Source organism: Miniopterus natalensis, chromosome 2, assembly GCF_054644295.1.
Source record: "Miniopterus natalensis isolate mMinNat1 chromosome 2, mMinNat1.hap1, whole genome shotgun sequence".
Taxonomy (NCBI): Eukaryota; Metazoa; Chordata; class Mammalia; order Chiroptera; family Miniopteridae; genus Miniopterus; species Miniopterus natalensis.
The window spans coordinates 26,308,976-26,453,154 of NC_142082.1; the positions used below are offsets into that span (position 1 = coordinate 26,308,976).

Below are 144,179 nucleotides of genomic sequence, written 5' to 3' on the forward strand. Positions count from 1 at the left end.
GGACTATAAAGCGCTCCTGGGCACCAACCACTTTCACGGCAAGTCAGCGGCCGCCAGGACGTGGGGGGCTTTCCCCGGGTCTGAGAACCGGGAGCAGCACGTGCAGGCAGCTGGGGCGCGGTTGGTGCCGGAACTTTGCCGCCTGGCGCCGGTGGTCGGGGAACCGCGCGGGGAACCCTTAAGCCAGCGCACCGACGGCTCCGCGCGCCCGGAAGAAGTGGGGCATTGTGGGAAGCACCCGCCGTTTCGGCGGGTTCCGTTAAAATGGCGCCCTTGTCGCCGGCGGTTCCCGCGGGGCCTTAGGCTTTTGGGGACGCCGGGAGCCCGTGGGGCGCGTGGCGGGCACAGGCAGCGGGGCGCGGCGGGGCCTCCTGAGCGCGCCGGGCTCGGGGCGGGCGGGCTCGGGCCGGCGGCTCCGCGGGGCCCCCGTGGGCAGTCTCGGGCGAGGATGGCGACCCCCGACCAGAAGTCGCCGAACGTCCTGCTGCAGAACCTGTGCTGCCGGATTCTGGGCAAAAGCGAAGGTAGCGGACTGGGGCGGGCAGCTCGGGGTCCGGGGCGCGTCCTGGAGGCCGCTCCCCGCGAGTGCAGCTCAGAGGCGTGCAGGGGACTGGCGGGGCCAGGGCAGGGCGGCCCCCAGGCTCCGCGAGCTGGCGGCAGCGGAGCCGCGAGGGGCTCGGCCGGCCAGCGGGGCTGCAGCCTCCCGGCCGGGGTCCCGCGGGGCGCGGGAAGGAGGGCAGGGCCTGGGTGGGCTGAGTCACCGCTCCCCGCGCTCTGATTCCGAGAGCGAAGCCTGGGCAGATGTCAGCTCGCGAACCGTGTCCACCTTCTCCCAAGTCCCTGGGCCGGGCCGGGCCGGGCCGGGCCGGGCCGGGCGCCTCCGAGTTTATTTGGGTGGGGAGAGCGGTGGACCGGTCCCCGGTCACGCGCCTGTGCAGCGCCGAGTGACGCCGCGGAGGGGTGTCAGGTGGTAGCGAGCCACGCCGGTTTCCCTTTCCCTTGGGAAAGTATAGCAGGTTTGAGTATGATGCAGAGCGGGTGCTTACGACCTTCACCTGCCATATTTTCCTGCTATAAAGGGCTGAGGGTTGCGTTTAATATAAAGCTGTTTCTAGAGAGTTCACATAGCGAATACTGCTACCCAAAGCCAGTTCCGTACCGTGCGTAAAGCCGGTCTGTGCTCGTGGTACTGTGAAAGATGGCACCAAGTGTCATTTCTTGGTACTTGTTTTGGCCGGAGGGAGTGGGGAGTGGGGATGCACCATGAAGGACTTTTCTGGGTAATCGGAGCAACTGGGTTACTTATTCTTTAAGCACCATAACGTGGAAAAGAAGTTGTGCAGTTATTGCGAGAAGACGTTAAGCAGGATTACATTTAAAACATTGGGATTGTATTTTGACCTTTCATGACTGGTGACAGTGTACATAGTTTATTTGATGTTCTGCGATAATCTCAGGGGCAAAAGATGAATTTTTTTTGTCAGTCTGTTAAATGACACTGACTTTACACAGATCTTGCTGCATTATATGAAGTTTCACTCTGTCAAGAGGCATCTCCACCCCCAGGCACTCTGCTAGGTGGTGGTGAGACACAGCCCTACAGACAAGTCTTTCCTCTTACATTCTAGTGGTGACCTGATAAAGGAGGTGAATGTATAATGTTAATGATGAAAGCTGTGGTAAAAATAAAGTAGGCCAAAGGGATGTTGAGAGAAGAGGTGAAGAAAGCCTCAGGGAAGATATTTAAACATGGGCCTGAATGGAGTGAGGGAGAACCCTGTGAACATCTGGGGAGGGTTGTGGGTAGAGGGTACAATGGCCTTGTGATGGGGGGGACTCTGTGGTGTGGTCTTCTGTGTTTGTCTCTGGCTCTTTATGTGACTCTCTAGTTCTCTGAGTTACCTATCTGACTTGATGATCCTAATCCTGGAAGAAACCAGAGAGCTAAGATTGTTGGTTATGACTGACTTTAACATCAGTGTTTTCATTATACCAGTGGTTCTAAAATTGTCCTCCAAGGGTAAACCACACATTCCCATGGTCATAACTGGACTTTGAAGGCCACTGATGAGGTAGCATGATGTTTCTCAATTTAAGACAAACTAAATTTGGGACTTCTTTTGGTTGACTTAGTTTCATCCCTTTAAGGAGGTGGAAACACTTATCTTTAGCAAAGTGCTGCATCTTTCCACTTAGAATTGTGTCTTAGTTAAGAATAAATATACTTTCTATGAGATTCTGAGGGGAGTCTCTCTTAAAATATAAAATCCATTAGAGATGGTGCTCTCTTTGCTGCCAAACAATTGATGTTGCTAAACAATCATTATATTCATAATTCCAAATAATGCTATTAATGAAGAATTTATAAGTATTTAATAGCTTGCTTTGTTCTATTTTAATTTGTCCTACCTTAGCCAAAAGAGCAGTATTAATTCTGCCTCTATAGTTTTAACATTTAAATTTTTTTCTTTTCATTAGTGTGTACTTTACCTGATAACTAAGTAGAACATTTGATTAATTACTTTATTTTCTAATGACATGTTACAGTTGGCCTTATGCTTTTGTAATACATTGCTTTTTTAATACTATGAAATTGAGGCATACTAGACACTTGTTACTTTTAATGTGAATTTTATGTGAGTCAATTTTTCATAGGGCATTAGAAATTTTTTTGTTGCAGTTGGTTTCAAGGGACCTTCAGAAACTAAGCACCAATGTATCATGGTGCTTGACATTTTTATAAAGTTGTATAACCATCATTTCCTACCTTTTCCAGCTTATAACAGCTGTGAATTTGCTTGAAATACGCACTGCCAACCAGAAAATTCTCCATATCCCCTCTCATAGAGCAAATTTTACTTATATCTTTGGATAGTTATTATTTGTGTTTTTGGAAACAATGTGCTTGATGTTACACTGTTTCAACTCTTTCAGAAGCAGCACTCCTTTTTATAGTTTGTAATTCTCTTTCTAGCTCTGAGAAAAAGAAGAAATAAAGGAGTTTTTATTAGATAAGCATTTTAACAATATGACTACATATTGAAGTAAGATGATTGCCCTTATCTAATACTCTAATTTTTAGTCTTGGCTTAAGCCAGGTCATCAAAGAGCTACAGTGTGGACCTCCTCATCTGGCACTCTTCTTGAAATGACTTTGGCTTTTCTGGTTTGGATTTTAGATTTCAATAGTATTGGCCCTGTGGATCTTAATACTGTGTCCTTTTCACCTGTTTCTTTGGTTTTTCACGAGGCGGACCCCTACCTGTCTTAAAGTTCACTTCCTTAGAGAGGCTTTCCCTAGCCAACCTATTTCATGAAGCCTTTCCTGTAATTTGCCACCATGGTGTCCTGTTTATTTTCTTAGTAGCTCTTAACCACAGTCTAATTACCTTGTGTATTTATTTGCCCCATTTTTTTTTTTTTTTTTTTTTGGTATTCTCACTAAGGCTGCCTTGTTGACCACTATTTCTCTTCTATTCTTGGGGCCTGTGGTGTTTAGCATATAGTAGGTATTTAGAAATTATTCATTGAATTACTGATTGAGTATAGTTATACTTAAAAACTGAGCAATATTTTGGTAGTGTTAAACTAGACATTTGTAGTTGACATTGTCGGATATTTCATATTTTAATCTTTGAGGGTAGGTTCATTAAAAAAAGAAAAATTGCCCCTGCTAATTTCCTTAATAGTCCAGATTTTGTGTGTGTACCTTTGAAACATACGATAGGTAGATATGGTTTAAGAAGTAGCAGGTGGATTTTTCATATATTTTATAATTAGCAAGAAAGATAGACTGGAAATTTGGTTGGCAGGCAAGTAGAGAAATTGAAGTGTGGCTGAAGAGGTAGAAATGAAATAATATACATACCAAAGGTGTAGAGAAAATGTAGAGACAGAGAAAGGAGAAAGAATATTACTGGTATTGAGGAGTTTTGAATTTTTGGCAAAAGAAAATTTATATGTTTATGAAACTTTCGGAGTGGGGATTTTTGTTTGATGTACTTGAGTATGTTAATGAACTATATTTTGTAGAACTCAGGATCATGGTAATTGAAAAATATTTTTAACTAGAATAGTTATACAAGCAGCCCTTTTAAATTAGTAATTTTCAATGACACTTTTAATATTTATAAAATTAATATATACTCAGTGTAGAAAACTTTAAGTGTGGAAAAGTATAAGGAAGAAAAGAAAAACTACCTCTAATTCTGTGACTCCACAAAAAACATTTAAATTACTTCTTTTTGCTTTCCCTGCTATGTATGCATTTACCAAGTACTGAACACATTCTGTTGATACAGTGGTGTTTAAGAAACTGTGTGTATGTGTGCACGCTTGTGTGCGATTGTGTCTGCTGGAGCTAGGAAAGCTTTTTGAGGAGGTGACATTTAAATAGAAAACCAAGTGAAGTAATGGAATAAGTCCTGGGAAGATGTGGGAGAAGAGTGTGTCAGGGTTCTGAGCTGGAAGTGAGCATGGTGTGCTCCAAGAATGGCAAGACCACAGAGTGTGGCATGGCTGGGAGAGGCAGATGCCATTGGTGAAGTAGCATGGGACCAGATCATGTAGGCTGTCCTCAGGAGTTTGGATTTTAGTATGAGTGTGATGGGTGGATTTGAGTAGAAATTTATTTATGATTCATGTCTTTTTTTTTTTTTTTGATTCATGTCTTAAAAAGATTACTCTGACTGCTGTATGGATAATTTACTCTAAGGTGGTAAACTCAGAGTAAGATGATCAGCTACTTAGAGTTATTACTATTGGATAGTAGCTATGGAATGATCATATTTGGGATATGCTTTTAGAAGTGGTCAACAGGATTTACTGATATGCATAATTGCTTAAGAGTCTGAAAATGTCTTCATTTCCCTTCTCCTGTCCCCATGCTCTTGAATTATCAATCAGATACAGAAATTTTGGTTTGAAGATGTTTTCCTCTGTCCACTCTGAAGGTATTTCTTCATTACTGATGAGAAATCTGATGTTAGCCTGATTCTTACTGCTTTGCAGTTATACCTGGCAGCTTTTAGGATTTTCTTTTTATCTTTTATGGTATGAAATTTTGCTATATATAAATTTTGCTATCATGTTATGAAATTCTTAAAAGTTTATCTGGATTAACACTTGGTGATCCATCAATTTGAGGACTGTCTAATTATAGAAAAATTTTACCATGAATTCTTCCTCATGAATTGTAACTGTTGTCTTTTGTTGTGTTTGATTTCCCAGCTTGCATTTAATTTCTCTTTAGTAGCTCCATTCTGGTATCATCCTATTTTAAAAATTTATATTTGTTTCTTAAAAAACTTTTCAATTATTTCCTTTGTACTGGCCACTTTGTCTCTGGCACCCATTTTCTGTTCTGTCCCTATATTTCGCCTTTTCTAGAATCGTGTAAATGCAGTCATACAGTATGCAATCTTTTGAGACTGGCTTTTTTCATTTAGCCTATTTGAGATTCATTTATGGTGTTGTGTGTATCAGTAGTGTATTCCCTTTCATTGCAGAGTGGTGTTTCATTGTGTGAATGTACCAAAGTTTATTTATTCCTTCACCCATTGAAGGACATTTGGGTTGTTTCCAGTTTTTGGCAATTGTGGATCACACTGCTATAAACACACACACACACACACACACACACACACACACACACACACACACACACACACACACACACACACACACACACACACACACACACACTATCTTTCCATGTGTTTCTTTGCATTTATCTTGGTGAATGATCTGTTCAAAACTTTTGCTTATGTCCTACTGATTTTTAGGAAAAAACCCTCCTGATTGAGTTTTGAGAGTTCTTTATGTATATCTAGATTCAATTTCTTTGTTGGATATGTACTTCATAAATATTTTATCACTATTTTCGTCTATTAACAATGTCCTTTGCAGAGCATAAGTTTTAAATTTCAGAGGAAGTCTAATTTATCAATTCTTTTTCTTACTGGATCATGATTTTGGTATCTTATGTAAGAACTCTTTGTCTAATCCAAAGTCAAAAAGTTTTCTTCCATTCCCCCCCCAAAGAGTGTTGTAGCTTTATGTTTTACTCTTATTATTGTCTGTTTGAGTTAGTTTCATATATGGTGTGTGGTATAGGGTGAGATTCTTTTTTGAGTTTACCAAAGAAGGCTTTTTTTTATTTTTATTTTTTATTTAAGTAGCTTTTACCTTTAAGACTAAGGGTTTTAAATCAGAGCTTTAAAAAAAATATTTATACCTTGGCCCCACTCCAGACCAATGAAATAGTGATTTGTGAAAGATGAGTTTTAGAATCAGTATATTTTTAAAAATGAACTTTTAATTTTAGAATTACAGAAAAATTATGACAATAATAAAGAGTTCCTATATACCCCACAACCATTCCCCCATTATAAGCATCTTACATTAGTATGGTATAACTGTTACAATAATGATACACTAATATTAATTAAACTTCATACTTTATTCAGATTTCCTCAGTTATTGCCTAATGTTCCTTAACTATCCTAGGGTTCCATCCAGGGTATTATATTACCTTTAGCTTTCATGCCTTGTTTGGCTCCTGTGGCTCTGACAGTTCCTCAGACTTAAAAACATTTTTTTTGATGACCTTGACAGTTTTGAGGATTAAAAGTCAGGTATTTTGTATAATGTCTCAATTGGGATTTATCTGATGTTTTTTGCATTAGACTGGGGTTGTGTGTGATTGGGAGGAAGATCCCAGAGGTAAAGTGCTCTTCTCATCACATTGTATCCAGAGTACACACTATCAAGGTGGCTCATCACCATGGATCTTGACCTTGATCACCTGGCTTGAGGTGGTGTTTGTCACATTACTGCACTGCACAGCACTCTTCTCCCCCTTTCTATACTCTACTCTTGGGAAGGAAGACACTGCAGCCAACAGTTAAGGAGCAGATGTTATGTTTTATCTACCTCTATGAGGGAGTAGTATCTACAAAAATTTTTTAGCCTTTTTAAGTTTCTGTGGGATCAGTGGTAATGTCCCTGTTTCATTTGTTTCTTATTTTTCTTGGTCACAAATTTATGTTTATCAATTCGATTAATTTTTTTTAATAACCAACTGTTGGTTTCACTGATTTTTTTCATATTTTTGTTTTAAATTTCATTGATTTTTTCTCTTATTTTTATTATTTCCTGATGCTTAACTTTGAATTTAGTTTGCTTTTCTTTTTTAGGATTTTATTGTATAAGCTGATATTATTGATTTGAGACCCATCTTCTTTTGTAATAAAAGCACTGTATACTATAAAGTTTCCTCTAAACACTGCTTTAGCTGTATCTTGCACATTTTAATGTGTTGTATTTTCGCTCAGTTCAAGATATTTTCCAGTTTCCTTTGCGACTCTTTTGCCAGTGTATTAAGTAGTACTGTGTTAATTGACTTCCAAATATTTGAATATTTTTTAGATGGCATTCTGTTACTGATTTTTAATCCTATTATTGATAGAGAACGTCCTTTGAATAATTTTAGTTACTTTATATTTAATAAGGCTTATTTTGTCACTCCTAACTGTAGTCTGCCTTGAGGAATGTTCCATGTGCATCTGAAAAGAATATGTATTCTTTTGTTGATGGATGAAATGTTCTGTAACTCAGGTTTAGTTGGGTGGTGGTGGTGAAGTCTATATGCTGGCTCACTTTCTCGTCACTTATTTTTCTGACTACCAAGAAAGGCACTTCTCACAGTGGAGCCTAGGGACTGGGGTTTTAGTTTTGTTACTGGTTTTTGTTTGGTGTGGGATTCAGCAGCACACTGCAGGGCAGTTGAGCTTTAGTGGGAAGGTGGAGGGGTACTGCGTTTGGCTAGAAAATTCCCGGGTTTAGGAATTTTCACTCCCAGTGTTTGGGAGGGAGGGCCGGGTCCTTAACTCAGTCCTCTGCTTTTACTTCATATTCTTTGCTGTCCTGGTGTTCCATCCAGACCCTCTTTAATTTGCTTGGGTAGGGCAGTCAGCCATTGTCTGGTTGTGTGGGAAGGAGTAGAGGACCCAGGAGTTCATTTTCCATCCAGACTCTCAGCCAGCCCTTGTCCCTCAGCCATACTTCATCCACACCTTCTGAGGTACTGAGTTTCCTTTCTGGAGCCTCCCTGGGGTTGTGTTCTTCTTGGCTTTTGTCTCCCCCAACCCCCTTACCCAGCAGGCTTGGAGGTTCAGGTTTCACTGTTCTCCTGAATCAGTTTCCACCAATCCTTTTGCTTTCCAGCTTCTCACATTTCCTTGACTTCTCTTTGTGTTGTTTCTGCCTTTTTTTCTTTGCCTTTGTTGATTTATGAGTTAAAAACAAACAAAAAAACTTTGGCCTTGACTAGTGTGGTTCAGTTGGTTGGAGTGTCATCCCATGTACTCGAGAGCTTTCGGGTTTGATTCCCAGTCTGGGCAACCTAAGTTTTGGCTTTTTCTAGTACAATGATGTTTCTCTCTCCCTCCTCCCCTTCCCCTCTCTCTAAAATCAGTAAAATATATCCTTGAGTGAGAATAAGAAAAACAACAACTTTGTTCTCAACTCAGTGGGTTTTATGAAGGGAGTGGATGCAAACATCTAGTTTAAGCCACCATCTTTACCTAGAAGTGTAAACACAGTTTATAAATTAATCACGCATTTTGATTGCTCCACGGCCCACTCTGGTTTTTTGTTTTTTGTTGACTTGAATCTTGCAGCTTCTCAGAGTCTCTCTTTGAGCAGGCTTGCTTCTCTCATGCTTCATACTTTGCGCTGTGACTTTTCCTGTTCCCTTTTTTTTTTTTATGGTTATCAGTCCAATTTGTTTTCTGTCTCTTAGAATTTTTCAGATTATCTTGCCTTTTGCTGTCTCCCTTTCTTATTTTATAGAACTGTTATTTGTTCATTCATTTTGTTGTTTTGATTTCTTAGTAGCTTTTCTATACTCTCAGTTAAAACCTTGGGAAGGCGGAAAGTAGATACCTGTGCCCAGTCCACTTGAACTGGAAGTTTCAGGTGATCAAAAGTGATTGGCAATAATTTGCATTCTTTTATTTACCTTTCAGCTGATGTAGCTCAACAGTTCCAGTATGCTGTACGAGTTATTGGCAGTAACTTTGCCCCAACTGTTGAAAGAGATGAATTTCTAGTAGCCGAAAAAATCAAGAAAGAACGTACGTATTTTTCCAGAATGTTAGTTATCATGTGTTGGATTCTTAAACTTCTCAAAGCTTAAGAATATATATACACATATATATGCACATATATACATATACACACAGGGTGGGGCAAAAGTAGGTTTACAGTTGTGAGTGCAAAATACAGAGTTTGTTCTTGTATTATTATTTATTAATGTATTATTTTACATATGAACATCTCTAAACCTATTTTTGTCCCACCCTGTATGTGGTTCCCAAGGTACTATTATGTATAATTATATTTATATAATTATGTTAAAAATAGGACAATTCAATTCTGTCTTTTGTTAGAACATAGTGCAAGACAATTGTTTAAATACTATTATAAAAACATAATTTGGTTTAAGAGTATGAGAAAGATAAAAGGATTTAATATAACTTCCTGCTTATCTTGTGATTTGCAGGATTTAATGTTATGCACCTTTTGACCAGACAACATAGAACACTCACTATCTTGGCAGTAAACAACTATCAGTGGATCAAATATTGCTTCTATTAATTGTCAACATCCAAACTCACAGTACTTTAGAACTTATTATGTGAACATTTGAATTCTGAGATGATACTGAAAGCTTCCTTAAACGTTGTTACCTTAAAGTAGAAAGCTTCCCATTTATTAGCACCTGGTTACTAATGCATTCTGTGGAAGGTGGGGCTCTGCTGTCCCTCAGTACTGCAGAGTATCTAAGAGAGGGAGGCTTTGAGCATAGGAACCCATGTATGAGAATTGCTCTTGTCTGGGCTGTAGAGTTGTTTTTCTCTGGTGGCCGTTTCCTTCCCTCCTCAGTTTTCTGGGCTCTTTGAGTCCAGCTCCAGCTGCCTGAAAAGTAGCTGCCTTGAAAGTCAGTGGTCTTCCTACCGGGGCCTCGCTCGCTATTAAATTGCCCAAATGAAGTGGGCTTTGGCCTTATTTCTAAGTGTGCTGGCAAACTGATAATAACATCTAGGAGATCTGTTTTTCATGGCACAGTTTCTCACACCAGCTGTTGCATTATTAACTATTCGGCCAGTGATCTGTGTGGATGCCCCTTTTCAGAGCTGTGTAACTGAGCTGGATGGCGAGGTAGCTAGTGGTAGAGTTGAGGCTGTGGCATGTGAGTAACTGGATCTGACCATGGCTACATTTACAAGTTTAGAGCTTGATGAGCAATGCAAGTCTGAAATGATGATTCTGCTGATATGAGTCAGATCTTGGTGTTACTTAGTGTTATGTGTTTTATTTAAGGTAGTTGGACAAAAATTCAATATTTATCCTGCTATTAACTTATGAGAACTTATTTTCCTTTCTTGTCTATAAAACTGAATGTAAGTACACTGTATTCTTGAACCCTGATGATTATTACATTTTAGATTATTTTAACATTTTACGTTATTTTATATTTTATATTATTAGTGAGAACCTCGCCTATTGGGTAATATTTTAACAAACCATTCCCTTTACAAATTTACATTTCCAGGCCTCCTGGTGAGCATATTACACATATGTGTAGTAGCTAAAAAAATTTTGAAATTCAGAGTTAACTGGCAGCTACATTGTTGCAGTGAATATGGCAAAGGAAGTCCTGGAATTTCTTTTTTAAGAAGAAAACTGTAATCATGTAGTCTTTTCCCTGTGTATCTTCTGTGTTTTTGAAATAAGACTTGATATATATTGATGCAGTTTGCTTCTCTGCCCATTACCCCCCAGAGTCCCCAGCAGTGATGTGGCCCAGCTGTAGTTCATAGAGTGTTATTGATGGTCCTTTCATGTAATGGTCAACATTGACCTATCACTTTTCAATAATTCTTAGACATAGTTTTTATAGTTTAACATTTTTGAAATATGATTTGTTTTTGATAGATTAGTTGAGTTATGGTAGTTCTGTTCTCTGGAATAATACAAAAACGTTAAACTTTCCATTTTATGTGGCTGACTTTAAGTATAAAATGCTAATATGGTTTATATTAAAACATTGCAAAACTCATCATCTGTGATAAAATTTAACACCTATTGGTTTCCTAATTTTTCCATTGGTGGGTGGGGGTACATTGTAACCCAAGATTTGTTTTGCTATGCTTAGCAATCTATTAGATGAAACTTTTTTGGGGGGGTAAATATTCTGTGTTCATTTTGTTTTGTATTTACTATTGTTTTACTGTCCTGTGACTAATTTTGTATTTGTGAATTAGTGTCAGTGTCATTCTATAGAAAGAACATTACTTATTTAATGTCATGGTAGTATTTATTTGGAGTGTTTTTATGTAAGCTTTAATAGGTAGTAAAGAATATTAAATTTTAATTTCATTAGTTTTGTTGAATGCATTTTATGAAAATAGATTTTAAAGATAGCTTTACCTTTTGGCATAGGAAGACTTGAAAGTACAGATGTGATTAGGATGATGTAACCTCTGGTATGTGGTTCATATAATCAGTACATGGTACCAGCACCATTTCCTGGCTGATGAATATAAAAAAGTGTTGGATGTAAAGTCAGTCGTTGTCTCTCTAAAATGAATTTGAACATTCAAAGCTAAGTGAGTTTGGCTGATGAAATTTTAAGAAAGCGCTCCTACTAAATTGGGATAAATAAGCACAAAGGTTACTTGGAGAAGCTCTAAGATAGCTTTTAAAAGTGGTGCCTTTTCTCATGAGTATAACAGGGTTTCTTTGAGAGGTACCTGTGCACAGGTGGTGTGTACAAATATTATTATAGATGCCGGTGAGTGGAGTTTCCTCCTACACAAATCCTGTGTATAGTCTTTTTCATCGAAACAGTAAAGCATGGATTTCTCATTTGTAATTGGGCTTTCAGAAAATTTTAAGTGAAGCGTCAAGGATCTGAAGATGTTTACTAATAGAATGAATTAGTGGATGAAAATTAGCTAATAAGCTGTTTTGATTTTTATCATAAGCAGTAATTGACTATTAATTTTGCTGTATGTGTTAACAAAAATGCTTAGAATGTGTAGTTTTAAGTCAAACTATTATGAATGGTATACTTTTTGTTACTGCCCTTTGAATTTAGGATTCCAAAGTTATTTTCACTTCACATCCTCTCTTCCAGATAGCCATTATTAACTACTTAAATGGATGGTAGTTTTCCTCCCTGGGCTGTTTATTAATATTTGTAGGTAGAATCTAAAAGGTCTCATCATTTCTATTACTTTAGCTTTTTACAGAAACTATTTGATTTCAGCCTAAAATTGTCCATATTTTACAAACATCAGAGAGATTACATGAATTGACCAAATTCGTAGAGCTGAAATATCACTTGTCTAGTTATTTTGATTCTTAAGCTCAGGATTCTTTTCAGATTTCAGAGTTGTTACTATAGGTGAAATAGTATCATAAAAATGAATTTTGGTGTATGTGATTTGGTGTATGCTTATTTTCTTTTCTAACTTGACAGTTATTCGACAAAGAAGAGAAGCAGATGCTGCATTGTTTTCAGAACTCCACAGAAAACTTCATTCACAGGTATCATACAAGTATTCTGAAAGCCATTCCAGTAATGGTGAGAGTGATCTGGGAACGTTTGAACATTTTTCTGTGGTATCATTAAACTTTTCTTTCTTGAGTTATGGCTTTTAATTGTAGATATAAATTGAGTTACATAATTTTAATTGTAGAAAATCTTTTTTTAAAGATTTTCAATGTTAGAAGTAAGTTCTGGCTGGATTTAGTGCTAAGTTGCTTATAAAGATGAATGAAACTACACTGGGAAAATAATCAGACTTACTTACACAATAAGTATGTATTACAGAAGCCTTAAATCTGTTTCTGGTATAACAGCAAAAGCTTATCTTGATGATACACTTCATTGTTTATCAGGTCCTAATTTGTACTGTTATAGTAAATAACTTAAAAATTGATTTTGAACATTTTGTGATTGGATGTTGATACTTGCACACAGTGGTTTTTCTAACCTGCTATTTTTATATAAGACTCTGCCAGCCTCTACACCAATAAATTAATTGAATCATAGGGTGAGATTTTTGTGATTCTGACTATAAAGGATCTTAGTTCATCTGGCTGTCTCCTGCCTCTTATAGGGAAGAAAGTGAAATCCAGAGAAGCTTAATACTTTGCTCAACAAATATTAGGTTAGTGTTACAACAATAAAAATCACTGACTTGTGCCTAAGGTTGCTAGTAATCTACTTACTATTTTTCAGGTCTTCCTATTTATTTGTAAAATTAAACTTAAATTTATTTCCTGACCCCTTTGATTCCTTAATTCAACTTGATTTACTTGGAGTCACTGTTTTAAGTATGCTTTTCCATCTTTGGTAACATTTGCTTTGCTGGTGGTAGTCCCTGCCTGCTTCACCACCTTGTTTCCCTGTCCCTGTGCAGTTGCACACACCTCAGTGTGCAGTCCCTCTATCAAATGTTCCTCAGCAGACTGATCCTATTTAATACTTGTTTGTCTATGTTTAAAAAAAAAAGCTGACACCAGCTTTAAATATGCTGATTGCTAATTTTTGTGCACAGTTTTGTTTATTTTTGAAACTTTCTCCACTCTCCATCCTGTATACATCTTTGTTTTTCTGAAACAGCTGAGGATCTAACCCAGGACTGTTGTTGCACAGGTAGAATGTCTGCCGTCTTCCCGATGCCTGCTGGGCATTTTTACACAGGCATTCCTTAGGAAACATTCACAGGGGCTTGCAACTCGGCATCCTGGGAACTGAAAGGAGCATACTTTTAAAATTTCTATCTTCTAGGAGTCCATTCACATCCACCCACATTAAACCTGCTTTTCCTTCCATGTTCTCCCTTTTGGTGAATGATAACACCATTCACCTTTTACCAAAGACTAGAAACCTGGATGTCATCTTGACTCTCTCTCCCAAGTTCTGTCCCCAGGTCTTACTGATTGTTTCTCGTAGGTGTGCTTCTCGTTTGTCCTTATGGAGTCAGACAGACCTTGGTTTGAATCCTGGCCTATACCTTTGTGATTAAGTTATTTAACTTTCATCTCTGCTTCACTCATTTATGGATTGAACAGAATACAGTTTGTGTCTCAGTGTGGTTGTGATGATTATGGGATATGATGTCTGTAAGGACTTGTCCCAGCAGGCCTCCTTTAAATGACATTTGCTGATGACTAACTGCCTTCTAGGGCTTAAAGGAAACAGGATTGGTAGAGAGCAGATCTTTGGAGATAAGTAGATGAGTTTTAGCTTTTTGGTCCTGTGCCCCAACAGAGTCATTTAGCCCAGAGGCTTGGCTTATGGGGTTTGTCCAGGTTACCTTAGCAGATACTCAGTCACAGAATCCCAGCTCAGCCTCTGGTCATTTCCCTTCCAGATGACTGCAGTTTCCTAAGGAGGGCCTGTGCGTCTTGCTTTATCTCCCCTGTAGTCCATTCTCCATGGGACTGTCAGTGAGTAGATCCATTCCCCTGCATGGAATCCTTCAAAGGCTTCCTGTTGTCTTCAGCTTAAAATCCAAATTTGGTACAGCATACAAGGCACCCTTTGATCTGATCTTCCTTCAGTTTTCAGTTTCTATTCTCATGTCTAGCTTCAGCCAAATTTATCTGTTTCAGTTCCCTGAAGAGGCCATTCCCATTCCCCTTCTCTGCCTTTATATCACCCATCTTTCTAAGAGACTCACATCTCTGGGGCTCCTTCCTGAGCATGGAACACTCGAGTGATCCTCCTGTGTCTGAAGTGTAACTTATCGTACTGAAATAATTTGTCCATTTGTCCACTTACCACTGGACTGAGGACTCTGTCAGTACTGGGCCTCTTTCTTGCCTGTGCTGCCCCAGCTGGGGACTTTGTTTTTTCTGCAAAGTTCTGTGTAAATCAATTTTTTAAGTTAGACAATAATTTAAATACCTGGGATGAGCTTATTCTTTAGAGAAACGTTCAAGGAACATTTTATATAATGAAGAGCTTGTATAATGTAAGTAACCATCCCATAATTTGTTTTGTAAATAAAGATATTGATATGTTCTAACCTGTGCATTCAAAAGGTAAGGCTGTATGGATAGAGTAGAATGCTCTGTAAATTTGGATGAAATGTATTGAGGTTGGGCTGCTGTTAATGGTTGTGAATCAGGGCAGAGGGGTAGGTAACTGAAAATTAATGAAATCTGTAGACTGACCTTACATAGAAACCTAGGGGTTCGTTATCCTGACAACTAAGATCTTGAGTTTGGGTATGCATGATGCCGAGACTTACATCATACACTTTGGAAATGTTAAAAAATTTTTTTAAACTTACTATTATTTTTAACCCTTACCCAAAGAAAAAGAGAAAGAGAGAGAGAGACAAGTATCTGACATTTGCCTCCCATATGCACCCCGACTGGGGATTGAACCCACAACCTAGGTATGTGCCCTGACTGGGAATCGAACCGGCATCCTTTCCATGTACAGGACAATGCTTCAACCAACTGAGCCACACTAACCAGGGCTAAATTTTTTTTTATTTTTATAATACTCTATTTTGTGACCTAAATGGGACATTGATAAGGATGAGGGAATCACATATTTTATGATGGCATTTTGCTTATAATCACTATGTTTGGGAAGTTGGTTATTATAAGAATTATTTCAAAGGGAAAATATTATTATTCAGGAATAGGGTAATTTTAAAAACGTGCTCTTGTTAGGGACTTTGGAGTTAGTTTTCAGGAGAGTAAAGGTTCCAAAGGTTATTACCTCATGAGACATTAGCCTTCTGATGGGTAGTGCTATTTGCAGTGCTTGGAAAATGAACAAATTTAGATTTGATGTTACTGTGTGAACTTTAAAGTGCAGTTCTCTTTTGGAATAAGGGTAATTTAGGAGAGAGGAGGGTAAAACTGGGAAGTAGTACAACCTTGTCTCTTTAATGTTTTCTTTCTGAACAGGGAGTTTTGAAAAATAAATGGTCAGTTCTCTACCTCTTGCTAAGCCTTAGTGAAGATCCACGCAAGCAGCCAAACAAGGTGAGAGGCTCTATTTTAGCAGCTCAATACCTTTTTAAAGGGCACTTTGCATCTTTTGTTGGACAGTTATGCCAAATTTTGATAGGAATTGGCTTTTATACTTAAGAAAATAGTATGAGTAAAACAGAAAAACTGGGCTAGTTTTCTGGACAGTCATGAAAGGCTGGCCAAGAGATTTCTTTTTCTTTTTCTTTTTTTTTAAGAGCCATTTTAGTCACTGTTCTGTGTTTTCTTAAGATGTTTTTTAAAGTTATGTTACTCAAATATAACAATGTTCAATTAAATAGAGCATGAACTAGCAGTTTTCAAATTTTTTACTGCGTAAAGTTATTAATATTAGCATAGCAGCACAATTCTTTGAGTTAGAAGACCTTTTAGAATTTTTTTGTGTTTTTAGATGTCATTTTAAACATTAATTAGTTATACCAGTGCAAACTTAGTTGTCACACGGGTTCAATTTTAGACCTGTGCAGCATTTAAAAAAACAATTTGGCTGCTCCATGTCCCAGAGAGTCTGTTATAATAAAATACTCTACTACAGAAATTTGAATGCTTAAAAGTTGGAGAGTGTGGGTGAAAGGATCATATTTATATCTAAAGCTTTATTCTGAATAATGAGCATTCTTTCATTATATAAGAATGCCAAACTTAAAAATATTTGAGTAATTATTTGAGTTTTAATTTGCATGGATTCCGAATAGTTATCACACCACATGGGAGTTTTAGAGTTTAGAGAACTTTCTAAACTGTATTAGTTCTGGTGTATTTCAAAAGTATAACAACTAATTTATTGTCTAATAAGTGCAAAATTCAATTGTAGGAATAGAACTAAAATCTAAACATTAATTATCTTTGTCGATTTGGGAAAAGTGTTCTGTAATTTTATATCTCCAGATACTTAATGCATTTTAATTTATTTTCAGATTTCCAGCTATGCCACGTTATTTGCCCAAGCATTACCAAGAGATGCTCATTCAACTCCCTACTACTATGCCAGGCCTCAGACTCTCCCGTTGAACTACCAGGATCGTGGCACTCAGTCAGCGCAGAGCTCTGGCAGTGTGGGAAGCAGTGGCATCAGCAGTATAAGCATGTATGCCCTAAATGGCCCGACCCCCACACCACAGTCTGTTCCAGGGTAAATCAAGCTTACATGCCTTGATTCCTGCAATAGTAGAAACAGGAAAATCCTCAGGCTTTTTATCAGGCATTTTGTGTTCACTGAAACCCCTTTTAGAGGCTTGTGTGTGTCTGGAATATTCTAGGTGCTGTGTCTGGTATGATTTGTCTTTGGCTTTTACTCTCCCTCAATACTCAGTTGCATATAGGAATTCTTTCCACTTCAAATCTCAGTTGACTGTAAATTTTTGACCAGCTCTCAAGCTATTAGTGCAAATGTGTATTAGTAAAGGACCTAGTTCACAAGCATGATGTGCAGAGCCTTTCACTTTGAGGTAAAATGATTGGCATTTCTCTTGCTAAACTCTCAGATTTATCTCTCAGTGAATATTGTCCCCTTCATTGATGTATGCTGTTCTCTTCATTGAATTATTTTTAATAAGTGAAAATTAAAATAAAGCTGTCTCATTCTCAAATGCTGAGATCTTCAAACTAAGAATTATGGCATCTTATAGTGCAAGTGAATTAAAATGAGAAACTACAGGAACACACAACTAAGATGTTATATACTTTGCAGCAACCTGCTGTCACATCTAATTACATTTTGAATAAATATAGAATTTGCAGTTGAGAATACAGCAGATGCCAGTGCATTAATGGACTTATAACTTTGTTTTTCGTTTGTTTGTTTGTTTGTTTTTTCCATAGACAATTCTATGCACAGTTCATTCCTGGAAATCACATTAAAGCAGACTATTATAAAGCAGGGTATTTTTCCAGAAGAATAGTGACCAGGGATTTACCATCAAGTGATGTTTTCCACATGAGCATAATATAATTATAAATCATTGTGTGACTTAATAAAATTATGTTCAAGTTATTAGAAAATAGAATGTGTGTACCACACATATGGATTATAGATGGGAGTCTAGAGTTCTAGAAAGACAGCATAATGCATTCTACAAATTTAATCTCAAACTCATAATGGCTTCAAGAGTAAACAGACTTCTCATTTTCACTTTAAAATTTGAAATAATTATTGTCATGATATGAAGAAAGCTTTATAGAAAACTTTGAACTGAAGTGGTTTTTTAGAATTTTTCTCTTAAATTTAGAACTGTACTCAAAGACATAATTTTAGTAGTTGTTGATGACCTTTTCCCCCATTGAAAACAGAAAAAAGTAAGAGCTTTTCAGGTTTTTGCTTTCCTCTCTTACTTCATCAGTGGATTATAGATGGACCCACCAGTATTTTACCAGTAATAAATCAGAGCTCTGCTACTTGGAAGCAACGTTGTTGAGATTTTTGTTTTTGCATTTTGTAGTCCTAGGAGGTGATAATTTTGTTACAGTTTTCAAAACATGTCATTGGAAATCAGCTATCATGTTCTTAGATCTTCAAAGAGCATCTTTGATGTAGTTTCCCAGTGATTAAAAGCTAACTTTTAGACCTTGGATGTGTGCTTTTTCCTTAAATTTTGTTTGTACATTTTAAAAATTAATTACAAATTAGGTTTTCCTTTTCCTATCAAGCACCATGAAGGCTGGGAGACAAGTGAAGTCAGGGAAGAGGGACAGTATTCCAGGGTTTTTTTCACTCTTGTGCTCAACAAAGTGTTGTGTGAATGAATTATGTTAATACTGAAGGTAAAATTAGTAGTGAATTTCAAAGTGGTTTTAAATGAGTAGTGTATGTTATGTGTATGTAAAGAAAAGTCAAATATATTTTGGCTTTATGGTGGGAAATACATGTGGAGGTGACAGTAAGAGCCTGAATGACAGCTAAGGATCCCAAGAAGGCTTTGGACTGATGATTATTGTTGTTATGTTTGGATATGGTTAAGTCATTCACCTGTCTCAGATTTATAAGATTATATAATTCAGTGAAGTAATATAAGAACAATTTCTGGAAGTGTTTTTGTCTCTTCAGTGAATAGCTGGGATATTTGAAGATAAAAAATGTTCTTTTCTTTTTTTAGACAGTCTCATCAAGCTCCGGGAGTAGGAGACTGTCTTCGACAACAGTTGGGGTCACGTCTTGCATGGACGTTAACTGGAAACCAGCCTTCTTTACAAACCACTACCTCAAAAGGTATACCCAACACTGTTTCGCGCAATGTGACAAGGCCAAGGAGAGACTGGGATGCAGGTGGTGAGTAAGGATATATTTTAATGTAGCTTTTCTTTGAACATTCAGAATTTATGCTTCCCTTATTTTAAAATACTGATCAGGAATCCCTGTTTATAACTTTTGAGTGATTTCTTGTTCTCACGATGAAGTTCAAAATCCTAAATATTGTCTGTAATGCCTTGGGAAGTCTGATTTTATCACCCCATGTTACTCTACCTTGTATTTACCAGCGCCACCCCCTTTTCAGGTCATTGTCTGAATGCTTTCCTCTGTCTGGATCTCTTTTCCCTTCCTTGTCACAGTCCCCTTCTCCTTTTATTCTGCCTTTCTTCCTGAGAAAGCATCTCCAGGCTGGGTCAAGCCCTAGTGCAAGTGACTGTCTACTGCCAGAGTCCAAGTTCCATGAAGGAGGGGCATTTCTGTCTTGTTCTCTGTGGTAGTAACTAGCATAGTGCCTAGAAGGTTGAAGAAACTCATTGAAGATTTATTTGGTGGTTAATTGAATGCCTCGTTGAATTTTAAAACTTTGTTAGGTTCCAAAGAAAGTTTGAGTTTCTTACATGAGAACACTACAAATAGCCATGTTGGGAACATTATTCTGAAAAATAGAAGAGTGGGCTTTATCATTGACTCATAATCTACTGAATCTGAAATTCCTCTAGCTGTTTTCTGTCCTTGTGTAGGATGGGAGGACGAGCTGTGTCTTTTAGACTTCTGAGAACACTCATACACAGCTTGGCCTGTCCCTGTGTAGCTGCACTTACCAGCCTCTAGCTGCCCTGCAACATTTGACAGCTGTGTGCCCTTGGGAACAGAAGCTAGTGTTTAGAGCCAAAGTGCCATTCTCTTCTTCCTTTTTGTTTGCTGTGACTCCTGATCCCTAACCAGTGCCTTCAAACCTGTATTCTATACAAAGCTAAGAGATAACAGGACTTAAAAATATACTCGATTTATCCAAAAGAGCAGGAGAAGTACAAAGGAAGAAAACGGTGGGATAAATAAAACACATACCTAAATAAGGTAAATTTAAATCCAAGCATATTGGTAATTACATTAAATTCATGGGGATAGATAATTTGTTTAAAAGATTAAAAAAAATGCTGTTTAGATAATTATGCACTACTCATAAGAGACATTTGAAATATAGGGACACAAATAGGTTAAAAGTAAAGAGATGGGAAAAATACCTTTTATAAACACTAACCATGAGAAAGATAGATGGCTATATTGAAGTTGATGGTGGCAGGAGTGTTAGGACAGAAGGACATTTCGTAACAATAAAAGGATCAGAACTTTGGGAAGAAATAGTACTCCTAAATGTATATATTCACCTGCCATAGCTTCAGATGCACAAAGAAAAACTGAAAGAACTGCAAAGAAAAGACAAGTCCATAATTACAGTTGGAAAATTCAACTTGTCTCTTAGTAGTTGATGGGAAAAGTAGATAAAAATGGCCAATAATGATAGGTAAGGGTTGAACAAACTGCTAGCAAATTGATGTAATTGATGTTTATAGAATATTAGCCCCACCACTGAAATACAAACCTGTCCTTGCCTTCTGACTGTGCTGGCCTGGTTCTGAGAGTGCTGATCTCTGACTATATTCTGACTGCTGGCCTGGTTATGAGAGTGCTGATCTCTGACTGTGTATTCTGACTGCTGGCCTGGTTCTGAGAGTGCTTATCTCTGACTGTATACTCTAATTATGTTTCTCCTCTCACTGATATATTGGATATCTGGACATTGCCTGTCATTATTTTGAATAACACCTAAATTCTGACTTAGCTTTTGTTCCAAGGTTTCTGGAAATTATAAATAACTTTTCTGCTGAATTAACTCCCTTTTATATGGAGTTGGGAATGGACGAAGGTTGTACGCTTGCTCTGTAGTAAACCAATTTTTCCAAACATCATCTATTAAATAATTATCCATCCCTCTGTGATTGATTTGTGCTGCTCTTTGATTATATATTAAGTTTCCACATATTGTAGTGTCTTTTTAAAAGACTTTTTGTATAAGGACTTGCATGATCTCCATTTTCTTTTCAGAAAATTCTTGTTTCTAATAACTCTGTACTCTCTTCTCCATCTTAAGCTCGTTTACTTAGTTTTAAATTTTTGTCCTGAATGCAAATATATAATCTGGAACTAATTGTGTTATAAAATTCTTTTCATCTTAAAAATGTGTTCTTTAGTAATTGCTCTCTTATAAAAACCATTTTACAGGTACTGCGGAAGTTACTGAGGCAGCCCTTGTCAGAGACATTTTGTACGTATTCCAGGGCATAGATGGCAAAATCATCAAGATGAGCAACACTGAGAATTGTTACAAAGCAGAGGGAAAGGTACAGTAACTAAATGTGATTAAGACCAGATAGGAGCTATTAATTTGTGAGGTGTTATTGGGGTAATGAAGACTGGATTTATAAAATTGTGTGTACCAATCAAGTTGCACTATTAAATTCTGGTTTATATTTCCCTGTGCAGTTTGGGACTTGTATAGTCTTGTTTTGAGGCCCTTTGTCAGCCTTTTCTATCCTTTTGCATCCTTTCTCTGTGTTTCTTCCTTTTCTTGTTTTCACTAATGCAGTTGCCCCACTTAACTGGTCTCTGTATCCTGTAATGGTGATGTCAGAGGTACCTGAGGGACCAGATATATCTTGGCATCTCTGCTGTTGAGATTGGCTTCCAGATAAAGTTCCTCAGCTTGCTTTTGCTTTCACCTTCTAGAATCTGCCTCTCCCCTCTTGTTGATGCCATGTTCTTCTTGACTCTCAGCTGTTTCACAAGGTGACTGACATCACAGACTGTCCCTGAGACGCTGGGGGGTCCCTGGCCAGTCACTCCTTGGGGTGATACTACTCAAGCTTAACATTTACTCGGAGGCGTTTTTACTTCCCCTGCCTGTTACCTGATGCTTTTTGTTTTTCAGAATCTCACTGTTTTTACTTTAATGATGGTATGTTAGTTATTTTTAAATTAAATGTGTTGAAGCCTAAGCATTATAATATTAAAAGTACAGATGGTTGAGAAAAATAATTAAAATTCTAGTATTAATTTTTATCTCTTGATATATTTACTTTTTAGGCAAACCTAAATAAATCTTTGAGGGATACGACAGCCAGACTTGCTGAGTTGGGTTGGTTACACAATAAAATAAGAAAATACACGGACCAGAGGAGTCTAGACCGTTCATTTGGACTTGTAGGTCAGGTATGTTCATTATTACTAGAACATTTGGGATGCCATTCACTTTGGGAAATGCTTAATCCACTTAAAATCTTAGGAAAAGAATTCTTAGAGGGTTCTTTTTAAATAAAAATGCTTTGGTAATGACTATTGTATCAGTCATGATCCAGTTTACTTCTGTGCAGTTTACTTCTGCTCTTTCTCTCCCCCTCAGTAATTTTTTAAAGGCTTCATTAGAAATAATTACTGACCAAGAATCAATTTGAGGCACTTTATCAAGAAGCAACTATGCTGCTTAACCATTAAAGTAGTAGGGACTCCGCAAATTTGTTGGCTGCCTTCTGTCAGGATCCAGAGCTAATGAGAGAGGAAGGACCAGGTAGACACTGCCCCAGCTGTGACCATTCAGGGCAGCAGCAGCAGTTGGTTTCTGTTTCTAGCTTCTGTAGCATTCCCAAATCCAGGCTCAATGTGCTGTCCGGGGGCACACACAGCAGCTGGGAGTGTCCCTGCTCACAGGCCTGTGCCCCAACAGGCCCTCTTCAGAGGGCTGTGTCTGCTGGGAGCCCCCCTTCCGAGCTACTGGATTCAAATAATCCCAACACCTTCTCTTTGCCCCCAGTTTTACCTGTTTTAATTAGTTTATGTTCTTTTGCTTTTGTAGTCCTCCAAAAGCTATGTAAACAATTTGCTATACTTGATTATCTTTGTCAATACCTGCTGTGGTTTCTATGTCCTTGAATGGATCACTGCACAGCATTGTACAGCATTGCACAGCACAGCACAGCACAGCAGCGTGGCTTTGAAGTGAGACCGCCCAGGGGTCTAACGTTGGCTTCGCCTTTTAATAGTTATGTTATCTGGCACAAGTTACCTCCTTTTGGCCTTAATTTCTGTGTATGTAGAATGGAGGTGATGATGATATGTAAGATGATAATCTCCAAGGTGGTTAGCATTAGGAGACAGTGCCTAGAAAGGTGCTGTCCCCAGCCTAGCACTGCTGTTAATGCCATTCACTAGTATAGAGAATTGGATAGATGGGTCAGGGACCCTTCCCTCTTGCTGTAATGCAGATAGGACTCCACCTGAAGGTTTTAATGATACATGGAGTTTGCAAGCCAGGTGAGCCCATTCGCCATCCCTTCCAGCATCATGCCCTGATTTCTGTGAGCTGTTGCGCCCTTCTCAAAAGGAACCATTTTCTCATGTCTGTATCGTTCCCTCATGAACTAAAATTCCACTGATATATCCTAGTCAATTTATTAGATATGAAGTAAGACAAACACCAAATAAACAGAGGAAAATTAAATAAACTGTTATATAGATAGTCCATTAAGTTGATGGATAATCACTATAGTAGTGTCATGTAGTATTTTATAGTACTGGATTTAGAAGCCTTTTATATTTGATTCTAATAACAGCCCTCTAAAATTAGCAGGGCAAATGTAATTGTCCTCATTTGTAGATAATAAAAGTTGAACCTCAGAAAGTTTAAATGGTTTACCCATATTGTCCTGATGCATACAGGCAGATATAGGACCAGAATATGACATGTAATTTCTACTCTAGTTCTTTGCATTCCACTCTCATTTTCTGCTTTTTAAAATCATTGCTCTGTACTATCTAGTTACTGAAGAAGTAGTGGTTTAGCTTATTAGAAAAAATCATTGAGTGCTCTTGGTGGGTGATCAAAGGTTACGTTAGCATGGGTACTACTGATTTGTGCCTGTTGTTACAGTGTAATTATTATTAGTTCCCCTTTACTCTCAGAAGTGTCCCAGCTCTAGACATATTAAACAGAACAAATTTTATTTATAAAGGGAGATATTGTTTTTTAAGTATGAATCTTATATTTGCTTTTTAATAAACCAAGGTGAGAACAGCTTCAGTTAAGTGAAAACTTTTCATGTTGAATACACACAGGTTGCTGAAATACTCAGACTGTAATTCTGTTAATTTGGTGGGAGACTGCTTATAGGCTGACTTGTATACTCCGTATACTTATGCTCTACATGATAAATTATGATTTATTTATACTGCTCAGCAGTTTGGTTTTAACTTTTATGTGTTTGTGCGCATGTCTGTCATGGACACCAGGATGCGTTTTGGTAAAACGTGATGTTATGCCTGAGAAGATGCCACATTGTTTTCTCTGTGAATATTACTTAACTATTGAAGTATTCCTTTGAGTCTGCAAAATTAGTATGTTTTGTGTTCCTTTTTATAGCTTATAAGGAGGGAAGTGTTTATATTAGATCAAATCCACGAGACAAAAATACGTAAAAATAAAACAATAGATGACTTGATTATATGTTGCCTTAAAATAAGCAGAAAAGTATAGAGCCTGACACTTAAAGAAAACAGGTTTTATCATTTACAAGTTCCGTTATAGGCTCTCAGAAACCAAGCTTCCCATTGAGTATCCCTGGGTTTACATCCCAGAGTTTATTACAGAAATTTCTTGTCATATGGTTATGTGAAGGTCCTCCTTATAGGTTCTGTTTTGATACCTTTTTAGCATTTAAGATGGAGAGATACAAAGAAGTTTTTAATAATATGGATGGGGAAAATCAGCAGTAAAAATCACTCCCCCCAAAAAACAACCTGGGGGAGAATTGGCATAAAGTTGCCAATTAAAAAAATCTTCCAGCCCAGCTGGGCGTGGTTCAGTGGTTGAGCATCGACCTAGGATCCAGGAGACTGAGGTTCATTTCCTGGTCAGGGCACATTCCTGGGTTTCGGGCTCAATCCCCAATGACTCTCTCATCATTGATGTTTTTGTCTGTCTCTCTCCCTCTCCTTTCCTCTCTCTGAAATCAATAAAGATATATTTAAAAAAAAAAATCTTCCAATTAAGAACATTAAAGAAAATTACATTTTAACACTATAAATTTAAAAGGGACATAATTTTAAAATAAAGAATCATTGTCTAAAGTGAATATACTTTTAGCTTTATGAAAACCATACTTTGTTTTTTTCATTTCTTCATTTCTCTTCTTCAAAATTCATGCTAACATTACTAAATATACTGTGTATTGTGGTTAAACCTGCTAGAAGACCACTGACAGAACGAGAATTAAGTCACGCAGAACACCTGAACTTTGTCTTAAAGCATTGTGCCTGTGCAGTTCAAATGAGTTGATGTGTGATGACTGTGTCATGTGTAATGACTATGTCATGCTTTGCTTATATTTACTCCTTTCTGCACAGAGCTTTTGTGCTGCGTTGCATCAAGAACTCAAAGAATACTACCGATTGCTCTCTGTTTTACACTCGCAGGTAAATATCTTGTTTTTATTTTAATTTCTTCATGATTTGAAGTGTTACAAAATGACAGCTACATAGAACTTTAAAGTGTTTTCATATATTACTCTTATAAGATAAAAATCTGTTTAATAATAATACTGTTTGTAAGGCCTGGATATTTATAAAGTTTCGCTGTATCCTAGAGGTAGTTAATTGCTAATTTTAGGGTCTTGTCTGTGGTTTAAACAGGTCACTTGTAGTTTGAAGGAACTGTTGTTCATTCAGAGGGGACCTTTGGCTTCATTTTTATGAGAATAATCCCCTCTCCATATTTACTTTACCTGGATTAAGAAATGATTATATCTTTATTGTTTTTCAGCTACAGCTAGAGGATGATCAGGGTGTGAATTTGGGCCTTGAAAGTAGCTTGACACTCAGGCGCCTCCTGGTTTGGACATACGATCCCAAGATAAGACTGAAGACTCTTGCAGCCCTGGTGGACCACTGCCAAGGTTATTTTGCATCTAATGGACCTGCTTTATTTCAAAGGAGATTTTAGAGAGTGTCATCTGGGTTTATTTTTGTGCCTGTTCTTTTGTATCCTTAATAGCCATAAATATGCTGATTAAATACAAATTAATAGGTATGAACTTGTAGGAGAAAGTAAGTTACCAATGTGGCCAATATTTATAGTGGTGGAAGCTCAGGATTTCATTGAAATGAAGGAAGAAAGGAGGTTTTTAAAGATTTTTTCTCTTTCTTTTTGGTAGTCCTTGGTATTATAACTGTTTATCTTTATTCCTCTTTTACTTGTCTCTTAACCAGCAGGCTTTTCTAGAGTTTCATTCCTCCTGAGATTATGGTCTATGTTTAGCTATATGCTACAAGTTCCCATGTTTGCATGTCTGGTGTAGTTCTGTATTTCTAGTTGCCTTCTGAACCTTTTTTCTCATTAGCCAAAAGCTTTTCTTTTTTCTCTCATCTGTAACATTGGGGTACTAGTAGTCTGTACCTCTTAGGATTGTTAGGACTAAATGAGATGTGAGATGCTAGTTGTCTGCCCCATGGTTCACGGCTCAGTGTTTGCTGCTGTCCTCCTGTTATACGATTCATAAAGACCAGAACTTCAGCCTGACTAAATCCAAGTTCATCATGCCATCTGTGCCCTGCCTCCCCCACCTCCTGACACTTCCTCTCAAAAAAAGAAAGAAGTCAACCTTCGCCATTGTGCCTCAGTTAGTTAGAGTGTCATCTCCTACACCGAAAGGTTGCAGGTTTGACCCCCAGTCAGAGTGTGTGCAGGAGGCAACTGATTGATGCTGTCCTCTCACATTGATGTCTCTCCCCCCTTCCTCCCTCTCACCGCCTTCTCTTTCTTTCAAATCAATTTTAAAAAGCATGAAAAAAATGAAATATCCCATTAGCCACTGAAGTCCTGATACCTCGAACTCCTTCACATGTCTCAAATCACAGCCTCTCCCAAATCAGTGCCCTCAAACAGGATTCTGTTTGAATCCTGCTCTGCATCTTTTCTCTATGCTATTGTAATAACCTGCTCACTGACTGTCCTCCTTCTCACCCACCTCCATTTTTGTGCATGTATGCCAGAAAGACCTTAATTAAAATCAGTCACCTTAGTCATCTTCTTAAAATCTTTCAGCAGTCTAATAAAATTCTGAATTCTTAACATAAATTCTTCATGTGCTTATATTTTCTTACTTGATTTTTGCCACTCCCAATACATTATACTGAGCTATGTTCCCAGGATACAGGGGACTGTAATCTCAATGTAGTGTCATGTTTTTCAAACTGTAATTTGCAGCCAGTTGTTAATGTTATGAAGTCAGTTTAGGGAGTTGAGATTAGTGTATTATATCAAAAGAAAAAAGGGAGAAAATAGAAAATACTAAACTTTTGTAAACTTTTATATATATTTGTATATTAGATTGCAATATAAGATTCAAGCGTGAATCTTAATGTGTTTCTCAGTCAAAAAACTTGAAAAGTCATGTTCTGAATCTCATAGCAAGTCAAGTTTTTACTGCTAAAGTACTCTGTAGGGGTTACGAAGAGATGAGTGATTTGCTCTGACCCATGTAAAGCCAGGGGGAGACTCTTGCTCTCTTGGCTCCTGATTCATGACATGTTTATTGCTGCTTCTGTGTCCAAACTGGTATCAAGAAAACAAACACACTTTATCTTCATTACTTGACCATTTTGGTTAGTGTTAAGTTATTGGTTTCTACTGTGAGTCTAAATTTGGCTGTTTTTCATGTATTCCTTCCCAGGAAGGAAAGGAGGTGAGCTGGCCTCAGCCGTCCACGCCTACACGAAAACGGGAGACCCGTACATGAGGTCCCTGGTGCAGCACATTCTCAGCTTAGTGTCGCATCCTGTCCTGAGCTTCCTTTACCGTTGGATATACGACGGGGAGCTTGAGGACACTTACCATGAAGTAAGGAATGCTGCTCGATTGTCAGACTTGGATTTAAGAAGCATGGGCACTCAATTACTTGTCCCCCCCATGATTACTGTTTTCTCTTAACAGTAATGCCACCACACTTCATTTGAATGCCATGCATATTTTGTACAGTGCTTTTGAAAACCAATTATTTATTGGCAGAGCTGTATTTGGTTAGTGAAAAATTGTTACCCCATTTTTAATAGTGGGAAACTCAGCAAGGTCAGATCACTTGTCCAGATTTACTAGCAATAGCAAGTTTATGGCAAAGCTAGGACTAGGTCTCCTATATCTTAGTCTAGTTTTCTGCGCAGAACAGTATTACATGTTCTGTTGTTTTGCATGATTACATGAAACCAAACTAACCATGGTGCTAACAGTTTTAATAAAACAAGTTACTTGTATATGTACCCATTGTACAGTTAGTTTTGCTAGAGTGCAACATATGTGTTCCTAAAAAATCACTGTGCTAAAATCACAGAGCAAAAGCAGGACTTCTGACAAAAAGGGGAAATGAAGGGGGCATCACACTCGATAACCTTGTCAGTGATGTTAAATTAAAAAAGTATAGGAACTTAATAGAAGTTATAGCACAGTTTTAAACACATACTGAATTGTTAAGAAATATGTACATTCTAGAATAAATATGGCATTTACCTTGAAAAAGCCCTCTTGTTGGCTTGTGGACATGGGCTAAAGGAAGCTTGTCTGAAGTGGAACAGAAAGTAGTGGCTGCTGACACACACGATGATGGATTAAGGTAGCTAGTGGGTTTGAGATGTGTCTGTGTTTGATTTGTGGACTGCCGTGTGGCTGGGTTGCTCTTTTCACCTAGTTTCTTGTGGACGAAATTGCACTTAAGCGATCATGAAATTTGTGTTAATGCTCAAATAGTTTCCTAATTATCAGTTGTGCCGTAACAAGTTGTTTTAAAAACAAGCATGCTAGTGGAACCAACCATATGTGGTATTGTTTTGTGGGTGCTTTTGAAACATAAAGGTCATGCTTTATGTGCATATGTATTGTGCAAGTCACTCATTATGTCTTGTGGCTCCTTCCATGACAGTATTAATAGCTGTACTTTATTACTGCATATTATTTCACTGTATGGACATTTATTTAGCAGCTCTCCTATTGATGGAGATCATATTCTTTGTAGTTTTAAACCTTATGAACATTATTAAAATTGACCTCCTTATATGTGCCTCTCTGTGCATATTTATGAGTTTCTCTAAGGTAAGTACTGGGAGGTGGGATTGCTAGGTGTGGGGAATGTATACTTTAAATTTTGATTCTACCATTTGAGCTCTGGAGTGGCTCTACCAGTTTTCCCGAAATCATCAGCTTTCTGTTATGGTTTTTTTTCTTCCAACCTTTTCAGCGTTTCATGTTACCCAGCGTTAATGAAAGTGTTTTTAACCTAATATATAAGATGTGGCATCTCCAGTGGTATTTATTTGTATTTCACTGGTTACTAGTGACATTGACCAGCTTTTCATGTTTATTAGTTATTTTTATTTCCTCTACTAATTGCTGTTTATATTCTTTGCCCAGTTTTCCTGTAGATTTGTCTGTCTTTTTAGAATTGAGTCATGGGATAGTTTTATGCATTTGTATAACTTTTGTCTGTAATGGCACTTTTTTCCTTTAATAATTATTATTTTTAACTTTATTTTCATGTTCTGACTTAGAGAAGAGTTGTCAGAAGAGCACAAAGAATCATAGTCTTGACTGAAACTCCCTGAATGTTAGTGTTGCCTCATTTTATCATATAGTAAACAACCATATATACCTGAGTCTGCTTGTGGATTTTTTTTTTCTTCAATTTTTATATTTTGTTGGCCATTTGTCAGTATTATTTAAATAACCATAGCTTTATGGTTTCATAGCTCATCGGAGCAGTTTCTTCTTTTCACAGTTTTCCTTGCTTTTTCCACACATTTCTACTTAGATGTGAATTTAGAATTAGCTTGTCAGTTCTGCTAAAAATTCTTTTTTTGTATTTATAGGAATCACACATTGATTTATAGATTTAAGAAGAAATGTTTTTATGTTTTCTGTGTTTCTTTTGCTAAATGAGCTATTTTATCTGCTCCTGCCATTAAGATAAGGAATTTTGTACCTCCCCCAGGTTCTTTTCTGCCATGCATTTAATCTCTATAGCTTTTGCTACATTATTGTATTATTTTCAGTATTTTATATTCAGTTTGTAAAAATTGCCTGCTCTTTTAAAATTTTAACTTGCTTTTAAGATTTGTATCATTTATTTAGGCATATCTTTTGTTTTACTGGTATTATTCCCTATCACCAAGCTCAGTTATAATTTCTGTTATTGAGATATACATATGCAAAAGTACACAAATCATAAGAGTAATGCATGATACCTTACTACAAAATGAACTACCATCCAGGTCAGGATAGCACCTTATCAGCACCCTCATTGTATGTCCCCCGTTTCCACCCCCACCCAGTCACTGCCCCCTTCCTTATTCCTAAAGGTAAACACTTTCCTCACTTCTAACAGCATGGTTTTGCCTTATGTTAACGTTTATGTAAGCGGAGTCAGAGTTCCTCCATGCTGAAATACATTTTATACGCCATCTGTAGGAAAGCATCCTTTGTATTCGTTGTAGTTAAGTATGAATCTTTTAGATTTATGGAAAGTGCCATACAGTTGTTTATTTAATTCAGACTTAGAACTTTAAATCAGACTTAAATGTTTAAGATTAAATGAAGACTTTAATTTTGGTGCAATTCAGTTTTTATTTATCACTTTTGTGATAAGGAAACTTTTAGGTGATGCTTTCACTTTCATATAGTGAAACATCATATTTTATTAATTTGAGGTCTGTTATTCTGTAATTACAGGATGAGGTGAATTTTGGGAGCTATTTAAAAACCTGTGTAATTGATTATTTACAATGCTTATTAAATCTGACCATTATCATAATAAGTAAAGTGATCTTAGTTTTAGGAATTTGTCATTTATGAGCTTAAGAGAGTCTAAATGATCTTACTATGGTTAAGAAAATTAAAAAAATAAATGTTCTTTTTGTATTATAATTTGTGTCTGATGAGCCATGCTTACTATGTAAATTTATGAAAAATGGCTTGACCAGCTTGCAAACCAGAAATAAAAAGCTCTCTATATTATTATTTTCAGTTTTGAGGCTTACCTGTTTATCACCCATTAAAATTATACCTGTAGAATTAAAAAAGATAATCTTTTAAGGCAGCCTTTAAAAATAAAGATTATTAAAAGATGAAAAATTGTATCTTTAATAAAAAATCTGCATTCTAACTCCTCCCTCATTCAATAATTAATATGTTAATTATAATATGAATTTGGGTGATATGAACTTTTTAAATAGCTGCTAATCAGTTGATTCAATGAATCTGGTTTTCCTCAGAGGTTGGGTTGGGAATTGCCTGAGATATAGTGCTACCAATTAAAACCAAAATTAAAGCCACAAATTGACTAATTATCTTTTCTAAGTTCAGTGCCTAATTTCTACTTTTGTCTTTTTTCTTGAGAATAATTTAATTTGTATTTTCTAGCAACCAGATTTTTTAAGTAGTCCTTAATTATATCACTAATTCATATAGACTTCTTGTTTTTTAAAAGAGTTTTAGAAGTACCACCAATTTTTTATTGATTGTCTTGCCTTGTGTGTTATTCAGGCTTATTTACTTATTTATTTTGTTGTTAGTAATTGTGGAACTCAAGTTGATGGAAAATGTAGAGAGAATTGGGAACAAACTTCCAAAACTGATTTTCTTCTGGACTTTTTCTTTACTATTTTTGGACACTGATTCACTGAGGTGAAACAAAAACAAGGTCTTTTTAAGACTAGTGTAGCTTAAATTTGGTGTACTTTTTTTTTTTTTTTTTTAAAACAACTTTTGTTTCATAGAATACGTATAAGACAAACTTCTGGGTTTTATTTATTTAAAGATAAAATACTAAATAAATATCCATGACTGTTGAATACAATATTAGCATTAGTAGCTGAAATGATCACTTAACAAAGTTATCTCAGATCTTGCCTCATTGGTAAAGTTATTTATTTTTAAATGTTTTTATTTAACTGTAGACTTCTGGAAATGTTGAAAGAATTATACGAAACATTCCCAGGTACCCTATCCTCAGATTACCAGAATGCTAACATTTTTCTACAATGAATTTATCTTTTTTTCAAAGGTTCTATATTATTGGTATTCACACTTAAGGTCTGAGTTTAGATGGAGCTTTAGGAAATTCAAGATTTGTAAATTTTTTATTTGCTAGTGTTATACCTTAGATGTTCCTGTTTGCTTCACTAGTTTTGCTTGTGGGATTTTAAAAAAATGCATTGTGATCGTTAGAGCTAAAATTAATCCTTCTTAACAATGTATTTTATTTTCTTTGGATGAGCCTGCCATGTTTAGCACTGCTATGCCAGTGGGCTTTACTACTTAACAGTGTCTTGTTATAATTCATCTGCTTTATTTCTGTGGGTTAGAGCTTAAGAGTTCAGATTCTGAAGTCACATGACTTGGGTTTGATGGTCAGCTTCAGTTTCTAATGGCTTTGTGTCCTGGTTGAGTAATTTAGCTTCTATTAGCTTTACCTTCTGCATCTTTCATATGTGCAGAATAGTAGTGCATATTTCAGGGGATTTTGTGTAAGTGAGGACTGAGTCAGGCAAAGAGCATGCAGCATGTTATCTGTTGTTAATATAAGAGAAGCATTGGATAAGATTTGAATACCTGGTGGCCCAAAGATGTCTGTGGCCTTTCTCTTATTTGCATTGTTCTCTGACTTCTCTGTTTTGTTGAACCCTAAATTTATAAATATTCATTTAAGTTTCATTAATTTTGGAAAGGTTTTCTTTAATTTATTCTAAGTCAAATATTTACCATAGACAAGTGCATTCTGTGTTTGATCCTTATATAATTAAGATTTGAGAATTTTTTTTTTTCAGTTTTTACATAGGTTAATTTTTCCTTAATCTGCATAATGAGTTATAACTTGGTTGTAAAGTCTTATTCAAGTATATGTATAGTTAACTTTAAATAGCTGTACATGAGCTTTATAACCACTCACTTAATAGTAGTTTATTAAATATTTACATAATATTGCCACTTTCTAGAATCAAAAGAAAGCAGAAAATATGAATAAACAGAAATTGTAAAAAGGAACCAAATAGAAATTCTAGAGTTAAAAAGTACAACTGAAATAAAAAAAATTCTTTATGGGGCTCAATAGCAGATTCAAATAGGAAGAAGAATAAGCATTTTGAAAATACAATAGATCAATTAAGATTATCCAGTCTGAGGAACAGAAAAAGAGTGGGAAAAAAATGAAAAGAGCTTATGAGACCTGTGGAACTCAAATTTGGTGAAAAACATTAATCTACACATTCAGGGAGCTAACAAACTCAAAGTAGGATAAACTATAACAGATTCACAATAAGACACTATAATCAAAGTAGGATAAACTATAAAAGATCCACAATAAGACTATAATCAAACTAGAAAGCCAGAGAAAACCTTGAAAGCCTCAAGTGAGGAAAACTCATATAGAAAGGGTTTTTTATTATGTTAACAGCTGATTTCTCATAAAATCTGTGGAGGCTAGAAGGCAGTAGGATGATATATTAAAAATGCTGAGAGGAAAAGGCTATCATTTAGGAATTTTGTATTCTGCAGAAACTGTTTCAAAAATAGTGAAGGAGATATGAAGATATTTCCAGATAAATAAAACCTGAGAGAATTCCTAGAAATAAACTAAAAAAACTGACCAATGAAGAAATAGAAAATCTGAATAGACATATAACAAGTAAAAAGATTGAACTAATAATCTAAAGCAACTTTTCAATAAAGAAGAGCCCAGGATCAGATGGCTTCACTAGTGAATTCTACTAAATATTTAAAGAACTAACATTAATCCTTCTCAAACTCTTCTGAAAAATAGAAGAGGAAGGGAAAATTCCTAACTCCTTTAATGAGGCTAGTATTACTCTGATACCAAAGCCAGATAAACACAACACAAGAAAAGAAACTACAGACCAATATCCCTTGTTCAGAAATCCTCATCAAATACTAAAAACTGGATTCAGCTGTACTGTACACCATAAAGAAGTGAGACTTATCCCATGAATGTCAGTGTAATGTACAATATTAATAGAATGAACAAAAAAAGCACGTGATCAACACGATGCAGAAAAAACGTGGAATTCAGTACTCTTTCATGTTTAAAACATTCAAAGAAGAAATAGGAACTTTCTCACCTACTAATGGACATCTATGAAACACTTAACAAGTAACATCATACTTAATGATGAGCTTTCTCCCTAAGATCAGGAACAAGACAGGGTGTTCATTTCACTACTCAGCATCATCCTGGATGTTCTAGCCAGGGCAATTAGGTAAGGCAAACAATTAAAAGACAAAGACATCTACATTGGAAAGGAAGTATTACTATTTCTGTTCACAGATAATACGATCTTACATATAGACAACTAAAGTATCCACGATATTTATCTAGGTAACTAGTTTGACAGATTAACTGGTATAAGATCAATACACAAAAATCAGTTGTATTTTTATATACTTGCAATGAACAATCTAAAAATGAAATTAGGAAAACAATTTCATGTACAGTAGTATCAAAACCAGTACAATACTTAGGAATAAATTTAACCAAGGAAATGCAGACTTGTACAATGAAAACTGAAACATGGTTGAAAGAAGACCTAAATAAATGGGAAATCTTTGTGACTTTAGATTTAATGTAATCTCTATCAAAATTCCAGTGGCTTTTTTGCAGAAATTGAAAAGCTGATTATCAAATTGGTATGGAAGGGCACAGGGCCCCAAATAGCCAAAATACTCTTGGAAAAAACAAAGTTTAAAGACACTTTCTGATTTTCAAACATATTAAGATGCAAACTAATAAAAAGAATATGGTACTGGCATAACTATAGACTGGTAGATCAACAGAGCAGAATTGAGAGTCCAGAAATAAACTTACTCATTTTTGTTGAATTGATTTTTAATAAATGTCCAAGACCGCTCAATGGAGAAAGACTTGTCTTTTAAACAACTCATGCTGGGACAACTGGATATATACACATTAAAAGAATGAATTGGGACCCCAGTTGCATTCCTATATAAAAATTAACTCAAAATAGATCATACACCTAAAGCTATAAAAAGTTTAGAAGTAAACATAGGTGTAAATCTTTGTGACTGGATTAGGCAATAGTTTTTTAGATATGTCACCAAAAGCATGAGCAATAGAAAATAATAAATTTGATTTCACCATAGTTAAAAACTTATGTACATCAAAGTACATAATTGAGAAAGTAAACAGAACCTGTAGAATAGGAGAAAATATTTACAAATCATATATATGGTATGGGCCTAGTATGTAGAATATGTAAATAACTATTATTACTTGACAGCAAAAAGATAAATAACCCAATTACTTGTAGATATTTTTCCAAAGAAGATATACAAATGGCCAATAAGCACAGGAAAAGATTCTGATCATCATTAGTCCTTAGGGAAATGTAAATCAGAACTACAGTTTGATACCACATCACACGCATTGGGATGGTATTTTTTTAAAAAAGAAAGAAAAACCCAACATAACTTGATGAGGATTTGGAGAAATTGGAACCCTTGTACATTGCTGGTGGGAGTATAACCATTGAGGAAACCAGTTTGGCACTTCCTCAAAAAGGTAAACAGAAATGAAAACACATTCATATAAAAACTTGAGCATGAGTATTCATAGCAGTATTATTCATAATAGTTAGGCAATAGAAACACCACCAATGCTTATCAGCTGATGAATGGATAAGCAAAATGTATATCCATACAGTAGAATATTATTCAGCCTCGAAAAGGAATGAGATTCCAACACGTGCTGCAGCATGGATGAATCCTGAAAATATAGGCTAAGTGAAATAAGCCAGGTCACCTGACATATGTTGCAACATGGATGAATCCTGAAAATATTAGGCTAAGGGAAATAAGCCAGGTCACATTGTATAATTTTATGTATACAAAATTTGCAGAACAGGCAACAGAGAGACAAAGTAGAGAGGGATAGGGGAGATCCCAAGTTTGATGGGTATGGAGTTTCTCTTTGGGTGATGAAAATGTTCTGGAATTAGATAGTGATGGTTGCACAACCATACTGTGAATAATACTAAAAGCTACTGAATTACACACTTTAAAATAGTTAAAATGGTGACTTATGTTATGTGAAGGGATGCCAGCTACATCTGGCTCCTAAGGTTTAACTTTCTGGTTCATTTGCTCAGCCTTCTGCCTCGTTGGTGGCTTAGGAAGTTCCTTGCTGTCCACCACATATTTACGTGCCTCGGTAGAGCTCAGTGGTTCTGAATATGCATGTCCCTTTGACCTGCATTCAGGAGCCTCGTAGGGCGTTTAAGGATTTCCAAATCTCCATGGTGTTTGTGATGTGTGTTGACACTTGAGCTGGTATCCCCACCCTCTGATCCCCTGCAGCACCAACCAGACTTGAGTGGGACATCTGCAGAGTCTGTCCTCGAGATTGGGGGCAACGAAAGGGAGGGGAATTCAGAGTGCCTCCTTATTCCACACCAGCAGTCATTCGTAGAATACTCTACTTTTCTTGGGAATTTTTCTGTGAGGAAAAAAAATGTTTGATAGTCAGTTAAGAATAGGAAACTGCATTCTACAGAAATGCTATAGTAAAGAACTTTTATCTAGTGTTTCTAAACTTGATATTAAATTAGTAATAGAGTAATAGATATGTGTTTTTATTAACATTCAGTGAGAAGGATTAGTGGCTATATTAAGGTACAGGCAACAAGGTAACATGCAATGTGGAAAGATATGTTTTCTGTTGGTGACAGAATCATAGGAACTGAGGTTTGTTATTCGAAGAAAAAGCTAAATTTCAGATAGAGAATAGTGCAAATAAGGTGTAATAACCTTCCTTCTGGGTTCACAGACCCCTCTGCCTTGTGAAACCCTCAGAACAAAACCTACAAGAGAAGTTGTGAGCTGGTCCTGACACCATGGAATGGAGCTGGTTTTCTGCAGAGTTATCAGAGGTGTGAATGTGAACATCTATCTCTAGGTTTTCTGCCTTGGAACTGGTGGAATTCTAGTCAAATGTGGGACTGGGAACCATCTCTGTCCTTGTCTGTTTTTGTTGGGCTTCTTGGACCTTCCTCTCCATGGCCCAGCTGTGTGCGCCTGCCTCCTCAGTAACTTTCCTGCAGTAGGCTCTCTGTGATGGCTTTTCAGAGCTCACTTCAGGTGCAGTAGCTTTGCTGCTGTTGTCCCTCTGGGAAGCTCTTTCAAATGCCCAAGGCTACCTGTTTCCAGGAAAGGCTTTCTCTTCCCTTCCTGCTGCTGGATGATGCTCAGTGTCCTGCCTTAACTGCCTCTGGGTTTGGCTGATTTGCAGAGGAAGGAAGAGCTTTTACTCTTTTCATCTAAAATAACTTCCAGGTGGCTTCTGAGCTCTGCTATTTTTGGCGTGGCATCATTAAAATCGGCCTCTATCCCCTACCCTCAGTAGTGTAGGGACTGGTGTCCAACTTTTATTTTGTTTTTATCTTGTATTATAATGAAATGGGAAGGGAGGAGAAAATAGAGTACTATAATAATTTACAGATATTCTGAATTATTAGTGTAGAAAGTATTTTCAGTTGTTGGGGGAAAGCTTCTAATTATTTTTGGAAGGAAAAGCAATATTATACAAGAAAATTTCACTTGTTACTAAAATATCTAGAGAAACCATATCCTTATGCCTTTTGTGGCTAAATGCTTCTCACTCCGTAAACTGACTGCAGTAAACAAACCAAGCCTGCTGTGGGCGAGGAGTCAGCTCAGTGTTTAGTAGATGGGCGGGAAGAAGAGGCTTCAGGGTGAACTTGTCAGAGCTGTAAAGGACCAGGGCTTCAAACTGGGGCAGAAAAGGGGGAAAGTAAGAATGAGGCACTATTGCTTTCAAAATTAGAAAAATTTCAGACTTGCTTCAAATGTTTACTTAAATGCTCTAATAATGTCCTAAAAATCTCTATTCTTAAGTTGGAAGACCATTGAATTGTAGATAATGCAGTGACTGCTTTTGGGGTTATCTATCTTTGTGGATATATTCAGTTCTCATTATTTTGTTCCTTTTATACTTTTGCTGGGAATTACTGAAATTTAAAAGTTTCCCATATAAGATTTTTATTGTTTTGGTTCTTTTACGCCCCACCACGGAACTAGCGTAATTTATCAGTTTACCTTGTCAGTTCCCTTTTCACCCCTTCCTCTGGTTCAGAGCCATTTTAGCTTCTCTAGGTGTGGATCTCTTGGTATTTGCCTGCAGGATTGACATGTTGAAGTTGGGTCTTTTGTGGTCTGTATTAATGGATCTGGTTCTTAGAAACTAAGTTGCTTGCTAAGAAAATTACCCTCTTCACTTCTGTGTTTAGTCGGGAGGCCTTGGCATTTGTCCAACAGTTAATGAGAAATCGTGGTACAATTATGTTTTATTTTTCCCCTCAGTTCTTTCTGTGTTTGACATAATGCTGAAAATTAAAGAACCTTGAGTGGGAAATGCATCAATAAAATAAAAGCATATTGCAATTATATTCTGACCTTGATTTTTCCTCTATAACCGTATATTTTTCACAGGATTAATTAAATTCTAAGATGTACCTATTCCTCTCAGTGTTTGCTACTAGACGTTTGCTAGTAGAGTAATTGCATGCTACTTTGCCCTCAGATGAAGTGATGCTTTCATAACTTCTAAAGAAGACAGAATTGTCTGAGGTTTTTATCTTTTAAATTAAATTTTCTTATTGTTCGCACTGATAACAATCCTGCTGCACTCCCAACTCTCAGGATAAATTGGTGTGTTGTCTGTAGAACCTAGCTCTTCTGTCTAAGTGAATAGCAGATAAATACAATTTATATGCAATTAATCTAATCTATTGAATGGCAAGCTACAGCATGGTGATTGAGTAACCTTTTAGATTAGTACTCCTGGTGGGATTATAACATGTTTTTATTTCTATCTGGGATAATTGAAGTATATGTTGAAGTGATGATAGTCTCATTACAGTAGTACTGTTTACCCCTTAAAGCAGTCATTAGTTATGTATTTAAAATTAGAAAGGGAATATAAATTAAAAACTAAAAAATAAAGATCAATAAATACTTTAGTAATTTAAATTAGTACCTAATGATAAGAAATTTGAATTGAAAATAAATGTAGAGATCTTGTTGTCATAAAAATGTTGACATTTATTTAAATACCTACTTATAAAGGAGACTGTACTTAATTGATACCATCTAGCCCTAACTTACAAGGATCAAATGTAAGATCTTGACATCATTAAAAATTTTGTTTCCTTAAATATGTTTTTAATTGATTTAAAAAATGTATATATTTATCCTTGGTATTAGATTTGTGTGAACAGAAGAATCATCTTTTTTAGTTGGTGCCCTGAAAAAATGATGTCACTAAAAACATTCTTTTAGGTGCCATATGTTTACTCATTGGCCTGAATTATTCCATTCCTTTGAACAATATTTTTTCTGATTTAAAAATATTTGTGCAATTAAAATTTTTTTGAGCATGTAAATGGAATAGAAAATTAAAATTAGTAATTTCATGATAAACATAATCTGTTAATATTTTCATATATCCCCTTTTCTAGTTTTTCTTATATGTTTTTGTGTGTGTATCATACTGTGCATAGTATTTTGTAAACTTTTTTTACATGAAATAAATAATGAAACTAACTTCATGCCATTAAATATTATTCTTTTGTACCAAGTCTTCTTAAAATGTGACCTCCGAAACTGTTGAGTAGTACGTAGAATTATGTATCCTGTGGGTATATGCATTCTTCCTGGGAGGACGATCTGTACTTTTCATCAGGTTCTCAGAAGGGTTTGTGATAGTTAAGAACAAACTTTATTTTAAATCACTACATGATAATGCTTTATAATTCATTATGTATTTCCTTGCTTTTAGACATTTAGGGCATATTGTTAGTATAATATGCCTGATCAAAATATTTTATCCTAGTAATGCAAGAATAATATTTTATTCAGAATTTCATCTATATTTGCAAGTGAAACTGGCCTATAGTTTTCATTTTGGGTATTTTCTCAGGCTTTGCTAGTGTTATACTGGATTTAATATACAGTAGCATTCTATACATTTTTAGCAAAATGTAGCATTCTGTACATTTTTCTGTGATTTAGAATACTTTAAATAACAAGAATGATAACTTAAAAAAGTAGGCTCTTAATTTGTTTTCATTATACTTCAATTTTAAAAGCCTGGGTTTTAAATGCCTTAGTGATAACATTTAAACATATTGCTCTTTTTAGAGCACCTCTCCCTTCTCTCTTTTCTTGGGTTAATTTTGGTTATTTAAATTTTGCTAGGAAACCATTAATTTTGTATTGCTATATAGATACTAAAAATATTAAAAAATTCTTTAAACCGATTTTGTATCTGTGGATGCACCTTCCTAGTCAGGGGTGTATGTTATTCACCTATTTGTGATTTGGAATTTATTTGTAGGTATCACCAAAAAGACACTTTAGGTATGTTATGACTTCAATGGATTTTACAGTCCGCTTGGGGAATCAAGCCGCCATGTATAACATAGCCAGTGCTGAGCCTCAAACCATCCAGCTTCCAACTGAAAAAACTGTCAAGTACTGAGGCTGCGGTCCAAATGCCATTCCACCCCTAAAGGAACTAGGGCTCCTTGGAGAGTTGACTGATTCTAGGTCCAGGGTAGAAATGAACAAGATGAGCCTAGAGCACTTTATAAACCAGAAGCAAGGAAGACAACTTGGGTGAAGGCTGAAGAACTCAGGAGCCAGCTTGAAGATGCTCCCATCACCCTAGAATGGGAATCATGGAGCACCAGTAAGGACAACAGCTAATGTATTAACACTCCAGATAGACTTAAATGCATATTCATAATGATCAAACAAAAGCTGATTGGTCACCATTGGAGGATGGGAAATAAAGACACCAGATATCTCTTGATCTCATAATACAGTCAAATTTCCCCCCTTTTAATCTATTGATATAATTAGTTATAGTGATAATTTCTGGTAAGACATCCCTAAGTCAGAGGAAAGCATGGCGTATTAAGTAAAGGTGCTGACCTGCCATTAAAGAGAAAATTCTGTCTAGAAGGAAACAGATCCCCTACATCATGCTATATCTAAGATAAAGTCTAAAGGGAAGAAAGATCTAAATAATAAAAGTAACAATTGGAATACTGAATGAAAATAAGGTAGAATATTCTGCAATCTGAGAATGGGAAGAGCTCAGGAAGATAGGAAACTCAGAAGCCATAAAGGAAGACATTTACCTACAAACCAAAAAATAGAACAAACCATAAACATGGACTAGACCATAAACAATAGCAAATAGTTAACTTGGAAAAATTAAATTTGTAATACTTAATGATTCACAAACGGTCACTATCCCTAATATAATAGAGTCTGTTGATAAGAAAAATAGAATAGACAGGTCAAGGATATGAAAATACAGTTCACAGGAGAAGAAAAGCAAATGGCAATCAGCATTGTGACAACAGGCACAACTCCCTTTGTTGTCAGTAAAATTGCAGTATAAGCAACCATGATTTTACCTAACTGATTGGCAAAATCTAAAATGAGTGAAGGTGCAGAATATAGAGTATCCTGCTGGTAGGAATATCAGTTGAGACAGTTATTTGGAAAGGAAATGTGGCATTATCTATAAAAATTAAATATTAGTTTGATTCAGCTGTTCTGCTATTAGAAATTGAGTGTATAGGAATAAAAGCACAAGTCTGTTAGGATATATTACTAAAAAATGAGAATGGCTTCAGAATAGCCAGTGAACTGGAAACAATAGCAAAAAGTGTTCTTACCATCCCATGTTCTTTCTGATGTCAGTGATCAGGCTGGTTGGTGGGGAAGCAAAGGTGAGAAGCACAGTAGACAGAGGAGAAGCTTCTGAGCACAGGTGGTTCTTGGGAAGAGCTACCAGGAGAAGGTCACTTCTTGTGCCATTTAGTAGACTGGTGCTGGCCATTCCCCTGTGTGGTCTGCCTGTAGCTGACAGTGAGCAGAGTATGCTAGCTTAGGCACCTGTGTTCCATACTTGAGGGCTCTGCAAGAGAGAGCCTACAGAGGGTCGGCGTGTGGTAGGAGACACAGCTAGGTGGGTGGGAGTGACATAGATGGAAAAACCGAAGCAGGCAGGAATTGAATATTCAAACAGCTCCAGAGGCCGGTATGTTTTTACTAAGGTCTGAAGCAGATTTGGTAGCCCTCACACTCAGATCTTTGACGTTACACAGCAGAGGCCATATTGATACTTAGAATGAAGATCATAGGTCTTCAAGAAAGGAAAGCATTGCGCTCGTTATACATTGGTTTTGAAAGTCTGGGAAATACGTGATTACTTTTAGAGAGATCTACCCAAAATGCTTTTTAAAACAAGTTTTAGTATATAAGTGGTAAGTTTCCCTGTATCTGGAGAACTTTTCTTTCCAGAATAACATTCTTTGATGTTGCTGTTGGATAATATTGTGTCATACATACTACTTTTTGATGTTTCAATGCCTCTTTGTTTTCAGTTTTTTGTAGCATCAGATCCAACAGTTAAAACAGATCGACTGTGGCATGACAAGTATACTTTAAGGAAATCGATGATTCCTTCATTTATTACGATGGATCAATCTAGGAAGGTAGGATTAGAAGAAATTTTGGGAATTTGAGGTTTTAATGCTATATCTACCTGGATCATGTGACAAAATTAACCTTCAGTTAAACAAAATTTTGTTGCATTCTAGGATTAGCATTTTGAAGTGAAGTGTGTGTTAATTGGATACATCAACATATTAATGTGTTTCTTAATAACATCTTTTCAGTTCCTAGAATTCACTTCATATTATCCCACATGTTCTTGTTATTTAGTTTTTAATCAATAGTTAAACTTGTTTCTTATGAATATTTGTTGTAGTTGGACGATTAATTTTATATAAAGGTAACTCTAGGATATTTTCCTCTTTTAGGTCCTTTTGATTGGAAAATCAATAAATTTCCTGCACCAGGTTTGTCATGACCAGACGCCCACTGCAAAGATGATAGCTGTGACCAAGTCTGCAGAATCACCTCAAGATGGTATGATGGTGGTGGTGGTGGTGATGGTAGTAGTGGTGACTGTGATGACAGTGGTGGTGATGGGTGGTGACAACAGTAGTAGTGATAGTGATAACGATGACGCATATTGCCTGAAGTATTTTTCATTCCACAGGACTGACACATTTTCGAAATGACCTAAAAATACCTTAATATACAGTGTAATGTGTATAAAATGTCTATTACTATGTAAATTTTGAATTCACCTTTTTATACAGAGTTAAACAGTAAGTGTAGAAATGAATGTAGCAGTTTTACTCTTACTCGTATTACTCTTTTTTTTTAAAATCTTCATCCAAGGACATGCTTAGAGAGACGGGGAGAGAGAGAGAGAGATCAGTGTGAGAGAGAAACATCATTTCTTTCCATATGTGCCCTAATCAGGAATCGAACAGGAAACCTTTTGGTGCACAGGATGACATTCAGCCAGCTGAGCCACTCTGGCTGGGCATGTATTACTTTTTTTTGTAGTGACAATATGCCAAAATAAGAAAATAAAGGAAAAAATGTTGCTATGGTAGCCATACTTTGGAACTCAAGACTTGTCCAGAAATTAGCAGGGATTTACAAGTGTTTATTGTTTTGAAAATGCTGCATAAATTCTGCCTGCATTACATGACTTACGGTTATTCCTCATTCACTGCTGTTTTCTATTTTTTCCTTTTGCTGCCTGCCCCAGCCTCAGCAGTTTCATGGTATTTTGTGTCTTGGCTATATTTGCTATTTAGATTGTCATCTTGGTTCATTCATATTTACTTTGCATATGACACTGTGGTAGATATAGGGGAGATGATGTGAATTCACCATGGCTGTGCCTTTCATGAGCAATAGATATGCAATAGAGGCTGCTTGAATCTGAGTTTCAGCTTCTTACCTTCCTCCTTGAACAATATGAACTTCAGCACCCACTCCAGCTTTTCCACAAATATCAGACCCTGGGCTCCATGCAGGTACCCAGCCACGGGGCCTGGCTGGCCAGCAGTGTGGGAGACTGTAGCGCAAAATCCGGGAATACCTGGAGAAGAAGGGGCCCCCGGTCAGAGACTGGGGGCATTATTTCAAGACCATTGAGGACCTGAGGGCTCAGATCTTTGCAAAGTCTGTGGACAATGCCAGCATTGTTCTGCAGATTGACAATGCCCTGAATTGCTGCTGATGACCTCAGAGTCAAGTATGAGACGGAGCTGGCCATGGGCCAGTCTGTGGAGGGTGACATCAGTGGGCTCTGAGAGGTCATTGACAACACAAATGTCACTTGGCTGCAGCTGGAGATAGAGATCGAGGCTTTCAAGGAGGATCTGCTTTTCATGCAGAAGAACCACGAGGAGGAAGTAAATGCTCTACAGAGCCAGACTGCCAACTCTGGGCTGACCGTGGAGTTGGATGCCCCCAAATCTCAGGACCTCAGCAAGATCATGACAGATATCCAGGCCCAGTATGTGAGCTGGCTCAGAAGAACAGAGAAGAGCTAGACAAGTACTGGTCCCAACAGATTGAGGAGAGCACCACAGTGGTCAGCTCGCAGACCGCTGAGATAGAAACTGCGGAGATGACATTCAGAGAGCTGAGATGTATGGTCCAATCCTTGGAGATCAAACTGGATTCCATGAGAAATCTGAAGGCCAGCTTGGAGAAAAGCCTGAGGGAGGCAGAGACACGCTGTGCCATGAAGCTCAATGGGATCCTGCTGTACCTGGAATCAGAACTGGCCCACACATGGGAAGAGGGGCAGCCCTAGGCCCAGGAGTATGAGGCCTGCTGAATGAACATCAAGGTCAAGCTGAAGGCTGAGATCAGCACATACCCCCGCCTGCTGGAAGAAGGGGAAGACTTCTATCTTGATGATGCCCTGGACAACAGCCACTCCATGCAATCCATCCAAAAGACCACCACCCACAGGATTGTGGATGGCAAAGCAGTGTCACTAAAGTTCTGAGGCGTTAAAGACAGCAAGAGTGAGGCACCGCTTGGGGGCACGTGCAGGTGATTTAACACTGACCCACCCTATTCTTTGCCCTTTTCACCAAACTGTTTTAGTGAGATTTTGAGTTAGTTACATTGTAGAAGGTAATTTGAATTTTAAATCTGTGAGGTGATGAACAGTGCCGTTAGGGATCTTCCTGTAGGTTACAATAGAGATGTCTGCTGTAAATCTAGCCAGATATCAGCATTTTCAGTTTCATGGGCTCGGCACTCTGGTTTGTCTTCCTGACCACGCACATGACCTGTTTGGGCTGCCACCAATGCCATTTACAGGCATTGGCAATGACTTTTGTATGTGTGGTATGCACCTTCAGTTTTTCCTTTGTTAAAATACAAATTATGTATGTATGTGTACTTTTTCCTTTTGTTCTTTACAGCTGCAGACTTATTCACAGATTTGGAAAATGCATTTCAGGGGAAAATTGATGCGGCTTATTTTGAGACCAGCAAATATCTATTGGATGTTCTCAATAAAAAGTACAGCTTGCTGGACCACATGCAGGCCATGAGGCGGTATTTGCTTCTCGGTCAAGGAGACTTCATAAGGCACTTAATGGATTTGCTCAAGTATGAAAACTATTTTGACTTTTATAAATATACAGTAGATTTCAACATGGTAAAGAGTATTACATTTTTTGTTTAAAGAATAAATGGCATCAGAGGAAAATTTGTTGAGTTCTTATACAACGTATTGGTAAGGTAAAATCGGAAAAGAATTGTCACATTGTCATGCTCAAGTCTCTTTATTGTTGCTTGTTCTTTGCTTTGTTCTCAGGAGACGCTTGTGCACTTTACGAACACTGTGGCACTGGCAGTCCAGTGTACGAGGCGCACACAGCATAGTCACAATCCTCTTAGCTTTACTTTGAATGTAGTCGTAAAAATAAAATGTGTTTTAAAGCTGAACTTTTTAGTTTACATTGCTTTTTGTTTTAAAAATAACTCAAAAAACAACTATTACTACTTTTTTTGTTTTGTTTCATGACATTAATTAAATGTGTGTCCTTCCCCTCCATTCAGAGAGATGTAGACAGCTCTGTACCAGAGCCTGGCTCTAGAGTAGACAATTAGACACTCTGGCTGCAACCCAGCGCTCCCAGGCAGCACTGGTGAGAGTGAGCATGTGAGTGTGGGCACAGCATGGGACTAGTGGTTTTCACTCAGGCATATAGGAATGGAAATGATTTTTTTGTTGTTCCCTTTAGGACACTTAAAATAGTATGTTACCTTTCAATCGTATCTGTGCTGATCAAGCAATTGTTTCAGGCCTTTGGTTCTGACTTCAGTATGCATCAGAGTTCCTTAGAGAGTGTTGAAATGGATCGCTGGACCCACCCCTAAAGTCTGGTTCTGTAGATCTGGGGTAGAGCCTAAGAATGTGCCTTTCTAACAAGGGCCCAGCGGAAGGTGATGCTGCTGGTATGAGGACTATGCTTTGAGAACCCTTATTTCAATCACATAAGCTCCTGTAGTCCAACCTCTAATATGAAAAATAATCTAGGTTTTGGGGGAATATATAATAATAACTGACCTTCTGCATGCTCATGGGTGATGCTGTTTAATTAATTAGCTCAAGAAAGAGTTGATTATCTGAAAAACAAACTCTTTGTTATTATACCTGCTCAAGTAAGCATGTCTGCACTCTTAAGTAAGGGGTGGTTACTAGTTAGTTAAATACTGTTCATGAGGTCAGTACTTGCTGGAAGTGTGAGTGGTGATGAGTTTTTAAATGGGAAATATTCTTTAAATGCCAGAGGGTTAAAATGGGAGTACATGTGAGGATGTGGGATGAGCCAGACCCATAAGTGTAGATGTGCAGGTTGACACACAGGTAGAGATTAGCAAGGTGTTTACAGTTTAAAGTTAAAGCAAAATTTAGAGGATGGCAACATTACAGATCAGCTCATACAGCTGACTTAACATATTAAAACCTATGGTAGGTTTTAATATTTAGAGCGTCTCATTTTTGGTATTAAATGAAAGCTTTATTTCTTCTCAAAGGCATGTTTTAAGTCTAGTTTTAAAGGGGAATGCCAACCAATGTTTCACTTGCCTCAGATTTATTTGAGCGGAGCTAATGCCCCTTTTCACTCGTCTCTGCCTGATGTTTTACTGCCATGGAGGCCTGCAGTTGACAGATTTATATTCATACCTGGGGAAGATTGGCTGTGTTCTTAACTCAAGTCAGCTCTTGGTCACAGAAATGTTAGCTTCATATTTAGAAACCCAGATATTAGGACCCCTTCAGGAATGTTTGCTGATAATGAAGTAGTTTTTAGCCTTTAGAATCATGACATCCACCGATCTGATTGTTTTGATTTAATGGACCCCTTCTTCCATTGGATCTATGTAGGAAATTACAATAGTTCATGCTATAATAGGCCAGTCTTTAGTTGGAAAACTTTATTTGTTAGCATGTATGGCACATTTAAGTACCTTCAATTTAAGCTGAATCAAAATTAAATTTTTTTTGAGATTTTTAAGGAGTTGCTTTACTTCCCCACATACTTGGTGAAATCCTATTTACAGTTAATTCTGTGAAAGTTTTGTTACCATGTAGTATTGGTTCTATTTGTCTTTAGTTTTTATAATTTGAACTCTTTTTATAATTTTAAGTTTCTGCACAGCTCATTAAGAATTCCAGTAACATTTTCATTTTTAAAAAATCTGTTAAGACCAGAACTTGTCCGTCCAGCTACAACTTTGTATCAACACAATTTGACTGGAATTCTTGAAACTGCTGTCAGAGCCACCAACGCCCAGTTCGACAGTCCTGAGATCCTCAAAAGACTGGATGTGAGGCTTCTGGAGGTACTGCAACTCTGGGTTTTGTACAACCTACACAAAGCAATGAGCTCTCACTGAGACCAGCACATTCCCCCCTAATGTTTTCCATGTTAAGACACATCTAGTCTGGCGGGTAAGAGTCATTACTGAAAGACTGGACATGCTGAGTTCGAATCCCTGCTGTCGCCTGTTATGGCATCATCTTAGACAAGTCACTGCTTGTCTACACCACACCAGGTCTCACTTCTCACCTTACAAAGGGGGACCCTCACAGGGCTGTTGGGCAGAGAACATGCAACACTTGTCACAGTGCTTGGCGGCACATCATGGATGCCTAGTAAATCATAGGTCCTGTTCATGGTAAAGTCCATAGGAGGCACAGAGATGATATAGAATAATAATATTTATTAAAAATAGATGTTTTTAGTTTTAGTTTGAAAGAAGTTAACATTTCTTAGGGAAATGAGTATCATAAACCTCAGACATTGTTTACTTAGCTATGATGGACCATTAGCAGAACCTGTTGGAGTTTTATTTTTAAATGTTGATTTTTAAGGATTTGGAACATATAAAGCAGTAGGTTTTGTCATAAAGGAATGGTGATGAATTTTAAACACATTTTACAATATTCATTTAAAAATATTCCATTTATTTCCAAATATTTGTAGAGTACCTACTGTGTGCCTGTCATTTTCTAAATGCTGAGGACCCAGAAGTGACAACAAGATATATTTCTCTGCTCTCATGTAGCTAACACTTAAAACTACTGAATAGTTTTTAAAAATTGGGCTTTATTTTATTTCCTTTTCTTTGAGAATTTGACAAGTTCTTTGGTATTAAGCTTAACAGTAGTGGTGGCAAGTCCTGCAGTTGTTTGTTTTTGCTCTTAGGTGTCTCCAGGTGACACTGGGTGGGATGTCTTCAGCCTGGATTACCATGTTGATGGACCGATTGCAACTGTAAGATCATTCTGTGTATTTTTATAATAGTCACAGCTATTTAGATTGCTAAACATTTTGTTGTTTTAGAATTGGCTTTCTTCTCTAAGAACTTCTAATTAAACTGATTGCTTGACATCTGCAATATACCCAGTGAATGAATACTTAAGCCAGGATTGTGTGTGTGTTTTAAATAATCATTAATGAGTGCTGAAACGCTGTATTATTTTAGGAATTCTTAAAAATATCATTTGATCTATCACAGGTTTCAGCAAGTATTTAATAAATGGATTATTCATTTTGTTCCATTATCCTTAAACTGTAGCAACTAATTTAGGATAATTTGAAAGGAACTATAAAGTGTATTTTAGGGGAGTCGTATTTTTATTTCTTAGATAAAATTTGATATTTACTATTCATTTCAACTGATGAGAAAATAGCAGTACTGCTGTTCATAGTGCTTTTAGCGTGCTTGAAGAAAAGTGCTGTTTCTTTTAACAGTTACCAGGTCATAAAAGACTGACCAGCAGAGTTTCCATTTTAGTGTCTGTAATTCATTCATTCATTCATTCATTTTCACTTTCACTTAAAATTTTTTTAATTTATTTTTTATTTTTGTTTAAAATATTACAGATGTCCCTTTTTCTCCCCAATGACCTGTTCCACCCCGTCCCATCTCGCTCCCCAGTCCCTCTCCCCACCATTGTCCCCGTCCTTTGGTTGTGCATATATGCATATGAATTCTTTGGTTACTCTCTCCCCCTCCACCCACCCGCCCTCCTCCATCCCTCTGACATTCGTCAGTCTGATCTGTGCTTCCATGTCATTGACTCTATTCTGTTCATCAGTTTATTAAGTTCTTTAGATAGTGCCTGCAATTTAAATGTCCTTTCTTAAGTGCTCACTCTTTCTTTATTCAGACTCGCTTAAATTCTCCTTGACTGAGATACCTCTGAACTTATTTCAGCCATTTTTATATCTGAAATATTGAAAAAGGACATTCATTTGTTTAATTATTGGGAAAACTATTTTGTTAAGAAGTGATATAATTTGGGTCTAAAATTTCTCCGTAGTGGTTCTTGCAGAGTTTTGACTCCATGGTTGTTCCTGCCTCTCAAGATATAAGTCACATATCCTGCTAGAATACTTTCATCAGAGCCATACCTTCCCTCTTTTCAAGTTAACAGATTTGCCATTGACAAGTGGCTCTGATGTCTCTACTGTGAAGTGGTGGCTACTAGTGTAGTTCTTTTTACAGATAAGTTACCAGATCAAATCTACCATATTTTGAATGTGCAACTGCTCTCAAATTTAATTTTCAGTCATATTCAAATATGTTTTTTTCACCTTTTTTTGTTTTGTTTTCCTAAACTTTATTTCTTAAAAAAGATACTTAGTTGGAATCTTACTTACATATCAATCTCATACAGTAATTTTTATAGTTTAGCAAGACATACATTTTTAAAAGTGATATCTTTACCTAGCAAATACAAATTTGGACATTTTGAAAGTTAATATTCATATTTTAAGAACTCAATCTTGTCTTATAAGAGTACACAATAAGCTAAGTTATTAAAATATTTAAAAGACAAATACCTTCTCCAAAATTATAAATCAGTAGTTAAATAGGTTTCTGCAACTATTGTAAATTTCAAACTCCATATTTTAAACACGTTTATTTTTTTAGAGACATGGGGCAGACCAAGGACAGGAATAAAGTGTTAGTTTTTTCACCTTTGACTTATATCCTAAACAATTTTAAATACTTTTAATGTACAAAATGGGATATTTTAGCAAATTATTTAAATTAGGAATTGTCATATTACCTAATTTGTTAATATTGTATACATGTTTTTTTTTATAGTATAGTGTAAAAGATACCATAGTAAAAGCAATTGTATCGATTACTTCACAAAATGTAAGTGCCTTGAGAAAGTGGTCTATATATACAGTATTATTTCATAATATTGCAGCTCTTACTAGGGAGTATCAGAGTTAATGCATTACATACCTTGTGTATAAATGATTGGTCATGCAATATTATATTTTAAAAACTTTAGATTTTTAAAAGCTCTAGTAGAAAGAGTCAAAGGAATTTTATATTATACATTTATTTATTTCTTTATTTTAAATATATCTTTATTGATTTCAGAGAGAGGAAGGGAGAGGGAGAGAGAGAGGTGGAAACATCGGTGATGAGAGAGTCATTGATCAGCTGCCTCCTGCACGCCCCTGACTGGAGATCGAGCCTGCAACCCGGGCATGTGCCCTGACCGGGAATTGAACCCTGATTGCCTGGATCCCAGGTCGACGCTCAACCTCTGAGCCATGCCCGGCCAGGCTATTTTATAAAACAAATTTACGATACATTTCTGTCTGTGGCCAATAGGTGCCAACTCCAGTGGGTTGATGGTACAACCTGAGGGGCTGAATTGGGAAGGAGAAAAGGGTCTTATAATTGATTAGCAAGGTCTACTAGAGACATATGGGAAATGATCTCTTGCACATCTGGTATTTGCCGTTCCAGTCTTAGGGTTAGTTTATGTCCTGGGTTGGTATATTTTCAGCTAAATGGCTTTACCTATAGCCATATTATTGCTCAATTGCAGGTATTCAGACTAATGTTAGAAATTGAAATAATTTTTAACTATCAAGAGATTAAATTATATGCAGTTGTATACGGAAGTTACAAGAAAGATAAAAAGAAGACTATTGCATTTAAAAGTATAATTTGAGTCAAATTTTGGGAGAAAATGGATTTTCTACTTTTTCCCTGTTAAATTTATCATATTATCTATTCCTTTTCTATTCTCATTAATTGAGATTGTCATTTTTGTACAGAATTTAGTTATAATAGATATGTCTTATATTAGTTATATAATTATGTCTTATATAACACATAATTTTAGCTCCTTATTAACTCTTCGAAGAAGGATGTGGAAAGATTATCTTTAATCTTCTCTTTCTGACAGTGGGCAGGATAAAATCCAGTTATTTCTGTCATTGATCTCTAGGGTGTTAGATGAGATGTCAGAAGCTTATTTGTTTAATTTTATCTGAACTTGATTTTATAGTAGGCGATGAACTGAAAGAACATCTACATAGCAAGACTAATATGTGGAGGATGTTTTCCCCTATGTAAATGCAGTGGAATGTGGATTGTTACTAAACTAAATTTTTGTAAATCCAGTCACGTTAAATGTACTCTGGGAGCTTCATACTTACAGGAACCTTGTAAGATATTTGTATAGCAAAGAATCCTTAATTTATTTGTAAAATTATTTCATTTAAGTAAGTGTAAGAATGTTAATAGTGTAAGTAGCACAGCAGAATGGATAATCTCCAAAACATTCATAGTTGGCGTTGGAGTCCCTTCAAACCAGCTCCGAATCACTCCTGATTAGACATGTATTGAGCACTTACCAGATACTGGCACAAAAATGCATACAGAAGGATAAACAGGTCGTCCTTGTAACTGGTGAAAAGTGCCAAGAATATATGAAATAAGACAAGGTAAAACATTCTACAATTAAGTGCTAAAATTGTAAGGGTTAAGCAGTAAATGTTCTAAGTGTCTGAAGAGGGAAATTGGTGAGACCAGGAAAAGGTGTGGCCTTTGTCTTTGAGAGACAGGTGGGATTTGGGCAAAAGAGAATGATGGACTAGGTCATAGGACAGTAATGTGAGTCAAGGCCTAAGAGCATGAACAAACCAAGCTGAGCTTCAGCGTGAGAAGCAGACTCCAGGAGCAGAGCACATGCTCCTGAATGCCCCGCCTAGACCTGCTGCTGAGTGCACAGGCCCTACTTGGACCAGTTATTTTCAGTAACAAATGTAAATGGGTTCTCTGTAAACCAGGTCACGTTAAATGTGCTGGAAGCATTAGAAAGGAATGAAAACGTGCCCAAGTCTGTGCTGCACACACATGTGTGTCAGAAAAGTGTTTGGCTGAAATCTGCAGAAAACTCTGTTACCTTTATGCATCGGACAAACTTACAATAGAAAATTATTTATGGCTTATCTGACATTCAAATTTAACTGGGTTTCCTGTGATTTTATTTGCTAAATCTGGCCACCATAGGAGGAGGGTGGGCATAGAAAGCAGGCTTGGCCCCATCCGTACCCACAGGGCTCACTATGGTTGTGAAGCTGCTATTTGCAGTGAAATGGTCTTCAAAAGCAATGAATGAGTACATGTGTTGAAATAACCTGGATGGCCTGTTTTCAGGCTAGAGATTCTTCTAGGCCCTCCTTCCATGAGAATCACCACTCTCACATATCCTTCAGGTTGGTGGGGGTAGAAAACACTGCTATGCATTTGGATTTGTGAAGATTCCACATTTTAGACTAGGATTAGGCTAGGTTTAAAAATCCCCCAGCACCACTTACTAGCTTTGTGACCTTAGGCCTCTCTTTCCCCATCTGTAAAATTGGCATAACAGTATTTACCTTGTATTATTGTGAGTTTACTTAGCATACTGCTTGGCACATAAATAACCAGTGTAGTTGTTACATATGACACTTTCCTAAAATGTACCATATTAGTTGCTTACATACTTCTTAGAATCTATTAGAGTTGATTGTGTGTTCTCTGTTTTTTTGTTAAAAAAGAAAAAATTATTGAGACCTGTACTGGGAGAATTTTTATGTCACAGAATACTATCAACCTGTCTTCTATGTTTTCTTTAGGTGTTTACTCGAGAATGTATGAGCCACTACCTAAGAGTGTTTAACTTTCTTTGGCGGGCTAAGCGGATGGAGTATATCCTTACAGACATACGAAAGGGGCATATGTGCAATGCGAAGCTCCTGAGGAATATGCCAGGTAAACCTCCATCAGAAGGCGGTTGGATGAACTGCGTGTCCCAGCCTGTTTCATGCTTACCAGTAGCCTCACACTCTGTGGTGTCCAGCAGCATAGCACAAATGAAAGTATACTTAAATGTAATTGAACTGAAAAGTGATTTGTTATTGTGCTTTTGGATTTGACTTCTGTGATAAGGCTTGTTTGTAATATTGCTTATCTTGACCTCATTGCAAATCAGAAAAAAATAATTGAGTCAAGTTAGATTTTTTTTTTAGACCATAACATTTATTTTAGGATCACATTTGTTTCTCACCACAGTGCTCATATAGGTACTTTAATTTTAAAAAAAATTACTTTTAAGGAAAGAAAGCTGTTTAATAAATCACTGGCTCACTTGAAACTCAGTGTTTTCATTAAAGTCTGTTTGGAAATTGCTTTAATGTTTTGTTTTGGTTCATAAACCAGGAGGTGGACATATTTTATAATATTATTTTACAAGTAAAAGCTATAGTAAAAATTCTGAAGTTAGATAGCCAGAGTTTATTTTAATGTTATAAATATTGAATGATTTCAATTATTAATAATTTTGAAATCTTTATATTGAATTTGGTCAAAGCCTTTGAGACAATATTTCAATAAGTATGTCTCTAAAGAAGAACTAAACTATTATACTCTTAATCATTTAATTGCTGAAAGTAATTATTTAAAAAGGAGCAGTTGTTTGAAGAAAGACGTTGGTGATCTCTGCTTGCTTCCTAGGTCAAGGCTGGTTCTTGAGCAGTTCCCACAGTTCCAGAATAATGGTGTCCCAGAAGGCTGGGGTCTAGAGGGTACCTTTTGTGTGTTGACATGTGGAATTGGCAGTTTTTACTGAGTGCCCATGTTTTCTCTATTCGCAGGTCTTTTCCAAAGGATCGTGATACTCATGCTCTTGTCCTAGCTTCCTCTAGACTCATTTTATAGAAAATTAATTGTAGAGATCCTCTGAAAATAGCTGAGAAGGAAGTGAGGGGGACATTTTCTTTTAAATAATGGTTGTGAACTGTAATGCCTTCAACATTTACTTTCTAGTAAATGTGGGTTGACTAGCATGTGGGTGCCTCTTGACAGGAGGCAGGAGGAGGAATCAGTTGTGGAGAGAACCTCTCACTGTCTTCCACTCTGCATTGTTGACTCTTTCCCATTATCTCATGAGCCTCTCTTGTGGTGTGCCATAGGATTACCCACTTATTTCCCTGGGTGTACACCCGCTGGTTATTCAGTTTACGTGCAACGGCCCTTCTCTGCATTTTTAAAAATACTGTTGAGTAGAGCAGTTCTTAGCTATAACTTCTCTGTGTCAGCATCTTATTGTCTGGTTTAGATCAATTTAATGTAATGCAAATACTCTGTTATTGTATCACTCTTCTTTCAAAATAAGCATCAGTATTTTGTTTAGCCCTGGGAAATCTGAACTCTAATAACAATTTTAAATACTAGCTGGTTTTGGTACATTTTTCTGATTTGAATATCAGCTTAGCAATGTCTATATGAATTTGCTTTTCTCTTGTATTGAATAATCTGCCATGAGCTTTGTTTTCTACCTGAAGGTAACTAACACATTTGTTTGATCAATTTGCTGTCTATGGGGAAATACGTATTTTATCTTTTATAAAATGAATAACTTTAATTTTACTTTATCCTATTATATAGAGTTTAGTTTCAGCTTCTTTCATAACCCTTTTTCCCTATCATTAAAGCTTCTATCCTGGCCAGGGAGGCTCAGTGGTCGAGTCGTCTGCTACACCAAAAGGTTGCTCGCTCGATTCCCTGTCAGGGCCCACCAGCATCAGGCTGTGACCTCAAGCTGCTTTTCTAATCTTCTGCCTCAGTTTCCTCATTTGGGGAATGGGGATGATGATAGCACTCACCTCCTAGGGTTATCAGGATTACATTTGTGTGAAGGACTTGGACCAGTGCTGCCTCAGGAGAGCACCCTGTGTACAGTTGTTTCTACTTGTCTGGTGATACAGTGGACAGATGGGAGGACTGTAACCATGATTCAAGATACTGAACACAGGAGCTCTAGAGAATCCAGGTTCTTAACAATGACCTTTGAATCCTTAGTCTTGAGAAATAAATCAGATGGGTAATTTGATGAAGTCACTTTTTTTTGTTTTGTTAATCCTCACCTGAGGATATTTTTTTATTGATTTTCTTTTTAGAGAGAGTGCGGGGGGGGCGTGGAACATCAATGTGAGAGAGACACATCAATTGTTTGCCTCTCACATGCACCCCAACCGGGGCTGGGGATCAAACCTGCAACCCTTCAGTGCATGTGCCAACACTCTAACCACCACACCTGCCAGGGCTGAAGTCACTTTTTTTTTCCAAATATATTATCTTTATTGTTGAAAGTATTACAGATGTTCCCCCTTCTCCCCCCATTGATCCCCTCCACCCCGGCCCTACCCCCTCCCCAAGCCTTTACCGCACTATTGTCTGTGACCATGGGTTATGCATATACGCATATAAGTTCTTTGTTTACTTTTAAATACGGTAGCACCAGTTATAAATACAGGTTGGAGATGATTGTGAATTTGTGAAGAAAATATTTTAGGGTATATTAAGACAACAAGCTTTTATAATTTTTAACAACACTCGACACTGTTTATGGAGCATCTCCACATGAGCAGGTGCTTCTGAGTGAAGATGCCGAAACCGCATGGTCAAGTCCTTTAAGAGCCATTTGTGTTTTTAAATCAAAGTTGAAGTTCTTTCAACAACCTTTAGAGGGCAGTAAAGAATTACAAATGAGTCTGATACATAGATCTTAAATTAAAGGAAAGAATGGTCATTCTTTATGTTGTGTATAAAACCGCCTACTGTTAAGTTAGCCTAGTGGGAGATGTACTGTATTTATGTATTTATTGGACCGCAGTGCAAATGTTGCTTTGCTTTTGGGATTCTTAGAATTTATATAGTTATTTATGAGTCAACTATAAAAACAGAAGTACTTATATTTTAACTTTGTTTTAAATGTATTTTCAAGGTGCTGGGTAAAGAGACTCAAAGGGTGTTTCAGATTTAATTTGTTAAGTTGTACTTTTTAGGAATTAAAGGACTATATTATACCTTGTGACTTTAACCTGCTTATAAATTAGATTCATAGTCAGTGAGAAATTTCAAAATGCAGCATGTAGTGTTTGATTTCTCGCATGGGGAAGAGAAAGAATTGTAGTGTTACAGGGATTTCATACTTTTATTATGTGGATTGTTTTATCAGATTTCTTTCCACCAGGCAGTGTCCTCATAGCAGCAGCCATAGGTCTCTTCTTTCTCAGAGGCTTTATTTTAGGAAAGTGCCATTAAGATGCTGTTCTCATTTTAGACACAAGAAAAGATGATTTTTCAAGAAAGAAAACATATTATTTGGTAGTACTTTAAGACTATAAGAGAAAAGAACACATATTTTAACATTGTTGTTAAATTTGCCTTGGTCATGGAAACCTTTTGAAAAAGATGTGAATTTAAATAGTCAATCTGTATAAATAATCATCTATTTAAATAGATGAATGCAGACTCTCCTCTTTAATTTCGAGGCTCTAAGTCACTCAAATGCCATTCACAGATATGACAAACCAAGGTGCCTGTGGTCAAGAAGTTTATTGCCTATTAGGGCAAGATGTACATTTAAACAAGAACTTATAATACACTGTGATAAGTTGTTTGACATGAAAAGACCAGATGCTATAGGAATACAAAAAGCAGACACCTGACAGATGTGAGTAGGATAAAAAAGGCTTCCCAAAGGCAGTGACATTCAAGTTGGCATCTAGACAGGAGTACGTTTAGTCAAGGGAAGACTGTGGGAGTGGGGAATTGGGCAGTGGCTTGTCAGAATAGCATTTTCAGAAAGGGGGTGAGGAGGAGGGGGCAGGAGAGTGACCTAAGCAGAGACCTTGAAGGCTGTTAGTTTGACTTTAATGGCAGTAGGAGCCATTGAAGGGTTTATACTGAGGCCTGACATGCTTGGATTTGTGTTTTCTGAAAACTCCTCTGGCATCACTCAGAAAATTGGATACACAGGGTGAGAATAGAGGTCGGCAGACCAATCAGTTGTAATAATGTGTGAGGGACAGCGTTGGCCTTGGTGAACTCAGCAACTCTGGGGTTGGAGAGAGTGGATGAATTTGAGAGATACGGGAAGCAGGACTTGGTGCTTCTGTGTGCGGAGGTAAGGAGGGGAAGACTGAGCCTCTGATTTGTGGAGCGAGTGGGTGATGGTGTCATTCATCAGGCCAGGGAGTACTGGAGGAGGGGCACATTTAGGGGTAATGCTTCCATTTCAGATACATTAATTTGAGTTGTTTTTAAGGATATATGGTACACATCTGGTTAGATTGACCTGAAGCCCAAGACAGATTAAGCTAGAGATAAAGACTATAAACATAATTAACTTAGATGATACTTGAAGCCATGGAATTAATGAGGTAGCCTAGAAATAGAGCGAGAGGAAAAAAGGTTGTGGAGTAAAGAGAGGTGTAACAGGACTTCCTAAGGGAGATGAGGAAAAGCCAGGAAGAGGGGCAGAGGACTGGGAGAAAGTAGTTCCTCTGAAACCAAGGAGAGAATTTCAAGGAGGAGGGAAGGTGAAATATGGCCACAGCTGCAAGAAACCAACTAAGGCTGAAAACTGTCCTGTCATTTGAGGGTGACTCTGGCCAGGGCTAATCAGTAGTGCTCATTCTGCGGTGAGAGGGAAGACAATGGGCAGCGGTCTCTCATGCACAAAACTCAGGGCTGCAGAGTTTTGTTTGTTTAAAGGGTAGTTTAAAATGCTTATGGGAAGAAGGAAGTAGAGGTTGACGAATCCTGGAAGGAAAGGAAGAGAAGAGGACATGTAGAGTGCAGAGGTGGGCTGGGATTAGTGTTAGAGCTGTGCTACTGCTGCTGTGAGTGTGTGTGGGCTGGTGCCAGAGGGTGGAGGGGTTCCTACCTGATGGCCGCTTTTCCTCATGACCTAGGAGGGAGAATGGAGGGAGGGTGGTGGATGAGAGATTTCAGGATAGCGAGAGTTAAAGCATTTTAGGTTGACACCAACATTGCATGATGATGCTTTTGGTAAATATTTTTGTTTTATGGTCATTCAGTTGCATTGTCATTTCCAAATGCATGTGACATTAGACTCTATACACTCTAGTAAATCAGAGATTATAAACAGAATTAATGAATTAATCACTACATGTCAATTTATCAAACTGTCTTAATGCCAGAAAAAAATTTCTGGTTTGCAAAGGAGGTAAAAAATGAAATGTAAAAATGTTAGTAAAAATGTACAGCCTGCTTCTAAAAACCAATGCATTAAGTATCTAAGTACTGTTGGTTTGACTGTTGGTGTGACTCCAGTAACACAACTGTAGAGGAGACCCCCAAGAAATAGAGACAAAAAGGAACAATAAAAACTTGAGTTTTCATGAGCCCTTTCATTGTGCATGGAAAATTGACTTGGAGCTAGATGGTGGGAAGTACCCACAAAATTTTTTCTTATGTTTCTGTAGTAAGTATAGGGTCCCCCAGAGATAGCACTGAGAGCAGTCTAGTTAACATTTTCATTAAGTCACCTATCAGGAGTATGTGAAGAAATCTATAGTTTTGTCAGTGATCTTAAACTTTCTCTGATAGAAAAATGTCAAGATGGGTAAGTGCAAACTGCAGAGCTGTTCACAAGGCTGGAAAATAAGTTGTCGGCATTCACTGTGGATATGTGCAAAGCAGTGCATTTTAGGAAATATTCAGAGTGCACTTGAGGATAGATTCAGAGACATTGGATATCACAGTGAGACCTGAGTGTCATTATGTTTGATTGATTTGTAAACAAATTACTCATTTTCCCTATGAAAAAGTTCATCGGAGTTCTGTAATAAAATTATGAACATTAAAAAAAAAACTTCTGTAAATGATATCTAGACTTATATAAGTTTGTCACAGTACAAAGAAATTAAATCACACCCTAGAAAGATTGTGAGGACCAGTATGTGCTGTGCATGCCTGCACTCATGCTGAATGTTTTAAATATGCACAGATAGTGCTCCAGGTGAGACTTCCTGGCTCCAGGGGGAAGATCCAGTTCTGTCATCCCAGCTCTGGGCTATAACCCAAGATTGAAATGGTAGTAACTATTGAAATGGTAGTTACTCCCTGAGAAGCTTACTTACAGCATAATATGGATGAATATCACTTAAAACAGCATTTTATTATGCTCTTTACATTGAAAAGCAGTTTTGGTTAAATAGGCTATGATATTATATTAGAAATCTTAGCCCCATTTGATAGTTTTAGTAAAAGGAAAAAAAAGTACGTTCTCCATTCTAGGCTTACAAATGAAATGTGAAGCTTATAGCCTGTTCTTCAGGAAGCTCTTTACCATCTATGTGGGTTACAGATTCCTGATGGTGTGGGAGACATCAGGTGTATTTGGAGCACGTGCTGATCTTTTGAGGCGGCCGTATACTGTTTCTTCACTGGCCAAATAGCATATGTCACACTAGGCCCGCATAGCCCCACAGTGCTACCTAATTCTCCACTTTCAGAAAGGAGCATTTTTAAAGTTTATATTGTGACTCTTATTTTTTTCACACCTGTGTATATATTTTACTTCCACATTACTCTCTGAAGAAGGGACAAGAATGATTTTTCTAACAGCTGCATGCAGCAACAAATGATTTATCCAGGTAGCTAATTAAAGGCATTTGGAGTGGCAACAAGAACATGTCAAGTCTGACCCTTATTAAAACCTCTTTGTAGTCCTTCCTCTGATGGACCCATCTCTGATTGAACCCTCGTGTACAGTGGTGGCCCATCATACTCTGGTAGAGTCTTTGAACAAAAACATTAGGTGCTCCGTTGTGACCTTCAAGCCTTTTGATGGTTTTATAATCTCATAAAGAATAGAAGCAGAGTACTGCTCAGGCTCACCTCCCTCCAAGGTTCATGTTTCTCTCAGGTGACAAGGTCATATTCAGGTCCTTAAGGAAATGTCACTTTTGTCTCCAAATAGCTAGGGAATAGTAAATGTTTCATGCACAGTAGGCAGACTAATTGTAAAGAAGCCATAAAATTGAGCTTGCATTTATTCAAGATATTGCAGCATTATAAGATAAAATTTTTCTATTTAATTTTCAAATACATTTATTTTGTTTCATGCCATTCTTTATTAGGTCCTTATATTCTGTAAAGTAATGTAGTGCTCCTTGAATAGATAGCTAAATCCTTTTTTAGCTTGAACAGCACAGACATTGACTATGAAAGGGTTTTTTGTTTTAAAGGGTCAGGAGTTAAAGCTAGTGATTTTTTTTTTTTTTTAAAGCTATATCACAGATACGCAGGAGGGAGAGCATGGTGTTGCTTTTCAGTGCGTTTCCCTGTGGTGTCTAACATCAGCTCTTTGACTCTCTTGCAGAGTTCTCTGGGGTGCTGCATCACTGTCACATTCTGGCATCTGAGATGGTCCATTTCATTCATCAGATGCAGTATTACATTACATTTGAGGTACCTTCGAATCATTTGTTGATTTTAGTTTAAATAAGTCATGTCTTATGTCTTTGTGTGGTGTTATATATGAAAGATACTGTACTAGGAAGGACTTAACCCTAAGTTTTCTGTCATTGTTTCTCAGGTGCTCGAATGTTCTTGGGATGAACTTTGGAACAAAGTGCAGCAGGCCCAAGATTTGGACCACATCATTGCGGCACATGAGGTGTTCTTGGATACTATCATCTCCCGGTGTCTGCTGGACACTGACTCCAGAGTAAGGCTGCTGTGTGGCTTAGGAACAAGAAACAGAAATGATCATAGTCTCCTTTTCTTGGGTTTCTGTCAAATGGAGAATCTTAGAAATTGCCTGATGCCCATATTAGTAGTGATTAAGGCAGTTTTATTTATTAATAGTTTAATGTTTAAGGTGCATGTTCCTGAACAGAATTGGAACAGTAGTGCTGGAACAAGAATGTGCTCTAAAGTGGATGTGAAAATGGTAAAGAATTGTAATGCCCATTCATTTCCTAGGTGCAATAATATCCTCTGTGGTTCAGAAGAGAAACACTAATCATGAGTGATGATGGCTTTGGTTTGTGGAGGGATAATATCTGAATAAAGTAAACCCACCAACAAAACAAAACAAGCCGAACAATAACCTGTCTGAAAGTCCAGAAGAACAGGGCCCTCCAGGCTACATGCTCATTTTCTTTTCTTTTAATATATCTTTATTGATTTCAGAGAGAGGAAAGGAGAGGGGGAGAGAGAGAGAGAAACATCAATGATGAGAGAGTCATTCATCGGCTGCCTCCTGCACGCCCCCGACTGGGGATCGAGCCCGCAATCCAGGCATGTGCCCTGACCGGGAATCGAACCCCGATCGTATGGATCCTAGGTCGACGCTCAACCGCGGAGCCACTCCAAGCTGGACTACATGCTCATTTTCTTAATCTGGCATAACGGTCTTCTCTATGTTTTGCCTTCAGTGTGTCAGCATCTGGCTGCCTGAGTTAGAAAATAGGCTGTTTGTCTAGATAAACTAAGCATTTCTAGGGCCTCACACTCTTTTGCTAACGTTCCTTTCCCTTAGACTCCTGTTCTGAAGGTTGCATGTTCTGTGTAGCAAGTCTTCCAGGAGTTTTGATTTTAGATGCAGGGAAACAAGGAACACCTTGCTTACACGTGAACAAATATATTGTGAAATAGGAGGCAAAATTTCAAGTGCATTTGACATTAATTGTGCAACTTCAGAGAAATTTCAGGCTGGTAGAGGGCTGCTTCCTATTAAACCTCCCCTGTCTTTAAGGGTTTTATGGGAAATGCATAGCTTGAAAGGGCTTCATTTTGTCTAAATTTTTAGTATATCCAGGTTAGCCAACTATGGCTGGGAAAACATATTTTGATAAAGAATTATTGATTATATGTGTAAAAAGTTTGCTCAGGTCAAAGATGGTCCTATACAGAATGCTTTATAAATGTATTGAAATAAAGGCATAAATGCAATTTAAAATACTTTGAATGTAGTTAGTAATTTAAGAAATACACATCTCAAACCTTTTAGTGTCTATTGCTGTTGTTAAACCTTGTCTTTATTAGGCTGAGATCATAGAAGTTGGAGTTTTCTATGAATTGTGTCTGTTGACATATTTATTTTTCACCATCTTCACACACTATCGGATAAGTTGATGTAGCAACAGATAGGACATTATTCCTGGACTCAAGGTGTACACTGTCATGTGCATCCCAAGTGTCCTGGTTGGACAGCACAGGGGCTCTGCAGGCAGATGGATTGAGGTCTCAGTCCCACGTCATAGCTTTTGACCTCAGTGTTCTCATGTTTTAAAAGGGCATGATACTTGTCTCTATTCCATAGATTTATGAGAATTAAATTATGTAATTCACTTAAACTGCTTATTATATAGTACCTGGCACATAAGTGTTAGTTGTTAACTGTTTTTAAATTATTAAAAGTCATCTTGTGCGTGTGTATGTTGTAGAGATTTATGATTGTTAGATTTAATGCTTTTCAGAAAACGTGAACTACTGAGAATTATATCCACACTGAAATCAAATCTAACTGGTAAATGAGCACGCATGCAACTGATAACGTAGGAGTTTTAACCAACTTACATCCGTGAATATTCTGTATGGAACAAATTAAATAGTCACACTTCTTGCCTCTTGATCTGAACAGAATGCAAGGGGAGAAAATATTTTTGCCTGTAATATTATTTTCTTGTGGTAATGGAATGTTTACATGTGAGTTGGTCCCAACTAACTTCACTGAAGAGTCGTTGTGTTAAAGGCTTAATAATCATTTCTGAAATGATCCCTTGCTGATGGTTTTACTTTTAATTTGATAGTTTCTTTAAAATAATTACTAAAGGAATTTTTTTAAAAATATATCTTTATTGATTTCAGAGACAGGAAGGGAGTTAGGGAGAGAGAGATAGAACCATCAATGATGAGAGAAAGTCATTGATCAGCTGCCTCTTGCGCAGCTCCTACTGGGGATTGAGCCTGCAACCCGAGCATGTGCCCTGACTGGGGATCGAACCATGATCCCCATGGCTTATTGGTTGATGATCAGCCTCTGAGCCACACCTGCTGAGTTTTGTTTTTTAAGAAACTCAATATACAGTGGTGAGCAAAAGTAGGTTTACACTTGTGAACACACAAGTTTATTCTTGTATTATTATTTATTATTGTATTATTTATTTGTATTACAACTGTAAACCTATTTTTGCCCACCCCTGTATAAAATACTGAAACGATCTGTTATTGACATAAATTAAGTAAATTTTTATATCACTAATTAAGAAAAACAAGGCTGTTTCATACACATACAGCTGTAGGTGTTTGTGTACATTTTTGTAATTTTTGTGCATTATTGAGAAAAATCCCGAGTCACACCATAAATTGTTGCAAACTGACATCACCACAGAACACACTTTTGCAGTTCCTGTGTATGAACAAATTGCTAACAGAAGCCCCTATTGCACCCTGAGCTGGAAGCAAACAGCAATAAACTACCTTGTAGGTTAATTAATTGCTCCAAAATTAATATTTATTTCACTACAATAAAGAAACAAATTAGAGGAAATAAATCATTATTAAAAACAAAATATTTTACCATCTTCATATTTTGTTTTGCCTTTAAAAAATAAAAATAAAATATGATTCCTCCAAGAGAACAAACAACTTTTAAGGTAAGCACAGTGTTTACTGTCTGAATCTGAGTTGCCCGGCCAGCGGAGCAGTGGTACGTGGTCGGGTCCTTCTATCAACCCAATCAAGTCTGCATGGTGGTTGTTTCCCACAAATCCATTGTGGCAAGTTACCAAGAACATGAACTGTTCATTTCGCAATATCTGAGTTCTCTTTAATTAGCTTCTGTAAGTATTTAGCAAATACTAATTTCAGTTTTGTTTTACTTAAGCTTCAGACATTAGCTCAACCGTTAGTAAATGAAATGTGAACCCAAGTATTACTGTTGCTTCACAACGGGAAATGTTTTAGCAGGTAGAGCTCACAGCCACCAGAAGATGGTGATGGGAATGGTATTGCAGATCTCTTCTTTAACTCTAAAATTGTTTTCAACAGCAGAGTTAATCCAAACTTTATTGTATCTTCCCCATCCGTGAACTTGGAGTTCTCTCGAGTTCTATAGGTTTCCTTTATGCTTCTCCCATAAACATCTTGTAAATCTTCTTTTGAATTATTGCTACATTTGTGGAATTTGGCTGGTCTATAGGAATGCTATTCTTTACTTTGATCTTTGATCTTTTATCAATTTTTTTATTCCATTATTTTCTAGATCCTGTTTTAGTCAAGGAAAAACAGTTTTGTTTCTTTCCACAGGTTGTGCCTTCTGCTGCTTTTCTTGCCTTAGGGTACTAGCTTAGGTTGCTAGGAACACCAGTGGGACTCCTTATCTTATTGCCACATTAAAGAGCTGCTTTACTGTTTCACCATTGACAGTGAGCTTGCGAAGACATCTGATAGGACCTTTGTCAAATTAAGGTCCTAGTTTGTTTAGGTGTTTTATATAAATCATGAGTGGGCATTAAACTTTAAAACATGGTTTTTTCTCCCTGCACTATTGACATTATCTTTTTCCTTCTAAAATTGTTAATTTAAAAAAAAAATCTGAGATGGCAGGGGGTAGAGTTAATCTATCAGTTTATCGTCACTTGTGGCACATTGTTGTCATCAGTCCATAAAAGAGCATAATGTTTGTTGGATTTGCCCTTTTAACCCTTCCTCACTGTTGGCACCCGTGTCGTTGTGTTTGCTGTTTTGCATGGATATAGTTTTTATTTACATAAATGATTTTGTGCTGTAGATCTCATTCTGTTCCCATCTTTCTGTGCTGCCCTAGGAGAAAGAATAACTAAGATATGGTAGCTGTATACTGAACAACACTGTGCAGCACATAAGCAATGAACTAGAGAAATGTGCTGCGGAATGGATGTGTTTTCAAAACATTTAGAGTCCTCCCCAACCCCAGGGTCGAACAACCTTTTCATTCCTGGTATAAAATATATCCGTTTCTTAAAAACCTTGCTGAATTAAAAAAAATTTTTTTTTTTATTAGGAATTTCTTATAGTTTCGATGTTTGTTTTTGGTGTAAGTTACCAAACCAAACCAAAAACAAGTACCTTCCATTTCTTTCCTTTCTAAACTGTGGAATAGTCCAACTCCTGACTCAACCACTTACTACTAGTTTTGACACTTGGGGCAGCACTTCTAGTTTGTAAGGTTTTTGTGAGGATTGGGTTTTTTTGCATAGAGAGCTTGGGGTATGTCTTACTGCTCTTGCTGTGGTGATACAGAATTACAGGGTTTTGCCAGGACCTGGTATACTGCTGCTGTGTAGTAGGTGTTCAATAAATGCTGGGTAATGAATGAATGAACAACTAAAGAGCATTTTGAGACTGTGAGTTGGTACCTTGTTTTATAGTATCTTATTACAGTTACCAGTATTTTATTTGAAAAACTTAGTAAGTATGTTGGTGGTGTATTCATAAGAAAATGTCTTATCTCTTTAGGCACTTTTAAACCAACTTAGAGCTGTGTTTGATCAAATCATTGAACTTCAAAATACTCAAGATGCAATATACAGAGCTGCCCTGGAAGAATTGCAGAGACGATTACAGTTTGAAGAGAAAAAGAAACAGCATGAAGCTGAGGTATGGTTTTTATACTAGTGGATTTGTCAGTTTAAATAATGAACATATTGCCATTATAATAAAAAATACAACAGTTTCACGCTGAAATGTTCCTAAAGCTGAGACTGTTTTAAAGGGAGTAGTCACCATCACTATCATCATGTTTTAAAAAATAAAGAACAATTTTCAGGAGAATCACAAATCTCTTGCCACTTTTCATTAGTATGTGTCGAGATGCTGGTATGTGTGTATTGGCACCCTCTCCGAGTGGTACCCGACTCTGCATTGCTTTGTATTTGAAGCTCGTGGATACATTTATACATATGGGAGCCAAATTTCTGCATATATGGCTATTTTCAGTGACCTCACTAAAGTATTTTATGTCCTCCATGACCTTGAATTATGAAGATTATTGAGCAAGTTTGGCTCTTTATAAGATTTCTTGTATTTGGTATAATTTGTATAATCTTTTTCAAGATGTTTATTCTTGGGATAGCGACAGACAATTTTTTCAGTTAATACATTTTAATTAGTTTTATTTTTTAGTATTCCCTTAAAGTTAGTGATAGAAGATCATATTTGGCTTGAAAAATTTACAACTTAGAGCACAAATTGTTTCTTTTGGCTATTTTAGAAACAGAAGTACTTGCTTCGTTTGTGTTGCCAGGAGTGGTTGTCTGTAATTATGAAACATCAGAGTTTGCACACGCAGAGAGGCATGCCTAACCGCCAGACAGAGGTTCAGCTCCAACTCTAACTTACGGGCTTTGTGCCTTGTGGTGACTTGACTCCTCTAAGAAGTAGTTTCCTTTTTGTAAAATAGGAATGAGTTACTTATTTACATGTGGTAATATGTCAGTTATTTAGCATTTAATAAGTATTCAATAAATGCTAGCCACTGCTGCGATTTTTAAAACTGCCTACATGCTCCAGAGAATTTTCCCTTCTGGAGAATTAATAAACTATGTAAATCTACAAAAATCAGTCCTTAGGATTTTTACACTCTGATAATAGTATGGTGGCCAGGTGTGTGGGAGTAGGTGATTCTCTCTCCAGACTGTTAACCATCAGAGCTGGAGCGGAACAAGCTCTACATAATTCAGGCTTATTCAGTGTATTTTATTCAGATATGCTTAGGGATACGGTAGGAGATCTAAAAGCTGAAACCATTCCTGAGAAATTATTTAAATTCAGTGGGCAAAATAATTTATGAAGCAGTCATTTAGACGTGCGGTCCACTGAAGTTTTAAAGAGATTATGCAAGAAGACATACCAGGATTTTAGAACCCTGAGTGCGGAGTGTGGTAAGTCCTGAGTCTGATGGACGTTGGTTCTGCCTGCTTCACTCTCAGTATTTTGTCTTTTCCCCCCCTCATGCTGCTGTCAGCAGGGCAAAGAGTTCCCTGAGTCCACTTTTCTCCTCAGAACTCCTACATTTACAATGATGTTTTAAATTCAAGTTTGGGATTACAGCATTTTCTTTTTATATCTTATACATTGGAAATCTTGGTTTCTAACATTAGCATGCTCAGTTATATGCTATCTGACAACACTAATGCCCTCCCCCCTAAACGCACGCAACACATCTCCAAACACACACAACACATCTATACACACAATTCTCTCAGAACAAGAATCCCGTTACTACCACTAACAATGTAGCGCCAGTATAGTTCCTGAACAGTATGTCCACTAGGTGTGCACGTCAGATTCCATGTTGTAATGCCTCTTGAAATAGTTACTTCTATAAGGTTATTCCACAAACTCAATACACAGGTTAATTGCTTTTATTTTTTTCTTTTAATTTTTAGGGATAGTTTTTATTTATAAAACAAAATTGAATTTAATTGTGTAAAATAGTTAACCTGGTTCTAAAGTCAAACCTACAAAACAAAGCATTTAGACAAGTCTGGTTTTGGTGCTCTCTGCTCAATACTTGTCTCTGTCACGAGCATGGGTGTAAAAGCCCAAACAGAATATCGCCAAGCTGCGATATATCAAAGGATAGGATGGCACAAACAAGTTTCAGTTCATTCAAGAATACAAAGCTTTTTCATCATTCCAATAAAAATATTGTAATTCACCACATTTACAAACTAAAGAAAAATTATAATCATTTGAATAGATGGAGAACATTATTTAATACCAAGTAAAATCTGATAAAAGGTTTGTCTGAAAAATCTATAGCAAAGCATACTTAATGGTGTAGGAATGAGACACAGTGCCGTCATCACTTTATTTAGCATCGCACTGGTGGTTCAGCCAGTGTTATGCAAAATGAAATAAGGAAAAGCTTTTTTTTTTTTTGGGGGGGGGGAGGGCAAAAGTCATGGTTGTGGATATAGAAAATACAAAGTAATCGTTAGATAAATTACTAGAATTAATAGGTCAACTTATCAAGGTAGCAGGAACAAGGTCAATATGCAAAACCCAAGAGCATTTGACTGCAAAAATCGATTGTATTTCTTCCTATCAGCAGCAAACAAAATGAAATTTTAAAAGAGATACCATTAAATGAACATTAAAATGTAATAAAATATATGCAAGACCTCCCTACAGAAAACTATAAAACAGGATTTGGCAACCTAAGGTTTGCAGCCAAATTTGGTCTTTCATCTGTTTAGATGGTTTTATTGGGATAGTTGGGCCTACTCATTTACATATTGCCTGTAGTTGTTTTTGTGCTGTAGCAGTAGGATTGAGTGCAACAAAAGCCATGTGGCCCCTAAACCCTAAAATATTTGCTCTCTGGCCCTTTACAAAAATAGCTTACTGACCACTGTGTCACTGAGTGATTTTATGGGGACTCTAAATAAATATGTGAATGTATCAAGTTCATGAATTAGAGAACTAATATATATTGTAGATTTAGTGCAATCCTACTTCTAATCCCAGCTTTTTTTTATTTTGGTAGAAAATGATAAGCTAATTCTAAAACTTATGTGGAAATACATAGGGCCTAACATAGTAAAGATAATATTGAACAAGAACAAAATTAGAGGATATACATTTGTAATTGAGTATACATATATACTCAAGACTTAAAATAAAATTGCAGTAATTAATGGTTTGGGCTCAAGAAAGGACAAATCATTGGAGCAGAGTAACGTTCAGAAACAGCCCCACACTATTAAGGACCATGACTTCCTGACAGCGGTGGCCCTGGGAACAGTGGGGAGTGCATAATCAATAAGTGGTGTTAGGTAAATGTCTTGATCCTACCTTGCCCACACAAAACTACTGTGAGTTGGGTTGTAAGTCTGAACATGAAAGGTAAAATGCTAACGCTTTCAGAAGGTAATGTAAAGAATAACTATAAAAGAAATGCAAGATTAATCATTATGCTGCAATTAGTAATGTCTGTTTATCAGAGACCCCTTAACATGAAAAAACAAGCCTTATGGAATGGGAGGAGATATCTATATACACATAAGTGACAGCTTATCCAGCTGTATAAAGAGCTTATGTAAATCAATAAGATAACCCTGTTGGAAATAGGCCTTAAGTTTATAAAAAGGTACTCACTCTCATTAACATCAGGTAAGTAAAGATTAAATAGACAACAGCAAGTGTTGGTGAGGATATGAAAAGTGAGAACTGCCAGATCTTGCTGGTAGAAGTGAGTTTGTGTAGCCACTTTGGAATACTATTTGGCAGTTGACTAAAGCTAAGTTTAGGAACACTCTGACCCAGCATGTTCACTCTTAGTGTATACTCAGCAGGAATGCATTCTCAGATACCTCAAGCATCATTCCTCATAGCTACAGGGGCGGGCAAAGTATGTTTACAGTTGTTCATATGGAAAATAATACAATAAGTAATAAATAATAATATAAGGATAAACTGTGTTTCACATACAACTGTAAACCTACTTTTGCCCACCCCATAATATGAGTTTTATGAAGGTATAGTTAGTAATAAAGGTAACCATTAGAACAAAAATATAAATCTTTCAGGTTATCAGAAGAAACACAGACCATATAATAAAATATTTCCACCTTCAGGTAAACCAGAAAGCATATTATAACTATGACAACAATACTAAGACTAGGCATATCCATCCTATCAATAAAGGTGGTAGGTTAAACCCACCGAGTAAAAGAAAAGGGCTGTCAGTAATAGGCATTGTTTGGCTGGGCCCTCTGTGTGAGTGGGCTAGATTGCCCGTTGCTGAGGGTGGCTTGTTAGAGGACTGAAGGGCTCATTGGGCAGACCTGCTAGTTGGGAAGTTCTGATCTAGAAGAGCTACTCAGGACAGAGTGACCATAGAAAGAATGAAAAGAACATGCAAGGTGTCCTAAGCAAGTTAAATTATTTGAAGGAAAGCAGGTAGCACTTTGGGGTACAAACCAATAAACAGGACCAAGGATACCTTGTGATGACAAAAGGTGCAAGTCACAATGAAGATTGAAACACAAAGTAGGAGATACCAAAAGAAATGGATCAGAGCATATGCATGTTAGAAGTGTCATCAGCTCCTCTTAGACCATGAAAGCTCAAGTGCACCTAAATAAGTAGGACATCATTATGAAAATCCATAATCCTCAATGCTTATATTAATAGAATAACAGTAAGTAAACTAAACACCCACTATAGACATTAGAAAAGCAGCAGTAAAACAAACCTAAAGAAGGCCAGAGGAAATATTTAGTAGTGGCCAGAGCAAAAATTAATGAAATAGAAAGCAGTAAAAAGAGGTGAATAAAATCCAAGAACTTGCTCTTTCTGGGGGCCCAGGGGGAGGTGGGGGAAAAAGCTATTCACTAACCTAAAGGTAATGGGAGGAGAAAGCACAAATATGTAGAACAAGTGAGAAAAAACCATCTACAATTTTCTCAGTTCTATGGAAATAAACCTACATACCTGAAGGAAGTTAATGATTTTCTAGAGATTTCCAAAACTGACCCCAGAAGAGAAAACAAACTCTAAACAGAACAACTACTAAACAAGGTATAAAGTTGTTGAGTAGCTCTGCCACCTAAAAAGTACAGGGTTGGACAGCACTGAGAAGCCTGTGAGACCTGTCAGCAGTGATGGACTCCAGTGCTCTGTAAGTTGTTCTAGCACAGGAAAGGAAAGTCTCCCAGTTCTGTTTATGAAGCATTATGAAGTTGATACCAAACAAAAAAAGAAAGATCAAATCTGGATTATAAATATCGATAGAAAAAACCTTACATAAAATATTAGTGGAAAATACTTAATAGAATATTAAAAGAATAATTTCCCAAGACTGGGTTTATTTCAGGAGTGCCAGAGTTTGGGAAATCTGTTAATGTAATTCACTATGTCAGTCGATGAAAAGAACCCTTTGATAATTTCTTTCCGTGCTGACTGAAAAGGTATTTGGTCAAATTCACCTTTGATTGAGAACAACAGTCTTTTAAAAATAAAGTAGATGTCTGTACCTCCAGTACAAAAAAATACATCATGCTTAGGGGAAACAGTAAAAAGCATTCCCGTTAAAATCAAGAGTTAATGCAAGGTTTAAGAGGTGCCAGTCTTTGGCCTATCTGGCTCCACTTTTATGTATACCTTCTGCACTAAAAACACGCAAAATGATGGAAGGATACAGGCTGTTTATTGCAGCATTGTTAGAGCAAAAGACTTATGACTAGTTATCTAAATTGTTACATGTTATAAAGTGTAACGCTATAGTTATTTAAAACAATGAGGGAGTTCTGTTTACTCAGATGTATTGGTTTCCAAAGTTCATTATTAATTGGGAAAAAAAAGTAAGCTAGAGAGCAATTTAATCGGAAAATTATCATGAAAGTTCTTAGTAGTACAGAGGGACATAGAAAGCATATGTCCCCTGCTCCTGACACTTCTTCTCAGCCCCACTCTAACAGTTTCTTCCATCCAGATTTTAATTTAATTTGGGACTTCTGACTCTAGGGCCAGTGGGGAGTGACGGCAGCCGAGGAGGAAGAAGAGAACACGAGGATTCAAGAATTTCAAGAATCTATACCAAAAATGTGCTCCCAGTTGCGAATATTGACACATTTCTACCAGGTACATTCCGAATAACATGCTGTCCAAATCACCTTGCTCATTTTCTGTAATTGACAGTTGGCTGTCAAAATGATTAAAAAATAATTATTTCAGTCACTGTAGTTGTGAGTAGCACCCACAGTGGTTCCCAGCCTTGGCCGTGACCCTTCCCAGAGATTCTGACCTGAGTGCTCTGTGGTGCGGCCAGGTCTGAGAACTGCCTGGGATGGTTCTAGTGCTGGCAGTGGTGGGGACAGCTCTGGGAAGACCAGCGTGCATCTTTGCAGCTCAGACTTCTTTGTGAGCCCTGGGGAGAAGTGCAGAGGGAGATATGTCAGGATCGTAAGTGCAAGAAACTGCTTGTGTGAGAAGCTGAGTTGCCAGGGCAGCCAGGGGTTAATTAAGCTCAGGGAGAACAGGTCTGAAGTGCTGATGAGGGAAGCTGATCCACAGAGCCCATATTTTTATTTTGTGAGTTTGGTTTCCAATATCATCTGTTTCTCAATGTGATTTTCATGTTGGAAATACAGATGAAAAGATTTGTATGAAGAATTTTTCCATTTGGTTGCTAATAACTAATTAGACAAATCAAACTTTTAAAAATTATGTTTTTGTGTGCTATTATAGTCGTGGTTCAAAACTTAAAATGAAACACCACCGCACCGTGCCATAGGCATATAGTGTGTTTCCTGGGATACTCAGGTTTTAATTTTATATTTTTCTTGTACATATCTAAGAGGGAAATATGTGCCTTTTGCAAGTGGTCTTACTCTTCTAACATGGGCCTACTACTGCATTTTGTTGAAAACATGTTTCATAAATGGTGGAAAAGACTGGTTTATGTTCAGTGCAGAAGGTACTTTGATAATTAAATGCCTTCTTGGCCCTGTGTTGTACATATAGTATGTTTTCATAGTTATAAAAATGGATTTCTAATGATTAGTTCCATACTGTTAATTAAGATATTTGTATAGCTGCAAAGGAATAGTATATAACTTAAAAATGTGTCCACCTGCTCATTTCTAAAAGAGACAGTGATGGTTCACATTTTCCTAATAGAGTTAGTTCATTTTTAAAAAATGTAATCTTAATCAGTATAATCCTATTTTATCCCTATTACACTCTTAATCTTCTCTGCAAATCATTACAAGACTTCCTTAACAGAAAAAAAGTCCTTTTCTTTCTCTTTGTATAGGTCTGAAATGTTAGGCCATTAACAGCCCTATGAATAACCGCCAGAGCCTCAAACCTGTAGAAAGAAATATTCCTCAGATTTCCTTGTAGTGAGCTTCACACATCATCATATTTCATCACTCAGGAAGTCACTATCTATACAGTTTTAAATAATTTTTATTTTTCAATTACAGATGACATACAATATTATGTTAGTTTCAGGTGTACAGCGTAGTGATTAGACATTTATATTTTTAACAATATAATTCCTTAGGAACTTTCTTGTAAGTCTGTCACTTGGAAAGACAAAGTGATATCCACACACATGCACCTGTATGCTTGCTCAAATATAAAATTATTTTGTATGATATATATGAGCCTCCACAGGCAAGGAGAGGGAAAGTGGCAGCCGTTAGTTGGGAAGGTTTAACAAATATGGGGGTGTTTCAGTGACTTTTTATCTGCAGATAAGAACTCTCCTAAACCTGAAAGTATGGAGACTAACAACACTTACCTTGAACAGATAAATAAATATCTGCCGGCTGTGCCACAGGCTGTGGAACCTGATGGGATGGAGTTCATACTTACCAAGTAGCTCCTTCAACCCTAATGGAAGCAGTCAGTCATTTTGTCCTATAGTCTGAGTAAACTCTGACATACGTCGTTATCTTTACAGAGCCCCCTTGGTAAGGAGGTGATACAGGCGCACTCTGCCCCACCCTTTAGGGTGGCGACTGCAAAAGGCGTTGGGGCCCTAAAAATAGAGCTTAGAGTGTGCATCCATTTTTTATGTTCCCAGCTTGTGTTCCCAGCAGGGCTTTGGGATTAAGTACTCTTATGACTCATGAAAGATGAGATGTGTAACACTGAGTTTTTAAGATAAAAATAATGAGAGGTTTTAACATCAGTTGCTTCGCTGTTTTGATTTTCTTACAGAACTTAGGGCAAAATGGAAAAATCTGTTGGCCAGTTCTTTTCTATAAAATTTATTGGTTGCTAATTTGTATTTGTAAAAATGAGCATCTTTTCCTAATGTGCGTCCCATTAGGTGGGTCAATTGTAGGGTTCCAGAGCAGTTCTCATCACCCAGCACCATCGTGGGTGTTTGTGTTTGGAAGGAAAAAATAACGTCAAATGGGATTCAAGTGGAGTGGGGCATGTTTTGTGGACAGTTCCTTTCTGAAACAAATATTTTACTCTTCCTGTTTCCTTTTAGGGGATTGTGCAGCAGTTTTTGGTGTTGCTGATGACCAGTTCTGATGAAAGTCTCCGGTTTCTTAGCTTCAGGTTGGACTTCAATGAGCATTATAAAGCCAGAGAGCCAAGACTCCGCGTGTCCCTGGGCACCAGAGGACGGCGCAGTTCCCACACCTGAACTTTCCTACCGTCTCAGGGAGCTGCACATGCTGTTAATTGCGTTGACATGACATTCACATTTAAATCCTCAAGACAACTGGCATGCTGCGGGCACCACCACTCCTGCCCACAAATACTTCAGTGTTGCAATGGCATGGCGTCTGGTAGAATCAAAGTCATGTTTTTATACATTGGAGTGGGAGATATTTGTGATAGCACTAAATTAAATAGGCTGGTTTGCACTAGTCACATTTATTTTTTAAAGTCTTCATATTTAAAAGATAACCACACTTTGTTGAGGCTTCTTAAGCTCTCCATGATATAATTTATATTTGTCACTTTTTAAAAAAATCACAGTTTCTTTTAGAGAAAATTAGGTCAATGGATATTAATCAGTTAAGATGGTAATGTCACTGGTATTTTTTTAACATCCTCTTTAGAGGCAATTTTTGTTCATATAATCAAATTAAACCTAAACAAAATGTCCCTACTAAGAAAATATATAGAGCATTTTATTTTGTTTCTTAGTGTTGTAAAATATTAACCTCTATAAGAACCTTTATATCTTTGTGCATTTACACATGTTTCTTCTTTTCAAAGTTTACATTTTTTATATTTAATTTACTCTTTCCCATAACTGCTAAAGTAGTGTAGAAAAAAAAGTAAGAGTGATGTGGAACAAAAACATCCTTAAAACCAGTTTTTTTAAACCATCAGTGAAGCAGTGTGTAAATATGGATGACTAGAAGGTTAATGAAGTGTTTTATTTTCAAAATTCTAATAAGCATTGGGAAGAAATTGACTTGAATAATGAAGATTTCCTTTTTCCTTGCCTATTTTTTCATTGTAAATATTTATATACCGCTGACCAGATGTTGGAGGGAAATGTTTTTGTAAAATGTCATATCAAGTCACATATATCTGCCTTTATTATGTTGCTTAAGTGAAAACTTAGGAAATTAAAAGCAATTATCTTTCACATGTATTGGTTCTCTCTTGAGTAGTCTATGGAGACACAGCCCACTTGCCAGGTTTGGGGGACAGGAGTTGACAGAATTGGATTTAATGTGTTTCAGTATATGAATTATTTAATCAATGAAACCAAGAAATCAGACCATGTGTAACTTTCAGGGTAGAGCCAAAGGGAATACCACCCGATCAGTGCTCACATCATACAGGTGGTCTTTCATATCCATGAGATCTGCAGATTCAACAAACCACAGATCAAAAATATCGAAAGTTAAAAAAAGTTAGGTTGATGTGCACTTAGGCCCATGTGGTTGTGTCTGTACTGAACACATACAGACTTTTTCCCTTGTCATTCCCTAAATAATACAGTATAATTACATAACACTTATATTATGTGTTATAAGTAATCTAGAGATGATTTAAAGTGTACAGAGGATATGCGTAGGTTATATGCAAATACTTTGCCATTTTATAAAAGTGATTTGCGCATCCTTGGATTTGAGTGTGGGTGCGGGGTTCTGGAACCAATCTCCCAAGATACCTAGGGATCACTGTATATACACATCTGATTCCTGTGGAGTCCTGGCAGTGCAGAATGAATCTAGGGTGAAGGTCAAAACTTCTTAGGATATAAATTTTATTTTAGTATAAAAATTCACAAAATCAGAAATTTGAAGCAGGTTTCTTTATGCAAAGCTTCCCAGAAATGATGGTGTACTGCGATTTGCAAGGGAAATTTCCCAGTGTTTTGACCCTGGAGCCTGCTTGTATTTTATTTGAAGATTTCTCCAGAGATTAATCCTCAGTAGAAACCACTCTAGAAAATTCTACTTTGGGGAATAAAACTCCATCTGAACTTTGGAGCCATCAAGTGATTAGGCCAGATTTGTGGGCTATGAAGGAGCTTCTGAGAAGGGGCCCCCTGCATGGAGCCAGGATGGTCCTGGCAGGGCCAGGATGCAGGTCTCACTCAGAGCAGAACTGTGGGTCTGGTAGATGGAGGTGTGGACCACAGAGGGTCAGGGCAGTCCAGGGATGGTGGTTAGATGAAACCGTGGAAGAACTTATTTTAGACCCACTGGAGAAGTCACTAACGGACAAGCAGACCTGTCACAGAGCAGGTTCCTATCCACCAGGATCAGCAAAGGGTTTGATGAGTGGGGGGCCCCACACTGGTGGTTGAGATGGGAAAACCTGCCACAGGGGGTGAATTGGCTCTGGAGATATCTCTGACATGGCCCTGGGTGGGTCACTTCATCCAGAGGATGGTGATCATTCTAACCTTTCAGAGTTGTAAAGATTAGAGCTAATGTATGCATAGGGCCTGGCTCATAATAGGTTCTTAACAAATGGCGCTCTTAGGTTGTGGTGGAGTGAAGTTCTTGTCCTGGGCAGTCAAGTAGGCTTTAGCCTAGCTTTTCTGTGATGCCTCATGCCCAGGGAGTTCAGTTACCATGGCTGAAGGCACAGTTATCCGCAGGTGGAAAGGATTTGCCTCCCTCATGTCCAGTTGTGTTATTAGGCGTGACGGGAGGGGAGTGGGCCTACCTTTCCTCCTTGTGTGCATGTCACCAGCAGAATTTCTGGCATTGTGATTTCCCTATTCCCATGGAGATTGTGTCCTGCAGACTTTAACATATAGACAGAAGGGTACAGCCAACTTGAAAATGCCACTTATTAGGAGCACTTCCATCAAATAACCATGGTCACCCTCCAATTGAGTCATGAGGCACAAAGTCTATGTAAAAGGACAAGTGTTACCAGAAACTGTTTCACCTATAGGTTGTGTGGACAGCTGAAGCTGTGGACTGGGCTTGTGGCCGTGGTGAACACAGGCTGCTTGTGGCTGTAGCTACAAGTAGTGGTGACAAGCCTCTTATCCCCGTCCTTCTGGAAGAGCTCTGTAGAACTGAGGGTGGCTGGCTGGCCAGAGGTGAGCAAGACGAACACCTCCCTGAGTCTAGGATTCAGGGGAGAGGCCAGGGCTGGAGATACTCATTTGGGAACTGTCAACGTATAGGTAGCATTTGAAGGCATGGGGTTCAAGGTGATTGCCGGGGAAGAAAGAGAGAGGAGGATTCAGGACCAGGCTGAAGTTCTCCCATCACCTGGAGGCTGAGCAGGAGTGTTGGAGTGTCACAGGAGGCCACGAGAACAGTGTTGCAAGGAATCAATGGTTAACACTTTTGAATGCTGCTGAAAGGCAGAGTTCAGTTATAATAAGAGAATTGATCATTGCATTTGGAAAGAAGGTTTTGACAAGAGCTATTTCATTGGAGTGCTGGTTGATCAGTTGGGGGCCGGGGCAGAGGGGGTCAGTGGGACAAAAAAGAAGGACATCTGTAATACTTTCAACAATAAAGATAAAAAAATTATTGCTAAGAGAAAAAAAAAATGAAGTGACTTCGCCAGGTATAAACAGGCATGATATTCAAAGGAGCATTTGTTAGGGCTATATTGTGATTAAAGAAAAGCATCCTTGCCCCACCAGTGTGCTCAGTGGTTGAAGGAACCGAGATGTCACAGTTTGATTTCCGGTGATGGTACCTGCCCGGGTAGCTGGCTTGATCCCCAGTAGGGGGCGCACAAGAGGCAGCAAATTGATGATGCTTCTCTCTCATCGATGTTTCTATCTCTATCCCTCTCCCTTTCTCTCTCTAAAAATCAATAAAAACATTTTTTAAAAAATTCATCCTTGATAATAAGTAAGTAAATAAATGCAGCTTTTGATTACGCAGATATTTTTCTACATAATTAGTTGCATGTATTTAAGACATGTAGAGTTTAAGGATTAATTATAAAGCCAGAAGTCATCCATGCTCCTACTTGCTAGTTTAAAATGTAGAACATGTCTAGTAACCTGGGAGCTCCCCTTTGACTTCCTGGTTTTATTTCCTGTTCTCTCTGTGCAGGTAAGTCACCTGACTTTTGTGGTGTCGCTCTCTTGATTTTTAAAAATAATTTTACCACTTGTGTATGTACTCCTAACAATAGATCGTTAGTGAAATATTTATTTCAACATTTTACATGGGGATCATGTTGATACCTATAATTTAAGTGTCATGTTAATAACTAATTGATAGCTCCAGTTGTAACTAGTTCACTCATTGCTGTATGCTACAGGCACACCTCCTTTATTGTGCTTTGCTTTATTACACTTCGCAGACACTGCATTTTTCACAAATTGGAGGTAAGACCCCTACCATTGAAAAGATTCTGACTTGCCAAAGGCTCAGATGTTGGTTGGCATTTTTTAGTAAAGTATATTTAAATTAAGGTTTGCATATTATTAGACATGAGGCCATTGCACACTTAATAGATTACAGTATAGTGTAAACATAAATTTTACATGCACTGGGAAACCAAAAAATTCACGTGACTTGCTTTATTGGACTATTTGCTTTGTTGCGGTGATCTGGAACTGAACCCGCAGTATCTCTGAGGTATGCCTGTATTCCATGTTTTGATCATACCACAATTTACTCTGCCATTCTGTTGATAATGGATGTTTGGGTTATTTGCAATTTTTTAGTTATTACAAACAATGCTGCTGTGAACATTCTTGAACATGTTTTCTTGAGCTCATATGCAAGAGTTTTCTAGAGTAAATAGCAGAAGTGGAATTACTAGTCATACATAGGAAAGCTTCAACTTTACTATGTAGTGCCGAACTCCTTGACAAAACGTGCCAGATTATATTCCCACCCCTAGTGTTTGAAAGTTTTTCTTGCCTAGTATCCTGGAATACTTGACATTACCAGACTGTAAAGGTTTTGCCAAATCTGCTGCTATATGATGATATGTTGTGGTTTTAATTTGTATTTCTTTTTAAAAATGTTTTAATTTTATTGTTGAAAGTATTAAAAATGTCCCCTTTCCCCCCACATTGATCCCCTCCACCCTGCCCTCAGGCCTTCACCACACTATTGTCTGTGTCCATGAGTTATGCATATATGCATATAAGTTCTTAGGTTAATCACTCCCCACCCACCCCCACCTTCCCTCTGAGATTCCTCAGTCTGTTCCATGGTTCTGTGTCTCTCGATTTATTTTGTTCATCACTTTATTTTGTCCATTAGATTCCACATATGAGTAAAATGACTTGTCTTTCCCTGACTGCCTTGTTTCGCTTAGCATAATATTCTCCAGGTCTCACTGTGCTGTCTCAAAGGGTAAGGGATCCTTTTTTACAGCTGCCTAGCATTCCATGGTGTAAATGTCTGAGAAGATGCTTGATATGGTTTTAGTCTTCTTGAACTTGTAGAGACTTGTTTTGTGTCCTAACATGTGGTCTGTCTTTGAGGGTGTCCCATGTGCATTGCAGAGATTGTATATTCTGCAGCTTTGAGGTGAAATGTTCTGTAAATGTCAATTAAATCCATCTGATCTAGTGTGTCATTTAGAATCACTGTTTCCTTGTTGATTTTTTGTCTGAAAGGTCTATCCAGTAAAGTCAGTGGGGTGCTAAAGTCCTCTGCTATGATTGTATTGCTGTTGATCTGTCTCTTAAAGTCCTCTAGAAGATTTTTTTTTTTCCAGCCTGTGTGAGTCTTTTATTCTGAGGTGGGTCTCTTGTAGACAGCATATATTTGGTTCTTTTTTTCTTGTCCATTCAGCTACCCTACACATTTTTATTGGAGCATTTAACCCATTTATATTTAAGGTTATTATTGATAGGTACTTATCTATTGCCATTTTATTTCTTTATGCCTATGTTTCTCATTCTATTTCAACTTCTTCTTTCAGCAGTCCCTTTAACATTTCTTGCAGTGCTGGTTTGGTGGTGATAAACTCCTTTAGCCTTTTTGTTTGTTTGTTAAGCTCTTTATTTCACCATCTATTTTGAGTGATAGCCTTGCTAGATTGAGTAGTCTTGGTTTCAGATCCTTGCTTTTCATTATGTTGAATATTTTTATGCTATTCTCTTCTGGCCTGTAGAGTTTCTGATGAGAAATCATCTGACAGCCTTATGGGAGCTCCTTTGTAGGCAACAGATTGGTTTTCTCTTGCTGCCTTTGAGATTCTCTCTTTGTCTTGAGATTTCGGCATTTTAATTATGATGTGTCTTGGCATGGGCCTCTTTGGGTTCTTCTTGCTTGGGACTCTCTGTGCCTCCTGAACTTGTGTGACTTTTTCCTTGACCAGGTTAGGGAAGTTTCCTGCCATTATTTCTTCAAACAAGTTCTCTAACTCTTGCTTACTTTCTACATCTTCTGGCACAACTATGATGAGAATATTGTTACATTTCATGTTGTCCCATAGACAGCTCCCTTAAACTGTCCTCCTGTTTTTTAATTGTTTTTTCTTTTTGGTTCTCTGATTGAGTGACTTTTTTTAGCCTGTTTTCTAATTTGCTGATCTGATCCTCAGCTTCCCCTAATCTGCTGTTTATTCCGTCCAATGTTGATTTATATCTACTCTATCATTCTTAATTTCATAGTTTCCATTTCTTTTCTCATGCTGTTGAGCATCCTTATGATTAGTATTCTGAGCTCTATACCTGATAGATTGTTTATCTCCATTTCATTTAGCTCTCCTGGAGAATTCTTTTGTTCTTTCATTTGGGGCTTGTTTTTTTGTCTCCCCATTTTGGCTGTCCGTTTGGATTTGTTTCTATGTATTATGTAGACCTGCTAGGACTCCCATCCTTTTGAATGGTCTCTGGTGCAGGCCAATGCCAGATGCTTATTGTGACTGGCCTTGAGTACCCTGTTTGAAGCTTTGCACACTTCACAGCTTGTGGCTTCCTCTGCTGGGGCTAGGTGCATTTGGGAGGGACCAAGATGTGCACCAAGGTCTGTTTCTCCAAGGCCCAGGTCCAGAAGCAGATCAGCTAAAGATTCAAAGCACCCAGAGTCTGAATGTTATTCAGTCTCTTAATGAGCCTCAGGCTGTAGAAACTCCACAGCGTGGGTGGAGAAGTTGTTGTTTGGATGGTAAATGTCTGCCTAAGAAAACTGTCCTCTGCTGAATAGGAGAATGTCTCAACACAGGAATCTAGATGGCTGCCCTCTGAACTCTACTCTCTCTAGCCAGCAATCCCAGACTCTCTTCACACAGCTCTAGTCCACTCCACCCTCCCTCCACCGAAGCCCAAGGTGAGTGGCTACACATGAAACTTTGTGCGTCGGCCCTTTAAGAGGATGCCTACATTTCCAACTGCCTCTCCCTGGCAGACAGAAACCCCACTGGTTCTCACAGCAAGATGTTATGTGGGCACCTTTCTCAGTCTGGTGCTCTGGGCTGGGTAGCCCAGCTTGGGGCTTAGATCCCAGAGTTCTCAATGGGAAGTCCCACAACTGAGATATCCTTCTGGACCTTCAGCAGCTGCCTGTGGGAGCCCAGCCAGCCCTCTTGCATCTCCTCAATACCTACAAGTCTCTATGCCATCTCAGCTTTACGTCCTTGGTTATGAGGATGCTCTCCAGCCAGTCTTCAGTTGATTATTCAGGATGGGTTTTCTATATTTATTTGTAATTCTAGTTTGGTCCTTGGAGAGTGTCAGTGTAGCTTCCCCTCAATCTGCCACCGTCTTGGAATCTCCTCTTCTTGATACCTTTTGTTGATGAAAGAAATGTCCAAACCTGTAGAGAATTTTTGTAAGAGTTTATTTGAGCCAAACTGATGCCAGTGTTGGGAAGCAAGATCTCAAATGCTGACTTAATATATAATTCTTAAATATTGATGAGGTTAGCTATGTTTTAATATTTTACTGGTTATTTTTCTCATTTTTCAATGACTGGTTTCTGTATTTTGTACTTTTTGAAGGGTTGTTTCCCATCTTGTTACTGATTTATAGGAGTTCTTTATGTATTTTATATGCTTATCTTTGGTTATTATAATATTGCACACTCCTCTCAGTTTCTGGCATGCTTCCTTTGTGTTGTCTTTACTTATTTAAACTTCAGTATAGAACCATCTATCAATCTTTGTTTTTATAAAATGTTATGGTTAACAAGTGTGTTTTGTTTAAGAAATACATCTCAACCCTGAAATCATAGAAGATAGTCTCCTATATTTTATTCTAAAAACTTAATAGCTTTGTCTTTCATATTTTGTTTTTAATTTACTTGGAATGAATTTTTACATATTGTGTGAGGCAAGGGTCTAATTTCATTGATTTTTTAATTAATGTATCTAGTTCCAAACACCAATAATTAAAAAATCTAATCTGAAATACTACCTCTGTCATAAGTAAAAATTCTATATATTCATGTTTTTTCTCCATTGGTCAAATTGTCTCTCCTTGTATCAAAATAAGGCTGTCTAAATTTATCTAGTTTTACAATAGAGATTGGTATCTCTTAAGGAGAGTGCTTCAAAGTTCTTATTCTTCAAGAATGCCCTATTTCTGACCCTTTTTCTTTTCTATAAATGTTAGAATCCAGCCCCACACCACCAAACAAAATGGTATTTTGATGAGGATTGTACTGTACCTATAAATCAATTTGGAGAGAGGCGACATATTTATAATACTGATTCTTCCAATCTGTGAACATGGTATATCTCTATGTTTACTTAGGTCTTTCTTAATGTCTTTCAAAATTATAAACTTCTCCATGATGGGTTCACACAACTTTAGTTAGATTTATTCTGAGAGGCTTCATTTTTTAAAATGGTATTATATATGGTATTTTTATTTAAGATATAATTTTCTTCCTGTTACTGATACATAGAAAAATGCAATAGATTTTTATATATTGATTTTGTATTCTGAAGTCTTGCTAAATTAGCAATTATCTATTCTAATAGTTTATCTGTAGGTTCATTGGATTGTCTATATACCTGTGTCTGGATCCCCCAAGAAGTAAACAGCACATGGAATTAAATATGTGAGATATATTGGGAGGGGAATACCTGAGAGGGACAATGGGGAGGGATTCAGTGGAGCCTGGGAAAGCTGACAGACCATGATTCATGTCCTATCTTTGTAAAGAAGGGTGAGAGGGAAGGATGGTTGGGAGGAATAGTCTCAGACTGCAGTGCGGTTCTGAGGGTGTTGGGAAACATCAGAGAGTCCCTGAGCCAGAGTTACCCATCGAAGGAGTCCTGTGTCTCTGAGGATGGGTCTATATTAGCATCCCTGCAACTCAGTTGTGGGATTGGAGAGGCCATGGGAAGCATGGCCATGGCATGAAGGCCATGGGTTTCGGATCTGATATTCCCATAGGTGAAGATCTGAGAGACTCATTTTCATGGTCCATAGATCTGTTTCCCCCCCAAGGTTGGGGATCCTTGGAGCCTCTCTTCCTTAGGGAAAACTCAGAAGAAGGTTGTAAGTGGAGTGAGCCCTGTCCATCATCGTGTGCAAGGCTGTGACAGGTCTCTTCCTCCTCCACTGTTCATTTGGAATTGTCCTCACTTTGGCTGATGTTGGTGCCTTGCCTCACCATGCAGCCTAAACCTTCATTCCTGGGCTGGGGATATGAATCTCTGTAGTCCTGTCCCTTTCAGGCCAGGGTTGCTGCATTAAAATGGAGGTGCCCAGGTGGGATCCCTGGTCCTGGTGTGGATGGGCCATCCACCCTGTGCCAGTGCGGTGACTTCTCTCACCTGTGGTCCCTGGACACAAGATGTGTAGGCTGCCTTGCAGCAGCCATCCCAGTAGTCCTGGGAACCTTGCTGTTGGGGGGCCTTACTGGGTACACTGCATCCTGCAGAGCGATGCCTATGAGAGGTGCTTCTCCAAGGCCCAAGCCCACATCTTGGATGGACTGTGTGTAGCTCAACCAGCGAGCCCTCTGGGAGTCCACTCCCAACTCCTGCAGCTTCCCTGGAGCAGCAGGCCCTGGATCCTCATGGGGTGATCTCCCCATCTGGGCCTCTAGCCATGCAGACAGTGTCCAGGGTCAACCTGGCTGCACTGGTTTCGGTGAGCAAACTAGGAACTTCCTTTATGGCCAAGGACAGAGGTGTTGCTTAGCGAATTATTATACAGTCATGTGATGAAGGAGGATTGACATTAAAACCAAAGCTGTGGCAGAATAAAGTGATATTTTTGATATGTGATAGTAAATGGTTACAATAAAAAAGCATACTTCAAAATAGGAAGTATGCTCGTATACACAGACACACACACGGTGTCCCAAAAAATGTATACACACTTAGAATAATTATTAATTCCAATGGGTTATCAGATGTAAAATGTGTATACATTTTATAGGACACCCTGCACTTTTGAATATATAGAAATATAAATATTTACATATATATTCACTTTATAGATATGTGGACAGAAAGATAGACTAGAAGATATGCCTCAAAATAACAGGCTCTCTCTGATTATAGAATTTATGGGGATTTTTGTTTTCTTTGTACTTTTTTGTACTATATAAATTTCATGCTTTAATACCATGACAAATGACTTTTCTAAACTAAATAAAATTACAACTACTGTACAGGCTCAGAGCAGAAGGACGAGGTCAGTGGTGTAGGACGGGTGATGAGACACTGGAGCCGAAGGAAGCCTGCAGTGGGCAGGGTGCTGTGGGTCACCATGCAATAGAGCAACAATATGCTGGGATGTTTGTGCATTAGTTTCAGGTTGTATTTTCTTAAGCTAAGCTGAAGAACAGGTAATATTTTTTCATTTATGGGTGTTTTCCGTTTGTCATCTTCCTACTTTTTAAAAACACTGCAAGCTCTCCAGAAATTGTCCTCTCTAACTCGGTCAGCTTCGGGATATTAAAGACATTTGAAATCTGGGGAGACTGTTCTGTGAGTTTCTTTGCAAGTCAGTGGGGCCTGAATGTGGCCCATCTGGGCTGGGACAGCTCCACCGGGAGCCCTGCACCCTTCCTCTGAGGAGTAAGCGGCACTAACCTGGGCTTTAGCGTCTAAGAACCTATTGGGTCAGCAGCCAGATAATTGGTCTGAAGACCTCCAGGGTCACCTGGCAGGTGTGTCCCGTGGGGTCACAGCATCACCTGGGAACTTTGCCCCATGGCTTCCCAGCATGCTTGCTGCTGGCTCGTTTGGCTGTAGTGGCCTCTGGGCAGGAGGGATGGTTTTCATAATAGTCACAGCACCTGCTCCTCAGGTACCTTCTGCAGTTCACCTTTTCTTGCACAGCTGCCCTCGAGGGTGTTTCCTCACCTGTGTAATTTGGAGAGACCCAGGTTCAGGAGGTGAAGTGACCTGAGGTCACCTGACCCAGAAAGAGCAGGTCACCAGGTCCTAAAGCCTATTTGGCCCCACCCCAGCCATTTGAGGCCAGTCCCAGCCGGGCTGTGACCTGCATGGGTGCCCAGCCAGGACAAGCAGGGCCGAGATCCAGCCCAGCTTCTCCCACCATGCTGGCCTGCTGCCTGGAGGAGGTGTCAGGAAGGCACTGCCACTCCAGCCTCCTCCGGCTTTGCTGGGCAAGGGGATGGGGGGCTCAGCCCCCTGGGCCACCCAGGCTCGCCCCTGTCCCACACAGAAGCACATCTCCAAGCTCGGTGAGGGGGATGCATGGGCTGAAGGGCTCTGGGAGGAGAGGGAGAGAAGCGTAAATTACACGCAGATCTCTGCACTCCGAAAATATACCGCCGCTTTCCAGAAAATTGAGTCAAATGGTATGGAAATTTGGCTAAGTGATTATGGATATTGTTCTGTGGACGTGTTTCCAGGTGTCTCTTCAAGAAGAGAAATAAATTTGTATTTCTCTGCCTTTATTACGGGTTTAAGATTTTAATAAAAATGCAGCTAGGGAATATCGCATAGCAACTTGCCTGGAGCAGAGATTAATGTTGCTGACAAAACCTTCAGGCTGTCTTGTCTCAAGTGAGTTTGCTGCTTCGGCTGATAATCTAACCCTGTCACCCTGAGGGACATTGGAGAGCCCGACGGCGCACATTTGTCCCCCCCAGGGGTGCAGGGCCCAGCCTCCCCATCAGAACACCCTGCTCCCCCTAGTCTGAAGGCTCGGAACTCATGGTATTTGTCAACTAGAAAAACAAGCGGAAGGCACACTTTGTTAATATTTAAAATGCAGAGGGATGCTGATGATACGACGCAGTCTGTGTGTGGGAAGGACACAAGTCATACACTGTCATGAGTTGTCCCGAGAGAAAAGGTGTGTGTGGGGGGCGGGGAGGGTTCCATGGCCCTTGGAGGGACAGTGGCCGCTCTGATGTGCTTTCGTTTTTTGAAGAATATTTTTCTAAATATGGAAATCGAGGTGCACACTTTCATCCGTTTAAGCATCGTGTCTCATCACCCCTCGGCCTCCTTTATTTCAGATAAGAAGCCAGTGGTCATTTTTATCTTTGTTCTCCTGTATGTACGATGTGTTTTCTCCCTGATGCACCCGTTGGCCCTGGTTGTCCACCGTTGGACCAGGTGTTCCCGGGGGGCTGTCTTTGTATTTTTCCTACTGAGGGTTTACCAAGCTTCTTGGATTGGGGTTCTCTATTATTTTGTCAATATCCTTGCGTGTTATTTCTTCGGGCATTTTTATTAGGCCCCAATTTCTCTCTCTCCTCCTGCTGGGGTGCCAATTACATGTATGTTGGGCTGTTAATATTTACCCAGAAAACTTAGAAGCTCTGTTCTCTTTCTTGCTCTATTTTTCCCCTTGTGCTTCCGTTTGGATAATTTCCATTCCCATGTCTTCAGGTTCACTGATTGTTTGCTGTGCTGCTTCCAGTCTGCAAATAAGCCCAGAAAGAGGGTTCTTCTCTGATATATTTTTTTATTTCTAGCATTTGCATTTGGTTCTGTTCATGGATAATATCCACCTCTTTTTCTAGTTTTTTAAACATACTTGTCATAGTTAAAGTTTCTCTCTGAAATTCCAATATCTGAGTCATTTTTTTAAAAAAATCCTCGCCCAAGGATATTTTTTCCTTTGCTTTTCAGAGAGAGTGGAAGAGAGAGAGAGAAACACATCAATGTAAGAGGGACACATCAACTGGTCGCCTCTCACAAGCTCCCCGATGGGGCCGGGGATCGAGCCTGCAGCCGAGGTGCACGTCTGTCTGTCTGTGGACAAGCTGGGCACAATGTGGAGCCAACCGCAGGTTCTGAGGGGTGGGAGGGAAGCTGCCCTTCTGCCTGTCCTCAAGAGTGAGAGTGCCCAAGGGCAGAGAGCAGAAAGAGCTGCATAGTTTTCAGGTGTGATTACAGCACACGGCTTGTCGTAAGATTTCTCTGTCATTTGGTGGCTGCTCTACGCCTGAGCCCTCACACTGACTAATGAGAGTAGCCACCGGAGGCGTTAGTGCCTCCATTCTCTTCACGGGGTAGTTTAGGGGGCTGGGGGTGGTCTGGGGTGGATAGGGCTATGAGGCCCTGGGGGGCTCAGGGAGGTGGCTGTTGACCCACCAGTAGAAACATATTTCAATTTTGTAGCAGGCAGTGCAGCCCAGCTCCCCTCTCCCAATGGCCACATTCCTCCAGCCCCTCTTAGCTGCAGGCTCCCTTTCTTCTCTGCACATCAGTAAGCCCACCCAGTCATTCCACCAGAGGGCCTCCCGTTGCTTCTTTCATTCGCCAGTCTTCTCAGGATGATCCCACGTGGGAACAGGCCTGGTCCAGCCTGCAGTGGCCTTTAGCCCCACGGGGAGAAAATGGGCGCTGCCCTTCATCTGCCTTCTCTCCGGGCATCTGTGCCATTTCTAAGGCTGCATCAAGCAGCTCGGGGGCTCTGCTGGAATAGTTCAGCATCCTGTGGTCACCCTGCCAGTCCAGACCTTCTGGGCCTTTCTGCCTTGGGCAGCTACTCCCTACCTCCTGCCCTCCTCCAGTGCGGGGACACATAGTGAAACCCTGGACCAGATTTGCACCAAGTTCTCACAACATCTCACACATGCCGTTTGGGCTGCAGCATTGTGACAGGCTAGGGCAGGTGTGATCCGGTGGCTGCTGCTCTTATTTTGATTTTCACCTCCCCGACCCGCACATCCGGGGGGGCCGTGGTTGCTGCAATTTAAGGATATTCTTGCTTGTTAAATGCTAAACCTGAAGCCACACAGCTGGTTAGTAAATCAAACTTAGTAAATGAATAAACCATTCTCTTGCAGTACTGTCTTTAGATATTTCTCATGTGTCTCTTCATTAGAGGTTTTTATTGTCACCTCGTAGGCTCCACAAAGACAACAAGATCTGCCCTGTTAATTTTGTAATTGAGGTCTGTGCAAACATATTGCCGTAGGCATGGAAAATGTTTACTCTCTGTCAGCTGAACATACAGTATATCTTTAGTTGCATCAGATCCAACCGAAAGGCATTAATCCGAGGATGAAGATCGCAGAAGCTCAGTGTGTCAACATGCTAGCCAAGGAGTAAACGACAGCAGAGTGGAGGTTAGACTGCCTGGTGCTGCTGGAGAAACTCAATCTGACCTCCTTAATATGTCACAGTGTTCACAGTTCATTTCTCATGAAAACCTACAGAAAGCCTTCTGGCAGGAGGAGTCAGCATTTGGAGGTATAGATTAACAAAGGAAATAAGATGGTAAAATAGTTACCCTTTATTCAAAAGCTAAAATCTGCTATCATTGTTTCTTTTCGCATCTGTGAAAGGAAACAAATACTTATCTATGTAGTGAGGCTTCAGGCCGAGTTCAAGCATGGAGCCTGGTGGACGCATCTTGGCCAGGATGACGTTCCTGTCCGTGGAAACTAAGACACCCAAGGAGAGAGAAAATCACAGATCGCTCCCCTAAAACCCTGTGATTAGCTCATGCCTTCTGAATTACTATGCATCTGGAGACAGGGTGGAAGTCAGGGAAGACGGGAGTGGCTACTCACTCGATTAAGGGCAGAGATCAGAAACAACGGAAAGCTTGAAGGGCCTTTGGGATGATCCCGGCACAGAACTGCATTTGGGGAAACCCACCACCTTAATCAACACATCAACAGGCATCTATTGTCATAACTACAAATGTTCATTTTCAGAATTTCATTTTGCATACAACAAAACCTGAAGCTTGTAGATAGTAACTTATCCAAAGGTCACAGAACTATCCGAAATCCAAATCCAGGTCCCCGTCCCGGGCTTGTGGGGGTACAAGGATGAATTAGACAGTCCCAGCCAGGATGGACCTCAGTCTGATTGAAGAGAGGGGAAGGCTGTGCAAGAATTACAATAAGGGGGAGATGGTAACAGTCATGACACAAAGTGAGACAGAGCTTCTGAGGAGTGAGGTTTGCCGGGTGCCGGAGAGACTGGATCAGGCTGGGTTTGGAAGGATGGGTCTGGCGTGGCTGGAGAGGGCTGGGCCCGGTGGTGGTGAGCGAACGTGTGGGGTCTTTGCAACAAGGATGAAGGTGGCGAAGGTTTGCAGAGTGTCTCATGCTTTGCATTAGGACTGTCATACTTGCCTGACCGCAGCAGGGTCCAGAATCATGAATGATACACGAATGATAATAGCTCTAATTTGCTGGGCATGTTTTCTGCACTCTGAGCACGCTAAATGCTTTAAATGCTTTGTTTCTTCCAACTCTCCCAGCAATCCTATGGTCTGCGCATTTTGCAGGTGAGGAGCACAAGGCTTCGGCAGGGTAACTATCTTGTGTATGGTCACTTGGATCCCAAAGGGCAGGGCAGGGTCTCACAGCCTGGTCTATCTGACTCCAAATCCAGGGGATTTGTCACCACATAAAACTGCCAGTCTCGCCAGGCTCCTCATGGTGAGATCTGCCTGGTGCTCCCCCCACTCTGGTGCAACCCAGTTCCCCTGGGGGACTGTCTTGTCTAGGGCCAATATATAGGTGTCACCCCTCTAGAAAGGAGTCTCCTCCTTGGTCCCACCCCTGGGGAGGAGGTCGCTGTGGTCTGAGCAGTCTCATTTTCCAGTGGCGGTGGGGGCGCTGGGGGTGAGGGCTCTCAAGTGGCAGATGCATGTCTCAGACGGGCCCTTAACCACCACTCGCCACTATGTGGCCAAGTCTGAAGCTAGGGGTGACACCTAACTAGCCTAGCCTGAGCTTTCCCAAGGACCTGGTGGTCATTATTCTTGGATGAGCCATGGGGAGGCAGCGTAGGACAGTGATTGAGGCCCTCGACCGCGAGCCAAGCCCCTGACTCTGCCTTGGCCCCTTCATTCCTCAGCCTGTGCCTCTGCACCTCCAGACCCCATTTGTCCATGGGGGTGAGGCAGCAAAGAGGCACGGGGTGGTTGATTTTACATGTCATCTCACCAGGCCATGGATCCGTGTTTGGTCAAACACTAGTCAGGATGTCACTGGGAAGGCATTTTTTACATGAGAATGACACTTAAATCAACAGGATCTTAGTAAAGCAGGTCACCCTCCATGATGTGGGTGGACTGCAGCTTTTCATTGAATCCTTAAGAAAAACACTGAGTGTCCTGCACAGGGTGCTGGGTGCTGTCTGCCAGGCCTCTGCTGTGTAGGGTGTAGGGCCATCAGAACTGCCTTTATGAAGCTCTGTTATCAGAGATTCAGAATCAAGCAGGTAAAGTGTATTCTGAGTTGGAAAACATCATGTGGGATCTTTAGCTGAAAAACATTTTCTAACAAATATTTCTAAAGTCTGTTTGGCCACTTAAAAAGGAATGTCTTTCATAAAGTGTTTGGACTTACCACTTTTAGACTCTTAAAGACTCAAAAGAAATTTTTCTTTTTCATACAAAACTATGCAGCAATTTAGTCTGCCACAAGAGGCAAACCTTTTTTGGGTCTTAAAGGAATTATTAAGGATAGAAGGGGTAAGGCTAGAAAAAGGGCCCCTGTGCACACACAGAAATGGTTCTAATGGAAGGCACAGAAAAGCTTCGAGCTCCAACCAACAGATTTCAGTCCCAGGAATCTCAGCGTCTCACTCAGAGCTGGGCTGTGCAATGGGGAGGGGGTGGGCAGCAGCCACATTGGTCACCTACATTTAAATTACCTTACATTAAGTAAAATTTAAGATTTAGCTCTTCAGTCACACTGGCTACATTTCAAGTGCTCCTGGGCCCGAAGCAGCTGGTGGTCCCTGTACTGGGTAGTGCCCACAGAGAGCGTTTTCTTCACTGAGAAATTCTACTGGACGGTGGTGCTCTAAGCAGGCCAGCTGCATCCTTGGGCCAAATCTAGCTGCCTGCCTGTTTTTGTAAATAAAGTTTTACTGAGACACAGCCACACCCATTTTAATGGATTGTCAGGCTACTTTTGCACTGAAGTCTCTGGGTTGAGTTGCAGCAGAGACCATATGACCTGCAAGGCCGAAAACATTTCCTAACTGGCCCTTTACAGAAAGTGATTGCTGACCCTGCTCTAGACCACAGGTCGGCACATCTGTGAGGGTGGCATGACTGCCTGCCTTATGCTGGCCACATGGGGCTCGGGAGCACTGGTCTTGCCTGCGGTACAACTGATTGGACAGGTCCAAGACATGCCAAAGCAGGGACACGATGGTTTCTGTGCATGGCAGCTCAAGCACGTGTCACCCAATGTGCTGGGTGGGAGGTGTAGGGACAGAGGGCCTAGTGTGCACAGACATGTGCATGCATGCATCTTCATGTGTGTATATGCACCACATGTGTGTGTGCAGTGGGGTAGGCATCCAGTCGGCTTGTGAGCAATGCTTCTGTGGGCGATGGCCGTGGGCGGCCTGAGGCTGTTTCCGTTCCCAAGGCAGAGAGAGAGGGGACCACACAGAGCAGAAAGTACCCTTTATAAAAACAAATAAGGAAAAGGCCACCAGATTATTTTCCAGAGGGACTGTGGGAATAATAGGCCTCCTGGCTCACTGTCCCCTGGGGAAAGAAGTGCTTTATTCCTGATCACACCAGGAGACAGATTTCTCTCTGCAGGGCTGTTTCCAGAAAATGCAGTTCACGGTAGCAGCACAACCTCTGGAAGAAGAGAAAGCTGGCTCTTAGAATCAAAGTGATGACAATGGTGCCCAATGCTGATAGCAAAGTCCTCCAGACCAGTGGACGCACGCAGCGACATGTGGGGCTTGCGGCCAACATGGGGCTGTGAAGGGCCTGTTTCAGTCACTTGCAGGCCAGTGTGAGACAAAGTGGACCACTGCATTCAATTCTTGTCCTCGTGGGACACCTTCGAGTGATGCAAACCAAGGAGGTCGCAAGCAGCCACCGTGTCCTCGAAGGCTCTGCTGTGGGGATTGCACAAAAGCAACATCTTCTGGAAAAGTGGATGGAATTCCAGGAGCAGCTTGACTGCAGAGCACATGCTTTTGTGAATAAATTAAGGGTAGGCTGGCGGATATTCAGTTAAGATACTAGAGAAGACAGAGACTCTGGAGTCAACTACACCTCAGCATGTTTAAATGACCACTTGAACTACTTACTTTGTCTAGTTATTTTTTTCTTTGCCTGAAGTTTTAGGTTTCTCACTAATATCACTACAGGGTGAGAGGATGCTTTGGGTCCCTTGTCCTCTGAAAATGCTATTCACAGAAGACGCAGGATTGAAATCAGTTTGTTTAAGCACAACCATAGGCCTGCGATGCTGACTTTTTTTTTTTTTTAATTTATCTTTATTGTTGAGAATATTATAGGTGTCCCACTTTTCCCTCCAGTTGACCCCTCCACTTTGCTCCCACCCCCTTCCCAGGCCTTCACCCTGTTGTTAACTGTGTCCATGGGTTACGCATATAACTTCTTTGGTTACTCTCTTCCTACCCTCCACCCCCCTTCCCTCTTCCCTCTGAAATGTGATCATCTGCTGCCTGCATCAATGTCTCTGGATCTATTTAGTTCGTCAGATTCTTTTGTTCATTAGCTTCTTCTTAAAGAAGACCCTTCAACATTTCCTGTAGTGCTGGTCTGGTGGTGAACTCCTTTAGCTTTTTCTTATCTGTGAAGCTCTTTATCTGACCTTCAATTCTAAATGATAGCTTTGCTGGGTAGAGCAATCTTGGTTGTAGTTCCATGTTTTTCATCACTTTGAATATTTTTTGCCACTCCCTTCTGGCCTGCAAAGTTTCTGTTGAGAAATCAGCTGACAGTTGTATGGGTGCTCCCTTGTAGGTAACTAATTGCTTTTGTCTTGCTGCTTTTAAGATTCTCTCTTTGCCTTTAACCTTTGGCATTTTAATTATGATGTGTCTTGCTGTGGGCCTCTTTGGGTTCCTCTTGTTTGGGACCCTCTGTGCTTCTTGAACTTGAAAGTCTATTTCTTTTCCCAAGTAGGGGAAGTTTTCTGTAATTATTTTTTCAAATAGGTTTTCAATTCCTTGGTCTCTTTCCTCTTCTTCTGGCACCCCAATAATACGAATGTTGGGCCTCTTGGAGTTGTCCCAGAGGCTCCTTATACTATCTTCATATTTCTGGATTCTTTTTTCTTTTTGCTCTTCTGGTTGGGTGTTTTTTGCTTCCTCATGTTCCAAATTGCTGATTTGATTCTCAGCATCCTCTACTCTACTGTTGATTCCCTGTAAATTATTCTTCATTTCAGTTCCTGTAGCCTTCATTTCAAATTGGTACTTTATTATGTTATCGATTTTCTCAGTTATTTCCCTAACAGCCTGCTTAAACATCCTTATAAACAAAATTCTGAACTCTGTATCTGTTAGCTTGCTTGGATCTATTTCATTTAGTTCCTCTTCTAGAGATTTCTTCTATTCTTTCCTTTGTGACATGTTTCTTTGTCTCCACATTTTGGCTGCTTCCAGGTGTTTGTTTCTTTGTATTAGGTAGAGCTGCTATGTCTCCTGGAATTTGTAGGGTGGCTTTGTGTAGTAGGTGTCCTGTGGGTCCAGTGGCTCAGCCTCCCCAGTCACCTGAGCTGGGCCTTCTAGGTGTTCTCCTGTGTCGGCTGCATGCACTATGCTGTTGTAGTTGAGCCTTGGTTGCTGTTGGTGTCCCTGGGAGGAACTGACCCCCAGGCCAATCAGCTGTGAGGACCAGCTGCAGCTACAGCCAGAGAGCTGCTGTGCTGGAGACACCCCTATGGAGCAGGATTTACTTCAGTGGAGCTTTGGTGTTCACCAAGTGCACCCCTTGAGTGTCACTCGTGGATGTGGTAGGGTTGTAATTGAGTCTGACCACCAGGTGCACTGTCTCTGGGGCCTCCCGGGAGGTGCAAAGTCAGCCTGTGCCTGTGCCTTGCCCAGGGCTACCCAGCATGAGCTACACAGCAAACCGTAGTTGGCTGCTACTTGTGCTGGGCTTGGAGGTGTCCAGGAGAGGCCAAGCTATGAACCAATGCAGGCTGCTGCTAGTGCCAGGCCTGGGGCCACTTATCAAGCCGTATGGGGCCCGCTGCTGCTTGTTTGAGAGATTTTAGGAAAGTCCTAAGCATGAAGGATCGAGAGGCCACTTGCACAGAAAAGCCCCTGGAAATGGCCTGGATGACCTGCAGGTGGGGAGGGGCGGGGCCTCCGGGAATCGAGGGGCGGGGCCAAAGGTGTGAGTCAGGTGCTGGCGATTCAAATATGGCACCTGCCTGCGGGCTGTGTGCGGGGAGGACTTGCCAAAGGAGCAAGCTCTTCTGCCTGGGAGGAAGCCACCCCTCCACTCGCCCGGATTCCAGGCAGGTTAGTTCCTCCCCGAGTGTCCCAGGTCCTTTCAAGCTGCTGCCAGTGCTGGGCTCAGAGGGGGCGCGTCCGAGTGAGTCCGTGCGCGGGCCCTTTAGAGGAGCTGCTGGGGCTCCCGCAGCCTCCGCGACCTCAGCCACAGTCCCCGCTGGTTTCACAGCCCGGAGTTTTGGGGACGTCTCTTCCCGGCCTGGAGCCCTGGGCTAGGGGTCTGCTTTTGGGCTGGGACCCCTCACTCCTCCAGGAAACCCCCACCGCTGAGATTCCCTCCCACGTTTCAACCTCGGCACTGGGTGTGGGCCGGCGGCACACCTTCAATTCAGCCCCGATCCGCCCGCGTCTCTGCCCCTCCTACTGGTTTCAATGCTCCTTTAGTTCCCTGGTTGTAGGGATTCTGTTCAGCTGGATTTCAGGAGGTTCTGAGTGATGGTGGTTCTGTATTTAGTTGTGATTTTGATGTGGTTGCGGGAGGCGGCGGGTGCAGCTGTTACCTACGCCGCCATCTTGTTTCTCCCTCTATGCTTACTTTTTGATGGAAGTAACTTCATCAAGAATTAAAGTGAGCCTGGCTGGGCATGGCTCAGTTGCTGAGCATCAACCTAGGATCCAGGCAATCGGGGTTCGATTCCTGGTCAGGGCACATGCCTGGGTTGTGGGCTCGATCCCCATTCAGGGGTGTACAAGAGGCAGCCAATGAATGACTCTCTCATCATTGATGTTTCTATTTCTCTCTGTCTCTCTCTCTCTCTCCTTTCCTCTCTCTGAAATCAGTAAAGATATATTAAAAAAAAAAAGAATTAAAGTGAGAAGTAGGGCAGATGTTGGCCGAAAGTTCAAATGTATGACTGTTCATCAGCATTTCAGCTTGTTTTATGGTTTAGAAATATAACAGCCTGAGTCAGTGGCTCTCAACTTATGCAGGTGCCAGAATCTCCTGGAGTAATGTCTTAGGACAGGACCCTAGCATTTTTGCTTCTAACATGTTCTCTGGAGTTGTGGATGCTACTCATCCAGGAGCTTTGTTTTCAGGGCCACCAGTCTGACAGACAGAGCTATAAGCTTTATCCTGACACCTGCAAAGAAGGCAGGGTTTTGCTGTAAACAGGCAAAGCCAGAGCTTCTGCATTTGGAGCTGGGGAGGACACAAAGAGCAAACCCAAAATACAATGTGTTTGTGCATGGCATGGGGTGTTGCAGGAGCATCAGGAAGAGCAGAGGTGACTCAAAGGCATTTGTAGCCATTCCAGTGAGTTATACCTCATTTGTAGCCATTCCAGTGAGTTATACCTCAGTGTCTCACTGTCCATGGGTCCAACACTACATGGATCTGGGTAGTGACAACTAGGAACCAAAATTCAACAGCAGTGATCATCCATATCCTGAACCCTGTGTAGGTTAAGGACTGTTAATTTGTTGCACCAGTATCAGTCAATGGCTAGAAGCACATGTGTCAGGAAGAGAACAATAAGACCTAGGTGATGGAAGAAGTGAAGGAGCAGGCTCAAGACCAGGGCAAGACAAGTACCAATATGGCCTTGGCAAGGTATTTTCAGGATGAAACTGCTCAGTATATACATGGTGAATGAGTATGTGCATGAAAGAATTGCTGTCTCAAAGCAAATGACAAGTAGTCATACTTGTACATTATCTGGAATTTTTCTTAGGTGTTTATAGGTTAAGTTACCTATTAGTAAACTACACATTGTTTATTCTTTCATTTGAGTTTCTCAATCAATTGCTTTGTTGTCCTTATAGAGAGCTTATTTAATTCCCATACTATTAAAAATGGATACTTTGGTGTAAAATTATGTGATGTTGCATTTTGATCAGATGTACCTGGGGAACCACTTATATTTTCACCATAACAAGAGAGGAAAAATTCCTTAACTGCTTCCTCAAAGTTCCTTTTATAATTCTTAGGGGATGTTGTAAATAACAAATTTCCTGTATGTCAAATTAAAATAGATACTTTATGTCTTTATTTTTTATTCCTCTCTTTTGAATCTTCTTCATATCTTTACTTGGCACACAGTAACAAAGGCAACAACCTTTACTCCTTTCTTTGGGACACATGCTGAGCAGACACTGACACACATTTGGATGACAGTCTAATGATTATACAACTTTAAAACTCTTAAGCGATGATGCCCAGTCTAGAATGGGGTTCTTAAATAGATTGATCTATGGTGAACAGGGGACAGTGGATGATGCAGGGGAAATCTCTCCACTTGTCTGGGAAATAACTCAAAGCATGCCCTCATGATAGCCAATAGCATGATTTTTAGATCAGAAAATACAAAGAGGGAATACTGTTTTGTGCAAATTTTCTAAATATAAAAATAGGCAAGTCTTATTTTTTCTTTCATTATGTATTCTTACTGCCTAGGATAGATCAATGTTTCTCAGAGTTTCACTTCTGGAAGTGGTGAATTAGTTTGTAGCAGACCAATTATCCCATTGAAAATAACTAGAAAACCTAGATAATATACAAATACGTACATTGGAAAGCTACCTGAACTCAAGGGTGTCAAGACTCCAGAAAGAGGGAAGATTTATTGATGTGAGCTTTGAACTTTAAGCCCATCATCCTCTTAAGGCATTTGTTAATTCTTATGCAAGCACAGAGAAGGTGAGAAGCATAGCAGAAAGCTGGTGCTTAGAGGCTTTCAGTAATTTCCCAGGGCTGGGAAGAGAGAATTGTGAATTCAGGTCTTCTGAAACAGCCAGTACTTGAAGTTCCAGAGAGAAGGCATGTGAAGTATAGTGAGTCTATACTTCATCTGATCTGCTTTTCCCTCAAACCATTTTCTAAGTCTTTAGCTGTGCATGCTGAGATAAGGAGAGCAAAAAGTGGTAGTCATATGACCTTGGCTGAGCAGCTAAAGAGAGCTTTCAAGCAGTCTCATAGAGTAAAAATAAAAATGAAATCCAAGGGCCCAGATAAACTGAGATTTAAATAGGAACCCCTTTAGAAATAAAGAATAAGAGAAACTGGCAATAGATCAGACATTATAAAGACTGAAACCTAGTGTCAAAATAACTAAAGATGATCTGTCCGTATTCTAATTGGATGCCAGAACTAAAGGCTTTCTGACGTTTCTGCAGTTTTTCACAATACAACATCCAGCATTCAGTAAAAAAGCATCAATCACACCAATGGCCAGGCAATAGAAACAAACTCTGAGGTGATCCAGATATTGCAATTACAGAGCACAGATAAAAAAATAACTATGACTAATATAATTCAATGAAACAGATGAAAGATGCTGAGTTCACAGAGAAGGGAAATCCATAAAATAGAATCAAATGGAAATTTTAAGATTAAAAAGCACAATGATTGAAATTTAGTACAAGGCAAGGATTAAGTACAGTTGAAGAGAGTAAATTATCTGGAATTAGGTCAGTAGAAAATATCTGGATAAAAGCCAACTAAAACAAAGAATGAAAAATAAGAATTATAAGAAACATAGGACACAGCAGAAGGTCTAAGATGTATGACTGGTAAAGGGGAAGGCAGATAATACTTTAGGATCAATATTTAAAGAGCTAGCCTAGAATTTTCCAAAATTTACTATAAATTATGCCACAGATTAAAATGTCACTATAAACCCCAGGTCTAATAATTGGAATGAGAATACATTCAGGCACATCACTGTAAATCTGCTGAAATCAAAAGGCAAAGAGAAATTCTTAAAAGTGCCAGAGGGAAAAAGGACACATAACTGCTAAAAGAATAACAGGAAAACTGACAGCAGACTTCTCTATGGAAATGATGAAAGTCAGGGGACAATAGAAAATCATCTTTAAAACACAAAGACAACTGCTAACCTAGAATTCTATACTTAGTAAAAATATATTTCAAAAATAAAATACTTTTAGACAAAGACAAACCTGAAACTATATCTACCACACCCACATTAAATGCTAAAGGGAATTTTTTAGTCATAAGGAATATACTGTCAGGTGAAAGCATTAAGAATGCATAATAGAATAAAGATCTAATGCAGGGCCAATGTATGGGTAAACCTAAATGAATATTAACTGCATAAAACTATAACTATAATGTTTTGTGACATTTAAAATATATGTAAAATTAAAACACCCGATTAAAATAATATAAAAGATGGTTAGTAAGTAGGATTAAGTATTCTGTCTTTGTAATCCCCAAGTAGTGAAAGTACAAATTTATTTTTGATTATAATAAATCTAGCATGTATAATTTAATCTCTAATATAACCATTAAGGTAATATTAAAAATATTAAAAATTAACAATCTAACAGAAAGACAAGTGGAAATAAAAAATGCTTGATTAACCCAAATAAGGTGATAAAGGAGAAAATTTAGGCAAATAGAAAACAAATAGTAAGATAGTAGGTATATATCCAGCTATATCACTAATGACAATGTAAATGGATTGAGTGATCTAATTAAAAGACAAAATGATAGAATGAATTAAAAATACATTCTTCTACCTAAGGATATAATGCCTAAAAAGATATACATTAAATATAATATACAGAAAAGTTGAAAGTTTAAGGATGGAAAATGATATACCACACAAACATTAACCAAAATAAAGTTAGTGTGATTATGTTAATATTGGACAAAGTTGATTTACCGCAAGAAAAAATACTACAGATAAAGGAAACCATTTTGCAACAATAAAGGCTTTGGTCTACCAGAAAGATATAACAATGTAGTCTTTATGAACTTAATAACATAGCTTTGAAATATATAAAGCAAAATTGACAGAACTATGAAGGAATAAATCCCTCATCATAGTGGAGGACTTTAAGACACCACCTTTAGAAACTGATGAACCAAAGATCAATAAGCAAGGAGAAAATTTTGTCACACAATTGACTTTGTAGGACACTGCACACAACAACTGCACAATAAACAGCCCTCCTAAGTTCCAAATGAAATAGTCACCAAAATTGGCCATGTTTGATAAAGTAGACCTCAATAAATTTCACAAAATTGAAATCATAGAGTGCATCATTATTTACTTAAACATTTTTTCCAATCCATAATATGTACTAAGGGATCAGTCTGACACCCAGGGTGGTAGTGCCCATAAACACCCACTTGTGTTTCTTACTTTGGGAGGGTTAAATCTTCTCCATGGATCACCTGTCCAATTAGACTCCAGACCCAGCGGATGGCTCACTTCCATCTCAGAGGAATGTCTTTACCACTTACTACCTAGAAGCCAATTCATCACTTGATTTTTTCCTAGCTAATACTAATATTTATGTTATTGTTCATAAATTTAGTTCCTCAGCTATATATTAAGCCCCCTGAGAGTATCAACTCTATGTCCCCGACAGCATTTAGAAGTGGGCCTGGACACTATGATTCTCAGTGACATTGAGAGCCAACATTTGACTTGACTATTTTTGATGTTATCACTGAGAAGAGACATTTTGATGCAGTCAAGCTATTAAATCATTAAAGTTTCGCCTTGTGAAAATCACTGTAATCAGTGATCCCATAAAATCAGGAATGGAGCTAGGGAGAGGGGGAAGCCAAGGCAATGATGTTTTCATATTCTGTTTTATTGAGGTGAGTCCTGCTCTGTCATAGATTCCCTGGGGACAAACACTGGAAGGTTCTGCCTAAGAACAATAATGCAATTGACTATCAGATCATCAAGCAGGAAGATCCCAGCCTGTGACAGAGCACTGGGTCTACCACAGTGTGACAATGAGAGTCACCTAATATCCATCAGTGGAGACAAAGTGGAAATGGCATCTCCCTCCCAGAAAGCACTGTGGTGAGGGATCAGTGACATTATGGGCATGGAAACCATTCACAAAGCACAGAGCACTCTAAAAATATTTTGTGAGATTCAAGCACAAAACAGAAAAATTAAAACTATATGCACAAAAACAGAAAAAAAATCACTGAAATATCCATTTATTGATGGATGCAGAATGGTGTTGTAGAAAGAGTATAGGTTTGGGAATCAGATATATATATATGTATATGTATATGTATATGTATATGTATATGTATATGTATATATATATATTTAAATATATCTTTATTGATTTCAGAGAGAGGAAGGGAGAGGGAGAGAGAAAGAGATAGAAACATCAATGATGAGAGAGTCATTGATCGGCTGCCTCCTGCACACCCTTGACTGGGGATCAAGCCCGCAACCCGGGTGTGTGCCCTGACCGGGAATCGAATCCCGATCGCCTGGATCCTAGGTCAAAGCTCAACCGCTGAGCCACGCCCAGCCGGGCAGGAATCAGAGATATTTGCATCCTGCCTTGCCACCGACTTACTTGGTGACTAGCAAGTCTTGTGACCACCTGTCTCTGCCTCAGTTTCCCTCCTCTGGGATCACAGGGTTGGCTCAAAGGTCTCGATTCTCTGATTCTAATCCCCTAGTCCTCTGTTTTACAGTTGACTTGACATCAGGGAAAGAGGATATGTATCTCTTGAGAAGAGTGTATAGCCAGAAATTACAAATAAAATGGTTTAGTTTAATTCACTTTCCAACCGCCTTCAAAAATGGTGTCTTAGAATGAATACCAATCCATTGCTAAGACTGTACCTCGGCACGGAAGTTCTCTATTCAGGGTTGTTCTAAGACCTGATTCATGAACTTCTCCAGATGTGCCTTTCTGAAAAAATGGGACAACCACATTTTGTTCTCAGTAACTCTCTCCAACCTGGTCACCTCATGAGCCACACGGAGAACCACCTGCCCGCAGTTAGAATGGGTTCGGATTAAAGAGCTTGCTGAGAGTTATGTTCTGGTCAGCCCTCCTCCCCACCAAATGCTGTAGGTTGGATACCCCATGTGGAGCACACGTCTACCTGCCATCCCATAGAGACCCAGCATTTGTCCTCCCAAGCCTGGTAAGCGTGATGGTGCAATGTGTGTGCTTTGTACACGTGTGTGTGCACTTTGCAGCCGCTGCAGCAGCAGGGAGATGTGGGAGGGCTGACTATCAGGCCCTCAGGGACAGAATATCTGGGGTTAAGATTCTTAAACCTTTCCCTATTTAAAAAGAGGAACCTTTCGAGGCTCTTCTTTTCAGACTCAATAAATTCTTTTGTTTCTTGTTCCTTTTTAAAAAACACCGCACAAATGAAAAGAAATCCACATATCCTTTAGCTTAATGTTTAAATAAACGAACTCTACTTGGGAACACATGAATAAGAGAGCTCCCTTTTTACTGAATGGTTAACAATACATGCATATGTGTACACATATGTTCTTTATTCCTAAGAATGGGGTGGATGGGTGTGTTCTCATTCGGTCAGGATTTCGTTCTTTACCGAGATCTCTCGGAGCTGTCCGCTCTCTGCTTTTGGAGCCTTGCTGGTCTTCTCCGATTTCTCAGAAAGATTTTCTGTTTGGAGAAAGAAGATTTTCTTGAGACATTGGAGGTGTTCCTCTCAGTTGCATGAGCATGCCTTCCAGGGCACCCCACAGCTGCAGAGGGTAGGGACGCCTGAAGCCAGCTGTGAGCATCCCTGGTGATGTGTGAACTGGAAGGACATGGTGAGAAGAGTCCCAGGTGGGGGAATGGGGCTGGTTGCGAGCATTCCATTCCATGGTCAAGGTGAAGACATCACCCTGGAGATGGATGTTAAAGGTGTGGTACAAAAACATCACAGCTGTTAGGGCTCACATGGGCGTTATTTACATGGAGGGAAAGTGGAAGTGTGGGCTTAGGTGAGGTTGGTAGGGGGGTGGAGGAGAGAACTGGCAGGTTCTCAGAGGAATCAGCAGAGAGATGGGAAGAGGGAGAGGAGAATCTGGCAGGCCAGGCTGCAATCTGCTTGCCCCAGCTAGTCTGTTTAAGGTGTCAGTTCCAGTGCATTCTGCCTCAAAACCCAGTGGGGGCCTTCTCTGAGCTTTGTGGCACTGGGTGGTCCCCTTCTCCCCTTTCCTGTCCCAGCATTGCTGTGGCCCCAAGTGTGTGCCTCCACTGTCATTCAAGGAGCTTCCATTGCCTGCCCCCCAAATGTACAGGTGCTAAGGTGACTTACAGGAGGGTCTTTAAGTAGAGAGGCCCCTGCCCCTGTCTTTAGTTTCTTGGGTTACAGGAGAGTTTATTGTTCTCATGGCAGAACATTCAAATCCCAGGGAACTGGGAATTTGTCAAAGTCTCTCCTGAAATCTGCATCAAAGCAGCAGAAATTGGCTGGATGACAGTACAGTTGGTAAATTTGCTGCAGGTCAAGCCACCACTACCATCCCTTTCTACCTCTGATTGTATGGGACTGGTCCCGCTGGGGGTGGGGGTGCAGACTGTGGGGCCTGAGATTTTGTGGCCCCATTACAGGCTCTGGTCCTGAAAAGTCTGAGGTGGGGAGAGTCTCACTTCAGAGCAGCTCCTGGCCTGTGCCTGATGACAACTTGTACAACTGAGAGGTGTCTAGTAACGTGCCCAAGACTCCATCCTCATTGGCATTTAAAGGACAAGATGGCAGGCTTGTCACATGCAGGATGGTCAGGGCCATGGAGGAGAAGCTGATAGGAAGAGTTAGAACCCAGGAATTTTTGAACAGGCTGGAACGATGAGACACATCTGACCTTCCCTTAGATTGTGAGCTCCAGGAGGCCAGGGATTTCTGTGTCTACGGTGATGAATCTTGAGAACCTACAACAGTGCCTGGTGCATGGTAGATGCTCAACAAACGTTAAAGGTTGAATTAAGGTGACCAAGTTTAAATGTTTGGTCCTGCACGTGGATCTACAAAAAGCCAACTGCATGTGGCTTAGCAATAGCACATTTACTAAATCCTTAGAAGTTTTCATTAACATTAGCCTGAAATTAATGGTGTGATGTGTCCCCAGAACCAATGCAGTCTTACGGTGTGTGGACAGATGTGTGGGATGTAGAATGCTGAAGGTACTGAACCATCAATGTGACTACAAAGTCTAACTCAGAGAGGTTGGGAGAATAGGAGGAGGGCTGGCCTGGAGAAGAGGCTCAGAGATGTTCTGGAAAGTTCCAGGGAGAAGTATGGGGCCAGGGGCAGAAGCCATGGGGGCTATGTGTGGACCAACTTCAGCAGTTAGGAAGTCATATCAGAAAAGGCAGTGGGAAGGGCAGAAAGTAAAGGGCTCCTACAGATGTGAGACTCAGTTCCAGGTGGGAGGCCTCTTGAAGTGAGGGGCAGGTCTGACAGGTGATTTGGGGACCTTCCTGAGTCTGGTCATAAGGGACAGCATCCACTGCAATGTGTGTGTTTGATAGCAGCCTCTCCTGTCCCAGTTATTCCTGGGAAAGAGGGACAGCCTTTTGCTCAGTTTGGCTGAGAAGGAGAGGAGATACCTATACATGGTCCATGACTCCTTGTACCTGGACTTGATGGGCCAAGTGTCCCCTCATTGACAACCACAGGAAGCTCCTGAGGGGCTCACAGCTCGTCTACCCAGGGCCCGAGTCACCTGCTCTTTCAGAGAGTTGTCCACAAAGCACGTGTCTCTTGAGTAGATGTTTTATTTCTCTTCACACCAGAACAATCATCCCCAAACCAGAAGCCACTTATCTATTATTCCAATTTACCTGAATATTTTCCAATTTTTTTGAGGATTTTGTCCAGAACCGATACACTTTCATATGGATAATTTTTTGAGTCTTTCTTTTCTGTGGGGAAAAAATAAGTACAATGATCAAGCTTTGGTAAATGATTAAGGCATAATTCCAAACATCATTTCTTTTCAACTTCTGAGGAAGCGGCATCCTGTTCACAGAGTTCCCGGTGGTCACATGGCCTCAGGTGAGGCCCTCAAAGCATCCTTTCCTTCCACGAGCCCAGAACCAAGAACGTGTGGCCTGTGCTCGAGCCCTGGGTGGAGAATTGCACTTGCGCACTTTCTCTCCCCACGCTGAGGATACCCCAGCATGGAACTACTTTGTCAATCGGTGTAGGAAGGACCCCCTCATTCATAGTGGTGAGCACCGGTTCCTCCTGGGTGCTTGGATTCTGTCCTTGGATCCATTCACAAACGGGTAATTTCCCCCCTTCCTCCTGTCAAGCCCTTTCTACCAATAATTGTGTGGGACCAGTCCTGATGTGAAAACTCCAGTCTGGGGGAATCAGGGTGGAGGTGGGCTCACTTCAGAGTCAGAGGGACTCCTTTGCTGTCCCTTTAGCACACGCTCAGCCTTCTGATTCTCTACCCGCCTCCTCTCAAAGGGTGTCAAGAAGACCCATTTCCCTCCAGTTTCCCCAAAACTTACAGCTTGGAACACTTAATAGAAACCTTTAAGTTTAGCACATTTATATTTTAGCACATGAATAATAACTAGTTGGGTCTTCCATTGGTCTGTGGGTTCTTGAGATAGAACCACCCTCTTGTTTCCCTATCAGCATTTAGGTGCTCAATAGACATTGAGTGAGTGAATGAATCTTTTTTTAAAGCTAATGTTAATAGGAAATTAATGATTATGGCATAAGATTACATAAGTCTCATGGGACACCTAGATTTTAACAAAGCCCCACATCTTAAACTAAAGTTTAGGCACAGTCAGGATCTCAGGAATGGTGTTATGGACCATGAGGACTTTTCAGACATGCTGGGCATCTCACAGGGGAAGTTGGCTATTTTGGCAACAAGAAAGAGAAGACATTTGCAGGTACATTTTCCTTCAAGGTGCTTCAGGCTTTTAAAATATTAATCTAACTTATTTTAAAGTATCAAATTTGTATTTTTAAAAAGTATTACAAGTCCATGGTATAATTTTTAAATTAAAAAAAAGGACATCCATGAAAAGTAAAACTGTTTCCAATAGTTGACCCCTCATTTCCAGTTTCCCCCTCGAGGACACAATTGTAATCCATTTCTTGTGTGTTCTTTCAGGTATAATCTATACCGTAGAGATTGTTGCCAGTGTCATATTTTCACTGAATATTTAGAGCCACATTTATATTTTTTAGAGGCAATTGCTCAGGAAAATTTGGCTGATAATTCTGACAGATAAGTCAAATACTTGTTTTATGAAGACATAATTCACCAGTAAATATAAAAAATCTGCATCTTAAGTTTGCTTATTTGTGGAGTATAATCTTTAGACATTGGCTGTCCCCAGGAAGAACATATCATGAAAACATTTACATGGTCCCTGTGTAGGTGTGGTTCCATAGGACCATCAATGCACTTGATGAAGTTTATGGGTAATATTTACTTTCTCTTTATAGATGAGACCCCAGGGAGGCAAAGGGGCGTTTGCCTAAGGTCACCGAGACAATATGTGGCCCAGCTGGGAGAGAACCAGGGGGTTAAAGTCTCTGGCCCCTGCTCCTTCCAGGCCACCCTAAACTCTCCCAGGATTGAAATGCAGAGATGTTACAGCTACAAAATCCCAGTGGAACCACATGAGTGAAAGTCTAATATCTGAAATTTCGTATCTGGACAAAATGAAGTAACAAGGACCAGATTTATCCTTCCAAGTTAATTAAAATACTAGATAAAATAGAGGAAACAATGATTTCCCACACATCAGACAACAGGAAGCAAGGTCTTTATGCTGAACACTACCAATGCTGATCAGAGAAATCAAAGGAGACCTAAATAAATGGAGTCATTCATAGATTGGAAGACTGAATATTCTTGTGGTGTCAGTTTCTGCAAACCCATCTATAGATTCATAGCAATCCCAATAAAAATCCCATCAAAAATTTTAGTAGAGATTTACAAGTTATTTCCTAAATTTATGTGGGAAGGAAAAGGAACCAGAATAGCCAAAATGAATTTGAAAATCAAGAACCACATGGGTGGGAGGATTCATACTACCTGATTTTAAATCTTGTTATCAACATATGATAACCAAGACACCGATAGCTGAAAAAGAATAGATCTTAGATCAATGGAACAAAATAGAGTCCAGATCAACTGACTGTCAACATAGGTGCAAAAGCAGTTCAACAGAGAAAGCTGAGTTTTTTCACAAATAGTGCTGAAACAACTGGGCATCAATATGTAAGAAATCAAACTCAAACAAAATAATGCCACCTTATACACAAATTAGCTCAAAATAGATCATAGTCCTAAATGTAAAACCTACAACTTTGAACCTATTAAAATGAACATAAAAAATATTTGTGACTTTGAATTAGGCAAAGAGTTCTTATATTTGATATCAAAAGCATGAGCCATAAAATGAAAAGTGATACATTGGACTTGATCAATATTAACAATTTCTGATCTTGGAAAGACACTGTTATGCAAATGAAAAGAGGCAAGCCATAGACTGGTAGAAAATATTTTCCACTCACACGTCTGATAAAGGACTTGTATCCACAATATACTAAATATCTCTCAAAACTCAATAATAAGAGAACAAACTAATAAAATGTGAGCAAAATATTTGAACAGACACTTGACTAAAAAAGATATACAGATGGCAAGTAAACACATGAAAAGATGCTCAACACTGTTAGTCATTAAAGAAATACAAATTAATACTATAAGATATTACTGCAGACCTATTAGAACAGCTTTAAAAAACACACCAAGAAAATATCAGGCTTTGAGGAAGACCCAGGCCAATTTAAATTCTGCTAGTGGGAATGTAAAAATCTGTTTAACAGTTTCTTATAAAGTAGAATGTAGTTACACACCTCAAGCTATTCACCTAAATAAATTGAAATTTTATAGTCATCCAAAAACTTGTATGCAAAGTGTTTATGGTGGCTTTATTTGTAATTTTCAAACCTGGAAATAAGTCAAATGTCATTCAACTGGTGAACCAATAAACTGGCTCCAATGGAATGCTACTCAGCAATAAGTGGAAGTGAGCTCCTGATACAGAGCAGCATGGAACTATCTCAAGTGCACGGTGCTAACTGGGCAAAGCAGACTCAAAGGCCACATAGTAGGCAATCCCACGGACATAACATTCTGGGAAAGCAAAATTGTAGGGACAGGAAATCAGGCTCTGCCCCAAATATTTTTATTACTGGGGATGGTGGAAGGAACTGACTACACAGAGGCAAGGAATTTTAGGCATGAGGGACCTATTCTGTATCTTGTTTGTGGCAGTGATGGCATGAATGGGTACTTCTGTCAAACCTTGCAAAGCTGTATACTAAAAAGGCTGAATTTCACTGTATGTAAATGATACCTTAAAAACAGAAAGTCTAGTAATAATAGCTACTACTTCTTATGAATCAGGCTCTGCCCCAAGTTCTTTATTTATATCAATTTGTTTAATCCCCACAATGACTCCATATGCTAAGATACTGTTATCCCCAGCTTACTGTTAATGAGCAAAGGTTCAGAGAGGTGAAGTAACTTAACCGATATCACACAGCTGGCAAGAGGCGGAGCCAGGGTCTGACAGGATCTTAGTTTCTGCCCTGCACTGTTTCCCACATCCCCATGTCCCATAGAAACTTTTCCATTTTCACTTCCCTTAGGCCCAGGAAGGTATCAGGAGGGTTAGTTGGATTTCCATTGGAATATGATAGATACCATTAAGAAGTTAAGATTCAGCTAAAAATTATCGTTAGGAAAAGGTGGTATTACATGGTCAGTGGCTTCATGCCACTTAGTAAGAGAACTACTGCTGCCCAGAAAATAGTGTGAGTGAGTTTCCAAGAGGTTCTGCTGCTGTGGGGGCTGGAATTTCACACTAAAGATTAATTCCCTGCCTCCCTACTTTCAAACCTCTTTGCCTCGTCATTCCGAGGTATGCCTCATAAGAACAATGTTATGGAGCTTACGCTTATACTTTTTGTATCTCTGGGGAAGTCAGTGGTAGAGAGCTCAGTGTAGCCCTGAACAATGACCCCCAAAACCCTGGGACTGCCTGCTAATGGAATAAATGAACCCAAACCAACTGCTGGGCATTTTGAGTGTCCATTTGGGGAGAAGGTTGGAATTCTAAGAAAGATTGTTCGGCAGGGGAAGGCTCTGCCTGTGGCATCAGGAGCAGGAGGATCTACCTCTGAACCCAGCAGAGCTGGGTGTTGCGTGAGAACTGTGGCTGGAGAGAGGAGAGGGGCACCCTTCCTGAGAAAGGCCCAAGGGGTGTGTGAGCTGCTTGGTGGGGCAGGAGCCCCTGAAATGGTCCCAGGAATTGTGCTAGACCAATGAAATAGTGGGTATTGGACCATTTTTGAACTGCACAAATAGTAATTTTTAATGGTTCAACCTAATACATTGGTCCTCTAGGAGATGTTATAATCTACTCATTTTTTCCAATTTTGAGGCTCCCAAATCCTTAAAACCACTGTTGATCAGAGACAAATAGAATGACTGTCTTCTAAGGTGATCGCTTGTCTACAAAGGATTGGGATTGACTTCTAACCTAGTTTAGAAAATCACTGCAGACTCTGAGGGTCTCGGATGATGTAGGAGCAAAAGTCCATTTTGTACTTAACGCTGAGCATTGAGGCAACCTCCTGGAAGGTAAGAGAAAGTCAGGAAAACTGACGGCCCAAGAGCACTTAGGCAGAGATGATTTTCTCTTTGGTGACATGAAAAAGTTCTAGGTAAATCTACTCACAAAGGCTGGTGGGAGTGCCCGGGCCAGGGGAGCCAAGCTCTGTGGGGGACACCAGGGCTCACAGTCCCCTCTGTGTCACAACCCAGAGAAAGGAGGTGCTGTGCTGGCTGCAGGCTTAGATGGAAATCGTCGCGTGCAGTGAGCACTTGAAAGCTAAAATACCACTGCGAGGTTCCCCGGAGGCAATGCTTCCAGCAAATGAACAGCGTAGGTGGAATCCTCCCAGAGAGAGATGGGAAGGGTGGAGGGAGAGGTGCTGGGTGCCATCAGAATTGGAAAAACCAAGGACCAGTCCTCAGAGCTGCTTATTACTGCTCTGGGTGGCCTCCAGGGAACTCTGTGGTGCAGGGTGCCATTGAAAGGGGCATGAGTCAGTCACACGGGTTCTCCCAGGTCCCTAGGCTCCCACCCCAGGGCTCACTAGGGGAGAATTACTCAGTGTCTGCCTCGGACCCCGAATATATAAAATTGGCAAAGGATTGCTGAGGGCTCCAGTGGGATCATCTGAACACAACAGTACTGGGCACGTAGAGAGAGCTCCAAGGTGATAACTTCATCATCGCAGTGATGCTTAGTAATGGTTTCTGCTCTTACAGAGGATCGATCATTCACTATTCTTCCTAAGCGTGCATTATTGACAATTCCACATTTATTGTTCCTCTGTTCACTCACTTATTTAACAAGCATTAGTCAGTAGCTACTGATCGCCAGATAGAAACTTCCAGGCCCAAGGGGGAAACATTAATTAATGCTTCCTGGTGCTTGTCCTGGAGGGGCTTACAGTCCAGGGGTTGAGTCCCAGATGTTAAAGTGTTGCTATTTGTTTTACTTCCACTTCTACTCATGGGCGCGGAGGATGATTAAGGGTAAATCTAGAGGGGGAAATGGACAACCTTAAGCAGGAGAATGCTTTGATCGAAAAACGTTTGCAAACCACCACAAGCTACTTTGGTTCCTCCCAAAGCAAGAGTAAAAATTACTTTCTTGAAGAAACAGCTTTTCAAGAAAAAAATCATCTTAAACAATAGCTTTCTTTCCCCCAAATTAAATTTGTATCTATAGCTATGTCTGTATCTATATCTATAGCTATTATCTATCATCTCTATATCTATATCTATCTATATCTATCATCTATCTATCTATCTATCTATCTATCTATCTATCTATCTATCTATCTATCTATCTATCATCTATCTATCTATCATCTATCTATATCTTTCATCTCTGTCATCTATCTAGATATATGGCACATAGTTCAGCTGGTGGATTTCTCAGTATTATCTGCCAGTTCTTTGGAGAGGGGTATATATGCAGAGCTCCTTGGGAGTAGGTAATTTGGCAGATGTTAGTTTTATAATCGACTTTCACTCACTCACTCACTCACTCACTCACTCACTCACTCACTCACTCACTCAGGAAGACTTTGGGGGGTGCCTGTTATGTGAAGCTACCCTGGGCCCAGCCCAGCACCTTCCTGAGCAGTGCCTGCCTTGGGTCCTACCTCTGGGGAAGTGTGGGCTTTGCCGGTTTCCTAGAAGGTGCCATGCTCATTGTAGTCCAGGTTTCTGAGCTCTCAGCTATTGCAGTACAGATGCAAACTCTGTACCTTTCTAGAATGGAGAAGGCAGTGCTGGTGGCTTCTGACCCTGGTGGTAAGGGCTGCGAACCCAGCCTGCTCCTTAAACAACTTCCCGTTCTGTTCTGTAAAAGGCACACACAGCGCCTATCCCGTGAGCTTGTTGGTGAGATAGCATAAGATGTAGTGTGTGACAGTGTCAGGCCTGTCCATGGTCCACTGTTACCATCCTCATCACTATAGGCACCCACATGTGGCCCAAGGGTGGTCACAGGGGCCCATGGATTTGTGGAGTTATCTTAATACAAGGTGCTGAAAGGTGCATTGAGGCAGCATTGTCATCATCATCATCATCATCATCATCACTACTATTACCTGCAGCAATGTGCTAGTTGAATTTTTATATGTATTTTCCTGTCTAGAACAATCAGGTTCAAGGCAAAAGTACATTTTCAGCCCAAGAATTAAAAACCCGAGTGCTCCTGGTGGTACAGCATAGAAGCAACCTGGCAGCTGAACAGGCATCTGTCTTGGCTCGGAGGTGAGCAGAGTTTGCAACGGCACCAGGCCACCGCCTCTTCAGAGACCGCGCTCATGATGGATGGGGTGTTCTAGTGGGCTCTGGACACTCAGCACCCAGAAACAACCTTTTGACTGCCTAGGATCCTTCCTGTGCCACCACCAGGGGAACCACATCTTCAGTCTCCTCGAAACAGGAGCACACCCTCATCGCCCAGGGGCTGGGTGTCAGCGACAACACCCGGCCATGAGAAGAAATAACACAGGGACGATGAGGCTGCCCTGAGCTTCACTCTATTTCTTAATTAAAATAAAATGGCCAAGTATTTACTTTCATTATTTTTTAAATGCAGTCAAGCCCTGGCTGGGTGGCTCCGTTGGCTGGAGCATTGCCCCGTACACCAGAAGGTTGAGGGTTCGATTCTGGGGCAGGGCGCACCTAAGGTGCGTGCAGGAGGTAGCTGATCGATGTTTCTCTTTCACATCGATGTTTCTCTCTCTCTCTCTAAATATATTCTCGGGGGAGGATTAAAAAAATAATGCAGCCGACATTCAGTGGGGAAGCTGCCAACTATTTCCCAGGGTCTGGCTTGAAGGTCTTTGCAGGCAAGTGGTATTATGGGTCACCCTAAAGTTCATGTTGAAGTCTTGACCCCCTTTGCCTCAGAATGTGACCTAATTTGGAAAAGGGGTCATTGCAGATGTAACTAAGATGAGGTCACACTGGAATAGGGTGGTTGTAATCCAATATGACGGGCGTCCTTATTAAAAGGAGAAATTTAGACAGAGGCAGGTATACACGGAGAACACCATATGATGGCAGGGACAGACATTGGCAGATGCATCTACAAACCAAGCCTGAGGGAAAGCCTCAGCAGCCGGAGGACAGCATGCGGCAGATTCGCCCTCACAGCCTTGAAGGGACCAGCCTGCTGACACCTGCATCTCAGCCTTGAGCCACAAAACCGAGACAATCGATTCCTGTTTAAACCACCCAGGCCGAGGCACTTTGTTATGGCGGCCCCAGGAAATAAACACAGATGGGTAAACTGGTTTCTACTGGGTGATAGGTCTCATTTGTGCTGAAAGCTAACAGTTCCCGGGGCCTGCCCATCTGTAAGGAGAGAGCCTTTCTGGTAGGGAGGACATCGCTGAGTGTTCCCTCCAGGAGGTCGGCCCAGCTCCAGCTCCAGTGCAGCGAGGAGAGCCGCTCTGCATACAAGCCACGAGCAACAGACTTATTCCCCCAGATCCCAAGACTTTCAGAGATGAGTGTGTTACCTGAAGCAGCAGCTTCATATCCTTTAGCTCTCCACCCATGGGAAGGAAATTATGTTATATCGAGATCAAGTTTCTCTCTCTCTCTCTCAACCAAAGCTTCATCAACATAGGCACTCTATTTTTACTATTCTTCTGTTTTAAATGTTGGTGCCAACCCAATAAATTGATTTCATGACCCACTCATGGGTAGCCACCCACAGTTTGAAAGCCACTGGCTTGAGGCAGCCCTTCCTTCCTTTGCACAGGTGTCTAGCTAACCAGGTCAGGCTGAGGGGAAGCCAGCTAGTGTCCTGATTCCCAGGAAGAGGGTGAGTTTCTCTCTAGTTGTAGCTATTTCATTGTCTGATCTTTTCTCTGTTTCTGCCAGAGTTTATCTTTGCCATTTGCCCTCAGTGGACACGGAGAAAACATGTCCTTATATTTTCTTCAACTGTTTCTCCAGTTCAATTTCTCCATGATCACACATCTCTTCCTACTATAATATTTTCCTGGCCTGTTTCTTTGACAAGATTCTGAACACCTCAGGGCAAGGTACAGACCCCAGAACCCAGTACCTTTTTCGACACAGCAACACTGTCAGATTGCATTTGAGTTGCCTATAAAGTTAGTAGAACATTATGGAATTTTGCCTGTTCTCCATGTTAATGGATCTAAGTTTTCTCCACACATTTCCACAGAAACATCTTTGCAAGTCCTTTGCTCAAGTTAAATCCAAGGTTTCATGTTCACCTTTAGATGTGACACTTCATTTATTCATTCACCCATTCATTCATTCATTCAGTCAACAGACACCTGTTCTGTACAGGTGTGTGGCATGGAGGACACAGTATTCCCTTCAGGAGGCCAAATTCTCCTGGGGGTGGCAGTGGACATGCAAAGGGACTCATGCAACCCAGTGTGGTAGGTGCTGAAACAAAGCACGAACAGTGCTTTCTCCCCAGGAAACCAAGGCCGCCACCAGCTCCACCTTACATCTTTCCCTTAATTTTTAGGAACCAAGCTAAATTGGGAGCTGTCTTAACACTCCCAGTTAGCTTTGCTAAAAATTAAAAGGTCTGACTCAAGCTGTAGGAGGAACTAAGAGGAAGCAAAGCAGTAATTGCAGATAAGGCCCCAGGGATGCCTTTTGTCAAGGCTCAGACTCTGGTTCTTTGAACCTTCCCCCTGGAGGGAAGGTTGGGATTTCATGATGCAGTCTTCTTTTCATTAAAAAGGCTAAGACTCTAACACAGTGTCACTAGCTGTTCATCAGCTATGTGTGCCACTCGGTTGTTCCATTCGCTTCTAACAACTAACTCGTTCTGGGGGACCACCTAGATCTCTCCTGGCTCTGCTATTCTATTATCCTAAGTGCATCACAAAATCCAAAATAGACTGTCGCAGAGCAAAAGGAGAGGAAATCAATGCATGATAGGAGGTAGAAAACATTATATTAGTGTAATGACATTTGCCGTTATACTAATATCAAAATGGCAGTGGGTATGGGGAGAATTTTCTGCCAACTCCTCACCGTGCAGACACACCTAAACTTGCCCAGACAATTTGGCCAAGACTCAGAAACACCTGTTTGAAATTAGGGGAAAACCAGCACTCATGGTATGTTGAATAAATTGCAATGAGTAGAAATTGCTTCACTATTATTGTTTTACTCAGAGAATCTTTGTTTGGATTTAGCCCCATAGTTTTCGGGATTTTTTTTGTTCACTATTGCTTCTTACATTTTACTTTTCCATTCCTCCTACATTAAATCCTTGATGAATCGTGAATAAAATTCTATCGATGTGTAACTCTCACATTTTTCTAACAAATGTCAGTCACATCAGTAATGTAAATGGGCTTCACTTATCCATTAAATTATTTTTGCAGTTCTTTTTAGAGAACAAGACCCAAGTAGAGTCTGTATACTTAAAGTGATGCTGAATGATAAAAAATAAATAGACAAAGATATGTCAGTAAATTGAAACAATAAGAAAGCAATAGCAGTGATCCTTTTATCAGAGAAAGTAAAATTCAAGCCCCACAGCATTAAACATGACAAAGAAGTGTTCTTTTTAATACTAAAAAGCTAGAGTTCACTACGAGAATATAACAATCCTGAAAAATCTATGCAGAAAATAACACAAGAATCACAGTTATAAAGCAAAAACCACAGAAAAGGCAAGAATACATACACAGAAACACATTTATAACAGGAGACTTTTGTACACCATTCTCAGTAAAAGATTAAGGGGATAGAATATAAGTAAGGAGGAAGGAGACAAAAAAACATAATAAGATAGATATTATAATTATACACTAATTACCCTTTACATCTTGATAGTAGAGAATACATCTTCTCAAATGCTCATGGAATATTCACATAACTGATTTGTATATTAGGTCAAAAGAAAACATAAGTTAATTTCAAAGTAGACCTATTAAAAACAATACTCTCTGATCAGAGTACAATAAAACTAGAAATTATTAACAGAAACAAAGAGAGAAGAAGGCCCTACCACCTGGGAATTAGAAAACATTTTATTAGAGAACTTTTAGGTAAAAAGGAAGTACAAACTAAAACTAGAATTTCTGAAAAATAATGGTAATTAAAACACTATGTATAAAAATCTATGGAATATGTTTAAAGGAGCAGAGCATTAAGCACTTATTGGTAAAAAATTAAAATTAAAAAAAATTATTCAGCTCTAAAAACTAGAAAAAGGGCAACAAAGTGAATGGTAAAGACAGAAATTAAAGAGCTACAGAATGGAAATACAGTGGAGTTAATTAATTTATTAAAACCGTGGATTTTGGAAAAAAATTATAAACTAGAACAACTACTAGTTTACCTGATCAAGAAGGGGAAAAAGCATAAATTTACAAAATAAGAAATGACAAGAGGGAAACAGCAGTGGAAATAAATAGCATTTTTAAAATCACAAAACAATTTGAAGACCTCTATGCAAATACATTTGAAAACACATAAGAAATGGATAATTTTCTAAGGAAATATAGATTGCTAAAATTTACCCCATTTGATTAAGAAAGCTGAAATTAATCATTTTTCCTAGGAAAAAATAGAGAAAGTTCTCAGTAAGTACCCCAGGGGAAAAACAGCAGGATGAAATGGATTCACAGGGCATGTCTAACAAATCTAAAAAGACCAGATGGTTCCAATGCTCTATAAATTTTCTCAAAATCAAAAAAGAAGGAAAAATTTTAATTCTATATTATAAAGCAGGTATAACACTGATGTTTCAACCTGATAAAGACTGTACAAAAAACTACAGACTAATGTGACTTGTGTATTTGGGTCCAAAAAATACTAAATAAAATATTAACAAGCAGAATCCAATACGATTTTAAGAAAATAATTATCATGACCAAGTGGTGAAATGCAAGGTTGGTTCAATATTAGAAAATCCTGATACATCATATTAATAGATCTAAAAAATGATTATCTCCAAAGAGAATTAAAAAGACTTTGAAAAAATGCAGAATTTATGATACTTTCTTTACATGTGAAAATACACATAACTCTGTCCTACAACCAGAATCTTACTTTTTGGGTAAACACTATAGGCATTTCTGTTAAAATCACAAGCAAGGCAATGATGCTCACTAACTCTACTATTAAAAATTATCCTAGATATATTAGCCATGTCAATTAGTTAAAAGAAATTTGTGAGATATATAAACATCGGTAAAGAAAAATAAATTTTTTTCTATTTGTAGATGATAATATAGCATATCTGGAAAATCCTATAAGATCAATGATAAAACCAGTCAAGCAATAGACAAATTCTATAAGATAGCAGAATAAAATATTAACCTACAGAAATCAGTAGCTTTCATGTACACAAATAAAACCAATTGAAGTATATAATAATAGAGTCAATCTTATTTGTAATAGCAACACAGAAGATTGAGTACTTAGGAATACACTTAACATGAAATATACAACAAAGAAAAATTTAAAATTATCCTCAAAGACATGAAAGTAGACTTGAACAAATGGAAAGACATCACCTCTTCTTGGACAGAACAACTCACCATCATGAAGACCCCCATTCTCCCTAAGTTATTTTAGAAATGTAATGCAATTCCAATAAAAATACAACTTAAAAAATGGAACTTAGCCATATTGACAAAACATACAAGAATAATCAGGAAAACACTGAAAAAGAAAAACTAAAAGGGTTACTACCCTCCCAGACATTAAAATACACTTTAAATGAAACAAAGTGGGGTTGGCTCATTAATAGGCAAACAGAGCAGTAAGAAAGGATACATACCCCAGAATAGATACCCATACATATAGATATTTAGTATAAAATAAGTGTGGCTATTGCATATTATGGGGGGCAAAAATGGACTTTTTAAACAAATGGTCCTGGGATGAGTATGTAGCCATGTGTAAAAAGATAAAATTAGAAATGTACTTGCACCATACCCAAAGATAACTCCAAATAGATGAGGGATCTACGTGTTACGGAACAAATGAAGTCAGGTAAGCAGTAGAGAACATGGCAAAACATGGCAAACTGCTTTTTAGTGGCAGTGAAGGGAAACTTTGTAGCTATGGCTCAAAAGCTAAAGGCAATTAAAGGTGGGTAATTCTGACTACCAAAAAATCAAAATTTTTTCATGAAAAAATCAGAAACATAGTAAAAAGACAACTGACAAACTCAAAAAAATACTTTTCACATATATCTCAGACAAAGGTGTAATATTCTTAAAATATAAAGAACTCTACATTAAGGATAAAAGACCAAAAACCTGGTAGAAAAATGAAAAAATGTCACGAAAAGAACATTCACCAAAATGATATAAAAATGAACATTAAAAAAATGAATAAAAATGAACAGAAGTGATATAAAAAGCCATTAAACATATGAGATAGTCAAACTTACTCATAATTAGAGAACTACAAATGAAAAGACCACCACTCTTCACCCATAAGATTAGTGAAAGTTTATAGCCTGACGACACACCACTGGGGAGGCTGTAGGGGAGACTCTCCCACCCTCCGTCTGCCCCACTTCCTGTGGAGTGTGGTGGGGTCATGACCAGCTCACATTTACCACTATTGAAAATTCTGTCCTCTGCTGGAAGAGAGATGTGACTCACCATTATCCTCAGAACCACTGACATGGTAACTACCATTAACACTGGATTCTTTGATGAAAAACATGGGGGAAAAAAGAGAGACATATTCTTGATTACACACTTGTGAATATTTTGGCCCATACTTCATTTTAAAAGGTTAAGTTGAAATGATAATATCGATTTTGAGTTTTATTAGAAAACGTGTTTTGGAAAGTTACGTAAATATGGAGTCAGGCACCATATGACTACAGTGGAACCTTGGTTCTCAAACTTAATTCATTCCAGAAAGCTGTTTGGGAAGTGACTTGTTCGAAAAATGAATCATTTTTCCCCCATTATAAATAATGTAAATTGAATTAATCCATTCCAGACCCTCAAATGATTCCCTGTTTTCACCTTTCTTACATACAGTACATATCTAAGCTCTATCGTTCTCACAATTTTCCTTTTCACTTTGCTGCTATCACTAACCTTCTTAGGACCCATGGTGACTTACTGTATGTATTTAATAATAATAAGCAGCAACAAAAGCAAAAAAACAAGAAAATATTCACAGCACAATTTCCTGAGATGTTAACAATGTGAGGTTTAGTGGTAAACTGACTCATACTCATGTATTCTCTCCTTTGTTTGTCACCTGACTGATCATACAAATGTCAGCATGAAAGGGTTGTTGTCGAGAATGGAAGTTTTGTTTGACAACCAAGACATTTTTTTTTCCTGTGAACAACTTGGTCAAGAACTGAGATGGGAGACGTTTGAGAACCAAGGTTTGATGGTATTAAGATATAGTCACTCATTTTTTGGCCCAGCCACCCCAATTCTAAGAATTTACCCTAAAGGTACATCTCCATCAATAAGAAAACATATATGCACCGGGGTATTTATTTATTTGCATATGAGAATACTTCCCCCTAGTGACACAGAGGCCCCATTGTGCTCTATATCCCCCCACTAGCCCCTGTTTCTCAGAGCTGGGCTGGAGACAGGCCTTGTACTTCATTTCCATTACTCTCCCCCACCCAGACCCCTTGGTGCGGAGAGGCTGGAGACTCCCCTGCAGTCACTAGGCTAGCTTAATTAACTGTTTGCAAAGTGCTTTGAGACAACCCTGGGCAATGTGCTGGGTAAGTGCAAAACGTTATCATTACGATGCAGTCACATTTCCTTTATTGAGCAGATATAATATGCTAGGAGACCCTTGGAAGAGCCAAGATGAATCAGTGCAGGTCATTGATCAGAATGCTGCTTGCATGTTCCTGGGAAATTCTTAAGTGACAGTCAGATGGCACACCAGAACCCAACATAGAGAAAACCAGCAACTTTGATATTTCAAGGGACAGACTCTCTGAAATGGCCATAATGAAAATTCTTAACCTTATTATCTAAGAATAGGGAATTTACAAATGCTGTTTCACGGCTCTTGGGAGTTTACTTAGTGGTCATACTACTCTCTTGCTTTATGATTTATCTGGAAGATCATCTTTGGTCTTGCTCATTCCCCATCCAATAATTGTGCCATAGGCAGGATAGAGGTTTCCCAATTCTGATCTTATCTGATAATCTGATCTTTTCTTTGTTTAAAAGCCTATGCTGACTTCTGGTTGCCTTTAGAATAGAGTCTGAAGTACTCAGTATGGTCCACAGGTCATGACCTGATCTCTGCTCTCATTTAGCATCATTTCTCACCTCTCCCCTCTCCCAGCTCTGGGCTCTGCACCAGGCTATTTGCTGCAGTATTGTTTGTAATTGCAGAAGATTGAAAATATGTGAAAAGACCATACACTAATAATGGGGGCTCTGACTATGGTTCATATGCACTGTGGAGTGCTTTGCAGCTGTAAACAATAAAGGAAGATCTCTATTAGCTGATATTGAGTGGTTTCCAGTTTACAGTGTTAAATGGAAAGAGTGCAGGGTATGTGCCCCTTGTGTAACAAAGTAGGGACATGCGAATATCTCCTCATCTGTGCAAAAGGAAATACAGGAAGGATAAATCAGAATGACTGAGGTAGGTCACCTATGAGACTGATGGGAAAATGAGTGAATGGTAATTTTTTATATATACCTTTTTCTATAGTTATGACTTTTAAAACCATGGTAATGCTTCATATATTCAAATATAAATCAGCATTTAGAATCAACAGGATGAGGGAACAAAAAAGGGATGCAAACACTAACAAATGAGCCTGACTTTCTTAGAAACGAGTAACACAATGAACAGGAGAGAGAGGAAAGAATTACTCTAGGTAACTTTGGAGAACAGTATGTTACTATATATAGACTGTGAGTCTAGGGACAAAAAACTATCCACAAATATTCTTTTGTTGGTAAATCTGATTTTCTTGGGGGTGTGGGCTAGCAAGTCTAAAACTCTAGGACTAAACAAATGCTTAAATATATTTTGGAAAATGGAAGCCAGTTTCTAACAAAGAAGAAATGGGATGGGTGGAGGGGAACAAAGGGGGAAAATGGGGGATGTCTGTAATACTCTAGAAAAATGCAATAAATTTTAAAAAAGAGAAGGAATAGAAGGAACCCTGTACTGCTGGGGTGGAATCAGAGGTACCCAGTGGTTTTAGATAAATGAAGGAGGGAAGGAGAGAGGCAGAGAATTCAATATTGATGTGCCTGTGTGTGCATCTGTGTATGTCTCTGTGCATTCGTACGTGTGTGCACATCCATGTATGCCTGTGTGTGTGCGCACACACACATGTGTGTGCCTGTGTGTCTGGGCATGCATCTCTGTGTGTTCATATATATCCAGCTTTGTCTGCTGGAAGAGCCTGGAAGCAATGATAATCTATTGAATTTACCCAGCATCCAGTTCTTAGCTTCTAAGTTCAGTTCTTCAATAAAAGAACCAGATTCCAGGACTGGGACAGGGAGAATACAACAGGCCCTAGTACATCTTGTGGTGCCAGAAAGTAAGGCTGTGCTTAGAATGGATGGGGCATGTTAAAAAGACAAGCGGACAAAATGGAAGGGACTCCCAAGGGAAATCTGGGATCATTTGGACAAGAAAACAGTGACACTGGTTTTCATTTTTAGCAAATTGTCTGTTGGAAGGGTGCATTTCCTCCACTCCTGGGGGCAGCCTGGGAGGACACTCTGGGCTCTCACCATCCCACCCTTCCCAGGGGAGGAGCAGTGACTTAACTGAAATTTGGGAGGGGATGGGCAGTGTGACAGCACTTTCCTTGCCCTCTCTCATTCACCTGCCTGCAGGGATAACATTTCTGCCAGCTCTGTTAGGCCCCAGTTTTCCAGGCTCAGACCCATGGGCAGGGGTGAGGGCCTGTGGTCTCTGGGCCTTGAGAGAGACTGAAAATCTGCCTAACCTGGTGAAATGGCCGTGCTCTCCAAACACGTTTTTCACCCCTTTTCAGGGAGCTGTCTCCAACTGCATCAGTCTGGCCCCTCTGTGCTCCCCACTAAGCTCTGAACTCAGGCAAGGGAATTATGGGGTTGCATTTACCATTACTGACAATCTTCTCACTGCCAAGCGACAACTGTGGATTATCTGACAATTCATGATAACGCTCAGAACCAACTTTATGCTTCTCAACAGAGCCTGCATTTTTGAAGAACATGGAAAACAATGGAGAAACATTTTCTCGATTACACACTTATAAACATTTTGCTCCATACTTTATTTTAAAACGTTGGGGTGGAATGCTAATAGAGTTTTCAAGTTCCATTGGAAATGTGCCTTAGAAGGTTAATAAGTAAACAGGGAGTCAGGCATCATCTGACTGCCTTGAACCCGGCAGTTTGGGTCTCAGCAGATGTGGGTGAACTAATCTAAGGGCTTGGAATTTACATCTGGATGAAAAATTTCAAGAAAATGTGGAACTTCCCCGCTGCTTTATGCATTTTCATGCACTGGGTGTAGATTTCTGGTACCCGGTTTTCTCCTTAGCAAATGTCAACCAAATATTGTGTCTTGGTTCTCAGTGTGCTACTCGACTTACTTATGTTCATTTTGAACATCATGAAGCTGTGTTTTGGAAAAGCACATCCTTTACTTTCACTCACCACTAGCAGCATGGCCTTGGGCATGCCCTTTTTCAGACCTTAGCTTGGTCCTGACAAATGGGGTCCTGGTCTCTGCCTTGCTCTCTCAGAACCTTAGGTGAGCATCACATGTGCTGGCTTATGGAAAGTTCCTATTTTCCTGTGCCCTGTGTTCCTGCAGTGGCTGAACCCCATTTGCATCCCAAGCCCAGACCTTGCTTCCACATGCTCCCCAGAGACCACCCCGAAATGAAGGGAACTTGTCTCCGCCTGTCTGGGTTTGATCTCCCCAGTCTTAGGCAGGTTATAGAAACAGTTTGGGACAACTGCTTCTCTCAGATCTCCATTTGCTTTTGCCCCCAAAGTAGCTGGCCTTAAGAATGCTAAAATGATGGGATTGTGCCTTTAATGCCATAGACCCCCGGGAATACATGCAATTATAGGGTTAAAAAATGTATACTTGCTTTTTTCCTTGACTATTGTTGATTGTGTTGCTGCGGACTTGGGTGTTTCATTCTTGGAAGATTTATTTGGATTCACTATCTCTTGGACTAGAATTTCATCTTTGGAAAAGCACACAAGGACATGTTAAAGCCAGTGATGCATAATCCATTCCGTTTTGCTCTACATGGACCTAAAGCAGCCTGTGAATGCAGTGACTAGAAATAGGAAATCAGGGACTCCATGGACACAGGAGTTGGCTTTCTAAAGAACCTTGTTCTTAGAAAGTAATTTCTAAGAACCTGAAACCATCCAGATTCCTTGGACAATAGACATTGACCCCCAAAGATACGAGGCTGGAAATCTGGCCCCAGATGTAGTCATAATTCTTTTTGCCCCTGCTGTCATTCTGTCCCCTCTGAGACTTTTCCCAAGCTGTCTTCATGGAGGCATGAATGACGTTCCTGATTTCTACATCACATGGCATTGTTTTTTCCTTTACATCCTCTGACCCCTCCTAGGAAGATTATAGCATAAGTGTCCAGTGCTTTGTGTCAGACAGGACTAACCCACATTCTAGTTCTTTCATTGGAATGTGATCTTAGACATATTTCCCTCCAATCTTCAGCTTTCTCTTCTGTAAAACGGGGTCTGTATTTCATTGGTCTTTTTATGAAGTTCAAATGAAGCAGTGAGTGTAGGGAACACACTCCTGAACTGTGGTGGAGGCTAAATGAATAGATAGCAGGTGTGAGTCTCCCCATCTCTGCAGCACAATCACACTTTTAGCTTTTCCCTGTTGCGTATGATGTTAGCAGTGGCTTTGTCATATATGGTGTGGCGTTTATTATGTTGAGGTTCCTTCTATTTCCACTTTGCTGAGAGCTTTTATCAGAAATGAATGCTGGGTTTCATCAGATGCTCTTCCTGTATTTATTAATTTGATCAAGTAATTTTTATCCATCATTTTGTTTATGTGGTATAGCATGTTAATTGATTTGTGGATATTTAACTAAACTTGCATCTCTGGAATAAATCCCACTTGATCTTTTTAATGTATTGCTGAATTTGGTTTGCTAATATTTTGCTGAGAATTTTTGCATCTATGTTCATCAGGGATATTGGTGTAAAATTTTCTCTTATAGTAACATCTGTGTTTGGTTTTAAAATGAGGATAATAGTGACCTCATAAAATGAGCTTGGGAGCCTTCCCTTCTCTTGAATTTTTTGGAATAGTTTGAGAAGGATAGATGTTAATTCTTCTTTGGATGTTTGCTAAAATTTACCTGTGAAGCCTTCCAGTCCAGGACTTACATTTATTGGAAGTTTTTAATTTATTTATTACTAATTCAATTTCATTGGTAGTAATTTGTCAGTTCAGATTTTCTGTTTCTTCTTGTTTTAGTCTTGGAAGATTGCATGTTTCTAGGAATTTATCCATTTCTTTCAGATTGTCAGTCATAGTATTTTCTTATAATCCTTTGTATTTCTGTGATGTCAGTTGTCATTTCTCCTCTTTCATTTCTGATTTAATTTATATGGGTCCTCCATCTTTTTTTCTTGATGATTCTGGTTAAAGGTTTATCAATTTTGTTTATCTTTTCAAAGAACCAGCTCTTGGTTTTATTGATCTTATGTATTGCTTTTTTAGACTCTATTTCATGTATTTCCACTCTCATCTTTATTATTTCTTTCCTTCTACTCACTTTGGGCTTCGTTTCTTGTTCTTTTTCTAGTTCTTTTAGGTATAAGTTTAAATTGTTTATTTAAGATTTTTCTTGTTTCTTGAGGTATGCCTGTATTGCTATGAATTTCCCTCCTAAGACTGCTTTTGCTGTGTCCCATAGATTTTGGATTGTTGTGTTTTTATTTTCATTTGTCTCAAGGTATCTTTGATTTCTTCCTTGATCTCATTCTTAACCCATTCATTATTTAGTAACATGTTATTTACCCCTATATGTTTATGTGTTTTTAAGTTTTTTTCTTGTAATTAATTTCTAGTTTTATAGAATTATAGCAGAGAGGATGTTTGATATGATTTCAATCTTCTTAAATTTATTAAGACTTGTTTTGTGTCCTAATATGGTCTATCCTGGAAAATTTTCCATGTGCACTTGAGAAAAATAGACATTCTGTTGCTTTGGGCAAAATGCTCTAAAAATATCAATTAAATCCATCTGGTCTAATTGTAATTTAAGGCTGCTGTTTCCTTGTTGATTTTCTGCCTGGAAGATCTACTCTTTGATGTCAATAGGCTGTTAAAGTCCCCTACTATGACTGTAGTACTGTGAATCTCTCCCTTTATGCCCATCAATATTTGCTTTATATATTTAGGTGCCTCTATGTTGGGTACATAAATGTTTATAAGGGTTATATCCTCTTGTTCGATCAATCTTTTTATCCTTATGGAATGTCTTTCTTTGTCTATTATTATGGCCTTTATTTTAAAGTCTATTTTGTCTGATATAAGTATTGCTACCCCAGTTTTTTTCATTTCCATTTGCACGAAATATTTTTTCCCATCCCTTTACTTTCAGTCTGTGTGTATCACTCATTCTGAGGTGGGTCTCTTGTAGACAGTATGTATATTGGTCTTGTTTTCTTATCCGTTCAGCTACGCCACGTCTTTTGATTAGAGCAGTTAATCCATTTACATTTAAAGTGATTACTGATAGGTATATAGTTATTGCCATTTTGTTATTCATATTTATGTTTCCTTTTTCCCCCTTCTTCTTAAAGAAGTCCCTTTAACATTTCTTGTAATATTGATTTAATAGTGATGAACTTCTTTAGATTTTCTTGTCTGGGAAGCTCCTTATCTTTCCTTCAATTTTATTTATTTTTATTTATTTATTTATTTTTAAAATATATCTTTATTGATTTCAGAGAGAGGAAAGGAGAGGGAGAGAGAGAGAGAGATAGAAACATCAATGATGAGAGAGTTATTGATCAGCTGCCTCCTGCATGCCTCTGACTGGGGATCAAGCCCACAGCCCCGGCATGTGCCCTGACTGGGAATCAAACCCTGATAGCCTGGATCCTAGGTCGATGCTCAACTGCTGAGCCACGCCCGGCTGGGCTTTCAGAGGACTTGTCTAGGCCTCAGTTTCCTTAAATATAAAATGGTTGGATCAGAACTGTGGGCCCTGTGGCTCTGGCCACAAAAAAACACACTGTCCTCTAAGTGTGAAGTACACCTGGATTTTGATGACTCAGTGAGATAAAGACTTAAAATATCTCAATAATAATTTTATATTGGTTACACATTGAAGTATCATTAAGTAAAATGTTATTAATTTCACTTGTTTCTTTTTTCTTAAACTATGACTAGTAGAAAATTTAAAATGACATTTGTGGTTTGCATTGTATTTCTTTCAACAGCCATGGGCATGATCAATGATTCCCAACCTGTCCATGCTTCCAGGTGGGGCTGGATACTGGAGATTTCCACAAGTTCCCTAGGTGATGCAGGCACTGCTGATCTATGTACCTCACTTTGAAAAGTGAGGCTACAAGACTTTCTTAGATCTAATGGCCTAAAATTCTACATCTGTCGTAATTTCTTGGGAAAAAGTTTGACTTTTAGATGTAAGCACTCGAGCTATGGGACATGGGGAGGTGATTCTAGCTTCAAACCAAATCACCTCCACCCTGTGCAATTTGCATCAGGTTATTTGGGAAATACCTACTGTCAATCACCCAACCATTCCAAAAATAGACTAGATGTTTGATAACGGGAGGCTCTTTACCTAATAATCCAGGAAAATGTTCCTGATTATTTGATCAAGTGACTTTCTGGGCCTAGTAGAGTAATAAAAACACTAATAATCTAACAATGTTCATTGAATTTGCACTGACTTCTCTCTAAATAGATTCAGCTTTGCAGAACTCTGCACAGAGTTCCTAGGTCTGGGTTCTCATTTGGAAAATGGAGGGCAAAGTAGCTGTGAGGATGGAGTGACACTTGCCTGTGTGCTCTGAGCTGATACTTGTGCTTCCTGGCATCATCCCTCTAGAAGAGTACAAATTATCCTTGCTCCAAGGATGACTTTGCTTGTGCAAGTGCTCTGAGGAGAGCAAATGAAGAGGGACATGCATAGCCTTTTGTAGTAAGCAGTTAGACAGATGTGAGCAGAGTAAGGACAATGGATCAGGTACCGAAGGTCACCAGGGCAGAAAGACCTGGGTGCCTAGCAATGGACAATTGTAGGGTGGGACCTCACTCCCCCCCCCAGGGTAACCTTTCCTCCCCTAGCATATAGCTGGTCATGAGGTTTGGATGCCCTCCACCCCCAACCTTTCACATCACTGGTTGTAGTTTAGATACCCAGACTTTTCCTCTCTAGAGATAATATCGAGGCCTCATTTATATTTCAGTTCCAGGCCCAGAAAAGCAGCAAAACCAGACAAGTGACACCACAGCTGACCAGCTGCATTGAATAATGACCCCTTGCCCTGGCACTCACCAATCAATCAGTGGAGACCCCAACCCTGAAAGGACACACCTGGAAAACTGCTGAATATTCTCTTGAGATCTTTCCCTGAAATCTCCCCTAAAATCTCCACCCTTAAAGCCCTTAGGAGGGAGGACCCAGTGTGCGCTCCTTCCTGAAATCACCCCCAAGGCTTTCCCTTGCTCCTCCCCATTTCCCCACGGGTGTCACCTTTACCTTCCTCACTTCTAAGCTCTAAGGGCCCTTCCTTTGCCTCTATAACTTGCCTCCATTTCTTCTACAAATTACTTCTTCTACTCCTGTGATTTTCTAAATAAATGTTTTCTCATAGTTTGAATCTTGGCTCTGAATTCTCTCTTAGCCAGAAGTACCGAGGTTGCTAAACCCAGGTCCGGTCTGAACCCAGGTCCAGTCTGACTCCACAGGTCTAATACCTGTGCCGTTCCTGCTGCCTCCAACAGTGGCAGGCTGACCAGAGAGGAGACAGCACCCCAAGAACTGGCTAGGCAGGCCACCTTCCCCTTGCTACAGCACGGAGAGTTTAAGTGGCTTCTGCAGACGCTGAAGTTCCAACACTAAACCAATGACAACGCTGATTTTCAAATGGGTTTAATGATGGACAATCTGCATACCAATTGACTCATCTGCGCACGGAGGGCTTAGAACAATACAGGAAAACGACATAAAAAGGTCTGTGCTGCGATGACAATCACTTCCCAGTGTGCTGACCTTCGGTAAATGAAGCAAACAAAAGTACAGTTCTCTTTGGAGGAGACATTAATGCGTCATTAAGAATGGGTACAGCTGCGTTGTGCAAGCACTTTGTTAAAAATATTCTTTTCATTTTGTGTCTGTCCCGTAATTATAATGGAAGTATTGTGCAAGTCAGCCAGTAAGCGTATGCAGAAAAATATTTATGTTTTGTAATATCTGCACGGTTTCTGAAGTGTATTGTCAAGTGTAGCTGCTGTATCGGATTTTGCTTGTTGTCACCTCTTACTGAAAATTTCTCAGTTTTAATGCAGCCCATTGCCCGTGTTACTGTGATAATTGGCTATTCTTTCTCCGTATTTGCATGGTGCACATCCTGGCCGCCGGGAAGGGCTCGCTGTTGAGTTCTGAGGCCGTGCTCTGGTTAATTTTAGGAAAACAAGGCTGCAACTTCCTCCACCACGAGGCCTCTGGCTTCTGTTCCTCTTGTCCTCATGGCCAGGCCAGACGCGGCCAATGCCACCGAGGCAGAAAGATCCCAGCAGCAGCGTAAGGACACCTAACGTTCTTTGGAGAAAACAATTTAGGAGCCTCCCCTAACTGGTTTTTCAAGCAGGGGCGGACCTCGGAGGGAACCTAAGGTTTTCAGTGTCTGACAAGGAGACCAGATCTGGGGAAGGGCGAGGCTGGCCTTGGACTGCAGCAGGAGCGTCCGTTTAATCTCTGGGGATGGGCCTGGGAGCGGGAAGGGCATAAACAGGGATGGGCGGGCTGGAGGGATGGCCGCACCATGGAGTGACACACATCCCCCACCTGCTATGGACCCTTCAGCGCCCCAGCACCTCAAAGGACACTTGGTAAGTGCCTCACAACTAAGCTTCCTTAAGAAAAGAAAGCTGAAAATGTTAGCTTCTTACATGACATTGTCAGGTCCGGTTGACCCCCTGCCTTCTCACCCAGACCAAGGCCAGGATGGCTGTCCCTCAGTTAACTCGGGTTGGTGTGGGCGGGAGAGAGAGTGTAACACTGGGCTCAGGGCCAGGACCACGGGTCCTGCTCTCAGGAGAGCTGCATGAACCCTGTGGGTGACTCTTCAGTGTTGCTCACTCAACTTGGGAGCTGGGGTTGGGGGACCCTCTCAGGCCTCTTTTCTTGAGCTCCCATCTTTAGTGACCTCTGTGGGACATGGAAGGGGGAGGGGGGAATAGGTGGTCTGAACATGGTTTCCTGTGCAGAAAGGGAGGTCATAGAAGTTCCCCTTTTCTGCTGCTTTCTGACCTCTCTACCATCGAGTCATATCTCCAGAAGGCCGTCCCCCTTCCACTGTCCCACTGTCCCATTTCTCAATATGTAGGTGGTAAGGACAAAAGGGTCAAAGCCAAAGGCACATGGGCCCTGCTTGGGTGCTATTGGACCCAACCACACATAAAGATCATTCTGAGACCATGGGAGAGATTTGAATATGTGCCGGGTATGAGCCCATATTCTGTCCTTTATAGGATTTTTGTTAGTCTTGTCAGTGTTGAATGACATTGTAAATATGTAAAAGAAAAAGGCCCTTATCTTAGCCAGAAAACGTTTTCATGAAATGGTAAGACATCTTGCACAGTGCAAAAACACTCCCAGTAACAACAAAAGTGTGTGTGTGTGTGTGTGTGTAGAAAAAAAATGGAAAAATATATATAACTGAAACTGGGCGATGGAGGTTCCTTATACTAATTTTGGGTAATTACAAAATTTCCATAATAAAAAGTTAAAATACATAATGTATGCTACTCTCCCATGGAGTTCTGGATTTTAAAAAGGGCTTCAACTTACTCCATTCCCCCAGGGGATGGGGAAGAAGAGGGGCCTGTGGCAGAAGGCCACCACCCGCCTGATTCAGGCCCAAGGAGGAACATATTTTCTACCTGCCACAACCATCCACTGTGACTGTACCTGAAGGCGTGTTAATCGGCTGCTCAGCCTTGTGACAGCAATACAGCAGCAGGACAAAGAGGGTCACTCCTCTATTCACTGCCATGTTCCCTCCAGCTGAAGGAGGAAGACCTCCTCCTGAAGGCCCCTCAGCTCCCCTCGCCTTAGTCTCCGGGATACTGTGGAATGTCCAGGGACCTGTGACATCACGGCAGGAAGTGAGCTGGGTCTTATCCTGTGCCGGGGGGGAGGGGGAGTCTTTCACTGGGAAGAAGTGGGGAAGTTTGTGGGGGCCCTGGAGTAATAGAGATCCCCTCTACTTGTTTCAGTTGTTTAGTCTGGTGCCTTCCTCAGTTATGCAGACCCTGAGGTCTGAAGAGGTAGGATCAGGACTCTTAAGTGCAAGTGGCAAAACCAAACATAACCTACTTAAGTGGAAAGAGATGTATAGGAAGGAAGGTGGAGAGTTGAGTTACAGGACAAATGCTGGAAGCATCAGTTCCAGGGTGTCCTTGAAGTGCAGTGGCTGATGTCCCAGGTCTCCCAATTCTCTCCCCAGACTCCTCTCTCCCCCTCTCTTTTTCTCAGCATCAGCCTTAATCTCTCCCTGGTGGTAGACTTTCATCATAAAAAAAGAACATGACTGCATGTTTCACAATATCACTCATCTCCATTCCCTAGAGATTCTAGAGTTTTCTCCAAAAGCACCAGTGAGAAAGTCCCCAAGGAAGCACTATGGTTAGCTCACCTGGATCGCATCCAATCGCAGGACCAATTTCTATGTCTGGAGCCCAGAGTGGGATAGCTGGTTCACCCAGCTCAAGGCTCTTCTGTGGGCAAGGATGGGGGTCTAGGTGGACAGTCCTCAAATCACAGAGAAGTGCACAAGAACAATAGGGTTCCCTAAAAACAGGTAAGGACCTTAAAAACAACTGGCCACCAGGAATCTTTTGGCTTTTTAATTTTTTAATTGCTGATGTGGGGAACTGCTGCAGATTTTTATTTAGGTTTCTTCCTAATAGATGTAATAGACTCTAGTCTAGCTCAAGGGATGATCATGGAGCACAATGCATATGTTTGCAGTGTCCATTAGACATAGTAAACATGTTGGGTTCCATGTCCCACTTGAGCCAATGGTATGATGACATACAGACCAGTGGCCTGACTCTTGCTATTCAAGTGTGATCCTTGGGCCAGCAGCTTGAGCTCTAGACAATGAAAATACAAATGAACAATGGCACCATAAATGAAAGTAGAACTCTGATTCCACTGCAGTGACCACTCAGGAAATGGAACTATAATCCACAGTAACCAGTCCAGGTAGTAAAATTATATTTCATAGTAGCCGGTCTAGAAAATGAAACTACCATCTACAGTAACCAGTCAGGAAGTGAAACTACTACTGCAGGGGAGGAAGACTTTTTCTCTACCCTTCTAGGGTCTTTCAGCTGGTCTAATAATTAAATATACATGAGATTAAAAAGAGAAAAATAACCAAATTTAATTACATATGTACATACAAGAATCCTACGTACAGGAGAGAGCCAGAGACCCCTTATCCATAACAGGTTCAGGGACAGAAAGGTAAAATGAGGTATATGTGATGTTCTAAGCTAAGGTGCCTGAGGCTTTAGAGGGGAGGAGGGTAACTCATAGGATGATAAAAATAGCGGATGTTTAATAATTAGATGTTTGCCCTGCCATTTATCTAAGTCATAAAAAGTTATTTCTTATGGGCAAGTTATTTCTTATGGATTCTTATTATGGGCAGGACCCCGTTTTAAATTCTTTAAGGGAGAAATAAAAGTTTTTCTTGATCCTGCAGTGTCTTGATTTCCTTCAGGTTAAAATAACCCACATGTCAAAATAGCACATTTTAGGAAATCTATTCTGAACCCTGTCACATCCACAGTAACCAGTCCTGGAAATAAAACTACTATCCATAGTAACCATATAGGAAGTGAAAGTTCTATTTATAGTAACTAGACCAAGAAGTAAAACTATCTGCAGTAACCATCCAGGTAGTTAAACTACAACCCCTGCAACAATTGGTCCCAAGTGGTCTGAACCTGATCAATAACTGACAACTTTTCTAATTTTTATCTCCAATTTCAATTTAGGACCAACCATAGAAAACTGGGGTGCTAGTGGAAGAAAGCTCTGGGCCTTTCCCTGTAAGGGTGTAGGAAGCAAAGCCAGAGAGCTCCACCCTGGGCAGATGTGTTCTAAATAGCCATGTAAAACAACATAAATTTATTATCTTACCAGTTCTGGAGACCACAAGTCCAAATTAGGTCTCATTGGGCCAAAATCATGGTGTTGGCAGTGTTGAGTGCCTTCAGGAGGCTCTATAGGATCTGTTTCCTTGCCTTGTCCCGCTTCTATAGGCACCACATTCATTGGGCTGTGGTCCCCCCCCCGCCATACCATCTCTCATTCCGTCTCTTCTCCCTCCCTCAGCCATTTATATAGACTCTTGTGATTATATTGGGCTCTGTGAAAGTTAATTTTATGTGTCACCTTGGCTGGGTCATATTTGCCTAGACATACGGTCAAATATTACTCTGGATGTTTTCTGTGAGAATGTTTTTGATGAGATTTATGTTTAAATTTGTAGGCTTTGAGTAAAGCAGATTACTCTCCAGAATGTGAGAGGACCTCATCTAATCAGTTGAAGGCCTGACTTTTCCTGAGCAAGAGGGACTTCTGCCAGAAGATGGCCTTCAGACTTGAATTGCAACTTTGCCTCTTCTCTGGGTCTCCAGCCTGCCAGACTACCTTGTAAATTTTGGACTTGCCAGAATGCATAATCAAGTGAGCCAATTCTCTCAAATAAATTTTCTCTCTCTCTTTATCTATCATCTATGTATGTATGTATGTATGTATGTATGTATGTATGTATGTATGTATCTATCTATCTATCTATCTATCTATCTATCTATCTATCTATCTATCTATCTGTCTTCTATCTATCTATCTATCTATCTATCTATCTATCTATCTATCATCTATCTATCTATCTGTCATCTATCTATCTATCTATCTATCTATCTATCTATCTATCTATCTATCTATCTATCATCTATCTATCATCTATCTATCATCTATCTATCTATCTATCTATCTATCTATCTATCTATCTCTATCTATCTATCTATCTATCTATCTATCTAGCTATCTATCTATCATCTATCTATCTCTATCATCTGTTATCTATCTATCTATCTATCATCTATCTATCTATCATCTATCTATCATCTATCATCATCTATCTACCTATCATCTATCATCTATCATCATCTATCTACCTATCATCCATCTATCTATCTATCTATCTATCTATCTATCTATCTATCTATCTATCTATCATCTATCTATCTATCTATCATCTATCTATCATCTATCATCTATCTATCATCTATCTATCTATCTATCTATCTATCTATCTATCTATCTATCTATCTATCTATCTAATCTATCTTCTATCATCTAACTATCATCTATCTACATACACATACAGGCACACACACACACACACACACACCCTACTAGCTCTGTTTCTCTGGGGAATCCTGACTAATACAGGCATGACTAATCCAGAATAATCTGCCCATCTCAAATTCAGATGATTAACAATCTTAATTCCATCTGCAACCTTAGTTAGCCTTTGCCATATAGCTCAAAATATTCACAGGTTCTTGGGATTATAGGCCTAGGGACATAGACATCTTTGGGAGACCATTATTCTGCAGACAATAATGCCTTTTGTCCATTTTCTAATTAGATTTTTTTACTGTTGAATTTTTATTCAACAGTAAAAACAGTTCTTTATATATTCTAAGTATAAATACTCTATTAGATATGTGACTTGCAAAAAATTTCTCCCAGTCTGCAGGTAGCTTGCCTTTTTACCCTCTTTATAAAGTCTTTTGTAGAGATACAATTGTTTTTAATTTTGCTGACGTCCAATGTATTGATTTTTAAAAATAGATTATGTTTTGGAGTCATGTCTAAGAACTCTTCACCAAGGCTTAGATACTGAAGATTTTCTCCTATCTACTAAACTTTTATAATTTTACATTTAAATCTATGATTGATTTTGATAAGGTGTGGGGTTTAGTTCCGAGTGTATTTTTTTGCTTTTAGATTTACAGTTGCTCTCACACCATCTTCTGAAATGGTTATTCTTCTTCCATTGAATTGCTTTTGCCTTTTTGTCAAAAATCAGTTGGCTGTAATTGTGTGGGGCTATTTCTGGGTTTTCTCTTCTGTTTCTTCTGTTTCATTGATCTATGTGTTATGCCTTCACCAATAGTACACTGTCCTGATTACTGGAGCTATATGTATAAAAAAAAAAAGCTGGGATTTTGATGGGAGTTATGTCAAACCTGTGTGCATCAATTTGGGGAGAATTGTCAATTTTTTTTGGTTTTGTTACTTTTTGTGTGAATTGAAATGCTCATGTGATTCTTTCTTCATTAGCCTACTAATACAGTCAATTACATTAAGGAATTTCTATTGTTTTACCTTTTTTTCCCCACTGATTCTTTTCTGTCTTCTTTATTCTGCTATTGAGTCTATCTTGTGAGTTTTAATATATTTCAGATACAGAATTTTTTAGCTCTAAAATATCCAATTGGTTCTTCATTATATTTTCTATTTATTTGCTGAAACTTTCTGTGTTTTTATTGAGGCTATTTTTTTCATTAGTTTCAAGCATGTTTGTTAATGCTTGTTGAAGCATTTTTATGATTACTGCTTTAAAATCCTTATCGAATAATTCTAACAGTTGTGTTATTTCAATGTTGGCATCTGCTGATTGCCTTTTCTTTGTTCCATGTGCAATTTTCCTCCTTCTCGGTGTGACGGGTGGTTCCCGATGGAAACCTGGACACTGCGTGTTGTGAGACTCTGGATCTCATTTAGAACTGCCCTTCAGCAGGCCTCTGGTGTCACTCTGGTGCCATCACCTTACTGTCAGTCGGGGTGAGAGCCCAGGCTCCCCTGCTTACACTCTACCACCACCCAAAAGGGTGGGCTGGAGGGCATTCTTACAGCCCAGTGATGGCACGGCACAAGCCTGGCTCCCCGCTCCGCTTCGAGGCGCAGGCTGGAGAGAGGGCTTCCCTGCTTCCTGGGCTGTTTGGCTGGAGTAGTGCTGTTACTACGTAAACATTTTCTCTGTCCCTTGTGCTTCGGCTGGTGAGAGCAGGCTTTTTAAAACCCTGGGTCCATGGGTGTTTCCAGGTTCCCTGCTTCTCCGGCACCCCGTTGAAACCCATGAGGCAAACCAAGACCCCAGGGGACCCCTGCCATGCCATTCCTGGAGTCCCGAGGTCCCTTGTCCAGCTGCCTTCTCTGTAGCTTCTGGAGCCTTCTCCCATTTGTTTTGCACGCTATGTCCAGGGCTTCTTGCTGGGCTCGCCGGAAGAAAGGGGACAAGCACTTAGGCTTCAATTTTGCCGAAGTCGAAGTTCATGCATGCCGTCTCGCAAAACGTTCGGGGCACGCGTGCCGCTTGGTTAGGCTTTGGGGAGGCAGCGCACCTGGTTGGGAGGTGAGCTCGGGCCGGGCAGGCTCGCTTACTTCCCAGCTTGGCACCTGCTGGCTGCGGATTTACCCTGCGAGAGTCAGCGTCTCAGAACCCCGCAGGCAGCCATCCTCACAGGTCTGCTTGCTGGGCTGTGCCCACTCCCCGGGGGTGACTTCTATCCCCCTGGCTGCGCCCGTGCCTGTCCATGGAGGTCCTCAGGCTGGCTCTCATCCCAGTGGGGTTCAGCCTCTGGGCCTCTGCTGTTTGCTGTTATACTTTGGCTTCTGACGTGTTTAAGGCCAAGGGAAGATCCTGTGCTGGCCGGATGCTGAGCGGGCGGGGTTGGCAGGATTTGGGGGTTCTGGTAAGGAAGGTTTGTTTGAGGCACTTTTGGCCACAGAGTAAACCCATGGAGTCACCAGCTAATGGTCCTTCCGTGTGGTGTGACAGCCTGGAGGGACTGGGGTTTTCGGAGAGAGCCCAGAGGCCAGGGAAGGAGCTGCAGCAGACACACATTTTTCAGTTTTCCAAGTTCATAACAAATCTGCTTCCAGAAAAGTTGAGAGGAAAAGATGGGATGTTTGACCCACCGGGAGGCCTTGGAATAGTGGGACTAGGTGACTGTGAGACAGAACGTCTGTATGTCTCCAGATGCTCCAAATAAAGATTGTTTTCAAAGCATGTTTGTAGTTGTTTTCACTTATGAAAATGTCCTGGAGACCCACAATTTGGCAATATACATACAATCAATTGTTTCAAAAACAGAAGGGATGCTGGCTATTATAATGTAAACTGTTTTCTAAATGAAAGAATTAAAGGATTGTAATTGGAGAAGTATACAAACAGTGGTTAATACGCTGCTTCTTGCAAAGACATTACAACTTATAATCTTCCTTTATGGTGTATGTTGTCAGTGTTTAATCAGGCGTGCGAATGTATTCAGGTGTTAAACTGTTCTATTAGCTGGGACGTTGCACTATTATTTACTGAGCTGTTTATATTATATTGTTGTTGGCTCTCTGAGCTTCTTTCTCTTACTCCACTTTCTCTGGTCTCTGCAATCTGTATAATTGTCTTCTTACTTTTGTCTTCAGAAAGCTTTAAATAGAGTATCTAGGAACGATTAACTGTGTCAGATCACGAAGCTCTGGTGCTTTACAAATTAATTACAGGGACTTGCTATGCTGATGCTTTAAAAGGCAGAATGGGGCCTGGGTCTAGCATGGAGGCTGCCATGGGGTGGCAGCCAGTGGCCTTTTCTACCTACCCTTGGAAACACCAACCTTGACCTCGATGGGCTGTAATAACTCTACATTCCTGAGATTCCCTCTCCTGGGAATTCCAGGGGTTTGCGACAAAAGTAAAATGTCAAAAGGAAGTGCCATCTCTTCTGAGGAAGCAACAGGGTAAGGTTTGCCTGAGTAAAGAAATCCCTTAAAACATTTCATTTCTTTCTTTCTTTTTTTTTTTTTTTTTTTTAATATATCTTTATTGATTTCAGAGAGAGGAAAGGAGAGGGAGAGAGAGACAGAAACATCAATGATGAGAGAGTCATTGATCGAGCCCACAACCTGGGCATGTGCCCTGACCGGGAATCGAACCCCGATCGCCTGGATCCCAGGTCGACGCTCAACCGCTGAGCCACGCCCGGCCGGGCCCTTAAAACATTTCTATATTCATTCATTCATTCATTCATTCATTCATTCATTCATTCATTCATTCATTCATTCATCTTCTTTGTCTTCTTATCGAGTGTGTTTTCTGAGAGGATCCTGTTTGAGAAATGTTGTTACAGGAAATCAGATTGGTTGTAGATCCCTCCCTACACGCAATAAAATCTAATCTCTCCGCTATGGCTGGTCAGTTTAGATGCCCAACTGTGAGCTCAAGATGTGTTTACTGGGACCAATTCCATATTTTTGGGTTCTGTTTTATACCAGTCTCTTGAATCCAAATGAGGAATCCAATTCTGCTTTAAGAAATAATTTTGGCAAAATAAAATATAATGTAAAAAATGCATTGTGGTATGAAGATGGAATCACCTTATAATTAAAGGGGAAAAGTTGCTTATGTGGGACTAAGTATTAATGGAAAATTAGGAGAAAAATTGATCGGGGTTAGATATAAAATTGTGCTAGAAATGTTTATCTAGACTCCTTGCAAAACATAATGCTATGGACCTCTGTTAGCTGTGCTGAAATGCAGTTTGTTTTTTAAGAACATCATAAACTGAAGGGAACGAACAGAGAAACAGGGCAAAGAAACCTTAAAGACACTTACCAGCAACTCCCCTCTAAAACATGTGCTTAAATCTAACTGCTGTCTTCCCAGTAGCTGCTGAAAGCGGAGGATAGCTAAACACCTCTGGCATTCTCTGTGGAGGGCATTCATAAATTCAGTTGTCAGTCCTACAGTTATTGGGACTAAGGGTGATTAAGTATTAAAACAGGGAACCCTAAATGTCTAGGCCACATGGCCATCTTTAAGACTCTATAATCATGACCTGAAATAGAACAATGCTGCTCACACCCATGGCCCTAACAGCTGGGTATATTGAATGGTATGAAAAGAATTTTTTTCTGATACTTGACCATTTCAATTACTCGTCACTGTTACCAACAGACTCGGGTAACAGCCTTCTCTTGGTGAACTTCTAAAATTGTGGCCATGGAAATAAAGCTCAGAGAACTCTAAATGAACAGAGCAAAATTGAGGCATACCATCTCACCCAGAGGTTTGCTCCATAAAAAGGGGATAGTGTTGGCTCATGACAAAGAAGAGAAAATTGGTGCTACACCCCATAGTTAATGTGACAACATGCAGCTAATGAGCACTTAATGATCCCCAGTCTGCTCATTTTTGTCACCCATTTGAGAATGTCACTTGTTTTATACTTAGCCCTACGGTATAGGATTAGCTTCACATTAAAGTGAATTAGTCAAGGTTTTTTGTTTTTAAAAAAAATCTGAACAAAAGTGCTAGAAACTGTGTACAGATATGAAGAGACTGAACGTATATACACTTGTTCGGATGCTGTATAATTAACTTAAAAGAATTTTTGGTTGAATAATGTGAACTGGCAGTAAAATTTTACTTTACAGTTGATAAGACCTCTACCTTAACATGGAACATATTTTTTAACCTGAAATCATTCTTGGAGAATTATTAAAGGTCCTGGGAAGTCAATTATTACTCTTTGTCTGGGCACAAAAAGAACATCACTTTTGAAATGGAATTAAGAAGTTCCATTTCAAAACCTTCAGATCCCATCATGTACTTAATTGTTTCATATATATTATATATACATACATATATATACATATACACACACTTTTTTAAACACCACTTCTCCATTTGTTTCCATTCTGTCATGCTTTCCCATAGAAGTTCTCTTTTCTGTTCTTCATTTAAGTGCATCCTAGAACTCAGAGATTCCAAAAAAGAGGTAGAATTTGTCAGTTTAAAAAAAAAATTTGCAAAGATCTCTTTCTGTCATTCTAATGTTCTACAGATAAGATCAACTTTGCAAAAAAGTTCACTCTGATGGCTGTTAAATATTGTAATGACTGAGTGAAAAATATTTTTCTCATTTGCTGACTTCTGAAGAGGACACCCACAGCCTTGAAACAATCATTGGGCCTGCTGTTTCCTTTCACACTGAAGTTACACATCCCTAGCACCCACTCACCAAAGTTTATACTTCATTGTAAGTAAGAATTCATGTTTCTCAAAACAATGCAGAATAAATAAAAGCCTGCATACTTTGGAACTACAAGAAGGGGTGGAAGTAAAGTGTTTATCTTTTGACTTATAAATGTTCAGAATAGAATAGTAGTTTTTGCTATATCATTTCTAGGCTTCCGATGACCGCTGCAGAAACTCAACAGGGAATTTGCAGTTCACAGAACCAACCATAGATGGCGACACAGTACGCAGCTCTTTAAACCCATAGAAGCACAAATTGTCTTATTGGCTCAGGTGGCTGAATTTTTACCATTAGAGAGTTATTTCTTTGCTTAAAGTATTATGGTATTGAGGGTACCATTTAAAAATTAAATATTTTTGGGAGGAATAGAAATAATGTACCAGCTGTAGATACTTAAGACCTAAATAATTTAGAAAATGACTTTTCGAATGCAATAAAGGGTTGGCAAGTCTGAAGGCATAGGATCAGGGTGGAATAGTAAAGGTGGGTGAAGGTCCCTGTATGGCGTGCTGTGCTGGAGGATGGTCTAGAGCTCTTGGAGTGGTTGTCTTGGAAGGAAGAAGGGCTGGCTCCCTAAAGACACCTTCCACTCAATTCTAAATGTGCCTGCAGGGCTTTCTTCTATCTCCCCCTGTTTAACTGAGAATGCAGTGCATTTAAAATTCATATGAATGTGAAATTCTATGGTAATCTGAGGACTCAGAAGCAAGGGAAGGCAGCCGAGACTATTGCAAGTGCAGCATCTCTTTCAATTTGAAATTGAACACTTAGAATTCAGAATTTTTTAATTTTGTTATCTAGTAGCTCTTGGAAGTGAATGGGCAAGATTTCTAATTCTATTTTAATAGATCTCATCATTAATGTCTGCTTATAAAAGTTGCTTCATTGCATTAGTGTACCTGAAACTGGAATGCAGAGTTGTTCTGGGGTCTCCAGGTGGCCCAGAGGTTCAATGCAAAGTTGTTTTGCACAAAGGGATCTGCAAAACTAATTCTGGCCTTTTAGTTTTGATTTCCGTTCTATTGATTTGCACTAGGTACATTTAATTCCAAATCTTGGAGATGGCTGACGTGGCCATTCCACTGAGGCTTTGTAGTGAATAAACCATTAACGAAGTGGAGGGGGAAGACCATACGGTTTCCACTGGGATGGGGGAATCGGGACTCATTTTACTCTGAGATCAAATTCGTGCCAAAAGCTTAGCAGGTCACAGGCCAATGCCGTCACTGAAGTATAAAGGGCCTGATGTTTGGAGCATGAGTAGAAAGATGCACTGTCTGAATCTCTATTCGTGCCCCCTCTGAATCATACACACAACTTGGGAAATGTAATTCTGGAGACAACAGGAAACGGAATTTGGACAACTGCTGCCTAAAATGCTGTACTTATCTATTGCAAGTTGAACAACAACTGATAGTTCCATGTGTGTGTCTCTTCAAGTTTTTATTTGAAATAATTGAGTACAATTTTTAAAATTAATTTTAATCTTTAAAAAAGACGCTATTTCCTCAGATGGGCACAAATCTGACAATCACACGATAAATGCTTTTGCTTCCCATGAGGTCATTACCTTCACATGGAGAAGGAACATCGTGGGGACAGGAGGCTGGATGGCCCTGGCCATGCTTACAGGCTCTCTTTGCAAATGGAGTTGAAGTACTCTCACCCCCTAATGAAAGATAATCTTGACTTAGCATAAATATTTACGTGAATAAAAACCTAGACTATCTTATAGGATTTGGGGGGGAATTTGAAAGTGTTCAAGTTTTATTTCACTTTGAAGGGAATGAAACCTCACGAAAGTTTGGTGTTCTAATGTTTTCCGATGTATTTCTCTGCAGTACAAATTTCACGTTAGGATTCAGTGTCGAGGGTGGGGGTTGCTAAGGTGCTCGTGCTCCCAGGAGGGCCCCCTGAGCATGCGTGCCAAAGGTTGGGCGCTTCTGACCCCAGTGGCTTTGGAGAAGCTTCAAGTGGCCATGCCTGCTTTCAGGGGGGCAGCCTCTTGAACCCATGGGACCTGAGGCCAGGCGATCCCCCACTCAGAGGGCCGGCCTTTCCTCCGGACAGTAAGCACTCCTTGGCATGGGGTGGCTTCCCCTCTCTGACTGCGTGTAAGCGATGGAGAAAGGGAGAGAAGGCAAAAGGGAGACCAGGGGGCAAAGTTGCCCTGAGTGCGCAGGAGACAGAGGAGGTAATGACGAAGGTTCCCTAGCTCAGCAGGCGCCACTGACCTGGGCTGCCACGGTGGCAGAGCCCCAGTGGTGATGGTCACGATGACACCTCCCCCTAGCACCACACATCCGATTAGGGGCTTTGAAGTAAAAACACCTGCAGCTTCTTCGAAGGCCTACGCATTGGACCCCCAAGCCCCTTCACTCTCCTGCAGTTCTACCTCCTCTCACTCTGTACCCCCTCAGCTCCCTGCACCCCTTTTCAACCATTCACTGCATCTCTGTGTGTGAAAGAGGCAGGGGCATGACATTTAGGAGCCAGACTGCCAGGTTCAAATCCTCTGTGGCTCCAGGCAAGGACCTGAGCTCCTCTTGCCTCAGTTTCCCCACCTGTACAATGGGGCCACTGATACCCATACCCCTGGTATGTGTGCGGATTAGGAGAGTGCCAGCTCAGGTGTTGTCCCTGGGTAACCGTGTGATGGGGAAAAGGGTGGGGTCAGAGGTCGGGTCACTTCCCCAGGCACCATTTTTGGCATCTCACCGAGCAAAAGCTGGTTGATCCAGGCCCATCTGAGGCTTGGGAATGGTACTCACTGTTGGGCTCTTGGGTCAGGGTCTGTCTTTTCATCCCCTCCACCTCTTCCCACACAATTCCCTGGCCCTCACCTGACTCCAGGCTGGCTCTCTGGCCAGGCTTCAGTGCCCCACCCTGACCCCAGGCCTGCCCCAGACGGGCTCCTTCAGGTCACCAGGCCAGGTGTTGGTGTCAACCCTTCTCCTGGCACAGCTCCCCGGCGCCAAAAGGCCACTCTTGGTAGGACTTTTACGAAATGTTTAGAGCTTTCAAAGAGCTGGATGCCATTTTACCCTCCAGGATCTTGTCAGTCTCTAGAGAGGTGACGAGCTCCGCTTGTGTTGCATAGAAACTGTCACCTCCAGAGAGTATTTAAAACGACTCTTTGATATTTTGTAACCTCTCCAATTTTTTTTCCAAATTTAACAAAAAGCGTATTTTCTCCTATACCAACTCTTGCCACTCTTTTTTACCCCCTACATTTTTATTCTCTCTGTTGCCCACTGACTTGACTCCTGACGGTGTTTTAAGATTTTCTCTTCTGAAAACATGACCTAGAATCCCCCTCACTGTACCGTTAAGTTCCAGGAGCCAAGCGAGGCCCACCCAGCCCCTCATGAGTGTCTGAGAGAGAAACCCAACGGTCCTCTCCGAGGTGAGGTGTCCTCAAGAAGTGAGGCTAGTAAGAATTTCTGAAATAATTTTTGTTATTGTTTGGCTGAAAACAATGAATGCTTGGCGGGTTAAACAAGGTCGATGACTTCTTTCAAAAAGCAAGCAGTCCTGCCCGGCGGGGTGTGGCTCAGAGGTTGAGCGTTGACCTGGGATCCAGGCGATCCGGGTTCGATTTCGGGTCAGGGCACATGCCCGGGTTTCAGGAGAGGCAGCCGATCAATGACTCTCTCATCATTGATGTTTTTATCTCTCTCTCACCCTCTCCTTTCCTCTCTGAAATCAATAAAAAGATATATTTAAAAAAATAAACAAACAAAAAAACAAAAAGCAAGCAGTCCTACTAAACTGTCATCTCCAAGGACAGATCTACGGGGGTGAGATCCACTCTGAGGCCTCCGACAGCTGCTTGTCCCGAAAATGCTGCAGCTTGTATAAAAGTCCGAGTTCTAGCTATTTACCGCCCTTGTGTGGTCAGGTCACAACGTAAAAACTTTGATGGCTTCATTAAGCTAGCAGGTTTCCAGGGTAGGCGTCAGCTAGCTGTAGATGGCCTTCTCGCTTTATCAAAAGGGCTATTTATTTATTTTGCATGGAAAGCATGTGTGTTTTCCGCTGGGAGAATAGGGAGCTGCCTTACTGAACGCGTCGTCTATTAGCTAGTAATTTGAATGTGTCACAAAGCAGGACTGTGCCAACCCCACGAAAACCAACACCACCATTTTTATAATGAGCATGTTGCAACTTCCCTCTGCCTGGAATGAAAGTCATTGCTAGTATGACTAACTGACACACGTGAAACACAGGATTATGGTTAACTTTAATAGAGGAAAATCATCCAAATAAACCGTAATAGAGATTAATTTATAATAGCATATATTTCAAAATGTAAGTCCCTGGGCAATATAAAGTGGGCAAACCCTTGTACCTCTTTTAAATGTATCCGTTTGAGTTTAAGAGAAGTAAAGCAATTTTCAGCTGGCAGTTGTTAACACTTTTGTTTGATATTTGCAGGGCTAACGGGCAGATCTGTCTTCACATGTGCACACACAGAGAGAGGGCCCTAGGAGTGTACGCAGTGCACAGATGCAGTCTGCTGCTGTGCCAATTGCACCAGCAAAGGTGGGATTTTCACGTCCGTGGCACAATTGTCCAAACTGGCCAACAGCTCTTGATAAAGACCTGAGTTAAAATAAAGTACCCTTTTCTTTTGATGTACAAAGTCATTGCTTGACTGGAAAATTCAGTTGATGCTAAAACCCTGCAACAAATATTTTGTGTTTGAGTTGGGTTTGGTGGATAGAATCACGGTTTTCGCCCACTGACTGATGTAAATGAAAGTGTGCAGTGGGGCACTCAGAGGTCGCAGCCCTGCCCCAGGAGGGCTCATACCCCTGGGGCAGGAGGCCTTAAGCTGTGGCCAACTCAGCAGGTACTTCACATCCAAAATATTTCT

The 144,179-nt window shown here is 39.6% G+C and overlaps 1 protein-coding gene and 1 pseudogene across 2 annotated transcripts; both read left to right on the forward strand.

Annotated features, from left to right (window-relative positions):
- The first annotated feature begins 412 nt into the window (after positions 1 to 412).
- TUBGCP3 (tubulin gamma complex component 3) lies at positions 413 to 76,149 on the forward strand. 2 transcript variants are annotated; one of them, XM_087814222.1, is made up of 22 exons: positions 413 to 524; positions 9,030 to 9,137; positions 12,551 to 12,618; positions 16,009 to 16,086; positions 17,010 to 17,224; positions 19,185 to 19,357; positions 21,563 to 21,681; positions 22,424 to 22,549; positions 25,736 to 25,804; positions 26,151 to 26,283; positions 28,060 to 28,226; positions 42,878 to 42,988; positions 43,316 to 43,424; positions 45,803 to 45,992; positions 48,101 to 48,236; positions 49,103 to 49,171; positions 53,840 to 53,975; positions 61,399 to 61,487; positions 61,615 to 61,746; positions 66,525 to 66,665; positions 72,540 to 72,656; positions 75,025 to 76,149. In XM_087814222.1, exons 1-22 carry the CDS (start codon positions 449 to 451, stop codon positions 75,181 to 75,183), a joined length of 2,721 nt encoding a protein of 906 aa, XP_087670348.1. In that variant the 5' UTR covers positions 413 to 448; the 3' UTR covers positions 75,184 to 76,149. The 2 variants fall into 2 exon arrangements, with proteins under 2 accessions (XP_087670348.1, XP_087670349.1); XM_087814223.1 differs by having other exon boundaries at positions 17,010 to 17,179.
- On the forward strand, positions 43,448 to 45,795 carry LOC148093659 (keratin, type I cytoskeletal 18 pseudogene; annotated as a pseudogene).
- Positions 76,150 to 144,179: the final 68,030 nt, after the last annotated feature.

Coding starts and splice junctions, on each gene's coding strand:
- TUBGCP3 (XM_087814222.1), top strand. CDS start 449: ATGGCGACCCCCGACCAGAAGTCGCCGAACGTCCTGCTGCAGAACCTG. Junction 49,172..53,839: donor TTGATGGACCGATTGCAACT/GTAAGATCATTC, acceptor TGTTTTCTTTAG/GTGTTTACTCGAGAATGTAT. Junction 66,666..72,539: donor AGAAACAGCATGAAGCTGAG/GTATGGTTTTTA, acceptor TTCTGACTCTAG/GGCCAGTGGGGAGTGACGGC.